Below are 144,179 nucleotides of genomic sequence, written 5' to 3' on the forward strand. Positions count from 1 at the left end.
CATGCCCTCTCCCCCCCAGGCACACACCCTTCCTGCAGCTCCCAGCTGTTAGCTCTGCGTGGAGAGTCAGCAGCAAAAGCAGTGGTTCTCCCAGCTATTTGATGCTGCTTCTACCCATAGCCACAGCTCCTAGCTTGCTGGCTCCAGCAGCTGCAGTGCAGGCAGGGGTTCCGGTGGCACCATGTGACTGAATAGGACCAGCAAATGTGGTAAATATTGGGGTGGGGGGGCACATGACCCATGTGTCCCCCTCGCACATGGCCTCTGGCTTCTGCCCAGCAGGGTGTAGGGGGGTCTCAGAGCTTCAGCTCTTTGTGGTGACCTGCCAGGGCTCGGTGCTTCAGCAGGAGTGGGGCTGAAGCCCTGAGCCCAAGCAGGCACCTGCTGAAGCACCGAGACCCCCACCCCACTGGACAAAAGCTCCAAGACACACACACCCTGCACAGCAAAAGCCCCTAATCCCACCAGCCCTTCGTGGGGCTGAAGTCTCAGACCCTGGCAGGTGCCTCCCAGCAGGGCTGAAGCCCCAAGACCCTGGCAGGCACCCCCTGGCTCTCTAACTTCTGAAGATTGTCATATGCAGCACAGAGGGTCAGTAAGTTTGGGGAGGGAGAGCACAGGGGTCTGTGTGTTGCCCTGGCCGTGCTTCCAGGTACCTCCCCTGAAGCTCCTATTGGCCACTGTTCCCTGCTCCCAGCCAATGGGAGCTGCGGGGGCGGTACCTGGGGGCGCAGCCAGGGCAACACACAGACCCCTGTGGGCCCCCACCCCGCCCCCGGTTCCGGCCGCTTCCCAGAGCGGCGTGGGGGCAGGGCAGGCCAGGCAGGGAGCCTGCCCTGCCCCCGGTGCATGCCAGGATGGAGCCCGCACCCCTCCTGCAGCTGAACTCCCTGCCGCACCCTGCACCCCTCTTGCACCCCAACCCCCTGCCGCACCCCAGCCCCCTGCCCTGAGTCCCCTGCTGCACCCTGAGCCTCCTGTTGCACCCTGCACCCCCTGGGGGCAGGGAGGGGGAAGAGTTGGGGTGGGGATTTCAGGGAAGGGGTGGAGTGGGGTCGGGGTCGAAGCAGCCGGGGGGATCACTGGTGTGGCCCTCAGGCCAATGTACTAGTCCTCATGTGGCCCTCGTGGTCATTTGAGTTTGAGACCCCTGCTTTATGGGAATATGCTTATGAATGTATAGATGACATAACCAGAATATGTTTTATGCTACACATACCATGTAACATATCTCTGTAAAGGTTATGATCTATTGAATGTATTCCTCCTATTTGTTTGCATGTATCATTTTTGTGTTCAAAGTTATGAATATTGGCTGTGTACTTGCTTGATTTCTAAGTAGCCTTAGTAAAGTATTTGGTCAGCTTCTTGAGAAAGGAATGTACAAGTTAAGTGCCCAATCAAGAAAGACTTAATGGACAATGAATCTTGGAAGGCTCCAATCCACATAAGAAGTCTACTTGAGGACGTTCAAGGTAGCATGTGAACCATGGCTGCTACCTGTAAGTTCTGAGTCATGCATGGACATGTGACTTGCCCATGTGACTCCAAAACTCCATCTTGTAGCTGGGATTCTACACAGGGGAAGGGAGGGGTGTCCACCCACAAAAGAAAGTCTATTTAAATCCCAGGGAGACCCATCCATTTTGTCTTCAGCTGGCTCAAGAGAGAGCCTCTCCACCCCAAAAGGTATCTGAAAGAAACTGGGACAAAGGGCAGTAACTACAGGGGGTATGAGTGATTGCTGGACCCAGACTAGAAGGAGACTAGTCAGCAAAAGGAAGTTACTGGAACGCCTCTGAGGGTGAGGTTTTATCTGTATTCAGTTTTCTTACTGTATTAGGCATAGACTTGCGTGTTTTATTTTATTTTGCTTGGTAATTCACTTTGTTCTGTCTGCTATTACTTGGAACCACTTAAATCCTACTTTCTGTATTTAATAAAATCACTTTTTACTTATTATTTAACCCAGAGTATGTATTAATACCTGCAAGAGGCGGCAGGGGGGAGCAGCTGTGCATATCTCTCTATCAGTGTTATAGAGGGTGAACAATTTATGAGTTTACCCTGTATAAGCTTTATACAGGGTAAAACAGAATTATTTGGGATTTGGACCCCATTGGGAGTTGGGCATCTGAGTGTTAAAGACAGAAACACTTCTTAAGCTGCTTTCAGTTAAGCTTGCAGTTTGTGGGATGTGGTTCAGAACTGGGTCAGTGTTAGTGGTGGGCAAGCATGTCTGGCACAACCAGGCAGGGCTCTGGAGTCCCAAGTTGGCAGGGAAAGCAGGGGCAGAAGTAGTCTTGGCACATCAGTTGGCAGCCCTAAGGGGTTTCTGTGATCCAACCCATCACAAACATGTCCACTGAGTTCCTCTCATCCACAGAGCCAGCTATCTTGTCATAGAAGGCAATTAGATTAGTCAGGCATGACTTGCCCTTGGTGAATCCATGCTGACTGTTCCTGATCACTTTCCTCTCCTCTAAGTGCTTCAAAATTGATTCCTTGAGGACCTGCTCCATGATTTTTCCAGGGACTGAGGTGAGGCTGACTGGCCTGTAGTTTCCCGGATCCTCCTCCTTCCCTTTTTTAAAGATGGGCACTACATTAGCCTTTTTCCAGTCGTCTGGGACTTCCCCTGATTGCCATGAGTTTTTAGAGATAATGGCCAATGGCTCTGCAATCACATCCACCAACTCCTTTAGCACCCTCGGATGCAGCGCATCTGGCCCCATGGACTTTTGCTTGTCCAGCTTTTCTAAGTAGTCCTGAACCACTTCTTTCTCCACAGAGAGCTGGTCACCTCCTCTCCATATGTGCTGCCCAGTGCAGTAGTCTGGGAGCTGACCTTGTTCATGAAGACAGAGGCAAAAAAAGCATTGAGTACATTAGCTTTTTTCACATCCTCTGTCACTAGGTTGCCTCCCCCATTCAGTAAGGGGCCCACACTTTCCCTGACCTTTCTGTTGTTAACATACCTGTAGAAACTCTTCTTATTACTCTTAACATCTCTTGCTAGTTGCAACTCCAATTGTGATTTGGCCTTTCTGATTTCACTCCTGCATGCCTGAGCAATTTTTTTATACTCCTCCCTGGTCATATGTCGAAGCTTCCACTTCCACTGTCTCTCTCCTAGCAGACCAGTGGGTTTATGTTTGCAGTCCCTCTGCACCTCACTGATTTCCCCAGCAAGTCTAACTGGAGTGTAGTACCTTTGGTTAGCCCTTCTTCAGGCTAATGTCGAATAGAGGGGAATGATCACGTCCCCCGATCTGCTGGCAATGCCCCTATTTATACAGCCCACTTATACACTTGTAGAGCAAGACCAAGGGAAAGAGACAGTACAGGCAGGAGTTTCAAGGAGGGTCAACAAAGCCCTGGAAACAATGGTCAAGAGCTGGCTCAGAAAAGATGTCATACTCTGGAGTAATAAAGGGAAACTTATTCTAATGTTTCTTTTGTTTTGTCTCCTGCTGGGGAGAGGATGAGAGAAAATGAATCAAACATGACAGATGTTAGTCACGTCCCTTAATGCACTACTGGAAGGTGCTCAGGAGTGATGAGAGCGGTATAAAAACTGGTATAGAATAAACCAGAATTAGCTATTTTCCTCCCCAATCCTTTAGTCAGCATTTAAAAAAACAAATTTGTCTGGCACAAAGCGTTTTCATAGGGGAAATCCAGCTGCTCAGCTTGTGACAGCCCTCCCCCTGCAACTGACTTTCAATTTCATCCCTTCCTTGGTAGGGGAGGGGAGAGTCCCCAGTCTGGTATAGCAGGGGCGGGGGATGTGTGTCTGGCCTGATGCACAGTAAGGAGGGTAGGCAGGAGTACCTGGCTCCAGCCCCTCTGCACAGAGATAAGATTTGTGCCCCCTAAGATCCTAACTCAGTTGGTGGGCCTGGCAGAGAGGGAGAAATGTCACCTTCAGGGTTGAACTGTCAAATATAGAAATAAATTACAGGATTCATGAATATTCATGAGGCAATTCAAACAACCCAAATTAACAAGGACATTAATTACCAAACTGATTAGACTGTCAATACCCTTTATTTAAATACATCAACAATTCCCTGCTCATGATGTATCCTACTGAAGACTGCAGAAGTAATCTCACCCTTTCCCTGCAGGAGGCTCCCTAGGGAGTACAGTGAGATCCTGGCTGCTTGGGTTGTCAGAGAGCGAGAAATGGAGCTGTTGCTCAAGTGTTGTCTGTGCATTGTACCCATTGGTATTTTTTTTCCTACATCAAATGCTCCTTCTCAATACTGTCCCGCAATAAGGTTGCTGAGCACTCAGTTAAGATGTCTAAGAACTGGGAACTGCAGATTGTTTAGTCTGCAGAAGAGAAGAACGAGGGGGGATTTGATAGCTGCTTTCAACTACCTGAAAAGGGGTTCCAAAGAGGATGGATCTTGACTGTTCTCAGTGGTAGCAGATGAGAGAACGAGGAGTAATGGTCTCAAGTTGCAGTGGGGGAGGTTTAGGTTGGATATTAGGAAAAACTTTTTCACTAGGAGGGTGGTGAAGCACTGGAATTGGGTTACCTAGGGAGGTGATGGAATCTCCTTTCTTAGAGGTTTTTAAGGTCAGGCTTGACAAAGCCCTGGCTGGGATGATTTAGTTGGGGATTGGTCCTGCTTTGAGCAAGGGGTTAGACTAGATGACCTCCTGAGGTCCTTTCCAACCCTGATATTCTATGATTCTATAGATGATAGAAGTTTGTCGTGGTCCCCATTGTTTTTCTCTGTCGTACAGGTGTAATGCATCCCACATCTACATGCCTAAGCCCACAGTCTTATGTGGCAGCAAAAACACCACAGCGGCCCAACACTGTAGCATTTAATTTCAGAAAGGGGAACTACATAAATGAAATCTCTGCAAGCTGTGTGGAAATTTTTTAAAGACACCATAATAGAGGCTCAACTTAAATATATACCCCAAATTAAAAAACATAGTAAAAGTGAACCAAAAAAGAGCCACCGTGGCTAAACAACAAAGTAAAAGAAGTAGTGAGAGGCAAAAAGGCATCCTTTAAAAAGTGAAAGTTAAATCCTAGTGAGGAAAATAGAAAGGAGCATAAACACTGGTAAATGAAGTGTAAAAATACAATTAGGAAGGCCAAAAAATAATTTGAGGAACAGTTAGCCAAAGACTCAAAAGTAATAGCAATTTTCAGAAGCAGGAAGCCTGCTAAACAACCAGTGGAGCCACTGGATGATCGAGGTGCTAAATGAATTCTTTGCATCTGTCATCACGGCTGAGGATGTTAGGGAGATTCCCAAACCTGAGCCATTCTTTTTAAGTCTGAGGAACTGTCCCAGATTGAGGTATCATTAGAGGAGGTTTTGGAACAAATTGATAAATTATACAGCAATAAATCACCAGGACCAGAAGGTATTCACCCAAGAGTTCTGAAGGTTCTCAAATGTGAAAATGCAGAACTACTAACTGTAGTCTGTAACCTATCATTTAAATCAGCTTCTGTACCAGATGACTGGAGGATAGCTAATATGACACCAATTTTTAAAAAGGGCTCCAGAGGTGATCCCAGCAATTACAGTCCTGTAAGCCTGACTTCAGTACCAGGCAAACTGGTTGAAGCTATAATAAAGAACAATATTGTCAGACATATAGCTGGACATAATTTGTTGAGGAAGAGTCAACATGGTTTTAGTAAAGGGAAATCATGCCTCACCAATCTACTGGAATTCTTTGAGGGGGTCAACAAGCATGTGGACCAAGGGGATCCAGTGGATGTAGTGTACTTAGATTTTCAAAAAGCTTTTGACAAGGTCCCTCACCAAAGGCTCTTACACAAAGGAAGCTGCCACAGGATAAGAGGGAAGGTGCTTTCAAGGTCTGGTAACTGGTTAAAAGATAGGAAACAAAGGGTAGGTATAAATGGTCAGTTTTCAGAATGGAGAGAGGTAAATAGTGGTGTCCTCCAGAAGTCTGTTCTGGGACCAGTCCTATTCAACATATTCATAAATGATCCGGAAAAAGGGGTAAACAGTGAGGTGGCAAAATTTGCAGATGATACAAAATTACTAAATATAGTTAAAACCCAGGCACACTGCAAAGAGCTACAAAAGGATCTCTCAAAACTGGGTGACTGGGCAACAAAATGGCACATGAAATTTAATGTTGATAAATGCAAAATATTGCACATTGGAAAGCGTAATCCCAACTATACATATAAAATGACGGGGTCTAAATTGGCTGTTACCATTCAAGAAAGAGATCTTGGAGTCATTGTGGATAGTTCTCTGAAAACATCCACTTACGTGCAGCGGCAGTCAAAAAAGCGAACAGAATGCTGGGAATAATTAAGAAAGGGATAGATAATAGAACAGAAAACATCATGGTGCCTCTCTATAAATCCATGTTTCAGAGTAGCAGCCGTGTTAGTCTGTATCCGCAAAAAGAAAAGGAGGACTTGTGGCACCTTAGAGACTAACACATTTATTTGAGCATAAGCTTTCGTGAGCTACAGCTCACTTCATCGGATGCATTCAGTGGAAAATACAGTGGGGAGATTTATATACACAGAAAATATGAAACAATGGGTGTTACCATACAGACTGTAACAAGAGTGATCAGGTAAAGTGAGGTAATACCAGCAGGAGAGCGGGAGGGGAAAAACCTTTTGTAGTGATAATTACGATGGGCCATTTCCAGCAGTTGACAAGAACGTCTGAGGAACATGGTACGCCCACATCTTGAATACTGTGTGCAGATGTTGTTGCCCCATCTCAAAAAAGATATATTGGAATTGGAAAAGGATCAGAAAAGGGCAGCAAAAATTATTAGGGGTATGGAACGGCTTCCATGTGAGGAGAGAGTAATAAACTGGGACTTTTCATCTTGGAAAAGAGATTGCTAAGGGGAGATATGATTGAGGTCTACAAAATCATGACTGGTGTGGAGTATATAGTTAAGGAAGTGTTGTTTACTACTTCTCATAACACAAGAACTAGGGGTCACCAAATGAAATTAACAGGCAGTAGGTTTAAAAGAAATAGAAGGAAGTATTTCTTCACACAACGCACAGTCACCCTGTGGAACTCCTTGCCAGAGGATGTTGTGAAGGCCAAGACCATAACAGGATTCAAAAAAGAACTAGATAAATTCATGGAAGATAGATCTATCAATGACTATTGGGCAGGAATGGTGTCCCTAGCCTCTGTTTGCCAGAAGCTGGGAATGAGCAACAGGGGGTGGATCGCTTGATGATTACCTGTTCTGTTCATTCCCTCTGGGGCACCTGGCACTGGCCACTGTCAGAAGACAGGATACTGGGCTAGATGGACCTTTGGGCTGACCCAGTAGGGCCATTCTTATGTTCTTATGCTTATGACTGTCAGTTGTGCTATGTGGTTTTTACTGGTTAAAAATCTGAATCTATGTTGTAACACTTCAATCATTTGAGTGTCAGTGTGGATGGAGATAACTGTCATGTTAGCACATTCTACAGTACCCAGCAGTGAGCATTCAGGGGTCCTGTCTGATTTCTTTTCTGCATTCAATTGCACAAGCATTGGCTAGAAGCTACCTGTATAAATAGCCTGGTGAGCCCAAGTTGCAAGCTGTGACCATTTTCTTCTGATGATTGATCTTTGATCCAGTCTCTGATCTATACAATTCTTTGACAGTCATAAGCAATGTTCCCTCTAATTTTTTCCATCTATGTGCGGAATAAATTTTGTTATGTGCACCGAGGTATGTGCGGATGTGTGCCACCAGTAGAAACAAAAAACCTAGATATAATATATATTTTTTAAAAGTTACCATAGGGATAATTACTCCAACCAGGACAGGTTAGGCATTTGAGAACTCACTACTCAAAGAATTAAATTTAAGTGTAAGAGAGAAATAAAAATTATGAAATGCATAGACCAGTCAAAACACTAAAATAATACACTTTGAAAGAATAAAATTACAGAGAAAATATGTGCATTCCAGGAAGTACCAAGAAGTAACAAAAAACAACAATAACACAAGTATGTGTTGGGAGGTGAGTGTGAAAGACTGTGTGTGTGTGAGAGAGAGAGACACACACACACAAACAGACAGACAGAGAGACACATTGTGTGTGCTGGGGAAGTCTCTGAGAGACAGTGTGCTGTCTCTTTAAGGTAAAGGCATCCACTGGCCCAGCGTTCAGACCTCAGACCCTCTCCTGCTCAGAGTCCTCCTGAGCCAGGCTGTCCCATCTCCCCTGCTGAGGTTCAGGAGCAGGGGGGTACGGGGCGGGGACACCCTGACATCAGTGCACTCCCCCTCCCCCCCCAGCTCTGCACAGCCAGCAGGAGTGTCCCAGGAGCAGCAGGGGCTCCAAGGCAGAGGGCAGGAGCAAGGTGAAGTAGCGCAGGGAGGGGCACCTGAATACACACTGCTGACTGGATGTGAGTGGCTCTGTTAATCAACTGCACAACACTTCAGTCAGTCCTGGGCAGCTGCCCCAGTGCACAGCTTAGAGGGAACACAGGTCATAGGAGCACATTGACTGCCAGCTAGCCCCTGACATTAAAGCCTTCTTTGCCATATAAACTGAGGTGGTAGCACTACACAGCTTAATTGATGCAGTCTAAATTAGCTGTTACCACTCAAGAAAGAGATCTTGGAGTCATTGTGGATCTCAAAAAAGATATACTGGAACCGGAAAAGGTACAGACAAGGGCAACAAAAATGATTAGGAATATGGAACGGCTCCATATGAGGAGAGATTAAAAAGACTGGCACTGTTCAATTTAGAAAAGAGATGACTAAGGGGGCAATATGATAGAGGTCTATAAAATCATGAATGGTGTGTAGAAAGTGAATAAGGAAGTTTTATTTAACCCTTAATATAACACAAAAACCAGGGGTCACCCAATGGAATTCATAGAAAGTTTAAAACAAACATAAGGAAGTACATCACACAACACACAACACACAATCAGCTTATGGAACTCCTTGCCAGGGGATGTTGTGCAGGCCAGAAGTATAACTGGGTTCAAAACAGAATTAGAAAAGTTCACAAAGGACAGGTCCATCAATGGCTATTAGCCAAGATGGTCAGGGATGCGACCCCATTCTTTAGGCATCCCTAAGCCTCTGACTTCTAGAAGCTGGGACTAGATGACAGGGGATAGTTCACTTGATAAATTGCCCCGTTCTGTTCATTTCCTCTGAAATATCTGGCACGGGCCACTGTCGGAAGCAAGGATACTGGGCTAGATTGATCATTGGTGTGACCCAGTGTGGCCATTCTTATGTTCAGGTGGAAGGCATTGCCTGGTATCTATCAAAGATAACATAGCAAGAGATAAAAGACTTACAGGTTTAGGGCTTTGCTGAAAAAATGCTAACCCCAGGTGCTTTTGTTTTGCTTGTAACCTTTAAACTGAACCTCAAGAGAGCTATTCTTGATGCTTAATCCTTGTAATGGTTTTTTTTAAATCTAGCCAAAAGCCTAAGTTCCAAATGTATTTTATTTCTTTTTTGTTTTTAATAAAATTTACCTTTTTTTAAGAACAGATTTTTGTGTCCTAAAAGGTTTGTGCATATGTTGTTTAATTAGCTGGTGACAACAGTTAATTTCCTTGGTTTTCTTTCTCAGCTCTTCCCCGGAGGGGGGTGAAAGGGCTTGAGGGTACCTCATAGGAAGGAATTCCCAAGTGCGCCTTCCTTGGTTCCAAAAGGGGTTTTTCTGAACTTGGGTGGTGGCAGCATCTACCCATCCAAGGTCAGAGAGAAACTGTGACCTTGGGAGTTTAATATAAGCCTGGAGTGACCAGTATTAATTTTTAGAATCCTTGTGGGCTCCCACCTTCTGCATTCGAAGTGTCAGAGTGAGGAATCAGCCTTGACAACTTCCCATCTATCCAGCTAGATATGCTGTTGGAGAGCGACAAAGCATCTGTTACTGTGAAGGTGAAGAAGGAAGGCAGTGGTGGCCTTTGAGAGCTGGGAGAGGTGTGGCTAAAATTGCCAGATTCCTTCATAGGGCCTGAGATGGCTGTAAGCTCACCACTGGAGGTGGTGAGTGAGCTACTTTAGGAGTTGGAGACATCCACATGCAACAGACCATCAGAACTCACTAAGTCCCTTCATGTTATGCAAATGCGTCTCTGGGATTGGATATGGCTGGGTTGAGGAAGAAACTTCCAGGTTCTTATAGATGCTGCTGTATGTGTTTGTACAGGAGCAGATACCGCTTCACTTTAAGGCAAAAATGTCTAGCTCTCCACATGCTCTGCCATGTTACCGTCCTCCCTTTGGCATTCTTCCTCCTGACTACACAGCACAAGTAACAGGTCCCCAGCCCAGCAGTTTCCCCCACAATTCCCTTTTCTCTCCCACCCCATGCCCCTCCCCGGGGCATAGACTACCAGTACCAATATGAACGCTGTCTAGCTTGTGCTATGTGGTTGGATCCAAGCTGGCAAATGAGGGGGAGAATAAAAAGGCATACGTTCTGCAGAATAGGAAGGTTTAAAGACAGGAGCATTTCACTGCAAGAAAACAAAGCCAACAGCAAACAAAAGGTGCTGCAGCAGGTAAACTGGCATTGGAGGGGAGAGAGAGAGATAAGACCAAGCAAGGTTACCTCTGCAAGGCCCCAGAACGAGGCTGGTGACATGCACCTCAAACACACACACACTGGGTGCCAGACTCTGTGGCCTCACCCTATTGTGTGGACTTGAAGGAAGGAACTTCTGAGCACAGCCTCCCAGAGACTCAGCTGGCAACAAACAAAAGAGCAGCCCCAACAGTCGCTGTCTGACACTGATGACATCATGAGGCAGTTTTTACAGTTTTGACTCTGGATGCATTGCCAGCAGATCGACGGAAGTGATTATTTCCCTCTATTCAGCACTGGTGAGGCCACATCTAGAGTATTGTGTCCAGTTTTGGCCCCCTTCTACAGAAAGGATGTGGACAAATTGGAGACAGTCCAGTGGAGGGCAACGAAAATTATTAGGGGGCTGGGGCACATGATTTAGGAGGAGAGGCTGAGAGAACTGGGATTGTTTAGTCTGCAGAAGAGAAGAGTGAGGGGGGATTTGATAGCAGCCTTCAACTACCTGAAGGGGGGGTTCCAAAGAGGATGAAGCTAGGTTGTTCTCAGTGATGGCAGATGACAGAACAAGAAGCAATGGTCTCAAGTTGCAGTGGGGGAGGTCTAGATTGGATATTAGGAAAAACTATTTCACTAGGAGGGTGGTGAAGCACTGGAATGGGTTACGTAGGGAGGTGGTGGAATCTCCATCTTTAGAGGTTTTTCTAGGCCCGGCTTGACAAAGCCCTGGCTAGGATGATTTAGCTTTGAGCAGGGGATTGGACTAGTTGACCTCCTGAGGTCTCTTCCAACCCTAATCTTCTATGATTCTATAGTTCTCCACTGTGGTGACTGGCTTCAACTTCCACACGGTGCCTCACTGTCTCTTCCTCAGCCACCCCTCTCCTCTAAGTTCGCCTCCTTTTTCTCTCCCTTTGTCTTTCTACTTAGCTAATCCCCTCCCCCTAAAAAATCAAAATCATGGTGCTAACACAAACCATCACATTGTTCACTCTGCCTGCATGTTGTATTCCTAGACACACTGTCCTATCTACAACACTTATATTGTGAGCTCTTCAGGGCAGATGCTCTGTAACTCTGTAACAGTGCCCAGCCCGATGGGGCTCTGATCTTGGTTGGCCTCTAGGTTCTGTCATAATGCAAACAGAGATTTAGCTATCTAGCCAAGCATGTCAATGCGTTGTGTCTGCTGGGCCATGAGTTGGCTAGTGGCACTTGTATTGCAGGCTGAGATGAAGAAATTTGCTTAAACTGCACGTCAACATAGTAGCAAGCTGTTTAGCGAAGCAAGCTGTTCATTCTTGCCCTAATCTACTTTTATGAGACAATATTAGAAAGTCTCCTAAAGCCAGTATTCTATTCTAACTATTACATTTCTCAGCAAAGATTATTTTCCTCGCCATCCTATGTAGCTGATGTAGCTTTTCCAATCATTTGATTACTTCCTCTGGTAGTGTATAGCAGATACCTGTGCTACCTGTGCAGCATATCTTTTCTGTCTTTCTTCCCAGTGTGTGGAAACAACTCATATTCTTTCCTTTCTGGTATCATCAACTGGTTTATATTTAGATTTATTGCTCTGCTTGCATTGTCCTTCACGTGCTAACCTTCTTGAACCTCTAAATGTCTTTCTCTAGAATACCTGCTTCTCAGCTGAAGAGAAGCAAAGAACTGGGTTACCATGATAGCAGAGGATGACTAGCTGCGGTGCTCATGATTCAGATTGCAACCTGTAACACTGATGTGCTTTTTATATATTGAAATTTATAGGCCAAGGAATGTGTCATGGGTTGCTATGGACATTGACTTAAATTTTATATTTGCATTAGCAGGGCTTTCTGCTTCATTTCCTGATGGAGAAGGTGGGAGAAAATAATATCTTTTATTGGACACACTTCTATTGGTGAGAGAGACAAGCTCAAAAGCTTGTCCAATAAAATATATTACCTCCCCCACTGTGTCTCTCTAATATCCTGGGATCAACAAGGCTACCACATAAGAATGGTCCTACTGGATCAGACCAAAGGTCCATCTAGCCCAGTATCCTGTCTTCCGACAGTGGCCAGTGCCAGGTGCCCCAGAGGGAATGAACAGAACAAGTAATCATCAAGTGATCCATCCCCGTCGTCCATTCCCAGCTTCCGGCAAACAGAGGCTGTGGACACCATCCCTGCCCATCCTGCCTATTAGCCGTTGATGGACCTATCCTCCATGAATTTATCTAGTTCTTTTTTGAACCCTGTTATAGTCTTGGCCTTCACAACATCCTCTGGCAAGGAGTTCCACAGGTTGACTGTGCGTTGTGTGAAGAAATACTTCCTTCTATTTCTTTGAAACCTACTGCCTAATAATTTCATTTGGTGACCCCTAGTTCTTGTGTTATGAGAAGTAGTAAACAACACTTCTTTATCTACTTTCTCTACACCAGTCATGACTTTATAGACCTCAATCATATCTCCCCTTAGCCATCTCTTTTCCAGACTGAAAAGTCCCAGTCTTATTAATCTCTCCTCATATGGAAGCCCTAATAATTTTTGTTGCCCTTTTCTGAACCTTTTTCAATTCCAATATATCTTTTTTGAGAGGAGGCGACAACATCTGCACACAGTATTCAAGACTAGGCATACCATGGATTTATAGAGAGGCACCATGATGTTTTCTGTTCTATTATCTATCCCTTTCTTAATTATTCTCAGCATTCTGTTCACCTTTTTGACTGCTGCTGCACATTAAGTGGATGTTTTCAGAGAACTATCCACAATGACTCCAAGATCTCTTTCTTGAGTGGTAACAGCTAATTTAGACCCCATCATTTTATATGTATAGTTGGGATTATGCTTTCCAATCTGCATTACTTTGCATTTATCAACATTAAATTTCATCTGCCATTTTGTTACCCAGTCACCCAGTTTTGAAAGATCCTTTTGTAGTACTTTGCAGTCTGCCTGGGTCTTAACTATTGTGACAGGGTCAGGCCAGATGGCTACAGAAGAGTGTTCCTATTGGGATCCAGGAAATGGGCGGGCAAAGCCCGCACACTGCTAAAGGATCCCCCAGCCTAAGAGGGGGATCCACAGGACCTGGATACCAAATGAGTACAGGGGACAACTAATGAAATAACAGGGACAGGAGTGTGGTCAAAGGGTCAAATGAAGAGAACCGGACGGGGACACCAAGCAGAGAACCGCAGACAGTGCCCACTGCTCCTCAAAGGCATCAAGGGCGTCAGTGGAAGCCGCCCAGAGGAACTCTGCCCAGACACGTGAATGGACAGAGGATCGGAAATAGGCCCCACAGTCACAGGAGACTCCATTGGCCAACCTCCTCACCCTGGTTTTACAGATGGCCATTTTAGTTAGGGCCAGGAGGAGGTGGGCCAGGATGTCCCGTGACTTTGTGGGACCACGGATAGAGAGTGCATAAATAAGAAGGTGAGGGGAAAAGTGCAACCAAAACCTTAACAGAATGTCTATGATGGAGCCGTGTCAAGGTTCCTTCCCCACTCTGAACTGTCTCCGACTCTTGTGATTTCTGCTAGGACCAACCTCTGGTGCACTGAGGGGGACTCCGCCACCTGCACGCGAAGCTGGGGGTTGTGTAGCAGGGGCTCCACGAGGAGATCTACCCCCTCAGTGGCCGCCACGGACCTGGTCATTGAAAGCAGTTTCCAGGTCCGGAGGAGGTCCTGGTAGAAGACCAGCAGCACGGAGAGGTCTGGCGGAAGACCTCTCGGATGAAGATAAAGGAGCTGCCGGTCGTATCAGAGCCCTTGGAAGTGGCACAGGAAGGCGTGTGCCATATACACCACACCAGACTACATGCACCATAAAGGAGCCTCTGCAGGGCCTGGAGGTGGAAGACATGGACCTGAGTATGCAGACATTTCAGGCCCTGCCCTCCCTCCTCCAGGGGTAGATGGAGAACCCCGCAGTCCTGACCAAAAGAACTCCAGAATTGATGTCTGGAGGTTGGCCAGGAAACCCAGGGCCGGGACCCGGGTGTTGAGCCGGTACCAGAGCATGGACAGGACTAGTTGATTAAGCACCAGCGCTCTCTCTCAAAGGGAGAGGCACTGGAGTAGTCCTGTCCATTTCCGGAGCCGCTCTGTACCCTGCCCTCAAAATCGTGCCAGTTCTCCAGTGAAGAGGGATGTGTGGCAGAAAGGTAAACGCCAAGCTAGAGCTGCGGACCCGCGCTCCACCAGATGGCCTGAAGCGCGGATGGGAGGGAGCTCGCCTGCCAGCCGTCCCTGACAACCAGGCCAGAGCTCTTGACCCAGTTAACCCGGACGGAGGAGGCTGCTGAATAGATGGCCTGGCAAGCCTCCACCCGCGCCAAGTCACCCGGGTCCTGGACCACGAGGAGCACGTCGTCGGCGTACGCTGACAGGACCAGCCGCAGCTCCGGCTCCCGCAGCACCAACTCCGTTGACCTCCTGCGGAGGAGACAGAGGAAGGGCTCGATCACCAGAGCGTACAGCTGGCCCGAAAGGGGGCACCCCTGCTGTATTCCTCGCCCGAAGCTGACCAGTTCGGTCAGGGTCCAGTTGGGCCTGACCAGACACCCTGCGGAGGCGTACAACACCCGGAGAAAACCCACAAACTGGGGTCCGAAGCCAAACGCTTGCAGGCTGCTCAGGAGATACCTGTGATCCACCCTGTCGAATGCCTTCTCCTGATCCAAGGACAGGAGGGCGAATGACAGACCATCCCTACACCTGAGTTCCAAAAGGTCCTGGACCACATAAAGGTTGTCAAAGATGCTGCAGCCTGGGACAGTGTAAGTCTGGACTGGGTGGACCACGTCCGCCAGCATGGACCCTAGCCACAGCGAGATTGCTTTTGCCACGACTTTGTAGTCCGTGCTGAGGAGCGAGACAAGACGCCAATTTCATAAATTGCGGAGGTCTCCCTTCTTTGGCAATAAGGCAAGAGGGATGTGTGGCGGATGTGGCGAGCCAGAGCTGTGGCTGGTCCTGTTGGCATACGCCGACGACGTGCTCCTCGTGGTCCAGGACCCGGGCGACTTGGCATGGGTGTAGGCTTGGCAGGCCATTTATTTGGCAGCCTCCTCCGCCCGGGTCAACTGGGTCAAGAGCTCTGGCCTGGTGGTCGGGGACGGCTGGCAGGCGAGCTCGCTTCCACCCGTGCTTCAGACCATCCGGTGGAGTGCGGGTCCGCTGCTCTATCTCGGCATTTACCTTTCTGTCATGCTCTGATGTGACCAACAGCTCCTTTATCTCCATCCAAGAGGTCTTCCGCCAGACCTCTCCAGGCTGCCGGTCTTCTAACAGGACCTCCTCCAGACCTGGAAACTGCTTTCAACGACCAGGTCCGTGGCGGCCACCGAGGGGGCAGATCTCCTTGCGGAGCCCCTGCTACACAACCCCCAGCTCCGCGTGCAGGTGGTGGAGTCCCCCTTGGTGCACCAGAGGTTGGTCCTGGCAGAAGTCACAAGAGTCGGAGACCTCCTGGACTATGACCGGGGAGACTGGCTGGATCTCCTGACGCTCGCTGCTAAGTGATCCTTGCAGTTGCTGCCTGTACACTTCTGTTCCAGTAGTTTGGTGGGGAGGGCGGAGTCTGTGATGGCCAGTGCAGCCATTTCTCTGAGGGCATGTTTAAGCGTGTTAAACAAAGAACAGGGAAAGACGTCTTCCCCCAAAATATCCCCCCAAGCCCTACACCCCCTTTCCTGGGGAAGGCTTGATAAAAATCCTCACCAATTTGTACAGGTGAACACAGACCCAAACCCTTGGATCTTAAGAACAATGAAAAATCAATCAGGTTCTTAAAAGAAAAATTTTAATGAAAGAAAAGATAAAAGGGTCACCTCTGTAAAATCAGGATGGTAAATACCTTACAGGGTAATCAGATTCAAAACATAGAGAATCCCTCTAGGCAAAACTTTAAGTTACAAAAAGACACAAAAACAGGAATATACATTCCATTCAGCACAGCGTATTTTACCAGCCATTAAACAAAAGGAAATCTAACGCGTTTCTAGCTAGATTACTTACTAACTTAACAGAGTTTCTGAGACTGCATTCCTGATCTGTTCCTGGCAAAAGCATCACCCAGACAGACAGACCCTTTGTCCCCTCCCCCCCCACTCCAGATTTGAAAGTATCTTGTCCTCTTATTGGTCATTTTTGGTCAGGTGTCAGCTAGTTTACCTTAGCTTCTTAACCCTTTACAGGTGAAAGGGTTCAGCCTCTGGTCAGGAGGGATTTTATAGCACTGTATACAGAAAGGTGGTTACCCTTCCCTTTATTTTTATGACAGGGCCCCGCAAAAAAGACCAAGACTTCCATGGCAGGGGCTGCCCCCACTGCCGTGGCATCCCTCCCTGCTGTTCCCTCCACCAGCTCTGCGGGTGCTTCTCCCCCGGCCCCCAGGGCATACGCCCAGGTGGCAACAGCCCCCCCACCTGCCGCTACATCATCTCTCCCGCCCACCGCCTCTGCTACCATCTATAGTGGCCAGGACCCCTTCCCGACCTTGACCAGGAAGCACAGCGTCCATTGCCTCCTGGTGCCTGCCTCGCCCCACATAGAAACCTATGTGCAGGCGTTGGCGAGGGTGGTAGGGCCCATTGCCATTGTGGCGGCCTCCAAAATGTATGAAAAGGTCGTCTTCTTCTTAGCATTGGAGGCCACAGTCCAGGAGGCGGTGGAGAGGGGCCTGGCGGGGGGGCGGTGTTCATTCCCCGAGAGCCGCTAGAGGACCTGGGCATCCATCTGGTCCTGACCTCTGTCCCTCCCTTTCTTCCCAATGTTGCCCTATTACCCACTCTCTCCACCCTGGGGAAACCCATCTCCGTTGTGAGCCCTCTCCTGTTGGGCTGCAAAGACCCCGCCCTCCGTCACGTCCCCTGCTCTGTTTTGCCTGCATTCTGACACATATTTCATGTTATAGAAGTCTCGGATGAAGACCCAGCATGTGTTGTTCATTTTAAGAACACTTTCACTGCAGATTTCACAAAACGCAAAGAAGGCACCAGTGTGAGATTTCTAAAGATAGCTACAGCACTCAACCCAAGGCTTAAGAATCTGAAGTGCCTTCCAAAATCTGAGAGGGATGAGGTGTGGAGCATGCTTTCAGAAATCTTAAAAGAGCAACACTCTGATGCGGAAACTACAGAGCCCGAACCACCAAAAAAGAAAATCAACCTTCTGCTAGTGGCATCTGACTTAGAAGATGAAAATGAACATGCGTCAGTCCTCTTTGCTTTGGATCGTTATTGAGCAGAACCCATCATCAGCATGGACGCATGTCCTCTGGAATGGTGGTTGAAGCATGAAGGGACATATGAATCTTTAGCATATCTGGCACGTAAATATCTTGTGACACCAGCTACAACAGTACCATGTGAACGCCTGTTCTTACTTTCAGGTGACATTGTAAACAAGAAGCAGGCAGTATTATCTCCTGCAACTGTAAACAGACTTGTATGTCTGAGCGATTGGCTAAACAAGAAGTAGGACTGAGTGGACTTGCAGGCTCTAAAATTTTACATTGTTTGCTTTATTTTTGAATGCAGGTTTTTTTCACATAATTCTACATTTGTAAGTTCAACTTTCATGATAGAGATTTCACTATTTCAATTCAATTAGGTGAATTGAAAAATACTATTTTTTCTGGTTTTTTTACAGTGCAAATACTTGTAATCAAACATAAATATAAAGTGAGCACTGTACACTTTGTATTCTGTTTTGTAATTGAAATCAATATATTTGAAAATGTAGAAAACATCCAAAATATTCAAATAAATGGTATTCTGTTATCATTTAACAGTGCGATTAATTGCAATTATTTTTTTAATTGCTTGACAGCCCTAGTATATAATCATTAAACACTTTTCTTCGGAAGCTAGGCTTCCTGTGTCCCAGCATTTCTCTGCTATCAGCAAATAGTCATGCTGCCCACTGTCAAAGTGTCTCAGCCACCTCTACTGGCTGCAGAAGATAAGAGCCTTCTATTGCTACCAGTCACTCAATTAGCTCAAGTGGCAGAGGTCTGTGCAGTTATTTTAAAGGTTCCAGAGCTGCTGCTGAACCATGTGGGTGCCAATGTTGCCAAAGGCTGGAATTTTTTTGTCAGTTGCCTTTTTTTTTTTAAACTAACTGTCCTTCACTTTCCAGGTACCCAACTTGAGACACCTGGGGGCTGATTTGCAGAAGTGCTGAGAACTCACAGTTGAGTTTGAAGTCAATGGGAGGTGTACTCTGTACATATAAAATGCTAAGATTTCTAAAAATATTCAGACCCTAGGCATCTCTGCTTGGGCACTCATAATTAACATGACCTTGACAACTGTGGCGTCCATTCTCTATGTGTAAAATGGGGATATTGCCTCCGTACCTCACTGGGTGTTGGGAAGATGAATTCATGAACGTTGTGAAGCTCTTAGATATTATAGAAATGCCCATGGGGAAGTCAATTCTGTAATCAGTGCAGGTTTAGGAGGGTCTGCAGTAAAATAAACCTGGGGCCACATTCAAGGAGGAGGATAAAAGAAATATTGAACTGCTGCCTCATTCCCTGACCACTTTCCATCCTGTGCACTGAATGAGGCAGGAGTCCTATGGACAAAACAACACGTGATCAAAGGCTATCCTAATGCATACGCACAAGAGGGGCCAAATTAAAGTTGTACAGGCAACCTTAATTCTGGCAGTTTCTAACTTTCCAGGGTTTGACTTTGCAACTCCAATGCTTTTGCTGTAGGGTTTTTTTGTATGTATGTAAGAATTATACAGATTGCTCTGGCACAAATGATTCAGTGTATCCAAACTGACTATGCTTTAATTGTGTTTTGCTCATATAACTGCCAAGTTTTGTGCAGCTCCGTGTGTGATATTTTATGCAAAATATTTTACTGAGATAATTTGTCTATTTAAAACTAATGTGCATATAACCATGGCTTTAAAAAGTTGTTGGGGTTTAAAACTGTGGCTTTAAAAAGTTGTTGGGGTTTAGTACTCATACACTTTGGTGAATGAACCCCTCTGTTTATCTACAGGATAGCAGCTGGGGAAGCTTTCTCCTCCCCCCTTCTATCCCCCCCCTTGCCAGCCTATCTCAACCATGATCTGCGGTGACTTCCTCCAGGAGTAGCAGGGGTAGTTCAGCCTCCATGGTCCATGCAGTTCTTGGCCTCTCTGCTGAGCCTGCTCATCAGTGTAAAGCATAGTGGTGAGGCCATCTTGGCAGGGAAAGGTCATGCTGTTTCATGGAAGATTTTGATATTTTCAAAATACAGTTTTGTTCCCATTTGGAAAAATATTTCCTGGGAATTATGCTGGTACACCCTGAATATGATATTTTCACATTGGACTATGACCTATGAACTGGATTCTAAAGGAACTCTTTGGAACTACAAATCTTGCTATCTCTGCTATGAATCTGAACCTCAATGAATTGAACTCATGTCTGTATGTATATTGCTCTTTTAACCGTACTCTCATTTGGTTTTTAATAAATTTTATTTTAGTTAATAAGAATTGGCTGTAGTGTGTATTTGGGTAAGACCTGAAACATTCATTAACCTGGGAGGTAATGTGTCCAATCCTTTGGGATTGGGAGAACCTTTTCTTTTATATGATGAAATAAGGTTTTCAGAAATCATACTTGATGTGGGTACCTGGATGGAGGCCTGAGGCTGGATCACTTTAAGGGAACTGTGTTTGGACTTCTGAGTAACCAGTAAGGTAATAAAGAGGCTGTTTTAGATTTACCAAGCCAGCATAAGTATTGGAATATCCACCAGCTTTGGGGGGTTTTGACTGTCCCATTCTTTGCAGTTCACCCTAATTGAGTGACCACAGCTGGCCCCCCACTAGGACCCCGATCACAGCTGGTCATCATTACAGGGAATTTTCATAATTTATTATAGATGGAGCTGGTAGCCCTGCCTCATATTAAGGTTGGCCAATACTCTGTTTTCTGTTGCTTATAACGTTGATTAAAATTTAACAAATCAGGATGAAATTTTCCATGCCATGTATCTGCCCCAGGCTGAATTTTTTAGAACGTTTCAGTTATAACAGTTCAGCTGCTTCTGAGAAGGAGGTTAGCCAAAAATATGTTGCTTTGCTCATCTTCAGAAATTCTTACAATTGTTTTGTTGAGAAGCTCTAGAGTCCCCATGCTTTGGGGAAGCTATCTGAAATTTGGCAGAAGGTTGCTATGGTGTCAGGGATGTGCCTTTTGCTATTCCCATAAAAATCTACCCAAATTTGATGAAGCTATAAGTCTGTGGAAAAAATCACAGTTAACACGTGTTCACTAGAACCTTGTTGGAGTTTGGCAACTAAATGAAGACTCTGTCTACTACACTGAGCATGCTCTATCCCCTCAGAGTTCCTACCTGTTCACTGGACTGAATGTGCAACATCCCCACAGAACGACTGAGCATGCTCAGGTCCAAGACTTTCCTTGCAGTTGTTGATGTGGGCTGGGGTGGGACTGGGCACTACAACTGAGAAATGGGAAGATGTCTCTTCTGTGCTCTCAGTGCTCCTGCTGCTGGCATCCAAGCAGCATGGTGAAGACGAATGAACAGTCTGACTCACATAGAGCAGGGCCAGGGGTGGGAGCTGAGAGGACAAGAGCAGAGGCAGGACCCAAGAGGGCAAGGGGGGGGTATATGAGATAGGAACTTGAAGGGGAGGGTGCACAGGAGCAAGAGCTAGGGGGAGGAGGAATCGGAGCAGATGGATGGATGGGACAGGAACTGAAGAAGGATGGGGAGGTGGAGGGGACTGAGGCAGGAGCTCATGGGGGAGATAGGGATAGGATAGAATTATCAGAATACAGCATAGACAGGGATGGTTGATTACATTGTCCATCCTATTCATACATATGTAAATACACAAAAACACAAACATTATCTCCCCACACACACACACACATCTTCTGTGGGTTATTTATTTTTCAGGATGTTTAACCCTTTCTAGCCATGTGTCACACCAGCTCTTAGGCTTTATTTATCCCCAAAGACCTATGTTTCTTCAGGTTCTGCTTGTTAGGAATTCCTGCATCTTTGACTTTTAATTAGCCATAGCTGGGTTCGTCAGGTTTGGCTGCTGGTAGCTAGGACTAAGCTGGCAGATTCGTTCCATTCCTGGTTTTGGCAGCAGAGACACTAGCACTTTAGATAAGAGAAGCAAAAAAAGGGAGAGAAAACCCAAACATTGTACAGCCTTCCAGCTTCACACTGAGCAGCCACTGAGCAGATGCAGTCCTGCCTTCAAGGACCAGATTGGAAATGGAATGATGGTACTTACGCAAGATCTATTATTTGAGATACTACAAGGCTTGTTTTAGGGCTCATGTTCACTGCAAAGTTCACCAACCTGAGTTATAAGTTGTGTGTTGCCCCTAACTTGACTATTCCTCAAGGTTTCATCACATGACAGTTTTAATTAAAGATTAATCTTTAATTCCTGGAGACTCCAGCACGCTCCTGGAGGGTTGGCAACCCTAAACTTGACTCCAGTCTGCACACAAAAACTCAAGTGTGATGGTGCTTTGAACTCAAGTTGGCTGGCCAGGCGGATTTAGGCTAAAGCTCACGTGAGCCAAGTTTGTCGGCTGCTAACATACCCATGCTGCAATGTGGATGCAGCACGTATCGCTAGTTTTCCAGTGCCTTCTTCCACAGTGAAAGAATTAATAGTGTGACTCTGCTTATTACATGACTGTTAATGAACATGGGATGTGCCTCAGTTCTCTACACTGCAATCATGGGCTATAACATAGCTATCGCAGGTACTAGAGCAGCAAAGCCATGACAGTGTTGACTTACCTTTAAGTGCCAACCATGAGCGATTGCAGCGCCATTGTGGACTCAGTAGTGAAGTGTTATTTCATGGTCTGGCAGTTGTTGCTTGAGGTAGGCTAACTTGAGAGAACTAAAGTAAGTCCAGACACTCAAGTGAACTCTGCAGTGAAGCCATAACCTCAGGCTTTCTGCAGACTTAGTTACACGCTGAAGCTTTTCTTTGCAACTTAGGGCTAGAGTCAGTCCAAATGGGGTGTCCCCAGAGGTGAAAGTAAGCTGGTAAGATACACCGTGCCAGATTGGACCAGCTTCCCTGGTGGTGATTTAAAGGCTCTGGCCACTGCGGGGAGCCTCAGGCCCTTTAAAGCCACCACCGGAGCTCTGGCAGCAGGGCTCGGGCAGCACTTTAAAGGCCCCGGGGCTCATCACAGTGGCAGGTGCACCGGGCCCTTTAAATCACTGGCGGAGCCCTGCCGCCGTTACCCTGGGGCTCTGGCAGCTGGGCTTGGGCTGGGATTTAAAGGGCCCGGTGCTCCTGCCACTGCGGGGAGCCCGGGGCCTTTAAAGCACTGCCCAAGCCCTGCTGCCGGGGTAGCGGCGGCAGGGCTCCCGCAGTGATTTAAAGGGCCCAGAGCTCCATGGCGGCCGGAGCCCCGGGCCCTTTAATTCACCCCTGAGCCCTGGGGCTCTCAGCCGCCTCTGCAGCTGGTAGTTCTGGGGTGATTTAAAGGCCCTGGGGCTCCCAGCCACAGCCAGAGCTCCGGGGCCTTTAAATCTTGATTTAAATCTTGATTTAAAGGCCCTGCCTCTTCCAGATGAGGCCACTCCCAGGACTCCAGCATACCAGTAAGTACTTTAAGTTACTTTCACTCCTGGGTGTCCCCGTTTGGGGGAGTTTTAGAAACACCCATATTCCACGCTGAAGTCAGTGGGAGCTGAAACTGCTCATCTCTGAAAACCAGGCCCCATTTTGAGCCACCCAGATCAGTGGCCACTTCTGGAAAATATTTGTATCATTGTAAATTGAAGTTCAGATTGTGAGGCATAAAAAGCACCCAGCACAGAAAGTACTGGCTGCCTGAGCTACCATGAGCTGACCCATTCTGACACCATCCTAACACACCCTGTGCACGTTTAGCTTCTTATCAATTTAGCAGAGGTTTGGGGGTTGGATTTTTAGGTGTGCTTTTTACGTGCAATGTTCAGAATTATTTCTTCCCTTTTTTTCCTCTAACTTTAAGATGTTTCCTCTTCTAGTTCCTAGTTGGAAGAAGAAAGGGAGTGGGAGAGGAGGTGGTGTAGGAATTGAGGTGTGGGGAAGCAGGAACGCAGATGGGGTATGGCAAGGACTCATGAGGGAACAGCCATAAGCCAGTGAATGAGGCAGAGTGCCGAAAGGGCAGCACCAGGAACATTGTGTTTTGTGGAGAACAGGCCCTAATGGAGTAGAGGAATATTTCACCAAGTCCCTGCAGGTTAGCTCCAGCTGAGAGGACAGCAGGGAAAAAATTATCTGATGCCCAAGAAGGCAGAGCTGAAGCAGTGATGGTGGCAGCTGGGTTTTTTTTTTTTTCAGCCATCCTGACTTACAGTTGAGTTTGGGAGGCTCTTTCAGGAGAGAGAGAGAATCTAGAACACCTTCAATGGGACCCCCTCAGGCATCCCCAGCTCCTGGCTCTTAATATGTGTTTGATTAGAGGGAAAGGGATTTGAGAGAGAGGCTGAAGAGTCATGGAGCGAGTAAACTTCTGCTCCTAAACCAGCATACAGAACCTTAGGGCAGGAGTAGGCTCCGAAGCTAACATTCCATCTCGAACAGGTACAGGACTCGGGACAGGACACAAGTTCCCCAGTTACTATCTCCAGTGGGTAGAACCTTGGGAAAGTAACTAGGGCAGCCTGAGTCCTATTTCCAGTGGGTTAAGGCTGTGGGACAGTAACTGGGGAGCCTGGGTCTTATCTGCAGCAGGAAGGGGCCGTGGCGACAGTAACTGGGGGATCCAGGTTCCCCTCTCCAGCAGATGGAGGCCCCTGAATGGCCTAGGTCCATCCCCAGTCGGACAGCGTCCCAGGACAGTAATGGTGGGGGTTGTGTCCCATCCCCAGTAGGAAGGGGCCCTGGGACAGTAACTGGGAGCCTGGGTCCTATCTCCAATGGGTAGAGGCCCTAGGACAGTAGCCAGGGAACCTAACCATCTAAATCTGCCACAATATGTTGCTGTAGTTTGCAGCCTTCCCCTTCCCCCACATGCTTCTGCCACTCCTCCAGTGATCACTGCCAGAGTTAATAAAGTGCAGGAGTAAAAGGATACAAGGATGCTTAATTACAGAGCAGCCCTAGAAACCAGCAACAGCAGCAGCGTGGCCAGGAGGGGAGGCAGCAATGCTGTAAATAGAAATCGCGGAGGCAGCTGAGGGGAACGGAGCAAGCGAGTTTTCTGCTCACAGCATATCTCCATCTTCCTCCCATTCTTTTAGCGTTTCTGTCTCTCCTCTTACTGCCACTCTGCTTCAATCAGAAATCATCATGCAATGAAGAGTCCATGACTGTAGCTTGGAAATTGCATGTAAACAGGCAAAACCACCACCCTGGGTCTGAATCTGGAGCCTGCATCCCGTGGCAGAGAGAGGACACTTTGCATGGAAGGCAGGGGGTCCCACAAGAGCAGGGAGTAATGCATGTGTGTTAGAGGAGAGGGCTGAAGCCCAGGATTGAATGGGGTTGAATTCTGCCTCCTCTATGGCCCAGGACAGAGGATTGTATGTGTGATGCCCCCATCCCTGTCTCCCTGGGGTGACGGCCCTCTTGGGCTCCCTGCCATGACACCATACACAGCAGCAGTTTTGTTTTCAGTATTTTGAAAAGATTTATTTAAAAATGTTGAAACTTACATCCCACAAGAACTGAGTATTTCACCACAAGGAAAAGAGAATCCTACAAAAATATATATCACAGCGCACAGGGGTGGGGGAGGGAGAGAGCAAGTCAAGGGGGGAGGCACAAAGGGAAGAACAGAGAGAAATGGGTGTGGGAAGAAACAGAACAAGACAGAGCAGGAGAGAGAGAGAGAGAACAAGAAAAGAAGGGGGAGACTGAAACAGCAGGAGGGAAGAGATGCGTGGGGCAGGAGCATGAAGTGAGAGTGGAAAGAGGGGAAAAGGTGGGTAAGAAAAACAGCAGGCCAAGGAAGTGGGGACTGGCAGGCAGTGAAAGAAGGTGGCCTGTTGCTATCTCTCTGACCCCTCCTGCCTGAGGCAGGGTTGAGGCTGCAAGGAAACATTGACTGGGGTGTGCTAGGGGATCTGGAGCTTAGCCCAGGTGTCCAGTCAGGACTTCCTACTGCAGGACTCAACTCATCTGTGGGGAAGGGGGAAACTGCTAGATCCAGAGAGAAAAGGAGAGACAGAAGGCCTGGTTCTCCTAGCCTTGTATCTTGTGTTGTCACTGACACCTGTGCAAACTGGGCATGAACAAGTGGACAATTTGATGTGGGAGTGTTTCAACCTCACTGTACACAGCTGAAAATGATTACTTCCTAAGGCTCCAGGCAGGGATGAATCAGGCTTAGTGAGATTATTTACCCAACGCAAGAAGTTTTAGTAAGACATTTTTTGATTGTAAAGTCAGAAAATGCAGCAGATTGTATAGCACATCCTGTATGTTTCAGGTGAGATAATGAATGATGCTAATGGTAGCATATTAGCTTAATATTTAGTTAGAAAAATTGGACTAAGAAAGCATTTTACATGTGCAATATATTCGAGGTAATGTTGCTACAGGAGACTTCTCTTCTGCATTTACTGATTTTTTTTTGTGCAAACTTAAAACTGTATTCACAAAGTTTTTGCATTTCATTTCCTAGGTTTGTTTCTTTTCTTTTAAATAAAGGAAATCAATATACTGAGAGGTTTCAGAGTAGCAGCCGTGTTAGTCTGTATTTGCAAAAAGAAAAGGAGTACTTGTGGCACCTTAGAGACTAACTAGTCTCTAAGGTGCCACAAGTACTCCTTTTCTTTTTTGCGAATATACTGAGAGCTTGCAGACAAGCTTGCAGAGCTTACAAACAAAAGTGAGCAAAAACCAGATTTTTCAGTTTGGGAGGCCAAACCAGAAAAAATATTCAGTTTGAATCAGACTGAAACCAATTTTTAAAAAAAATATTGTCAAATTGAAAATCTGAAAAAAAATGTTGTCGTTAACTCAAAATGAAATACTTGTGTGGAGGGGAAGGGATTTCCTTTTTATCTGGCCATTTCAGAATGTTTTCACCCTTCACAAATTGGCCAAATTTGAAAATGGAATGCCATTTTGAAAAGTCAAAACAAAACATTTCAAAATGATTAAACTTTGACTTTTTTCAGCCAAAATTAAATTCAAACTGAATTTGCAAATCATTTTCATGCTCTGAAAAAATTCATTTTTGCTGAAATTACTGTTTGCCAAAAACATTTCACTCAGAGCTACTAACACACCTCTTGCCAGCAGAGCTTGTAAATTCCCTAAAACAATCAGCATGCACTGAACTAGCTGCATGTGCCACAAACGTTTTTATGATATTTCTTGCTGCAAATGGAAAGGCAGAACAGTCATCCCTAACTCATCAGGTGAATGGACTGAAGATCTGAGAACCTAAATTTAAGCCTCATCTATACTGGAAAAGTTGCACTGATTTAATTAAATTGATTTTAAAAACATCTAGTTAAACTAGTGAAAAATCTCTAATGTAGATGTGCTTAAATCAGTTTAAACCTCATTTAAATGAGTTTAGCTTAATTTGGTAATTTACCAACACAAAACAAACCAATTTAAGCAAGAGTTAAACCAGTTGAAGTGATTACATTGTAAACTGATGTGATTAAACTACCACAAATTTCCTGCTACAGACACAGTTTAAAATGGATCCTAGATAAGGAAACAGTTCGTAGTTATAAATCAATCTAGTTTTAAAAAAAATAAGCCTGTAATTTTACTTAAACATCAGCATTTCCAAATGTCTATTGTTTGTTTGTTGTGTTTTATAAAGGTAATTACAGGTAACTTTTTCATGTCCCTATCAATAGCCTTGTCAGTGAATTAAATAGAAAATACATCAAACCATTTGGTCTCTTTCCCCCTCCACCAGGAAGAGATGGTTCTATCTGGACAGGCATTAAGAGGAGAATAAAGGGAGACAATGGTGTTTCTTGTGGGACCCAAGTAACCCTGGAGAATTTAACATTTGAAACACAAATCAATTTAGTGGTGGCAAAGCTTGAAATGATGACCTTCTCCTGCTAAGATCCAGTGAATTGCTTTGCACAGCTGGGCTATTGGGCAGGACCAGGGTTTTTCTTGCTCCTGTGGTTTATCTACTGAAGGTCTCTGTGCTGTGGAGTCTTTGCTCTTCGGCTATGTCTTCACAAACAAAGTGGTTTCTTTACGCTGAGATGACTATCTCATGTTGGCTAGCTCACTGTAAAATCCTAGTGGGGACAAGGCACAGGCACTTATTACTGCAAGATAGGTAGATGAGGTCAATAGTTGACCTCAACTAGCTGCATCATGGCAGAGACTCCAGAGCTTTGTCTCCACTAGGATTGTACAAACACACCTTTTCTGGCAGTGAGGACATAACCGTTGTGTCCTAGGCATTTGGCCCCATCCTAATTGCCTATGAATATCCCACCTCTGTCTTTCTGTCTCTCACAAGTGCTGTCTGGTGGACTGGGAGCAGTCCAGGAGTAACTGAATGGTATATAGCACCCTCAAAACATTCCCATGTGTGGCCTCTGAACTGCTTCCTTTTGCAACATGGACAGGGTGGGTCCCCTCTTTGCCTGTCCCATGGCATCAATCCCTCACTGCCTCCGCTGCCCTTTCCTTACCCCATTTGGGACGCTTGGGTCCTGATAGAAGGCTCAGCTGAAACCATCATCAGACCTTTGTTAAATCCAAGCCACTTCCCCACCAAACACCTAGCCAAAGCCCCAGTTCCCAGTAAGAGTTCTGTCCAGCCAGCCGTCTCCATGCGTTATGCTTCAGCTGCTTTTGCAGTAGCCCTATAAAAGACTTGCTCAGAATTGTATGCAGGGCAGTTACCTTGCTCAGGATTGTTTTTCCATACTTCCTGAAATACAAAATGGCCAGAGGATTTTGCCTCAAGCTTTCTGAAAACATCACCTTGGAGAGGAGACCAAACTGCCTCTCAGCTCTTCTAATCAATCCCGGTTTGTTGTAGAAAGAGACAGCTGGTAGTTCCAACTAAGTACCGGGTAAAGCTCTTTAGCTTAGCCCACGATCATCCTAGTGGCCATCCTGGGGTGAACAGAACCAAAGACTGTTTGAGGAAGTCCTTCCACTGGGAGGGAATGGGCAAGGATGTTTCAACCTATGTCCCGTCTTGTGAGGCATGCCAAAGAGTGGGAAAATCTCAAGATCAGGTCAAAGCCCCTCTTCAGCCACTCCCCATCACTGAGGTTCCCTTTCAGTGAGTAGCTGTGGATATTCTGGGTCCTTTTCCAAAAAAGACACCCAGAGGAAAGCAGTACATACTGGCTTTCATGGATTTTGCCACCCGATGGCCGGAAGCAGTAGCTCTAAGCAACACCAGGGCTAAAAGTGTGTGCTAGGCATTAACAGACATTTTTGCCAGGGTAGGTTGGCCCTCCGACATCCTTATGGATTCAGAAACTAAATTTCCTGGCAGGGACCATGAAAAGCCTGTGGAAGCTCATGGGGTGAACTACTTGGTTGCCACCCCTTACCACTATCAAACAAATGGCGTGGTGGAGAAATTAATGGAATTTTGGGGGCCATGATACATAAATTCATAAATGAGCACTCCAATTATTGGACCTAGTGTTGCAGCAGTTGCTCTTTGCCTACCGAGCTGTACCACACCCCAGTTTAGGTTTGCACCATTTGAACTTGTGTATGGCCGTGAGGTTAAGGGACCATTACAGTTGGTGAAGCAGCAATGGGAGGGGTTTATACCTTCTCCAGGAACTAACATTCTGGACTTTGTAACTAACCTACAAAATACCCTCTGAACCTCTTTAGCCCTTGCTAGAGAAAACCTAAAAGATGCTCAGGAAGAGCAAAAAGCCTGATATGATAACCATGCCAGAGAGCGTTCCTTCAAAGCAGGGGACGAGGTTATGGTCTTGAAGGCTTTCAAGACCCATAAGATGGAAGCGTCATAGGAAGGGACATTCATGGTCCAAGAGCGCTTGGGTGCTGTTAACTATCTCATAGCATTCCCCACCTCAAACCAAAAGCCTAAAGCTTTTTAAAGCATTTTAATTCTCTAAAGCCCTTTTATTCCAGGGAATTAAAGGTTTGTCAGTTTACAGCCCATGGATGAGATGACGCTGAGTGGCCCGAAGGGGTCTACTACGAAAGAAAAAGTGACAGTGGTGTGGAAGAGGTGAACCACTCCATGACCCTTGGTCGTATGCAGCGATAGCAGATCAAGGAGCTGTGCACTAGCTTCACACCGACGATCTTAGCCACCCCAGGATCGACCAAAAGGGCATACCACTCCATTGACACAGGTAATGCTCGCCCAATTAGAGCCCAACCTTACCAGGTGTCTCTTCAAGCCAAAACTGCTATAGAACAGGAGATCCAGAACATGCTACAAATGGGTGTAATCCACCCCTCTAACAGTGCATGGTTGTCTCCAGTGGTTCTAGTTCCCAAACCAGATGGGGAGATACGTTTTTGCGTGGACTACTAGAAGCTAAATGCTGTAACTCACCCAGACAACTATCCAATGCCACTCAAAGATGAGCTATTGGAGAAACTGGGGCGGGCCCAGTTCATCTCTACCTTAGACTTAACCAAGGGGTGCTGGCAAGTACCGCTGGATGAAGCCGCCAAGGAAAGGTCAGCCTTCATCACCCATGTAGGGCTGTATGAATTTTAATATGCCCCTTTTGGCCTGCAAAATGCACCTGCTACTTTCCAGAAGCTTGTAGATAGTCTCCTAGCAGGATTAGGAGAATCTGCAGTCGCCTACCTTGACTATGTGGCCATCTTTTCCGATTCATGGGCAGAACACCTGGAGCATCTGCAAAAAGTCTGCATAAGGCAGGCAGGACTAATCATTAAGGCTAAAAAGCATCAAATAGGCCTAAACAGAGTGACTTACCTTGGACACCAGGTGGGTCAAGGAACTATCAACCCCCTACAGGCCAAAGTGAATGCTATCCAAAAGTGGCCTGTCCCAAAGTCAAAGAAACAGGTCCAATCCTTCTTAGGCTTGGCTGGATATTACAGGCGATTTGTACCACACTACAGCCAAATTGCCGCCCCACTGACAGATTTAACCAAAAACAAACAGCCAAATGCAGTTCAGTGGACTGAAGTCTCTCAGAACGCCTTTCACCAGCTTAAAGTGACACTCATCTCTGACCCTGTGCTAAGAGGTTCAGACTTTGACAAACCTTTCCTGGTCACTACAGATGCATCCGAGCGTGGTGTAGGAACAGTTTTAATGCAGGAAAGACTGGATCAAAAATTCCATCCTGTTGTATTTCTCAGCAAAAAAAACTGTCCGAGAGGGAAAGCCACTGGTCAATCAGCAAAAAGGAATGTTACGCCATTGTCTACACTCTGGAGAAGCTATGCCCATACCTTTGGGGATAGTGTTTCCACCTGCAAACTGACCATGCTGCGGTACAGTGGCTTTGTATCGTCAAGGACAATAACAAAAAACTTCTTCGGTGGAGTTTAGCTCTTCAGGATTTTGATTTTGAAATACAACACATTTCAGGAACTTCTAACAAAGTGGCTGATGCACTCTCCTGTGAAAGTTTCCCAGAATCAACTGGTTAAAATTGTCCTTGAAATGTGAAAAATATTGTGAATTTTTATATAATCAGTAGTATATCTAAAGGTGTATGTGTCTTATTTATTCTGTTTTCTCCTAGAGCTCCAGAAAGAAATCACAGCCAGTGTGAAGCAGGCTGTCCAGCACGGTCTATGATTTGCGGGGCGTATCATAAAATCCCTCCTTACCTGTAAAGTGTTAAGAAGCTCAGGTAACCTGGTTGGCACCTGACCAAAAGGACCAATAAGGGGAGAAGATACTTTCAAATCTGTGGGGGATGGTTTTTGCTTTGTTCTCTTTGTTGGTTCTCTCTGGGTCAGCAAGGAATCAGGACAGGGAAAATACATCTCCCAAAGCCCTACTTGAACTAAGCATCTAGATTACAAAAATTGTAAGCAAAGCAAGGAAATGCGTTAGTTTATCTTTTGTTTTAGCTCGTGAATTTTCCCTGTGCTGGAGGGAGGTTTAGCCCTATTTTTTTTGTAACTTTTAAGTTTTGCCTAGAGGGAAATCCTCTGTGTTTTGAATCTGATTGTCCTGTAAAATTACCTTCCATCCTAATTTTACAGAGGTGCTTCTTTTACTCTTTTTTTCTGTATAATAAAGTTCTTTAAGTTTTTTAAGAATCTGATTGGGTTTTTAGTGTCCTACAAACCCAAGGGTCTGGTTTGTGCTCACCTTGTTTATTTTTCAAGCCTCCCCAGGAAAGGAGGGTGTAGGCTTAGGGGGATATTTTGGGGGAATAGGAACTCCAAGTGGTCCTTTCCCTGATTCTTTGTCTAAATCACTTGGTGGTGGCAGCATACCTCAGTCCAAGGACAAATAGAGATTTGTGCCTTGGGGAAGTTTTAACCTAAGCTGGTAGAAATAAGCTTAGGGGGTCTTTCATGTGGGTCCCCACATCTGTATCCTGGAGTTCAGAGTGAGGAGGGAACCCTGACAGGTGGGGTCCAAAAGATCTGAGTGCCTGGAAGCAGGGCGAGTATGGAAACTATTCTGCAGCCTTTCCCAGTGAGAGAGAAAAGACGATGATGTCCAGGTGATAGAGGAAGAGACAGAGAGGAGGAGGAGCAGTGGGAGAAAGAGAACACAAAGAGACAGGACTGACAGAGGGAGAGGCAAGGGGTGGGGGCAGGTGCTGAGTGAGGTCTTCCCAACACCCACCAGTAGCTGCTGCCAGTACCTGGGTTCTTTAGGAGAGGTCAAGGCCTTAGCAGAAGAGACACCCCCACCCCATCAGAATCCCTGCCTGAGGCTGGGAATTCTGCACCCATGGAGCTCCAGCTATTCGGAAGACACTTCAAAGCACACGACACAGGAAGGAACAAACAGAGGGGTTGGGACTGGGGGTAGGACCTTGCCTCTCCACCTCCCGTACCCCCATCTTAGGCATGCACTGGTGGGTTATTCTCAGAGATCAAAGTGCATTGTGTATGTTGGGGGAGGGTCAGGAGGTTTAGATTTCACAACACCAACTGCTCTTGTGCCCCCCACTCCCTTGTCACCCCATCTTGTGGGTTATCCCCATGCTTTCTCTCCCCCAGCATGGGACCAGTGAGGCCCAGTCTGTCCATTGCCCAAGCACATCCTGGGATGGTTAAGTTAATGATGGTGGTGGAAAGTTGTGGCACAAGCAACTTGTTTCTGGTGTAGCAGAGGCAACAGAACACTCCCTAGATGTGACAAGAAGGGTTGTAGAAGCCAGCTCTGCTGCTCTCACAGGTTTACCAGTGGGATCCTGGGGGAAAAAAGGGAGTGAAATAAAAATCAGATGGAAGATGCCTCTCCCTTCTTGGCTAGGACTGCTCCCCATCCCTACCCTCTCCCCAAGGCTTCTAGTGCCTAGCATCTCAAGCAACAGGGCCTTCCCTTAGAGAGAGGACAACCCAGGCTCACAGACCCCTCAGCACTGGAGGACAGCTCCTGAGCTCCCCTCCCCACTTGGTTCCCACACTAAACAATCCCGCTTTGCCCTGGGCTTCAAAGACATTCATCAGAGAATTTCATTCTCTCCCTCCCTCTGTCTGTCTCTTCTTGTTCCAGCATTCTTTTCATCCTCTCTCTCTTCCCCAGTTCCTAACCCCATCTTACTATCCTCCTTTCTGTCACTCACCGGTTGAGCTGGAAGGTCCTGCTCTTCCCCTGGCCCCCCAGTTTCTCTACACCCTCCTGGACCTGCCTGGGCTCCTCCGTCTCAGGTGACGGGACCATTGGGTCTCCATAGGGTCCGAGGATGCTGACTGTGGTGGGCGACAGGTCTGTGAGTGGCTGCTGACTCTCCTGCTGCCGCACCCCACTCTGCTGGCCAGAGTGACGACGACGCTTCTGACTACGGTCCCAGCTGCAGTGAGAGAGGGTCACTGAAACTAGGGGAGGCCTCAACCCCTAAGGTACCCAGAACCTTGAGAACAGTGGGGTCTGTGCCCCTAAGCCTCTGATACACCCAGCACCGTGAGAACAGTGGGGTCCATGTCCAAACCTCCCTCATGCACACAGCACCCTGAGCACAGTGAGATTCTTGTCCCCAAAACCCCTTCCAAGTGCACCCCACCAAGTCCAAGCAGTGTCTCTGGCACTATGAGCCCCCAGAACGAGTGGAGTCCACTCACTCCCAGAGCAGCCTTGCAGATGCCCAAGCAGGAAGACATCCACACCCTTAAACCCCACTCACCAGAACTTGAATATTATCCCAGTGGCAACTAGGACAATAATGATGGAGATTGTGATAGTAACATACAGCTGAGGATCCACACCTGAGAGAGACAGAGTAAGTGTGTGAGAGCCACATCTGACACCCGGCCAAAGGCACTGCAGGGAAAGGGGCAGGAGGGCTTGGTGTGGGGAGTCCCTCCCCTCCCACCCAAGAGTGCACTCCTGGCCTTTCACAGCAGGGGGTGCCATAAGGAACAGGGTGAAAGAGATGTAGAGCAGATTTACCTTCCCCCCGGGGCCCAAACAAGAAGGGCCTCAGCGTGGCGGGGGTCTCCCGCAGGTTGAGGCCCGCATTGTGCAGCAGCGAGTGGGAGTTGGGTTGTGCCGTTGCCATCCCGTGTGGTGAAACAAAGGTGTAACCCAGAGGTGGGAAGCCTGGATTGGCTGAGTTGGGATCACCTCCATCCTCATCTGACACTGTGGGGCCCCATACAATGGCCCAGGGGTACTGGGATGAAGGTAGCCCTTCCTCAAACCCAGAGGGGGTGGCAGGCCGGGCCCCTGGGGCCTGGCGCCTCAGCCGCATCACATGACGCAGCTCCCCATCCCGTGGTGTCAGAGATCGCTGGCGCAGTGTGATGAAGCGAGAGTCTCTCTCTGACGGTGAGATCTTGTCCCAAATGCAAACAGGCCTGGCAGCTGAGGGACTGCGACGGGCACAGAGTGGCCGGGGAGCAAGGGGACTCCGGGAGCGAAGAGACCAGACGCCATGTGAAGAGACTGCTAAGGCCAGAAGCAGGACAGTCCAGAGCTGCAGCGAGTGGAGGCAGGAAACTAGTGGGAGCATTACACTGTGGGGAGAGAGAGTTATCAGAAGAGTACCTCCTGCTGGGAGATGCCAGGACTGGAGTAGCTGAGAGCTCCCACCACAGCATTCCTATCCCCCTTCCTACGGTGGCTCTTGCAAGGAGCACTTGCTAAGTGGGGAGCTAGCCAGTGTTCCTTTCCCATTCTGCGTTGTGCCTTCTACATTATCAGTTAACTTTGAAAGTTGTGAACTTACCAGGTACCTGACTCCATAGCAGATGCAACAGTTTCTTCACTCAGCAACCACCTCGTCTCATATTCTTCACTAAGAGACAAAAAAAAAGGAGGTCCAGTGCACATCATCTCCACCACTCCTGGTGTCCCTCAGTACTGATGTGCAGCCTTCAATCATCCCTGGCTATTCATGGCCTGGGCCCCAACAAACAGCTCTGCTGAGGCCCCTCAGTCTACAGACACCCATCTTGAATATACACACAAGCTGCAGACTCACATAGTCACACAAACACTCATGCATATGCGCACACAATTTCCCCGGGGACTGCTGCGTCTGAAGGTCAAGAGAGAAATTCAGTATCTTTGTTTGCTTGTCACTAGAACAAGTTGGAATCTTCATTCTTATGTTTGCTTATAGTGTGGAGTGAGTAATCCATTTATTTAAAAAAAAGAGACTCTTCCATTGTGTGTCACAGAAAGAGAAAATGGGAAAAAACAACAGTGATAAAGAAAATTATGAAAGTGAGAATGAATCATCTGCAAAAGTCCAGACTTCCTAAAGAATTTAAGAGCAAAAATGTGCCTACCAAATATTTAATATTTACATTCCCATTGGCTAACATGAAATTAGCTTTTCCATACCATCTGTTCCAGGTCTCTCTCTCACACTCTCTCTCTCTCCTTTCTGCCACTCTTTCCCACTTTCTCTATTAAAATATTGTTACCTAGCATAGATAATAGTAAACTAAGGACTGATTTTGTTGATTGGATTTATAGTCTGGCCAGGCCCATTCTCCCTACATTCTAGCATTGTTGGATCATATTAAAGAAGTTCTGTATTAAAATCACAAATGAGTTTGATTCCCCATAGTTTAAATTCCAGGGTATTACTAATTAAGAGGTCTCTTGGTTTTTGGTGCTGTTTTTCTCCCTCTGTGTGTGAAACTTGCAAGCTGCTAATTGTGTTAGTACATTCTAAGACAGAGTCTGTTCTCAAAGCAATTCACAGAGAGAGAGACTCAAAGCAATACTCTAACAACAGAAACAGCACCCAGAGACACCCCGCCCTTTTGTTGTATTAACAATTGTGATTAAAATAGAGATAGAGGATGTATGCGGATGGATGCTTGGTGTAGATAACAACTGAATGATCAGGGAGGTGCCAGCCTAAGAATCCAGTGTCCATCGGCTGAAGAAGGCGTCAAGTGGAAATAACCAGAGGACCCCCCGGAGGGCAGACTGGAATCCACCCAACAGCCTCAAGAATGGGAGAACCAAAGAACAAGATAACATCTTGGAGCTGTCAGGAATGTGCTATCTGCTGATTGATTCAGCAACAGCATGATGAAGCAATTCCCATAGACTGCCATAGGAAGAAATTCCTATAAAAATAGACTCTAAAAAGTGAGAACTTGGGGGTCTGATTCTGCAAACCAACTTCCAGGAGCATGAGATGAGCATCTGACAAGGCCCTGCTCCCTCCTCATGTCCAGGCCACCTGGCCAGTGGCTTGGCATGAGCAACTCTAAGGCTGGTAACTATGATAACAACCTTGCAGAACCTGTGTGTGTGTGTGTGTGAATAAATATGAGATTGAATGGAATGTTATAACTATAACTAACTGCTTACTATGATTCTTTCTGTATTCACAATAAATGTGGTATTTTGCCTTTTTTCCCTTTAATAAGATCCTGCTGGATTTTATTTTATTGGTACAACATTTTGGTGGAGAATTGCGAAAGGGGGAATATTGGTAAAAAACCTCAGTTATTGTAAATATTGGTGTGCACACCGCCAGCTCTAGTGAGCTAGGCATTTCTATTAGGTTAACCAGACCTGCTGGCCTCCGAGAAGGTAGCAGGGGCCCTGCTGGCCTCCGAGAAGGTAGCAGGGGCCCTGCTGGCCTCCGAGAAGGTAGCAGGGGCCCTGCTGGCCTCCGAGAAGGTAGCAGGGGAAAAACGCATAGATTAAGCTATGATTTCAGAATCTAGGCTGTGTCACTTGCTAAGTAATACCAGCAGTGACAAAGAGATTGAAATATCCATGTTAAGATGTTTAAAAGAAAACAGGGTAAGCCAGTACCAGAGGGAGGAATGGAGTCAGAAGGAACTCCAACCTCACCTTTTGTTAAAGAAATTACACCTTTTAAACAAATCCTTCAAAAATTTGGGCACAGTCCTTAGACTAAACAAGCCCTAGCTAATGTCTGCACTATTTCGGACCTAGAGGATAGATTGGCTCAGTATATCCTCATATACAAACCTTCTAGTGCTGCCAAAAGAGATGCAGCAGCAATTTGGTTGTTGTGGGAGGCATGTAAGGATTCTTCCCTCCGCTTGTCTTCATGTAAAGAGGAAAAGGCACAAACGGAAAAGGGAGCAGACAATTGGAAGGTGCTGGCTACAAATATCCAAAGCCAGCTGAAAATAGTGAAAGAGGCACTCCAGGAATACAAAAAGAGTGAAAAAGTTAACTCTGCAGAGGCTGGAGGGAATTAAGCAGTTAAACTTTGTATTTCACCCAAACAACTTTTAACCGAAAATGTTAAAAAGGAAAAGTGTTAGAGAAAGAGCATTCTTGGTTTCTTTGCAGTCATTCTGAAAGAAAAATGGGCCCTTTTCCAAAGGAATGTCTGTAAATTAGCCAGGCAAAAATAAACTATCTGATTAAAATCATTTGACTGGACAATTTAGTCAAATTTGATAAAAGAACATAAGAGGGTTCTATTGGAACTTAACTGCCTCAAATGTATAAAGGGAATGTAAGATGTAAAAAACAGAGCAGTGTGGAAGGGATGTTAAGGAAAAGAAAACGTGTATGTATCTGTCTGTGTGTGTGTAAATATGTAAAGTTCTAAGGACCAGTTAGTTTTGTTTTTGTTTTAAATAATGCCACTAAAAATCCATTTGACTCTTTAATTCAAAGTTGCAAAACTGACAGACCTTTTTGCTAGACACAGGTAATTAGTGTTGTTTGGCTTTGGGATTTGGCATTTAACCCTTAAAAGGTAACTCAATGCTTTACAAAATTTAAAATGTTTTTAAGTTGTGGCTGCAGCAGGGCAGTCAAAATCAGGAGAATATAAAAAAAAAATTGAATTCTTTTTGTTTGTTTTTTGTTTGTTTTTGTAACAAAATAGCAGATGAGAGTTGTAGTAAAAAAAAAAATTAAAAAAAGACAGTGCCTCTCTGAAGCAACAGCAGGGGTGAGGTGCACAAAACAAAAAGAAGCAATGTTAGAAACACTGAGTCTTAAAATGGCTCTGAGTAATCAGACTGTCACTTTGATAAAGGTACATGAAAACTCTGTAAGCAAAAAAAGAAATAGTGACACCTTATGTAAAAATGGATCTAGATAATGTTATAGAAGTTAAACTATGGAAGGAATGTGCATTTGCCCCAGAACACGTGCAGGGTATATTGTAGAAGGGGCAAACGAAATGCAAACATACCATGCTACTTAATTAAAATGCTATTAGGGCTCCAAAGGGAGCCACAATAGGTTGGGTTTTCTTTTTCAGATTGCTGTGTGTTTTGGAAGCAGAAGTTAAAAGTAATCAAAACTCTGGTGAAAGTTGATTGTGTCCCTTTTAAGATAGAGTCTCTGAGCTGCTGATGGCTTTAAATCCAAAAGCAGGAAGTTTCTGTGAAAATGCAAATTACCCAAATGATAAAGGAAGGAAAGAACTAGCAGCACAAAGGAGCTGCAGATAAAGGACATACCTGGTCAGCAAACAAATTGTCTAAATAAAAGGCATGGGATAACAAGATAATTTTAATAAATTTAATGATCATAAGTATCCGTGTAACAACGTATAGTGTGTATGATTTTTGGAAAAATCCTTTAAGGTAGTATGGTAATGATGCTTCTCAGTTATTACCTGTAAATAAAACTTAAAGCTTAACACAGCAGGAAAAACATTATAAACTTGGTCTGCTGTATAAGAAGGCTCCGATGAAGTGAGCTGTAGCTCACGAAAGCTCATGCTCAAATAAATTGGTTAGTCTCTAAGGTGCCACAAGTACTCCTTTTCTTTTTGTATAAGAAGGAAAACTCAGGGATTTAATGACTAAACAGTGGGATAATTTCCCCATAAACCTTAAAAGATAAAAGCCATTGAAACCTGGCCTGCCTATAGAACAAAAACAGGAAAATGTGGGGGCAATTCCTCTGTTTTGCCTGCAATCAGCAAGGGTATTTGTAAAAGAAATATTTTAAGCAATAATCTGCCACCCCAAAAGGGGTAGAAACATGTTCTTTTTGTCTTTCAGAAAATCAGGAAAAGCTGATGCCAGCTGAAAAGCAACCCAATACCATGAATCTACTATCACAATAGAAATTGTGTTCTGTGTTCTATGTTTTGTCTTGTGTTTTGTCTTGTTGCTAGCACTGTTGTGTGTTTTAAAAAAAAAAAAAAATACTGAAGACATGCAGGAACTTAAAAATAAATTAAGCTTTCTGTCCCAGCTACAGGACAGCCTGATACAAAAACAAGTACATGCCAATGTAGACTTGGTCCAAATTGGTCTAGGTAACCTAAAAGGCCGATGGAATCTTTAGTAATGGCTTAATACTACCACATGGCTTATCCATAAGAAAAAAAAAATATTAGAAATAGGAAACTACACAGCCATAGCTATGGGATGCACTGAAATGCAGAAACTTGCACTAGCTACTTTGGAACACAAAATGTTCTGGGTCATATTGGGAAATATTAAGGGTTTGATGCATTTGTTAAAAAAGAAAGAGATCATTGTTTGACACTTATCAATATGAATGGATGCAATATGTTTCCAGTATTGTAAACCAGACTTGTTAATGGGAGAAATTGTTGTCAAAATTGCACACCAACAGTCCCTGGAGGCAAAGGTATTGAAGGTTCGCCCACTCCCCATATTACACATGGGATCCTTCTGGCTACCCTGGACCTTGAGCCAGTGCGCTGGGGAGGGAGGGAAGCTATTGGACACTAGAGGTTGTACCGAATGGACTCCTCAAAAATGGGTGTGCCTCACCTTGCCTATTGCCCCAGAACCTTGTAGTAAAGATACATCACTGGGATCATGTATGTGGCATGAATTGGAATCACAAACTCAAATTGCCTCACAGTACTTTCTCTTGAATAGGCTACATAGAAAGTGACACTGACGATTATAAATCTTAGTGTCAAAAGGGGGATTATGTTGGATCATATTAAAGAAGTTCTGTATTAAAATCACAAATGAGTTTGATTCCCCAGAGTTTAAATTCCAGGGTATTACTAATTAAGAGGTCTCTTGGTTTTTGGTACTGTTTTTCTCCCTCTGTGTGTGAAACTTGCAAGCTGCTAACTGTGTTAGTACATTCTAAGACAGAGTCTGTTCTCAAAGCAATTCACAGAGAGAGAGACTCAAAGCAATACTCTAACAACAGAAACAGCACCCAGAGACTCCCCGCCCTTTTGTTGTATTAACAATTGTGATTAAAATAGAGATAGAGGATGTATGTGGATGGATGCTTGGTGTAGATAATAACTGAATGATCAGGGAGGTGCCAGCCTAAGAATCCAGTGTCCATCGGCTGAAGAAGGCGTCAAGCGGAAATAACCAGAGGACCCCCCGGAGGGCAGACTGGAATCCACCCAACAGCCTCAAGAATGGGAGAACCAAAGAACAAGATAACATCTTGGAGCTGTCAGGAATGTGCTATCTGCTGATTGATTCAGCAACAGCATGATGAAGCAATTCCCATAGACTGCCATAGGAAGAAATTCCTATAAAAATAGACTCTAAAAAGTGAGAACTTGGGGGTCTGATTCTGCAAACCAACTTCCAGGAGCATCAGATGAGCATCTGACAAGGCCCTGCTCCCTCCTCATGTCCAGGCCACCTGGCCAGTGGCTTGGCATGAGCAACTCTAAGGCTGGTAACTATGATAACAACCTTGCAGAACCTGTGTGTGTGTATGAATGAATGTGTGAATAAATATGAGATTGAATGGAATGTTATAACTATAACTAACTGCTTACTATGATTCTTTCTGTATTCACAATAAATGTGGTATTTTGCCTTTTTTCCCTTTAATAAGATCCTGCTGGTTTTTATTTTATTGGTACAACAGCATGGCACTAAGAGGCATGGTGTTGCTACCCTTCATGCCCTGGAGATGCTCCATCTCTCAGGCCCCTCCCTCTAAGCAGTGCCCAGTGGAGTCCCAGACTCTTTTCCAAGATGTGGGGGTGAGGAGGTGCCTGACACTGGGAGTCCGTTATAAAGCAAAACCTTTACACAGAAAATCAATATGAAAATTTTCTGAATATTCTGAAAATTCTGAAAATTTCTTTGTGGTAGCTACATAATATTATCCTCAGGGTCAATGAGGACGTGTATGTGCGGGGAACCCATTGACAGGTCCTGCTGCTCTGTCTTGGTACCCAGTGGAGGGGTGGAAAACAGTCTGTGTGTGCATATGTCTGGGTGAAACTCATGAATCACTGAGCATGGAGAATGTCCTGCCAGGGCTGACTCAAGGGCCAACCTGTTGCACAACTTCCACTCCCAAGCTCCACAGAGCCCTTTGGAGGTTTTTGCCATCCCCTCCTGTTTAGTCTCCCCCTGTCATGTCATTAATTAAAAACAATCCCCCCCTCCCCACACCCTTTTAAATGAAAGTCCCTTCCTATTGGTAGGTAACGAGTGTCACACCAACTGTGGGGCAAGGGAGATGTCCTCCCTGACCTGTTAAGTGGGGATATTTTTAGGTCTCTTCTGCTAAATGTTTAAACAAGGTTCACAGAGGGGGAAAAACCTCATCCATCTGCTAATGCAACCTCTCCCGCTCCCACACGTGACAGGATGACCCTGTGAAGAGAACCTGGGGTTCCCCTGGATACAAAAATGGGGGGAGATCAGTAGCCACTCTTGCCACTGCATCCCATTGATGCAGGGGTTACATTACTCCCAAGCTGTGATGGATAGAGTGAGACCTAGAACTTGCATGGAAGATGTTCAAATGCAGCTCAGCCCAAAGACACCTGATAGGGTGAGGTTCCCGCAGAGCCCAAAGGATTCCTAGCAGGACCTAGGTTATCTGGATTATTATCATAGAATATCAGGGTTGGAAGGGACCTCAGGAGATCATCTAGTCCAACCCCCTGCTTAAAGCAGGACGAATCCCCAGTTTTTGCCGCAGATCCCTAAATGGCCCCCTCAAGGATTGAACTCACAACCCTGTGTTTAGCAGGCCAACGCTCAAACCACTGAGCTATCCCTCCCACGCATCATGTTGCCCTAGAAGATTAAACATGCTTGAGAGACTGGCAGCAAATCCTTATGCTACTGTCCCAGGGCATGGACCCCTTTGTATTTTGGGAATGACAGTGTGAAACCCAGCGCTAGTGTCCTGGGGTGTGGATCCCACCAGGCTCAGAAGGTTGGTGTGCGAATCCTAGCAATAGTGCTCCGAGGTGCAGCTTACCACCTGCCCAGACTGCACTAGACATTAGGGCCCCAGGATAAGGATCCTGCTGTGCTTAGGGGCTGGGAATGTGAATTCCAGAGGTAGTGCTCTGTGGTGCAGATCTTTCTGCACTCAATGGCTGGGAGTAGGAATCTGGCTGCTATTGTCCTGGGGGTGGGAATCCTACATGGAGGATGGGAGTGTAAATCTCTGTGCTACTGAACTGAAGCTTCGTTCCACCTATACTTGGGAGGGGATGTTGGGAGTGGAATCCCAGCACTTGGGAGTTTAGGTGCAGGTGGCATGAATCACAGTCCTAATGCCCTGTAATGCAGATCCTGCTGTGCTTAGGGGCTGTGAGTGTGAATGTGTGTGTCAGTGCCTCAGGCTGTGTTAAAGATCTGGGAATGCAAATCCTGGTGCTAGCACCCTGCAACACAGTACCTGTGTGCATGAGTGTGTGAATTTCAGCCCTAATGTCCTGGGGGTGTGGATGCCACTGCCTCTGGCAGCTGGAAGTGTGAATCCCAGGCTGGTACCTGCAGGTGCAGATCTTCCTGTGCTCAGGAGCTGGGAGTCTGAATCCAGCTTTACTCCGGGGCTAGAAGCAGGAGTTCTGGTGCCCTTGGGTGGGGATTCCACTCTGATGCTGGCAGACCAGGTTCTATGCCACGGTTTATGCCACGGTCCCCTTGTCTCAGGTTTATGCCACGGTCCCCTTGTCTCAACTGAAGACCGACAAACATACAACTGGAATCAGTCTGGTTCACCTGTGTGTTAATATTGTTAAAATAACTACAGTAAAACCCCACTATAATGCGATAATTGGGGTCCAAAAAATTTGATAGCGATAAATATGGGGGTCGCTTTTGAGCGGGGTTACAAAAATTTACCATTTCAAGCCAGTCAGTTTAAGTCTTGTTAAAAACCACGGTTATCCCAGCGTGTTTTAAATACAGAAGTAATAATTTAATTACATGTATATGAAAGAAACATGTGAAATGGACTATACTGATCATTGCGCAGAGTGCAAAGTCAATCTGGTTGCATGACTCCATAATTTTAAATTTCATCACTTCTTTAAAAAAAAAAAAAAAGCTATTTGCTGTTGGCTTCTAGCAAAGTCAAGAATGCTTCCGAGTCGGAGGATTTTGACGCTGTCCACGTCTTGAGTTTCCAGCCCCTCAAACTAGCTTCTAAGTGCTCTACTACCTTGGACACTTTTGGTGGGGGAGTTGAGGTGCCATCATCCTCATCATTGTCATTAGCGCCACTGGTTTTGGGCTCTGGTGGTGCAGCTTCATTCTTCCCATTGACATTTGCAACAATTTCGTCATCTGAGATGTGTTCGTATATGGGGCAGATGTCATCTGCTGAAAACCGGCTGAGGATAACATGATGACTGTGCTCATATTCTCTGAGTGCTTCTTGGACTAAACATACGTTGTCTTCAATGAATCTTGTAAATTCAAGCTCGTTGTCATTACCGTCATCGTGTGTAGATGACAGAAAAACTGGACCAAGACCCTTTATCCAGCATCGTTCAATGCAACGTGCAGAGATAGCATCCCAGGCTTTCCCGCCAAGGTGACAGACTTCTTTCAAGTTGAGTGACGCCAGTGATGTGTCGGTGGAGGAGCTGTTATCCGCTACCATCCACTTAATCATTTCACTATGATAGTTTTGCTTAAATACCAATATGATGCCTTAGTCCAGTGGTTGGATTTCTGATGTAGAGTTCTTTGGGAAATGAGATTTTAATCTTGCCATCACAACTGACAAGATTTTCTGCTGTGGGGTGAGCAGGGCAATTATCCAGCAGGAGGAGAGCTTTTTCCTCCTGCTTGAGTTTTTGCAAAGGAGCCCAAATGGCTGGCACGAAAGTTTTATGGAACCAGTCTTCAAATATGGAGCTATTCATCCATGCATTCTTGCTGTTGGTATATTCAAAGGGAAGGGCCTTCCTATTAACATGATGAAAACATCTGGGAGACCTCGCTTTTCCGATCATCAGAGATCTGACTTGTTTTGCATCAACAAGTCTGGCAGCCACAAAGAGAGTGACTCGGTCCTTCCTCTGCTTAAAGCCTTCTCATTTGTGACTATCAGTCCTGGTTGCGAGGGTGCGATCGGGTAATATTTTAAAGTATAAACCAGTCTCATCACAGTTGTAAACTTGATCGGCTGTGTAGCAACCTTCCTCCAGCAACATTTTAAGCTCAACTGGGTAGGAATCAGCAGATTCTTTATCAGCTGAATGGATTTCCCCAGACACAAGAACTTGGCTTATAGTTCTTAAATCTGTCCAGCCAGCCATTACTCGCCTTAAATTTGGCTTCATTTCCATTGATAAGGCGATTGAATTTCTCACTTGAACTTTCAGAATAGGGCCAGAAACGGGAACTCCTTCTGAGCGAGCCTGGACAAACCATTGGTACAAGGCTGAATCTAGGCTTTCGTCATTAGCAAACTTGACCTTTTTACACTGTAAACCAGTTTCCTCTTCAAGAATGCAGGGTAGGCTACAGAGCTTTTCTTCTTTTTTCCACCCTCGCAGAGTGGACTCGCTAATTCCCAGATCTCTAGCAAGCTGAGTTTGTTGTTTGCCCTTCTTTAGTTGATCCAGGGCATACAATTTCTCTTGGGCAGAAAATGACTTGCGTTTCCGAATGGCATATCCATAATGGTAAAATATTTTTTAAAAAAAATATAGGAAACTAATAATAAGTTCATAGGCAAACACCATACACACGTACAACCCAAGAACTAAGTGCAGTGGGCCTGCAATGGCCACGAGTCACTTTATCTTATAAGACCGGAAGAACACGGTTTATTTATAAATGTCATAAAAAAAGTATTCCGGTAAAATGCGAACAGTATTACGGCCTTAAAGGGGAGCCAACTTATGATCACGTTATATCCGAATTTGCATTATTGCGAGGTTTGACTGTATTAGAATTATAAGGATGTGTTTAGTCTCTATTGAATGCTTGTGAGTTGCTGCATGCATTAATCTCACATCATCTGTATCCCATATTTAGGCCCCTACCAATTTCACAGTCATAGGATTTTTAAAAAAATCATACATTTCTTGATTTCTGCTATTTAAATCTGAAATTTCATGGTGTTGTAATTGTAGGCATCCTAACCCAAAAAGGAGTGGTGAGTGTGGGGGAGTTTTTGTATGCTTATTTTGGGGGGGGGGGGGGGGGGAGGGTTGCAGTACTGTTGTCCTTACTTCTGCGCTGGTGGTGGTGGTGATGCCTTCAGAGCTGGGCGGCTGGAGAGCAGTGTCTGCTTGCTGGGAGCCCAGCTCTGAAAGCAGAGCCCCTGCCAGCAGTAGCACAGAAATAAGGGTGGCATGGTATGGTATTGCCAGCCTTACTTCTGCTCTGCTGCTGGTGGGGTGCTGCCTTCAGAGCTGGGCACCTGACCAACAGCCGCCACTCTCTGGTCACCCAGCTCTCAAGGCAGTGCAGAAGTAAGGTTAGCAATACCACGACCCCCCCTAAAATAACCTTGCTACCCCCTTGCAACTCCCTTTTGGGTCAGGGCCCCCAATTTGAGAGACGCTGGTCTTCCCTGTGAAATCTGTATTGTATAAGGTAAAAGCACACAAAAGACCAGATTTCACAGTCCATGACACACTTTTCCATGGCTAGGAATTTGGTAGGGTCCTACCCATGCTGTAAGGCAATATTTGAGCAGTTGTATTGTGAACCTCTGAACTGTGTAAATCCCCAGACAGGAGAGAGACATCAATTAGTGTAAGGTGCTGATCTTCAACAGAAGGGTGTTACAGCCTCCCCAAAAGGAAAAGTCCATTGATGGGATGTTGAGACTGGAATTTCCCTGTGTACCATCAACAAAAGGATAAAAGACTTTTACTATTCTGCCGTTCTCCCTGTGAAGAAGAGTCAATCAAGTGGACTCCTTCCATCAGCTAAGTTTGCAACTCAGAGGATAGGGCAGGAGCAGAATAAAAACCCCAAACAAAAGGAACTTGGGATCTCTATGCAGCTTGGACTTGGGAGGGTGTGGGGAGGTGTTTCTAAGCATAAGCAAGAGATCCCCAGCTGCTTAACTTGGGTTAGCCCTAACCAACATATGGAGTTTGCTTATTACAGAAGCTTCTATTACCTGATGAAATTTAAGACTGTAACTCATTTGTGTATCTATGTTTACATGCTTTATCCTTGTAAATAACTCTTTAATTTCCTTTTCCTATTTAATAAATCTGTATATAGTTTATTGTAAGATTGGCTCCAAATAATGTTTTTGGTGGGAGATCTAACGTGCAACTGACCTGGGGTAAGTAACTGGTCCTTTGGGTCTGAGAGTAGCTTGAATACTGCTGTGATTCTTGGTGTAAGAGACCATCTATCACAGAGGTAGGCTCACTTAGGTGGCAAGATAAATCAGAGTACCCAAGGGGACTGTCTGTGACTCCATGAGAAGGCTGTTAAAGTACCTGAGGAGTTTTCACTTGACACTTGGTTGCTGAAATCTAAGGGTAGAACTCACAACTGATTTGGCGTTTGTGCCCAGGTTCCTAAAACTCTGCCCTGAGGTTGGTACCACGCTCTTGAGTCACTGCAGGCAGCATTACACGCACTATGCACCCAGACTTAGACTGTGAATACTGAAGCTAATGTACTAACTAGGAGCAGATCTCATTGTGCTTGGAGGCTGGGAACGGGAATCCCAGTGCTGTTACTCTGGGTTGTGTAGCCAGCTGCATTCACCTCACTGGTTCTGGTTTCCTGTGTCAGAGATCCCACAGTTCTTGGAAACTAGGAGCGTGAATCTTGGTGCTTATGCCACAAAGCATGGATACCACTGAGCCAAGGGACTGGCAATATGCCTCTCAGAACTAATGCCCTGGGCAGTCTGCTGCACTCATGGGCTGGAAGCATGCATTCCTGTGTTAGTAGGCTGAACCCAAGATGATGCTCCACTTGGATGCTGTGTATATGACTCCCACTGCTAGTGTCCTGAACTGCAGATCCTGTTGCATTCAGTTGGAATTCAAAAACTCATTATTGACAACTGTTGATCCATGCCAATGCCTCTCATAGGTGGGAGCCAAGAACACTCAATTCTTTCTGCCATCCTATTCAATATAAAACTGTAGAGAGAAATAGGGAGACTGCAAGGGCTGAGGTGCCAGCAATAAGCAAATAGCCAACTCTGCATCAGTTGTTATCTGCACTGTCCAACTGCTGGAAGTTGAAGTGAGACAAATTTAAATAAGGGGCAAATTTTTAACAATAAGGATCCCACAATAGAATAATTTACCTCAGACTGTGATGGATTGTCTTTAAATGGATATATTTCTAAAAGATATGCTGTAGCTCAGCCAGAAGTTATGGGCTTGATGAAGGAAATAAAATTGATGAAATTCTATGGTCTGTGCTATACAGGAGGTCAGATGAGATGATCACAATGGTCCCTTGAGGCCTTGGAAACTATAAATCTCAGAGTTTTCTTGATGTCTTGCAGTGAACAACATCTGAATAATGAGCAACTGATTAAAGCTGAATACGTACAAGACAGGTCATACTAGTGGGAAGAAGGTAGCCAGGGATGGTTTAAAGATTGCACCTAATTCTATCTGACTTGGCTCTGGCCATAGTGATCTGTATATTTGTAACATCTAAATAAGACTTTTGCAATACTCTATATAGGAATGAAGCACTTTACCTTCAGAGCACTTTGGCTAATTCAGAATGCATCAGCCTGTTTGTTCAGCAACATATTTTTCTGGAATGCATCACCCTGCACTCCACGCAGGGCCCCCATTGAACACAGAGCCAATTCAGGGTCTCCATCCTGATATTCAAAGCCCTCCATGGGACTGACCCCAGTGACATGAGCACTCAATCACCTCTCCCTCTGCGATGATTGCCTCACATGACAAATACCTTCCACTGGAATAATGAAATTGTCAACCTGGGGGAAGGGGGTGGCTCATGATTATGAGGAACAGAACATTCATAGGAGCTGGGCCAAGACTATGGACCTCACTACCAGATAAAACAACATTCCCCATTAACTCCACCTCATTGAGAGCTAAAGGCAAACTCCCTCTTTGCTCAGTCTAACCCACACCAAATTCCTACTCTTTATAATAATTTAAAAAGCCAAAACAAAACTGAGCATGACCCACTCACCACTCAGCAAGGAAGAGAGTGAAATCATGTCTGTCACTGAGAAGTGTTCACATACTGTGGTGGCAGCCATCTGTGTACGAACCTGGATAGACTGGGGTCTGGGACTGTGAATCCCAGTGGCAGTGTTTAGCAGCAGACTCCACTAAGCCTGGGCATTGTGAATCTCAGGGCTAATGTGCCAAGGTGCCAATCCCATCATACTTGATCAGTAGGAGCGCAAATCCTGGTGCTAGTGGCTCAAGGTATGACTTGCTCTGGTTTTTAGGGCAGGAAGTGTGAATCCCAGTGTTAGAGAACTGGGAAAGGAGGCATTTGCCCTAAGGTGTGGATTCTGCTGCACTTGGGTGGGGTTAGGAGCCTGGGAGCGTGAATTGCAAATGCTAGTGTCCTGGGGATGTTGAAATCATGGTACTAATTCACTTGGGCTAACCCATTGTCACTGTGCTCGGGGCTGGGAAATGGGATCCCACATCCTGTGGGATGTAGCTGTGTTTGGAGGCTGAGAATTTGAATCCAGGGTGATGAATGTCTGTGGATGCTGTGCTAGCTGAAATTGTGAATCCCGTGCTAATACCCCACCGTGTTGGTCCCATAGTGCTGGGAGTGTGAACCCAATGTTAATGCACTGGGGTGAGGATCTTGAAGTGTTCAGTGACTGGCAATGGGAATCCCAATGCAAGTGTCCTAGGGCATAGATCCCAGTGTGCTCAGATACTGGGCACGTGAATCCCAGGTGCCCACTGTCTGGGGGAACGATTCTGGGTGTGCCTTTCGGGGATGGATTTCCTTGTGCTTCGGGCCAGAGGTGTGAAGTCAGTGCTTGTACACTGGGCGTAGATCTGCATTTGGGAATTGCGAGTGTGACCCCCTGTGGTAGCGCTCTGGGGGTGCGGATTCCGGGCACCGTGTTGTGAGGATTCCCCCGCATGTGTAACAAGTATGTTGATTCTCTGCCTCTCCAATTTCCCTCACAGTCCCTTATGTCCAAATCCTCGGCTCTCCAGTCTCCCCTGCACGCTTCCTCCAGCGCCAGCTCCAGCACAACAGGTCTCCTGGGGCCGCAGGGCTGGGAGTATTGGACAGGGCGAGAGGCATCCGCCCCGGAGCCAGGTGAGGGGTGTTCGCGGAAGACAGCTGCGGCTGGAGGCGGGGAGCGGCCAGGGACCCCGAGAGCCAGGCGGGCAGGGGAGGAAGGACGTGGGGAAGGATGCGCCCCCCTCCCCAGCCCCGCCCATCCAGCCGCATCCCCGGGACCGTCTGCGGCGCCCGGAGGCAGGGAACAAACTCACCTTGCGGGCAGACGCCCGAGGGCCAGCCGGAGCGGGGGAGCCCGGGGCAAGGGGGGCCCGGCTAAGTCGGCTGCGGCCGGTGCCTCGCATGGCCGGGCGGGCGGCTCGGCGGGGCTGAGCCCTGGCTGCAGGAGACCGAGAGACTGTCTTGAAATAAACAGCTGCTGAGGGCTGGGCCAGCTCCGTCCTGCCTCTGTCTCTCCTCGCTGGCTGCCTTTAACCCCCTGGGTGCCGTCTCGCCCGCCGAGCAGACGCAGCCCCGGCTGGCTGTGCAGGCAGAGCTGGGGGCGGGCAGCCTGAGGCGGGAGAGCCGAGGCTGGGGCCCCGCGAACAGCCCAGAGCTTCGGAGCGACTGGAGCCTTAACCCCGCCCGAGAGCCTCGGTCCTGCCTCTGCCCGCCGCCGCCCAGCCCCGGAGCTCTCCCTTTCCCGCCCCGCAGCGCTCCCGTCCAGCCCCTGCTCCGGGGTCAGCCGCCAGTGCCCCCGAGCCCCCGCCGCTCAGCCTCCCCTCTCCTCCGCACACCCCATCCACCCCCCGCCTTGTGCCCCCCAACAGACCTGGCCCCCAGCAGCTGAGCCCTCCTGCTCCCTGCAGCAAGACCCGTCCCCTCCCCTCCCCTCCCCCGGCTCAGTCTGTCTGTCTGTCTGTTTTCCCCGCTCATCTGGCTGCTTATTGTTAGGATCTTAACGGGAAGCGATTACGTTGCTATGGAGAGAGGTGTCTCCAAGGGACCCGTCACTTCTGGCTTGAGCGCTACCCAGTGAAGTCAGACGCCAGAAAGGTCTGTCCTTGGGAGGAGTGATGCAGAACACCCCCCCCCACGCCCCCCTTGGAAAGCCCCTCTCCACAATCTTCCCGCTAGACTCACTTCTTCCTCAAACTCCCTCCCCATCATCCCTGCCCCCTCGAGCCCCCTCCCCCATAAACCTTCCAAAATCTCCTCCCCCTTCCCAATCCTGTAACCTCACCTCTGTAATCTCCTCTCTCCCAAAAGACCCCCAACACCCACCCAGAATATCCCACCTCCAGGATATTCCCCTTCTCTGGAATCTTCTGATCCGTGTCTCACGCAGAAATTACCCAGTGATTACCCTCCCAAGAGTCACCCCTGGAACCCTCCCCCTTCCCCAAAATCGCCTCTAAAACCCTGGACCCCTCCTCTATGCAGCAGTTCTTCTTTTGAGACCCCCCACCCAACACTCAGCATAGTGCCCCACCAGAACAGGACTGCCCCTTTCCCATACCCTCTTCCTCTACCAGATGCCCACTTCAGATCTCTCCTGATGCCACTGGAATCTCCATCTCTCTAATATCCCCACTAGACTCCCCTTGCCCCAAACTTCAGATCTTCAGAATCTATTTGTGATCCTCTAGATCAAACTTAGGCAACTGTTGTTATCCTTCTAAAGTAGTGAACTGAACTGTTTGTATGCCTGGGGGAGTTTGTGCATGGCAGGGTGTCTGGGTGACAGATGTACTGTGTGTCAGTGTATGTGTTTGGGGGAGCGCATCAGTGTCCACACTCTGTGTGTCAATGTGTATGTGCTTCTGAGTGTGTATTTGGATGTGTTGCTGTGTGTATTTGGGGATGTCTGTGGAAATGTTTACATTTCAGTGTATGAGAATGTGTTTGTGTGTGCCAATTTAATCGTACTTTAAATACTTTGTTGGCATGACAAGCTATACAAGTGTTGCCAAAATGTATTGAGACAGGTGTCCATCAGAGGGGAGTATGATTTGCCTAGGAAAGGACTTCACCCTGTGTTTGGTGTTTGATTCCCTATGTCCATTTGTTATTTGGATCCATTCCTGGCTGTTTCTGTATGGGAATAGCTGTGCTTGTTTTGAGTAAATCTCTGAGTGTGTGTTTGAGGCTAGAGGGGTTAGGGGGGTGTGTCTGAGGGTTGCGGATGGGGTCAACATGCAAATATTCCCTTCACCACAAAGTACTAAACACAAAGCATAGTCTAAATCCAGAGGGGAGCAACTGTGCAACCAACAGTTGACAGAGGAGAGACAGAAAGACATTTTCCATTCCAGACTCTGAAATATGAGGGAGCAAGAAAGCCATTTCCTCAAATTCTCATCTCCCAATGGATGAGGAAAGACTGTTCCTGACCTTGGGAGAGAGACAGAAAAGGTATATACTATATAGCATTATATAGCAACCTGCCATTGCATTAGGAATGGACATTGATGACAAATGGACACACAGGATCAAACCTCAAGAACCGTGTGAAGCCTAGAACAGACTATACCCACCTTTAACAGATATATGAGGAGACTGTGTCTATTACACTTTGTCAACACTTCTATAGATTGTCATGCCAATAAATTATAGTCAGTTGTTTGAGGGTGTCCGTATGTCTATTTCATGTGTGTATATGTGGTCAGTGTGTGCTTCTTGTGTGTGTTTTCACATGCCTGTCTAGGAGAGTCAGTGTGTGTTTCTTGTGTCTAGAGAATCAGTTGAGTGTGTGTGTGTCTGGGGGCATCAGCATGCATGTGTGGTTGTGCATGAGGTTGATGGTGAGATCTTGTGTGTTTGGAGGGATGTCAGTGTGTATGTTGTGGTGGGGAGGTCAGGATTTGTGTTTGCATTGGGAGAATTTTAGCGTGTGTGTATCTGGAGAGAGGTCTATGTATGTGTGCCTCAGAACCTCACCTCTTCTCCATCCCCATGATTTTATGTGGGGGTATTATCCAGGCTACTCTCCCATTCTCCAGCCTTTTCACCTCTAGCCCTCCTGGGACTTGTGCAAATGATTTGTAGAAACCTCACTCTTCTAATCTTCACCACACTCACTTTATGCAGCCAGTGATATATAGAGGACCAGAGACACCACACTGTGGGTGGGGTACATAGTGCCACCACTTCTCCCAAAATCAGACATCTTAATCCTGTGCATGTTAGCATGCAGTCTTCTCCTGGCTTTCTCCCTCTCTCCCACTCCCTCCTTCCCTTTTCCTGACCTACGAGTTAACTAAGGGGTATGAGGCTCCAGAAGGGGCTAAACTAGCCACTCAGGCTCCTGCTGACCTTTTCAAATTCTGGTGAATGCATTTATTATAATTGGGAAGCACAAAAGAGAGGAGGAAATTCAATCAGGAAAAAGGTCAGTTAAAGGGCGAAGATCCAAATGATGCAAAGCCTGAAAATCTCCCCAAGAGCAAAAACACAGGAGGAAGAAGTCAGAGAAATGGGAGATACAGAGCAAGTCGTCCCCCCTGCCCCCCACACGCCTGGGGTGAAGATAATGCAAGGTTGTTAAGAAAAGGAGAGAGATAGACAGATGAAGGGGGTAGGCGGAAAGGACAGGAAGGTGCTAGGCTGATATCTGGGTGAGATTAGCCTGAAGGGGTTATGACGAATTTAGGGGATGGGCACTGGTTAAGGGACTTTTTATTTTAAAGGGGTAGGATGGGCAGGTCACTGTGAGGTTAGGGAGTGCTTTGGGTGAGGGGGTTGTGGTGTGATTAGGGTGAGAAGGTTATAGTGACAATGGAGTAAGGGATTAGGGTGAGATTGGTGAAGAGGCTTGTTACTGTAAAGTTTGGATGAAGGGGTTGGGATGAGGTATTAAGGACTAAGGGTTTAGAGGAGGCGGATAGGGTGACATTATACACAGGGTATTATTTGGAAGGGGTTAAACTTAGGATAGTGTAAAGGTTAAAGGATCAGAGTGAGCTTAAGGTATTGATTAGGGTGATAGTGGTACTGTGAGGTCAGGCTCATGCCTTATCTGTTACGGCAATTATATATCCTAACCACTCCCTCCCTCCTCCCAATAAAAACACAAACAAAAACCAAAACCCTAGCAGTGATATAGACACATTTCTAGCTGGAGATGGTAAAACCGTTAATAATGATGCAGAAAATGCAGAAGTGTTAATAAATACTTCTAAATCTATTTTGTATTTGGAAAGGAGCAGGATGATGTACTCATATCAATTGAGGAATAGATTAACTGCTTTCCAGTCCATTAGTAACTAAGGAGGATGTTAAACAGCATCTACCAGGGATAAACATTTTAAAATTAGCACCCAGATAACTTGCACCCAAGAGTCCTAAAAGAGTTAGCTGAGGAGATCTCTGGCCCGCTGATGTTAATGTTTGATAAATAATACTGGCAAAATTCCATATGACTGGAAGAGTGCTAATATTGTGCCAGTACTCAGAAAGGGCAAGCAAGATGACCTGAATAACCAAAGGCTAGTTAGCCTGACATCAATCCTGGATAAAACAATGAAAAATCTGGTACAGGATTCAACTGATAAAAAATGAAAGGATAGGAATATAATTAATGCCAGTCAACATGGTTTATGAAGAATAGGTCTTATCAAACTAACCTGATTTCAGTGTTTGATAAGATTATAGGTTTGGTTTACAAAGGTAACTGTGTAGATGTAATAGACTTGGAGTTTTGTAAGGTGTTTGACTTAGTATTTCATGACATTCTGGTTAAAAAATTGGCACTATACACTATATTTATAGATTCCAAGGCGAGAAGGGATGATTGTGATCAGCTCATCCAGGGCTGGGCAAACTTTTTGGCCCGAGGGCCACATCTGGGTGGGGAAATTGCATGCAGGGCCATGAATGTAGGGCAGGGCAGGGGGTTGGGGTGTGGGAGGGAGTGTGGGGTGTTGGAGGGGGTGCAATGTGCAGGAAGGGGCTCAGGGAAAGGGGTTGGGGCAGAGGAGGGGTGTGGAGTGTACGCGGGAGCTCAGGGAAGAGGGTTGGGGTGCAGAAGGGAGTGCGGGAGGGAGCTAAGGACTCAGGTGCACGGAGGGGTGCGTGGGGAGCTCAAGACAGAGGGTTGGGGTGCAGGGAGGGTTGCGTGAGGGGGCTCAGAGCAGGGGGTTGGGGTACAGGCAGGAGTGCAAGGTGAAGCCGGGGGCTCAGGGCAGGGAGTTGGGGTGCAGGGTACACGAGGGGTTTGAGATGCAGGCGCCAGCTTACCTGGAGCGGCTCCAGGGTGTCAGCGGCACGCACCGGGGCCAGGGCAGGCTCCCTGCTTGCCCTGGCCCCGGGCCGCTCTGAGAATCAGCAAGCACCACGTCCCTGCGGCCCCTGGGGGAGGGGGAGCAGAGGGCTCCGCATGCTGCCCTCGCCTGTGGGTACCTCCCCTGAACCTCCCATTGGCCACGGTTCCCTGTTCCCAGCCAATGGGAGCTGCAGGGGGAGGTGCCTGCAGGCAAGGGCAGCGCACAGAGCCCTCTGGCCCCCTCCTCCAGGGGCCACAGGGACATGGTGCCGGCTGCTTCTGGGAGTGGCGTGGGCCCCACAACGCCATGGGGGTGGCAATTCCCACGGGCCGGATCCAAAGCCCTGATGGCCTGGATCCAGCTCAGGGGCCATAATTTGCCCACTCCTGATCTAGTCTGACCTCCTGTAGAACACAGCCCATAGAACTTCCCCAAAATAATTCCTAGAGCAGATCTTTTAGACAAACAACCAATCTTGAATAAAAATTGTTAGGGATGGAGAATCCACATGATTCTTGATAAGTTGTTTCAATGGTTGGTCTAACTGTTAAAATTTTACTCTTTATTTCTAGTCTGAATTTTTCTAGCTTCAGCTTCTAGCCATCATCATGCTATACGTGTCTCTTCTAGATTGAAGAGCCTATTGTTAAAGATTTGTTCCCCATGTAGGTGCTTATAGACTGTAATCAAGTCACCCTTTAACCATTTCTTTGTTAAGCTAACTAGATTGAACTCCTGGAGACTATCATTAGAAGGCATGTTTTCTAATCCTTTAATCATTTTTGTGGCTCTTCTCTGCACCCTCTCTTATCAACATCCTTCTTGAATTGTGGACATCAGAATTGGACACAGTATTCCAGCAGCAGTTGCACCAGTGCCAAATAAAGAGGTGAAATAACGTCTCTACTCCTACTCAGGATTCCTCTGTTTATGAACCCCAAGAGCACATTAATTCTTTTGGACAGTGTCACCCTGGCAGCTCATGTTCAGCTGATTATCCACCATGACCCTGAGGTCTTTTTCAGAGTCACTACTTCCCAGGATAGAGTCCTCTATCATATAAGTATGGCCTACATTCTTTGTTCCTAGATGTATACATTTACATTTAGCCATATTAAAACACATATTGTTTGCTTGCCCCCAGTTTACCAAGTCATCCAGATCACTCTGTATCAGTGACTTGTCACTTCATTACTTACCATTCCCCCAAAAGTAGCAGCAATGGGGATTCATCATCAAATGGGAGTGTCTCTAGTGTTGTTCTGCATGGACCAGTACTAAATGCACAACTATTCAACATTTTCATCAATGATCTGGAAGTAAATATTCAATCACTCTTGATAAACTTTGCATGTGATACAAAGATTAGCAGAGGGGTGAATAGTGATGAGACCAGGGCAGTCATAAAGAGTGATCTGGATTGGTTAGTAAACTGGGCCCATTCAAACAATATGTGTTTTAATACAGGCAAATGCAAAGTTATATATCGAGGAAAAAGGAATGCTGAGCTACACCTAAAGAACGAGGGACTGTATCCTGGTAAGCACTGACTCTGAAAAGGATTTAGGGGTCATATTGGGTAAACAATATGAACTCCCACTGTGGCAAAAAGGGTGACTGTGATCCTTGGATGTAGAAACAGGAAGGTGATTTTACTGCTGATTACAGCACTGATGGGACCAATATCTGAATTCTGCATCCAGTTCTAGTGTCCACATCTTTAAAAGGATGTTGGAAAATTGGAGAGTGTGCCGAGGAGAGCCACACAAATTATTTGAAAACTGGAACAAATTCCTTACAGTGAGAGACTTAAAGAGCTCCATCTGTTTAGCTGATCTAAAAGGAGACTGAGAGATGACTTGATTACAATGTATAAGTACCTTCATGGGAGAAAATACTGGGTACTAAAGGGATCTTCAGTATACAGAGAAAGACATAACAAGAACCAATGGCTGGAAGCTGAAGCCAGACAAATTCAAATTAGAAATAAGGCACACATGTTTAACAATGAGGGTGGAACAACTACTAAGGGAAGTGGTGGATTTTCTATCTCTTGGAGTATTCATATCAGGAGTGGATGCCTGCATGAAAGATATGCTTTAGTAATATACAAATTATTGGGCTTAACACAGGGGCAACTAGCTGAAATTTGATAGCCTATGATATAAAGGAGGTCAGAATGAATGATCATAATTCCCTGGCCTTAAAATGTATGAATCTATGAATACTTCCATGCTTGAATACAATTGTGAAGAATTACATGATACTGTGACCAGTCAGTATGGAGCAAGGCAAATCATGATGAATACCATGCCAGCTATCTCATTTCTTCACAACTGCATTCAAACAGAGTAACACGTTGTAATAATATAGATACACCCTAATGGGTTTAGCATAAGACAGGATGAAGTTAGGGGGAGAGGGGAGTGGGGTTTCCTGGGTGGGGGGCTATGGTTAGGGCGCAGTGAGGGGATGGGTTTTAGAGCTAGGGCTGGAAGCATTTGTCAGCCCCCAGCATTCAAAAATCATGAGTCAGGACCCAAAATAATGAGATTGGCCTAGAATATGACCTAGAATATGAGAGATTTTTTTAAAATAATAAATTTTGGATTCCTTTTCTTTGCCTTCCAGTTTTAGATTACACTGAAATCATATTTCCAGCTTTCCTCAGTAGCCATGAGGGTAGAAACTTACTTTTTCAGAAAATGAAAGCTGAATTTCTCACCGCTCCAGGAGCTGGGGCTTTAAGAAAAACACCAAATATCACAAAACTTGACCACACTAGATTAGGGCCTAAAGGTAGAGGAAAGCTATGCTTTATTGTGCTATGGTGAGGTTGTGGGAGAGTTTTTGTGAGAGATTAGAATGAGTGTTTTTGGGGAGACAGTGGGAACCTCAGCTCGAGGGCATCTCAGAGTCTGGATTACACAGGAGACTTCCACAGGCCTCTTCCTTGTTTTAGGCTCACAGCTGCATGAAATCGAAGCAGAAAGGCAGCAGTACAATCTAGCAGATGAAATGAGTGAGGGGTAGGGATGCAGAGCTAGGATAGAGACAGGATCACGTAGCTAGGATGATGGAGCTTCCTGGCTTTATCTGACTAATAATGAAAGGCAGCAAGCGTATCAGAGAGTGTGAGAGAAACGGATCAATAGAGAGATAAAACCTGAGATGGAAGGAGCAGGAGATGGGGAAGGGGAGAGAGTTATAAAATGTTGCAAATCCTACATTCTATACCCGCTATGTATTCACTTTGTGTTGGTGGAAGGGACTGCACAAGATGTAAAGCAATGGTGAATTAGGCCCAAATACAGAAACAGAAATAAGAGACAGAGATCTCTTGTTAATTCTGCCTTGTAATCTGACCACTGACAGCCCTTCCCCATCCCTTTTTGTCTTCCTAGAAACCCTGTTCTCTCTATATTCCACACTACTGTGGGGAGAGTGTCAGGAAACTGTTAACTCCAGTACCACAGATTCACAGCCTTTCCCCAATAAACTGGCCCAGCATGAGTCCAGTGTGATGCTCAAAAGAGCCCCACTCACTTGCCTTGTCTACATTAGGAGTTTACAGTGAGATAGCTATGTCCATTAGCTTGTTCATTGTAAAAACACACCTTTTTTCTATCACAGACATGGCCTAGTGAAAGCCCTTAACTGGGCTTTCTAATCATGTTAAGTTTCAGAGTAGCAGCCGTGTTAGTCTGTATTCGCAAAAAAAAAAGGAGTCCTAGTGGCACCTTAGAGACTAACCAATTTATTTGAGCGTAAGCTTTCATGAGCTACTGCTCACTTCATCGGATGCAACATGTTAATCATGTTAAGCTAACTCAATTGAGCTAACACAATAGAAAAACACTATTTTTGCCCATATCCTAAATTAAACCACAAATATTTTTGTCCTTGAAGGTACATTTGTAGAGTGTCCAGATTAGCCCTTACAAATGTGTTAATTACCTCAATATAACTGGCAATCAATTAATTTGATGTAAAAATCTAGTGTAGGCATTCCCTGGGGGTGAGGAGCTCCAAGTGAGTTCCGTTCCCACCTGTGGGCAGGGTGTATCATAATATATGGAATCACAATCCTTTTTCAAAAGGAGGTATTTTGTAAAGAAAACAACTACAGACACAAACGGGCTTGTATATTAATTTCAGTCCCAACTTTGTCTCCCTTATTTACCAGGACTGCTCCCTTTCTGGAACTGTATACAGCACACAGAGACATCTAGTGGCTGAATAATATACTGCAAGTATCAGAGTAACAGCCGTGTTAGTCTGTATTCGCAAAAAGAAAAGGAGTACTTGTGGCACCTTAGAGACTAACCAATTTATTTGAGCATGAGCTTTCGTGAGCTACAGCTCACTTCATCAGATGCATGCCGTGGAAACTGCAGCAGACTTTATATATACACAGAGAATATGAAAAAATACCTCCTCCCACCCCATTGTCCAGCTGGTAATAGCTTATCTAAAGTGATCATCAGGTGGGCCATTTCCAGCACAAATCCAGGTTTTCTCACCCTCCACCCCCCCACACAAATTCACTCTCCTGCTGGTGATAGCCCATCCAAAATGACAACTCTTTACACAATGTGCATGATAATAAAGTTGGGCCATTTCCTGCACAAATCCAGGTTCTCTCACCCCCTCACCCCCCTCCCAAAAACCACACACACAAACTCACTATCCTGCTGGTAATAGCTCATCCACAGTGACCATTCTCCCTACAATGTGCATAATTAAGGTGGGCCATTTCCAGCACAAATCCAGGTTTTCTCACATCCTCCCCACCCCCATACACACACAAACTCACTCTCCTGCTGGTAATAGCTCATCCAAACTGACCACTCTCCAAGTTTAAATCCAAGTTAAACCAGAACATCTGGGGGGGGGGGGGTAGGAAAAACAAGAGGAAATAGGCTACCTTGCATAATGACTTAGCCACTCCCAGTCTCTATTTAAGCCTAAATTAATAGTATCCAATTTGCAAATGAATTCCAATTCAGCAGTTTCTCGCTGGAGTCTGGATTTGAAGTTTTTTTGTTTTAAGATAGCGACCTTCATGTCTGTGATTGCGTGACCAGAGAGATTGAAGTGTTCTCCGACTGGTTTATGAATGTTATAATTCTTGACATCTGATTTGTGTCCATTTATTCTTTTACGTAGAGACTGTCCAGTTTGACCAATGTACATGGCAGAGGGGCATTGCTGGCACATGATGGCATATATCACATTGGTGGATGTGCAGGTGAACGAGCCTCTGATAGTGTGGCTGATGTTATTAGGCCCTGTGATGGTGTCCCCTGAATAGATATGTGGGCACAATTGGCAATGGGCTTTGTTACAAGGATAAGTTCCTGGGTTAGTGGTTCTGTTGTGTGGTATGTGGTTGTTGGTGAGTATTTGCTTCAGGTTGCGGGGCTATCTGTAGGCAAGGACTGGCCTGTCTCCCAAGATTTGTGAGAGTGTTGGGTCATCCTTTAGGATAGGTTGTAGATCCTTAATAATGCGTTGGAGGGGTTTTAGTTGGGGGCTGAAGGTGACGGCTAGTGGCGTTCTGTTATTTTCTTTGTTAGGCCTGTCCTGTAGTAGGTAACTTCTGGGAACTCTTCTGGCTCTATCAATCTGTTTCTTTACTTCTGCAGGTGGGTATTGTAGTTGTAAGAAAGCTTGACAGAGATCTTGTAGGTGTTTGTCTCTGTCTGAGGGGTTGGAGCAAATGCGGTTGTATCGCAGAGCTTGGCTGTAGACGATGGATCGTGTGGTGTGGTCAGGGTGAAAGCTGGAGGCATGCAGGTAGGAATAGCGGTCAGTAGGTTTCCGGTATAGGGTGGTGTTTATGTGACCATTGTTTATGAGCACTGTAGTGTCCAGTCGACGTCTCCGACTCAAGGAATATTTCCAAAATACCTCTGAACAACATACTAATCCACAGAGACCTCCCTACCAACACTACAGAAAGAGGGATTCTAGGTGGACTCCTCCTGAAGGTCGAAACAGCAGACTGGACTTCTACATAGAGTGCTTCCGCCGACGTGCACGGGCTGAAATTGTGGAAAAGCAGCATCACTTGCCCCATAACCTCAGCCGTGCAGAACACAATGCCATCCACAGCCTCAGAAACAACTCTGACATCATAATCAAAAAGGCTGACAAAGGAGGTGCTGTTGTCATCATGAATAGGTCGGAATATGAACAAGAGGCTGCTCGGCAGCTCTCCAACACGAGTTTCTACAAGCCATTACCCTATGATCCCACTGAGAGTTACCAAAAGCAACTACAGCATTTGCTCAAGAAACTTCCTGAAAAAGCACAAGATCAAATCCGCACAGACACACCCCTGGAACCCCGACCTGGGATATTCTATCTACTACCCAAGATCCATAAACCTGGAAATCCTGGGCGCCCCATCATCTCAGGCATTGGCACCCTGACAGCAGGATTGTCTGGCTATGTAGACTCCCTCCTCAGGCCCTACGCTACCAGCACTCCCAGCTACCTTCGAGACACCACTGACTTCCTAAGGAAACTTCAATCCATCGGTGATCTTCCTGATAACACCATCCTGGCCACTATGGATGTAGAAGCCCTCTACACCAACATTCCACACAAAGATGGACTACAAGCCGTCAGGAACACTATCCCCGATAATGTCACGGCTAACCTGGTGGCTGAACTTTGTGACTTTGTCCTTACCCATAACTATTTCACATTTGGGGACAATGTATACCTTCAGATCAGCGGCACTGCTATGGGTACCCGCATGGCCCCACAGTATGCCAACATTTTTATGGCTGATTTAGAACAACGCTTCCTCAGCTCTCGTCCCCTAAAGCCCCTACTCTACTTGCGCTATATTGATGACATCTTCATCATCTGGACCCATGGAAAAGAAGCCCTTGAGGAATTCCACCATGATTTCAACAATTTCCATCCCACCACCAACCTCAGCCTGGTCCAGTCCACACAAGAGATCCACTTCCTGGACACTACAGTGCTAATAAACAATGGTCACATAAACACCACCCTATACCGGAAACCTACTGACCGCTATTCCTACCTGCATGCCTCCAGCTTTCACCCTGACCACACCACACGATCCATCGTCTACAGCCAAGTTCTGCGATACAACCGCATTTGCTCCAACCCCTCAGACAGAGACAAACACCTACAAGATCTCTGTCAAGCTTTCTTACAACTACAATACCCACCTGCAGAAGTAAAGAAACAGATTGATAGAGCCAGAAGAGTTCCCAGAAGTTACCTACTACAGGACAGGCCTAACAAAGAAAATAACAGAACGCCACTAGCCGTCACCTTCAGCCCCCAACTAAAACCCCTCCAACGCATTATTAAGGATCTACAACCTATCCTAAAGGATGACCCAACACTCTCACAAATCTTGGGAGACAGGCCAGTCCTTGCCTACAGATAGCCCCGCAACCTGAAGCAAATACTCACCAACAACCACATACCACACAACAGAACCACTAACCCAGGAACTTATCCTTGCAACAAAGCCCATTGCCAATTGTGCCCACATATCTATTCAGGGGACACCATCACAGGGCCTAATAACATCAGCCACACTATCAGAGGCTCGTATACCTGCACACCCACCAATGTGATATATGCCATCATGTGCCAGCAATGCCCCTCTGCCATGTACATTGGTCAAACTGGACAGTCTCTACGTAAAAGAATAAATGGACACAAATCAGATGTCAAGAATTATAACATTCATAAACCAGTCGGAGAACACTTCAATCTCTCTGGTCACGCAATCACAGACATGAAGGTCGCTATCTTAAAACAAAAAAACTTCAAATCCAGACTCCAGCGAGAAACTGCTGAATTGGAATTCATTTGCAAATTGGATACTATTAATTTAGGCTTAAATAGAGACTGGGAGTGGCTAAGTCATTATGCAAGGTAGCCTATTTCCTCTTGTTTTTCCTACCCCCCCCCCCCCCCCCCCCCAGATGTTCTGGTTTAACTTGGATTTAAACTTGGAGAGTGGTCAGTTTGGATGAGCTATTACCAGCAGGAGAGTGAGTTTGTGTGTGTATGGGGGTGGGGAGGATGTGAGAAAACCTGGATTTGTGCTGGAAATGGCCCACCTTAATTATGCACATTGTAGGGAGAATGGTCACTGTGGATGAGCTATTACCAGCAGGATAGTGAGTTTGTGTGTGTGGTTTTTGGGAGGGGGGTGAGGGGGTGAGAGAACCTGGATTTGTGCAGGAAATGGCCCAACTTTATTATCATGCACATTGTGTAAAGAGTTGTCATTTTGGATGGGCTATCACCAGCAGGAGAGTGAATTTGTGTGGGGGGGTGGAGGGTGAGAAAACCTGGATTTGTGCTGGAAATGGCCCACCTGATGATCACTTTAGATAAGCTATTACCAGCTGGACAATGGGGTGGGAGGAGGTATTTTTTCATATTCTCTGTGTATATATAAAGTCTGCTGTAGTTTCCACGGCATGCATCTGATGAAGTGAGCTGTAGCTCACGAAAGCTCATGCTCAAATAAATTGGTTAATCTCTAAGGTGCCACAAGTACTCCTTTTCATACTGCAAGTAAATATATTTTACTATAGGGAGTAGGATCTAGTGAGCCAGATCAGAGGGAACTTGAGCCTTTCAACATTAGAAAGTTGTACCAATTTAACTACGTACCAGTATTGCTAAAGTTGTACAACCCTTTTACTGTGCATGCAGTTACATTAGGCTGTGTCTACATTGCCACTTTCAGCGCTAAAACTTTAGTCGTTCAGGGGTGTGAAAAAACACCCCCCAAGTGACAAAAGTTTTAGTGCTGAAAAGCACCAGTATAGACAGTGATTTGTTCGGAGTGGGGGTTTTTTATCACCAGGAGAGCTGTCCCCCGGCGATAAAGCATATCTACACTCCCAATGTCATAGTGCTGCCTTGCAGTAATGAGGGCAGTGTAGACATACCCTTAGTATAGAGTTGCTTTATACTATACAAAAAGGGAAATAACTATTACAGATATAAATCATCTTTATACCAGTGTAACTGTGTCCATACTATGGCTTTTATAAACCAAACCTAAACCTAAATAGTTATACCTATGACTGGGAGCCAGTAATGCGTTCCTGATGTTATGAGAGGGATAGCTCAGTGGTTGAGCATTGACCTGCTAAACCCAGGGTTGTGAGTTCAATCCTTGAGGAGGCCATTTAGGGATCTGGGGGCAAAAATTGGGGATTGGTCCTGCTTTGAGCAGGGGGTTGGACTAGATGATCTTCTGAGGTCCCTTCCAATCCTGGTATTCTACTATTCTATGACCTTGTGGATGGAGGGGTCTAACCGTTACAAATGTAGCCTCCCAACAGGAGTTTTAGGAGTAAACAACTTAATCAGTTTAATGACAGGTTTCAGAGTAACAGCTGTGTTAGTCTGTATTCGCAAAAAGAAAAGGAGTACTTGTGGCACCTTAGAGACTAACCAATTTATTTGAGCATGAGCTTCGTGAGCTACAGCTCACTTCATTGGATCCGATGAAGTGAGCTGTAGCTCACGAAAGCTCATGCTCAAATAAATTGGTTAGTCTCTAAGGTGCCACAAGTACTCCTTTTCTTAATCAGTTTAAGAGAGTGATGGACAAATTAAGAATGTGATCATATGATGGCATTACTTGTAATGGGGGGAGGGAAGGAGTCTCAAGATCCCTAGGGCTCACGTCTGATTTCTCTCTTATCGCCCTAAAACTCCTGCTTCAGGATTTTAACTGGCCACTGGCAGGGTCAGGAAGAGATTGACCCTCCCTCTCATGTTTTCTGGGATGGATTTTTTTTAATCTCTTTCTTCCAAAGCATCAGGGATAGTCATGGCTAAGATGGGACATTTGGCAGGTGGTCAGGGCTTTGAGGTGGTACCAAGCATTCCTCTCTCTCAAATGCTTGATTCCCTGGTTCTTCCTCACATGCTCAGGGTCTAAATGATCATCATATTGTGGGGTCAGGTGTTACCCGCACAAAACTCTCTGTTACACACACTCTAGGGCACTCACCTTTACCCTTCCGTGGGCTCAAGGCATAACCCAGTTAATTTAGGCACCCTAACCTTTTCCCAGTTCCTAGGGCTCCTGGTATAAGGCACCCAACTTTACCCCTCCATGGGCTCCGGGATCTACCTCTCCGTGGGTACAGGGTATAACACCAATTCCCTGTGGACTTAGGGCTCTACGAGTATAGGGGGTCTTTTACCAGTGAAAGAGCCTTACACAGGAATATCCTTAACCTCTATTTATTAACAGTCACCAAAGCAGAACACACACGCTAAGCATACAATGCTCACCACTCCCAATAAGGCGGATGAACTTTTCCTGCTGGCCAGTCAGGATCAGGTCATCCGGGGACTCCAGCTTCTGCATAGTGTGATTGGCAGGATGTTGAGGTCTGGCAGCTCTGATCCTGGGGCTGTGTCCTGGAGTTGGTTCCAAAGAACTTCCTTTTGGACCTCAGTTTATACAGTGAAATTTGAGTCCTGCTTAGCTATATCTTAACCAATCATTTTATTAAATATTACTAAACAAATTTCCAACCAATCCTAACATATTGTAAAACAATTCTTTAACCAATGATACCCCACTGCCATAGTTGATTTATACCTAGCAAAATTAGTTATGTAACAGAAAGAAACAATCAAAGAACCAGATAGAGATCATACAGACAATAGAGAAGTGGGGACCATAAAGACAAAACAATAAAGAAGTTGGGATTTTGCAACCACCACTGTTGATGATGATTTAGTTGGGGATTGGTCCTGCTTTGAGCAGGGGGTTGGACTAGATGACCTCCTGAGGTCCCTTCCAACCCTGATATTCTATAAGTGATTTCTTGCTACAGAATGCTATCAAAGTTTTCCTTAGAATCATAGAATTAACCTTCTTATGATCTGTTTCAGAGTAGCAGCCACGTTAATCTGTATCCGCAGAAAGAAAAGGAGTACTTGTGGCACCTTAGAGACTAACAAATTTATTTGAGCATAAACTTTCGTGAGCTACAGCTCAGTTCATCAGATGTAGCTCACAAAAGCTTATGCTCAAATAAATTTGTTAGTCTCTAAGGCGCCACAAGTACTCCTTTTCTTCTTAAGATCTGTTTCTTTATTTGGTGATGGTGGTTGCTATTAGGACAGGATCGCCTTCTTAACAGCCCAATATTACATTGTTTTAATGTAATTTAGATGGAATGTGAGGATGTGACTTAGTGCTTCTTGGCTCATGGCTACTGCTCTCCTAATATGGCTGCAGGAAAAGACCTCAGCCTTACACAGGAAGGAATTTTCCCCCAGGTCAGATTGGCAGTGACCTTGGGGTTTTTTGTTTTTGCCTTCCTCTGTGGCGTGTGTGCAGTTCAGGCAGGGCTGTCCCTACCAATGGTGGTGCCCTACCGCAGCCCCAGCACCTGCACCCCCCCGTGGACAGACCGGCCGCTCTGCTGGGGGGCCGTCCCCTCCGCGGGGCGGGGAGGCTGCGTTTAAGGGCTGCAGGGCCCCAGCAGCAGGAGTTGTGGGGGGCAGGGAGGCCCAGGGCAGCACGGGGGTTTAGCGGGGGGCCTAGCGCTAGCAGCAAGAGTTGGGCCCGCCCCCCAGTCACCGGTGGCAGCGGGAAGCAGAGTGACCCAGACCCAGCCTGCTTCGCTCCCCCAGCTCCCACCCCTGTCGCTAGAGGAGGGAGCTTGGAGGAAGGGGTCAGAGACCCGCCCCCACACTCACCAGCGGCGGCGGCGGGAAGCGGAGCAATGCGACTGGGAGCTGGCAAAGCGGTGCGGACTGGAACCGGGTCGCTCTGCTTCCTGCCGCCGCCGCCGAGTGCAGGGGCGGGTCTGACCCCTCCTACGGGTTCCAGTACCCCCGCTAATCCCGGCGGCGGCATCGCTCGGGGGAGGGGGCTTGGGGGAAGAGGTCGAGTGGGGACAGGGCGGGTGCGGAGCAGGGGGGCTGGCTGGGGGATGAGGCTGGCCGCTGGAGCCAGCGCCGTATATGCAGTATGCAGCTGCCTAGGGCACCAAGAAATTTGGTGCCCCAAATTACGTGGTGCCCTACGCAGCTGCATATTCTGCGAATGCCTAAAGACGGCCCTGTGTGCAGGTCACTTGCCAGAATTACCTGGGCATGTGCCATTTAATCATTTCCCTGACACTGCAGAGAAACCAGGCAGTTGTGCACCTTGGTCCCACTCCCTCCTAATCTCTGCCTGTGGCAAAAATAGTCTGCTCTCCTGTGGACTGTAATATTTTTGTCTAATTTTGGTTATTTAGTTTAGTCTGCAGGTGCTGGGTGGTGTTGGTGACCTGTGATATACAGAAGATGATCTGGTGGGCCCTTCTGGCCCTAACCTTTGTGACTCCATGACTAGGTGTCAGGACGCCTGAGTTCTATTTCCTACTCTGGGAGTGGGTTGATATCTGTCTCTGTTGTTCGGGAGAGGAGTTTTGGTGAATGGGGGTTCATTACATTGGTTTAGTTTAGACTAAAGATCTTGGCTCTGTGGGTAAGGTTGCCACCTGCCCAGGTTTTCACAGGATCGTCCCTTTTTTGAAGTAGGTGGCCTGGGAAATCAGTAAAGGTGCTCAGTAAACACTGCCAGCTGGCCAATTTTGTGGGCTCAGGATCATCCCTGATGTCCTGGTGTTTTGTACCTGAGAGGCAGCCTTGTCTATAGGAAGTTTTTCCTGATATCAATAATATAGAAAGTAAGCAATGCCATCATCATCATAGCTAATCGCTCCCCAAACCACAGCCCAGAGCTGGTGTTATCACTTATCGCAAATAGCTCCTCAGGAGTACAGGCTGTTGACGGAGGGCACTGCATTAGGCAGCATTTAAATGTTTGTCTAGGCTCCCCACATTCACATGTGGGGCCTTTCCTCAGCTTCCATGTGGTTATATTGTCACCCGTCCAGGCTATGCCCTCCAGCTCTGGCTCAATGTACGGTGCTAGTGCAGGTGCTGAGAGCCATTGAACCAAACTGTAAACCCTGTACAGGATGGAAACCACTTCAAGCCGACACCCCTAGTTCCAGCACCTCTGGGTACAGCAGTGTTTTGTCTGAGTCCTGGAGGAATCAGGTGCTCTAAGATCATAGACATTTCCCTCCATTTTGTTACTCTGCAGCATTCTACAGCGGCGCTTTGGGGACTGTCAGAGCCAAAGCTCTGCCTGCACGTCAGCCTTTTGGGTGGCGGAACGTATCCCTGCAACAGGGGTCTGAGCTCACACTGCGCTTCGCGTCTCTCCTCGCGCTGCTTCAGCGGGCCGGAGCACATCCCGCAGCGGCCGTACTGCACCAGTGTCACTCAACCAGCCACAGACACGCGACCAATGGCAGAGCGGTGGAGGCGGGACCAGAGAGGGAGCCCGATTCCTCCTCTCCCCCAGTGGACAGAACCAATGAAGGGGGGAGGGAGAAGAGAAATGTGTTGTGGGCGTGGCCTGGGGCTCTATGACGTCAGAAACCCGGACGTGGCCTCTCTTGGGAGGGGGAGTACCCTAGAGGGGGAAAAACAGCCCTAGGTGCGGGGAGGCCTGAGCTCCCCGCCGGCAGGTAGGAGCCCGACTGGGTGGCGCTCACGCGCAGCTCTGCAGCCTGGGGGCGGGCCGTGTAGCGCGGGGGCCCGGGAGCGTCTGCTCCGTCCAGAGCCCTCCCGCCCCGAGCTAAGGCCCTGCCCCGGCCCTTTCTCCTCCCCTGCCCCGCTTGTCCCCACAGCGCTGGTGGGGCCGGGCCGGGCGGCATGGCAGCCGAGGTGAAGGTGACGGGGCAGAGCCAGGAGCAGCTCCTGTTGCTGGCCCGGTCGGCTCGCGGGGCGGCCCTGGTCAGCCTCATCCACCAGGTGCTGGAGGCGCCCGGCATCTACGTCTTCGGGGAGCTGCTGGATCTGCCTAACGTCCGAGAGGTGAGCGCCGGCTCTGCGGGGGCTGTGCTGCAGGGGCTGGCGAGGGCATGGTGCGCTGCCCGGCGGGAGGAGGGCCCCCAGGGCTCGAGTGGTGCAGGCGGAGCTGGGTCAGGTCGCTTCTTGCCAGCCCAGCACAACTGTGAGCCGCTGGTTGGTCGGAATCCCTGGTGTTATCCCGGGAAACGGCAGCTCAGCCTGCTGCCATAGGTGCTGGAGCTAGGGATGCTGGGGGACCTGCCGAACTCCTGGCTGAAAGTGGTTTCCATCCTACACAGGGTTTGGTTCAATGGCTCTCAGCACCCTACCGGTGCAGATGGTTCCAGCACCCCAGCTGCTTCCCGAAATCTGCTCCTGCCACTTTAGTGGGGTTCGTTTAGTTTCCCTAAACTCTGTGCTTGGGGCTGTGGAGCATGTTACCCAACTGCCATTCCACCCCTCGTGCAGCTGTGTTTTGGTGGGTAGCTGAATCAGTCACCGTTACCTAGATTGAAAAACACTTGGGGCCTATTGGGTGGGAAAAAAGCAGGGAAATGGGAGTTGTGTTAGACGCGTCCCACTGTGCCCTGGAACTGGGGATAGGGGTTAGGTTGTAGTGTGCAAAGTTTCATGCTGTTTTTATTGAGTGCTTTTTCTCCCCTGCAGCTGGCTGAAAACGAGTTCTCCTCCGTCTTCCGTCTGCTCACCCTCTTTGCATACGGGACGTATGCTGATTATTTGTGTACGTGTGTCGTTCTCTTATAACCCCCATAGCCTAGTGCTCCAGGATGTGGGCCAACACCTGCAGTTGTCTCCTAGGAAGCAGGAAAGGTGGATAGGATTGCCAGCTTTCTAATTGCAGAAAACTTTACACCCCTACCCCTTCTTTGAGGACCCACCCCCTTCATTCCATCCCCCGCCTCCGTCACTTGCTCTCCCCCACCCTTGCTCACTTGCTCATTTTCATTGGGCTGGCTCAGGGGGTTGGGGTGCAGAAGGGGGTGTGGGCTCTGGGGTGGGGCTGGGGATGAGTGGTTTGGGGTGCAGGAGGGGGCTCTGAGCTGGGGCTGAGGGCCTTGGGGTATAGGAGTTAGCTCTGGGCTGGGGCAGGGGGTTGGAGTGCAGGAGGGGATGTGGCCTCTGGGAGGGAGTTTTGGTGTGGGAGGGAGTTCCAGGCTGGGGCAGGGAATTGAGGTGCAGGAGGAGGTTTGGCATGCAGGCTGCTCAGGTGGCTCCCAGCAAGCGGCAACATGTCACTCTGGCTCCTATGGGGGGCGGTGGCCGGGGGGGCTCTGCGTGCTGTCCCTACCCCTCGGTGCCACCCCCACAGCTCCTTTGGGCATAGTTCCCAGCCAGTGGGAGCTGCGGAGCTGGCGCTCAGGGCTGAGGCAGCGCACGGAGCACCCATGACCACCCTTCCCCCTACGAGCCAGAGGGACATGCTGGCCACTTCCTGGGTGCCTGCCAACGCCACCAACCGGACTTTTTGACTGGAGCTGCCAGACTTTTTGACTGGAGACTAAGCGGAAAAGGGGGCGCGAATAGCACAGGGGCTTCAGGTGGGCTAGAAATGCAAAACAGCTCAGGGCAATTTTGGGTATGCATATGCAGAGGCCTCACATTCCAGAGCAGGGAGGGAATAGTTTTTCTCTCTACAGCTCTGGGAAGACCCCACATAGGATACTCCTCAGTACTGGACCCTTCAATCTCAGAAAGATAGTGACATATTGGAGAGGGCTCAAAGAGCTACAAAAATGCTCAGAGGGCAGAAGGGGTCCTGCAAGCACCATAGCTGGTAGATAGAGCATTGGCCTAGAACTCTGAAGATTGGGATTCTGTTCTAGGCTCTGCTACTGGACTTGCTGTGTGACCTCAGGCAAGTCACTCTTCCTGTGTTGTGTCCATTCCTACTCTTTATTTATCTTCTTTATCTAGACTGGAAGTTCATTGTGACAGAAACTGTCTCTTACTATGTTTGTGTGTAGTGGCTCGCACAATGCGAGCCTATCTTGTTCGGGGTTCTAGATGCTACTGGAATACAAATAACACAGGGTTGAGTTCTGGGCAGAGATTCCAAGAGTTCAATCCTTGCATTTGACTTCCTGGCTGTGGTGAGGTGAGGAGCGGTGGGGGTGTGTGTGGGGTGGTTATGAGAACCATCTGCTGGTGGTTTGGGGTGTGGACCTTGTGGAGGAGAGGGGATTATTTAGGGATCACCAGAGGAGTAAGGAGCAGGACTAAGGCAAGGGGAAGGAGTTCAGGAACACTTCCTCCATGCTGAGGGGTGTGAGCACTTTAGGAGATGCCTTGCCAAGAAAAGGGTACATTAGAAGCTTTGAGGAATGGATGTCGGGCAAAGGACCTTGGGCCAGGGTGAGATGGGACATCTCCAGCTCTAACATCATGCTCTTTTCCCTGAGAGCAGCCGAAGCTGGAAACCTCCCGCCATTGAGCAAGGCTCAGAAGAACAAGCTGAGGCACCTGTCGGTGGTCACTCTGGCTGCCAAGATCAAGGTAATGGCTTCGTTCCCCCATACACACCCCTTCCTGTTGGGATCACCCCATACTAACTACCTGTGCTTTCCCCACAGTGCATCCCCTATGCAGTGCTGCTGGAACAGTTGCAGCTGAAGAATGTGCGGCAGCTGGAGGACTTGGTGATTGAGGCTGTGTATGCAGACGTGCTGCGTGGGAGCCTGGACCAGCGTAATCAGCGTCTTGAGGTCGATTACAGCATCGGGCGAGACATCCGCAGGGAAGAGCTAAGCACCATCACCCGCACATTGCAGGAGTGGTGAGGAGGAAGCCCCCAAGGCCAGCCCCCTCCATACCCCCCCGACTATAGGAGTGGTGATGAGCCTCTCCTAAGCCCTCTGCATGATGTCGGAGTGGTGAGCAGGTGCACACCCTGACACACTGAAGGAGTGATGAGGAAACATCTTCTAACCCCCCCACGTGTTACAGATGAGATGCTCACACCCCCCCATGTTGCAGGAGTGAAGAGATTTCAAACGCCTGGAGTCACTGCAACACCCCTCATTGCCCACATGCTGCAGGAATTCTGACAACCACAGTCTCAGGCAGCCCACAAAATATCTGATTTCCGCAGGTAGTGAGGAGACCTCTTCAGATATGGGGGAGAATCTTCCAGGTTCTCCTGTGTGCTGCTGGAAGAGCGCAGGGGGGCTGTAACCTTCTCAAAGCCCCTGTTGGTGACAAGAGGTTCCTCCCAGTTTACTTTGAAATTTACTGGGCTAAATCTGCCCTCGAACCCTGAGCTCCCCACATCCCTTCAGTGATTCTGTCAACCCTCCTAGCCCTGCCATCATTCCCACTGCAGCCTGCCTTCCTCCCTCCAGTTTTCCTTACTGGGAGCTTACTGCTCCTATGCCCTTCCTTAGTGGGTGCATTCATCTCTTCCCAGACACTTGTTGATGTCCCCAAGGTGTAGCTACATGGGGGCAGAGTACCTGTGCCGCCCCCTATTTCCCCACTGCAGTGCCTTTGTATGCAACTGTCCAGCCTGCTCAGCTTGGTCTCTCCTCCACAGGTGCCTGGGCTGTGAGGTTGTCCTGTCGGGGATTGAGGAGCAGGTTAGCCGAGCCAACCAACACAAAGAGCAACAGCTGGGCCTAAAGCAGCAAATAGAGAGTGAGGTGAGTGTGCCGATGCAGAACAGCCAGTTCCCCTGATCTGGGGCTGGATTGGAGTCAGTGCCTCACAGATGAAAGGCCTTATATTCCATATCTGAGCCAGCCCTGATCTGCCATACCCCTTCATTAAGGCTGCAAGTTTGTCATGGAAGTCACGGTTTCTGTGACCTCCGTGACTTCTGCAGTTGCCAGTGTGCCTGGCTCAGGGGGCAGCTCAGGCAGTCACATCGGCCACTGCTGGGGCAGTCTCAGGCCACTGCACCCTTCCCCCTCCCCACCCCACCCAAGCAGTAGCAGAGTTTGGGTGTGGGAGGAGGCAGGGGGTTGGGGCACAGGACAGGGTGAGGCAGGCTCTGGGTGGTGCTTACCTGCTGGGCTTCCTGGAAGCAGCGACATCCCCCTCACTCTGCTGCTAGGTGGAGGAGTGGCCAGGCAGCTCTGTGTGCTACCTCCTCCTGCAGGCACTGCCCCGCAGCTCCCATTGGCCAGCAGGGGTCCTGGGCCACTCGCTGCCACCCACCTCCTAGCACCTGGGCCGCCCTCCCACGGTGCCCCTAGGCACCCCCCCCCCCACCCCTACCCCCGAAGTGTTAGTCCGGGGTATATAGTAAAAGTTTTGGACAGGTCACAGGCCATGAATTTTTGCTTACTGCCCGTGATCTGTCCGTGACTTTTTTACTAAAAATACCAGTGACTAAAACATAGCCTTACTCTTCATCAGGACTCTCTGGAAGTTCAGGCCTGAGGAGGGTCATTGTGCAGCGAGACGCCACCCCATAATACAAAGCTCTCAAGGGATGCTATGATATTTCTCTTTAGATTGACCTGTTTTGCAAACTTAACTCTAGTTTAACATGGCTTTTTCTTTGAGAATGTCCTTTGTTCTTGCTTTCCAACCCTGGCAGGTGGCAAATCTGAAGAAGACAATTAAAGTGACGACAGCAGCAGCTGCAGCAGCCACATCCCAGGATCCAGAGCAGCATCTGACAGAGCTTAGGGAGCCAGCTCCTGGCACCAACCAGCGCCAGGCCAGCAAGAAAGCTTCTAAGGCCAAAGGGTGAGGAGCAGCCGCAGCTGAGCATGACCCCTCTCCATGTGTATTTGGGGGGGGAGTCTCTGGGGCCTTTGTTTCAGGGCGATAACTCTTCCTTCACACGCATACTATGGCAGGCTTAGTGCCAGCGGAGCTCTGCACCCCAGTCATCCGGAGTGAATCTCTGAGATCCTCGATTGGAGGCAATACACCTCCTTTGTGGTGGCACCCATCCCCAGCTGAGAATCACAGCCACTTCTCATGTGCCTTGGGCAAGGAGGTGGGGGTGAGTCCATGGGCCTCTTGCTCCGTTCTGAGACTTTGTTTCTTTCTCTGCAGGCTCCGGGGCAGCGCAAAGATCTGGTCTAAATCAAACTAGCTGGATCTCTGAACTCCTGGGAGGGTGAGAGGGAGAAAGCAGGGTTAAAAAGCAGGTGTCCTGAGTGTGACACTTCTCTGCTCATCCCCAGCATCTGTCTGTCCAGCTAGTTCTTCTGCACGTTTGTTCTTTCCCATCTGCTCTGTGCATCTCTCTCTCCTCCATCCCCTAGCAATCTCTCCCACTCCTCCATTGCCATCTCTTACCACCTCAGCTCTTCTGTTTCTCGTCTCTCTTGCCCCTGTCCTTTGACAGGTAAATTTAAAGAGCCATAGGACTAACTCCGTTTCAGTCACCTTAGCGCCAGAATATCATGGAAGCCTGGAAGGAACTTGCACTGGTGCTCAGCAGCCATTTTGGCTCTGTGGGATCCTGGAACAATTTTGCTCCAAAGTTTAGCTGCCATCCTGATTTTGTTCTTTGTTTTGCTGGGTGGGGATCGGTGTTTTTGTGGGGGATTGTTTAAAAATATAAATCTTATATATAAAATATAAAATATATATAAAAAAAAAAACAATAAAAGGTAGATCTGTGCACATATCTATATAAACTTTTCCTCCTGAGGTGTTGTCTCACGATGTTGGGGGAAGTTTGATGCAGATGCCTGAAATCCCAAAGCAGCCAATGGTAGTGGAGAGACCCCATCTCTGCCAATAGGAGGTGGTCAAGGGACCCAACTGGAATTTGTTTTCCATCCAGTGCAAGAAAAGGAGAGAGGCTAGAAAGCCTTGGGGGATATGCGGTGGGGATAGGGTGTCAGAGAGGCCCTTGCCTCTTGTTCCACAGCTGAGGGTGCAGTGCACTTATTCAGCAGGGTGTGAGAGTCACACTCATCCATAGCTGTAAAATCAGCAGTGCTCCTGTTTCTGCAGATATAACTGAGGATGAGGAAGAGAACATTCTCTTTCATGGATGCCATAGACTGACCTTGGAAACAGGGAAGGATTAATAGATTAGTAATTTATTCTCACCTGCATAACAGGAAATAGGATTCCTGCATCAAGTCGGTAACTTCTGGTGGAGCTAAACCATATTAACTTCACCAAAACTTTAACATACAGTTGAAGTTTCCCAGCAGTCTCATATGCCCTTCCCGAATGTCTAGTCGAGCCATATCGTACCTTTGAAAACCAGGAAATAGTGTGTATCTTAACTCTTCATCTCCGCAACCGTCCCTGATATCTATCCCCGCCGCAGAGCTGGCAATAGCCACTGGGAATATTTCAGAAAGGGGGTGTGTGTGTGTGCGCCTGTATCATAATAAACAGCCATGAAGGACTATGAGAAGGTGCCATTGTTTATGTTGTGTTCTAATGGCCTGAACTCCATCATTTAGCTGTATGTACACAAACTGACTTTACTGTGCCAGGTGTAGCCATATTGAATAACAGAGGGATTAGTTGGAGCACGCTGGCAGAGCTGTCACTGTGATATGAGGAGAGGTGCTACATGAGGCTTGAGAGGTCAGGTATTTCTCATTTCAGCACTGAGTTCTGCAGGTTGTCAGCAGTGATGTGCAGGGACCTACTTGCCATGGGGATTGTCAGTGGCCTGATGGCCCTACATGACTGTGGTCTCCAGGCCTTAGACAGGGGAAAGTGAAGGCAATGTCTCAGGAGTCCTTGGGATAAGGGTGAAGAGCTGGTAACTTTTATCAAGTCTTGGGTGGTTTGTGTGGAGTAGGCTCAATGTTTGAGTGTAGGCCAGGGGTAGGTAGCTCCTGTTTGCTCTGCCTGGCCTAAACCTGAGCTTTGCCTTAGCAAACAGAAGATGTTAGACGTTTTCCTACAGTGCCACATGCTCTGTTCTCAAAGTGCCCTTACAGAAAACTAGACAGTGTGGCAGTATGTGCATTGAAGGATGCCCCAACATGCCAACAAGAACAGCACAGTTAAGATTGTTTCCTGGCTTTCAGAGGTTTGAGTGTAGCCAAACTCCATGTTTTGGAAGCGTGCGAGACATAAGCAGGCAATCTTAACTCTGCATTAATGAAGTTGTACAGCAGTGAATTTCCTTGGGTTTTGGTTTGCTTCATTTGTCAGCACCCTGTGTACCACAACTCTGCTCTCCCCCTCCACTGCTTCTGGCTCCCTAGTAATGAGTAATCCAGCTGTAGAAAGTACTGGGTGCACATTAGTCTTGTCACTGCCCCAGCATCGTATCCTAGTCTCCCATCTCTGCGTGCTCAGCACAACCTGGTCCTCCCAGCTCAGCCTTCCTCCCCAAAGTTTGGGGAGCCAGACAGAGGATGCAGGGATTAACATGGAGTCAGGGGGAGCATGTTTTGAAGAGGGACAGAAACAGGGAGATATGGATTGGGGGGGAGGGGCACTGAACCCCACCCACCCACACATGATCCCACCTGCACTGTTCTGACCTCCCCTTTCCCCCTAGAAGCAGCAGCAGCAGCAAGGCGAAGGGTGAGCCTGGTGTGGAGAGCAGGGCTGGGTTCCTTCACTGGTCACTGCAGGGGAAGGTACTCAACTGCTTCCCCCTTTCCTCCCACAGTTTTGCTCTGTCAGCACTTCTGAGCTCTCAGGGAGCAAAGGTCCCTTTTGAGGATTATCTCTTATTTGGTGAGAATTTAGGAAAAAACTAAGAAACTCAGTTCTTCATCTAACCAGTCATCATCAAACTGGATTTTGATTATTGTGTGTGGATGATTTATAGATTCCAAGGCCAGCAGGGACCCTTGGATCATCTGATCTGACCTGTAGATCACAGGCCATAGGATTTTACCCAGTTACCCCTCTAGTTAGTCAAATAACTTACGTTTGGCTAAAGCATATTTTCTCAGTTGTGGGATTTTGATCCTTTTTGCTAAAAGGAGTATGCTGGCCCTGTACTAGGGCTGTACCCTAGCATGGAAAGGGGGCAAAGCTCATCTATTCCCTCACCTTTCCATCACCTGCTTCCCTTCGTGTACCCTAGTGCTGCACCAAAGGAAGCTATAAGAATCTGAAAATATGAGCAGCTCATTGAAGTGGAGGTCTCTGTATCAGGAACTGCTTGACCCAATGACCCACCAACTTGCATCCTTTTGATCACACTGAGTTCCCTTGTTCAGAAGATGAGTCATAATTACTTTACCCTAACCAGTTCCTTCTTCCTTGTCGTTAATGACAATACTTCCCAAGTAAAATATGCATATGTGCAGTAGAGCACTTCGAAATATTTCTCTTAAACCAACAATGTTGGTCTTGGAGCAAATCTTCCAATAGGAGCCCCTGCAGAAGACAGGCAGGCAGCAAGGAACATGTACAGAACACATTCTTTGAAAGCCTGAAGTCATAGTACATGGGTGTAGTTCAGATTCAACAGCCACAGCACATCACCTTGTGCCCCCCAGTTAGTATGAAAACAATCTCTGTACAAACCTTCTGACTTTCCACTCAACCCACGTCTTGCTGCACAAACTGCATGCCAATTTATCTCAAGCCAACCTGAAGCTCCCAAGTTAATCCTCAATAACCTTTTCAATGTTACTTCTCCAAAGGAGCAACAGGGACCTTGCACTAGCTGAGATTGCACCTGCTGGGGATTTATCAGTTTTGAGAGGAAGGATTAGAGATACAGCTTGAGCCAGAGTTGTGTACAAAAAAAGTTAGAAGAACCAGGTGATTTTTGTAAACACAGTTGGGGGGGCGGGGGGCTGTATTACAGGAACCCTTTTCTCAGATGTCCCCAAATTAGGACAGCTAGCCTTATCCTGCACCCTTGTAATCTGATTCAATGTGTCAATTTTACAGTACTTAGAAAAGTCCTCTTTCAAATGGTTACATGACTTGTAAGCTTAAAACTGTAGCAATGTGGCTCCCCAATAATTTTTTAGAAAGCCATCCCATCTTGTGATTTCAAGATAAGTGATGAAGAATTCACCAACGCCATCTCTGAGGGTATATCTATGCTGACAAGTTAATCTGGGCTCTTACCCTGGTTTTAATCCTCTGCTGCCCTATACCAAAAACCTTTTTCACAGATTTGGAGGTGCTTTAGCTGGGGTTGTGAGTTAGTGCCCGGACTTTGATTTAATTTGGTCTGGAACCCACGCGCATGGCAGTGAGAACACACAGGTTAACTGACTTGAATCTAATTCTTCCTAAGGACGAACAAGTCAGCCTCCAATTAACGGGGAAGGAGTCATAGAGCATCCATAGGTGCCAACTTTTCCTGGTGCTGGTGGGTGCTCGACTCCACCCTGGCCCTGCCCTGACTCCACCTCTGCACTGCCCCCATTCCAACATCCCCCCCCCCAAGTCCCCACCCCAACTCTGCCCCCTCCCTGCCCCTATTGGACTTCTTCCCCAAATCCCCACCCTGGCCCTGCCTCCTCCTCACCTCCTCCCCTGAGCACACTGTTACCACTCCTCCCCCCTCCCTCCTACAGCTTGTTAAGCTATGAAACATCTGTTTCGCGGCAGCAAGCTCTGGGAGGAGAAGTGCGGATGTGGCATGCTCAGGGGCAGAGGCAGAGGTGAGCTGGGGTGGGGGAGGCAGGGCAGGGAGCTTGGCTGCCGGTGGGTGCAGAGCACTCACCAATTTTTCCCCATGGGTGCTCCAGCCCTGGAGCACTCACAGAGTCAGTACCTATGAGAGCATCTCAACACAAAGAGCCTTGGGCTATTATGTCCCTTATCACAAGCAAGTGAGTGCAGCACCAGTCAGGATGCAGTAGTTCAGGTAGGGATTTGCAGTGTGGCTTCTCATATCCAGGACAGGCTAACCAGGTGCTAATCACCCTGGCCATCTCTGCAGGCAAGCGTACCCTAAGAGGAGTGAACTACCCCATTCATCTCAATGGGTGTTCACCTCTCCACTCCCCCACACTGCGGTATTCTTGTTGGATGCATGCAGCATGTTTGCTCAGACCCAGTCTGTCATGCCTAGTGCTGTCCAGCAGTTCAGCGAATCTGCCCCAGCACAGAACTGATTTGTCCTTCCTGGGACTCATGCACTAGCCTCTCCTGTGTCATTTTCAGTATAGCAATAAGTCAAGTCCATATTAGCCTAGCCCCACACCACTGTACCAGATGTTCTGGTCACAATACTATGGACCAAATTGTTGCAGGAAGGGACTCTGGCAGACAAGTAGGTGGCATTAAGGGTAACCTTGTGGGGTGCCAAACTTCCTCAAAATTGTACCCACCCACATCACATTCCCAGAAGAACTCCTTGGTGGCCCTGGATACCAAATGTGAGGCATAGCACAGAAATCTCCCAAGAAAATAATTCAAATTCCTGGTCCTTAGACTTGGAATGCCTGCTCCCCTAAACCACCAGGCAAGTGCATTACTGAGGCCTTGTCTACAGTAATGCACAGTAGGGGGAATGGGGGAAAATTGACTGATATAGCTTTTCTGAAATAAACTATTCCATTGAAGCTCTTACAGTATAAATTAACTATCCAAGAATAACTCCCTTGTGTGGGGACACTATTCTGGAAGAATATGATTTTATTCTGGAATAACTACTCCACTTCCCCAAATCACTTTTATTTCAGAATAGACTATCCACATGGATTCCAGAATAGCTGTGCCGGTGAATTACCTTGCATAGCCAACTCCTTGATGTGTCATACATAAAAGAGTTTGGGAGTTGTCCGTAGAACTGGGAAGAGGTGCTAAATCATTTGTAGTGCAAAAAAATATTGAAATACTGGGTTTCCAAACTTGAGCTTGGTACCACTGAATAGCTGAGCTCCAGGCCATCCAGTGATATAAATTTTATGAGGGTCAGAGCCATACTTTTCCCTTTGCTCTGTGCAAAAGAGTTGTAAGAATGTGAAAATTTGAAAAGTATCTCACTCTGGGGATATATAAGAAACTGGAGCAATGGTCTGAAGTAAATAGGATGGAATTCAATAAGTACAAATGCAAAGTCCTCCACTTAGGAAGGAACAATCAGTTGCACACGTACAAAATGGTAAATGACTGTCTAGGAAGGAGTACTGCAGAAAGGGATCTTAGGGGGTCATAGTGGATCACAGCTAAATATGAGTCAACAGCGTAACACTATTGCAAAAAAAGGGAAAATCATTCTGGGATGTATTAGCAGGAGTGTTGTAAGCAAGATGCAAGAAGTAACTTTTCTGCGCTACTCCATACTGATTTGGCTTCAAATGGAGTAGTGTGACCAGTTCTGGATGCCACATTTCAGAGAAAGTCCAGAGAAGAGCAACAAAAAAGATTAAAGGTCTAGAAAACATGACCTGTGAGGGAAGATTGAGAAAATCGGGTTTGTTTAGGCTGGAGAAGAGAAGACTGAGGGGGGACATAACAGTTTTCAAGTATATAAAAGGTTATTAAATGGAGGAGGGAGAAAAATTGTTCTCTTTAACCTCTGATGATAGGACAAGAAGCAATGGGCTTAAATTGCAGCAAGGGAGGTTTAGGCTGGACATTAGAAACAAATTCCTAACTGTCACGGTGGTTAAGCACTGGAATAAATCACTTAGGGAGGTTGTGGAATCTCTGTCATTGTAGATTTTTAAGAGCAGGTTAGACAAGTACCTGTCAGGGATGGTCTGGATAACAGTTAGTCCTGCCTTTGAATGCAGGGGACTGGACTAGAATACCTCTTGAAGCCCCTTCCAGTCCTGTGATTCTATGAAACCTTGACCAAATGACATTACACATGCACCACAAAGTTTGCCTCACCCTTGTTGTGATGCACATGCTTTCAAGACAATTTCCTTATGCATGTGGGTTTCAAAGCAATTTGATTATTAAAAGCAGTTTCTTTTTGGAGACCTGAATCTCAGGACCCTCCCTGGACCAATTGTCTTCAAATTTGCATCACTAACTCTGCACCTAACCCTGGTGAGGCAAAGCAATTTTCAAAACAATCTGAATAAGTGTGTAGAATTTAGAGAGTATTTTGAAATTTCAGCTCTTAAACAAAAAGCTCTGCTCAACATTTAAAATGGTTCACTAATAAGAATGGGGTGGGCAACCTTTTTGGCGCGAGGGCCACATCTGGGTATGGAAATTGTATGGTGGGCCATAAATGCTCATGGAATTGGGGGTTGGAGGGCAGAAGGGCTCCTGTTGGGGGTGTGGGCTCGGGGGTGGGGCTGGCGAGGGATTGGAGGTGCAGGAGGGTGCTCCAGGCTGGGACCGAAGGGTTCAGAGGGCAGGAGGGGAATCAGGGCTGGGGCAGGGGTTTGGAGTGTGGGAGGAGTTCAGGGGGGCAGGCTCCAGGCGGCGCTTACCTCAATCAGCTCCCAGAAACAGCGGCATGCCCCCCCTCTGGCTCCTACGTGAAGGTGCGGCCAGGTGGCTCTGCGTGCTGCCCTGCCCACAGGCGCCGCCCCTGCAGCTCCCATTATTTGCAGTTCCCGGCCAATGGGAGCTGTGGAGGCAGCGCTTGGGGCAGGGGCAGCGTGTGGAGCCTTCTGGCTGCCCCTATGCATAGGAGCCGGAGGGGGGGACATGCCGCTGCTTCCGGGAGCCATGTGGAGTGGGGCTGACCCTGCTCCCCAGCTGGAGCGCCACAGCAGCGCAAGCCCCGGACCCCACTTCCCAGCGGGAGCTCAAGGGCCGGATGTGGCCCCCGGGCTGTAGTTTGCCCACCACTGAATAAGAACAATAATACTACCTTTACTTGGTGAAAAACATGCAAAAACAGCCCCTCCACCTGAGAATAAGAATGCATACACCAACTGTTCTCAGAATTCTGCCAAGAAAAGCACTTGAACTCATGATCTTAGGTGGTGCACAGGTTTAAGGACTACTACATAGGCTCTTAAGACATCTAGGTTTCACTACAGAGTTTCTATAGGTCCAGGCACCCAGGTGTGGGAACCCAGATTAGACAAACCAGGAAAAGAGATTCTATACTGCTAAGTTGTGGAACCCCTCTCTGCTGACAGCCATTTCTGGAGCAGGACCACAAACATGGTGTGATGTTATCTGATTAAAATATGACCATATAGATCATTGTTGCAACCATTATTATATATTTGCAACAACTCTTGGACAAAACATGACATGTAAGATGTCTGAAAAGGTTATGATTTGCTGAATATGATTATGCTATTTGTGTGCATGCATCATTTTTGTATTTGAAGTTATGAGCATTGGCTCCATATCTGTATTTCAAATATGTTTGCTCCTGGGGTAACACCCACAAGGTAGTTAGCCAGCACATCTTGGAGGGACTATTCAAATTGAGTGGCCCATCAAAAGGACACTTAACTCACAATGGACCATGGAAGACACCCATTTACACTGAATGGAGTGTCCTGCAAACATGCTGTCTGAAGTATAGATAATGGTTTCTTGCAATGACTACGCAAAATCGGACATGTAACTTGTCCATGTGACTCCAACCACCATCTTGTTACTGTACATTTCCACAGTAAGAACAGTGGGATTCTCTCCATGTGGCAGAAGATATAAAAGGCCCTGGAAACACCTCCATTTTGCCTCTATCCTGCTCCAGCCTCTTTCCTGCCCAAACCTATACTAATGGGAGCATTTTAACCAATGGACTGAGGACCTTCCAATTATTTGGAAGCAGCCAGACACTTGATTTAAGCCAGCAGTTTACTCCATCATTCCAAGAACTTTGCATTTGTTGTATGTATTTAATTCCTTTAACCAATTTTAACTCTCACCTTTCGTTCTTTTTATAAATAAACTTTTAGATTTTAGATACTAAAGGATTGGCATCAGCGTGACTTTGGGTAAGATCTAAGTTATACATTGACCTGGGTGTGTGGCTGGTCTTTGGGATCAGAAGAACATTTTATTTGAAGAAATTGATTTTAAAGAACCACTCATCTCTAAATCCAGTGTTTTTGGTGGTGACATAAGAACTGGAATCATAGAATCATAGAATATCAGGGTTGGAAGGGACCCCAGAAGGTCATCTAGTCCAACCCCCTGCTCGAAGCAGGACCAATTCCCAGTTAAATCATCCCAGCCAGGGCTTTGTCAAGCCTGACCTTAAAAACCTCTAAGGAAGGAGATTCTACCACCTCCCTAGGTAACGCATTCCAGTGTTTCACCACCCTCTTAGTGAAAAAGTTTTTCCTAATATCCAGTCTAAACCTCCCCCACTGCAACTTGAGACCATTACTCCTCGTTCTGTCATCTGCTACCATTGAGAACAGTCTAGAGCCATCCTCTTTGGAACCCCCTTTCAGGTAGTTGAAAGCAGCTATCAAGTCCCCCCTCATTCTTCTCTTCTGCAGGCTAAACAATCCCAGCTCCCTCAGCCTCTCCTCATAAGTCATGTGTTCTAGACCCCTAATCATTTTTGTTGCCCTTCGCTGGACTCTCTCCAATTTATCCACATCCTTAGGAATGCCTAAGGAAACTGCTTTTATGACTTGTTGTTAGCCAGTTTGGTGAAACAGAAGTTTACTTCTTCAAGTGCTGTCTCTGTGGGTGCTCCACTCCAGGTGATGGTGTGTCCCGGCGCCATTGTTCGGAGATCTTTGGTAGCAGTGCCTGGTCAGGACACACGCACCCATTGTTAGAGTCTGCCTGAGCGCGTGCGCGCGCCCCGCATCCCCCTCAGTTCCTTCTCAACCGTCCTCAGCTGAAGATGGGACTAGGGGCAGTGCTAACCTCCTCCCTGGTCATTGAAGGAAATAAGTAGAAAGAAATAGAAATAGTTAGCTAGATAGTTCTCTCCCTTCCTTCAGAATAGTTGTTAGTTTAAAACAAAAAAACCCTTTTCTCTCACGTTCGTCTCCCTTTGAAACTTCCCCCGGGGCAATCCTACTTCCATGATGCTGAGGTCCCCGGGCTTTAAGAAATGCAGCCTCCTGCAAGGATCCTATGCCACGGTCCGATGGGCACTCGCTCTGTGTGAAATGCCTCGGCAAGACACACGTCCCTGCCAAGTGTCTCCACTGCACAAACTTGAAAACTAGGGCTCGTCATGACAGAGACTTGCGCTAAAAATGATCCGAATGGAGAAAGCTCTGCAGCTGCCTTTGGAGATGGGCAGTAAACTCTCTCTCTCACGCTCCCCTGCCAAGTCGGAACCAACCGGGAGCACGGCTTCACCCTCTCAGGCGAAGAGACAGGAAGCCCCAATGTCTCCACGCAGAGACCTTCAAAAGGGTAAAGTGTGTCCTGCAAGATCTTTACCCTCAGTGTTGACAGCGCCAAGAGCAGGCACCTCTGACCGCCCCAGCACCTCAGCCATGGTTCATGTAGGGTGCAAGAGCAGGGACATGACTTCCCACAGCAGGAAGCTCTCCTCGGCACCAGTCCCACCGGCACCAACGATGGACCCGGTGCCAGCAGCGCGTTCCACCCTGGTGCCAACAAGAACATTGGTACCGAGCCTGCTCATTACCCCCGCAGCAGACGTGGAACCCCTGCAGGACGCCTACAAGTGTCCTGCAGCTCCTGCTAAAGCTAAACAAAAGTCACTGCGGGCTGCCACTCACACTCAGCGCTCCTCAGCGCTGCAGCCCAGGGACCAGCAACAATTTCTGCATCAGGATGATATCTCCGTGGCCCCTGAGCCTGACTCTCCTCTCCTGAACACAGAGCGCACACTGTTCGAACAACCGCTCTCGCCACCTGACCTGGCTACCTTCAATGACAGCAAGAACAATATGCAGCAGCAGGCGGAGTTCTCCCCGCCTGATTCTCCTCCTCCACCAGAGCCATATGTGCCTCAAGGCACAGCATCACACAAGAACCAGCCTCAGTTTCCCTACTTTGTCCCCGCATGGGCGGGGCCCCACTTTTCCTACCCTGTGCCCTGGCCTCAGTGGTACTCTTGGTCGGCTCTTGCCACCACTCCTCCTTGTGCCCCTTCCACCAGACCACAAACCTGCTCTGCACCTCTATCTCCAGCTCCATCAACATCTAGAGCAGTGGTCTCCAAACTTTTTGGATCGCGCACCCCCAGGGCTAGCTCTAGGGAAGCAAAGAAGATGGAGCTGGGAGAGCCGAGCTGCTGCCGGTGTGCTGCCGAAGATGGAGCTGGGAGAGCCGAGCTGCCGCCGGTGTGCCGTTGGCATGCCGCCAAAGAATCAAAGGTCCAGGAGCGCTGCTGCTGCTGTGCCGGTGGTGCTTCTTCGGCGGCACTCCTCCTGCCACGCACCCCACTTTGGTGACCACTGATCTAGAGCTCCTGAGCCCCCTCTTGAAGATGTGGGCTATGAACCCTTCCCGGATTTACCAGCTACTGCCTCTCCATCAGCCGCAGATGAAGCCCTCATGCCTCCGCAAAATGCAGACAACATTAATCAATTCCAGGACCTTTTCAAGAGGGTGGCACTCAGCCAGGACATCCCTTTGGAGGAAGTCCAGGAGACACAACACAGACTCCTCAAAATCCTCCAACCCTCTGTGCCCTCAAAGATCATGCTACCCATCAACGAAGCCCTCCTAGAACCAGCTGATACCTTCTGGCAGACCCCTGCCTCCATCCTACCAACATGCAAGAAGGCTGAACATAAATATTGTGTTCCCGCTAAGGACATAGATTTCTTATTTTTCCACCCACAGCCCAACTCTCTTGTGGATGCAGCGACGCACAGAACAAAACAGCCACAATATCGGCCCACTCCACAAGACAAGGACTTCAAACACCTTGACCTCCTGGGCCGCAAGGTTTATTCGTCCTCCACTCTACAATTTAGAATTGCAAATTGCAAATTATTCCACCCTCCTCGCAAACTATAACTAGGACAACTACAACAAGTGCTTTGATTTTGCCTCCGATATCCCAGAGGACAGGAGAGAAGACTTTAAGTCAGTCCTTGTCAAAGGTCAATTGGTGTCCAGGACATGGCGGGCAACTGCTCTCCTCCTGGCTGTCTGCATCCGGTATCCCCAAAGATCTGCAGACCAAAGTCAAAGACCTTCCCTTTGACAAAGATCAACTTTTTTCTAAAAATCGACTATGAAAGACTCTAGGGCCACCCTGTGCACACTGGGCATATACCTGTCCCTTCCCAGGAGACAATGGTATCAACCTTATCAGAGGCCCTGCGCACAACAATATCACCAGCCCCAGCCCAAACCGTATGATATTGGGAGAAACCGCAACAGACCTCCTAGGCACAGACATGCACAACCAGCTACCTCCCATCCATTGGGAAACAAACAACAATTTTGAAGTGCTGGTCTGGAGTCTGCTAGACTCCCCCCTTGACTCCACCGCCTATTTGCCCATTTGGCCACCGCCTCCAGGTTTTCCACCATGTCTGTGTCCTGGAAATAGTTCAGTCAGGTTACTCCATCCCTTTCATATCCTGCTCGCCCACACTTCCCCCTTTCCCGTCCCTCTTCAGGGACCCCTCTCACGAGCACCTACTTCGCATAGAAGTGGCTCATCTTCTCCAGCTAGGTGCAGTGGAACCCGCACCAACACAACATTGGGGAAAAGGGTTTTACTCCCACTACTTTCTCACCCAAAAGAAAGGCAGGGGATGGAGGCCTATACTGGACCTACGCCAACTGAACAAGTTTGTGCGTGTACAGAAATTTAAGATGGTCACATTGAGCACAATAATACCTGCGCTGGTACGAGGGTCCTGGTTCACAGCCCTCGACCTACAAGATGCCTATTTTCACATATCCATTCATCCAGCACACAGACTCTTCCTGCCATTCACACTCAGACATGGCCACTTCCAATATAGAGTGCTTCAATATATTCAGACTCTCCACAGTACCAAGAGTATTCTCCAAGATCCTAGCCGTAGTTGTGGCCCACCTCCACAAACACGGAATTATACTTTTCCCCTACTTAGATGACTGCCTTATCAAAGGCGGCTCATATGATGAGACATTAAAAGCGACGCGTTTTACCATCTCCCTCTTCCACAGTCTAGGCCTGCAAATAAACTTCCAAATCCACCTTGATACCCACACAGCAGATAGAGTTCATCGGCGCTCACCTAGACTCAATTTGGACCACAGCCTCATTCCCATACAACAGATTCCTCACTATTACACATCTCATACGCAGGCTCTCCATTCGCCCCAGAACATAGGCACAGACCTGCCTACAGCTTCTTGGTCACATGGCAGCCACCACCTTCGTGATCAAATATTCCAGGCTGCACATGAGATGCCTTCAGGGTTGGCTCAACTCCAACTACAAACCCAGAAGACACAGCTTCTGCATGACGCTTACTCCTCCAGCCAACGTATTGGCCTCCCTACAATGGTGGACAAAACCAGAGAACCTATGCACGGGCATCCCCTTCCATCCACACTCCCCAGTTCTCATGCTCACCACGGACACTTCCCTCATAGGTTGGGGAGCACACTTAGAGGACCACACAGCACAGTGCTGCTGGTCCCTATCAGAGACGCATCTGCACATAAATCTTCTAGAGCTCAGAGTAGTCAGGTACGCCTGCCTTCACTTTCTCCTCATCATAAGGAACAAATCCATTTGGGTCCTGACTGACAATATAGCATGTATGTTCTACATCAACAGGCAGGGGGGAGCATGATCGCACTCCCTATGCACAGAAGCCATCCGATTATGGAACTGGTGCATATAACATCACATACAAATCACCACTTCCTACCTGCCTGGGTGTCACAACACTACCGCCAACACACTCAGCAGACACATCTCTGAGGAATACGAATGGGAATTGCATCCCACTATAGTCCAACAGCTCTTCTCCCACTGGAGCACCCCAGCGATAGACCTGTTTGCCACATCTCAGAACCGCAAATGCCATATAGTTTGCTCCAGAGCAGGTCTCAGGACCGCATCTCTAGGGGATGCATTCCTCATTCCGTGGAACAAATCCCTCATGTACGCTTTTCCACCAATGCCACTGATACACAGGGTTCTACGCAAGATCAGAGAGGACAAGGTGTAATGATGCTGGTTCTGGCGGGACCCAAATGAGAGTGCCAATGCAGGACAAATTGCTTAAAGCAGGGCAATTACAGCCCAAGGCTGGGGTTTTTCCACCTCTAAGGCAAACCAAACCAGCCAGACAGAGAGGACTTTGGTTTTACCCCACTGGCTAACCACAAGTCACACAAGCATTTCACTTAGACACTCCAGTTTCCCAGTATCACCACCAGTGCCACTTGTTATGGGGACAAATGGTTATGAAAACCAATACCCCAATAAAAGAAAAAAGGTTCTCTCGATCCCAAAGGACCAAGCCCCAGACCAAGGTCAATTTACAAGTTAGATCTTACCCACAAATCACGCTGTTGCCAATCCTTTAGAATCTAAAATCTAAAGGTTTATTCATAAAAGGAAAAAGACATAGATGAGAGCAAGAGTTGGTTAAATGGAATCAATTACATACAGTAATGGCAAAGTTCTTGGTTCAGGCTTGTAGCAGAGATGGAATAAACTGCAGGTTCAAATCTAGCCTCTGGAGTACATCCACAGCTGGGATCAGTCATCAGTCCTTTGTGTAGAGAGCTTCCTTTTATAGCAAAATCCCTCCATACGTAAGAAGCAGGACTGAAGACAAGATGGAGGAGCTGCAGCAGCTTTTTATAGTCTCTGGTCATGGGGTCTCTGCTTTCTTTGTCCCAAAGACAAGATGTCCATCACATGGCATGGAAAAACCTCAGAGTTCTGTCCATAGGCATGTGTCTTGCTGAGTCACAAGGTGTGACTCAATGGGTCAGTTGTATAGCTGATGGTCCTTAATGGGCCATCCAGCAAGCTAGGCAGGGCTGACACCAACTTGTCTGGGGTGTCACCCAGAATCATAGCACAAGTCTAAAATACAGACAGTATGGAGCCAATACTTAAATCTATAAATACAAAAATGATACATGCATACAGATAGCATAATCATAACCAGCAAACCATAACCTTGTCTTAGACACCTTATTTGACCCTCTTTATATAAGATTTTTGGTGCCACTACAGGACTTTGTCTATACAATCCCAGTTCATGTCAATAATGTCACACAAGGCCAGGGTCATACTTATTGCCCCAGCTTGGCCCAGACAGACATGGTACCCTTACCTGTTGCGCATGTCCATCCATCCTCCAAGGACTCTCTCCAACAGACCAGATCTGTTCTCCCAGGACAACAGTCAGCTTCTCCACCTGCAGCTCCAGTAACTCCATCTGACAGTGTGGTTCCTTCATGGTTTCAAACCCATGAATTAGCCTGTTCGGAGCAGGTCCAGCACATCCTCCTGCACAGTAGAAGGGACGCCACTCGTAAGACTTACCTGCAAAAGTGGAAACGCTTCTCCGTATGGTGCTTCCACAGATGCTTGACACCCCAGACCGCAACCCTCCCTACCTTCAAAGGTAGTCTTAGACTACCTTTGAAACTAAAACAGGATGGGCTCTCACTGAGTTCTATCAGAGTACACTTCATGGCCCTCACCACCTTCCATGACCCGCTGGACAGATATTCACTTTTTGCCCACCCCACCATAAAACACTTTCCTCACAGGCTTGCAAAATCTCTACCCTGAGATTCATCCACCAGCACCCTCCTGGAACCTCAACCTAGTTCTCCGAGGTCTCATGAAACCTCCCTTCAAGCCCCTAGCTACCTCATCCCTGCTCCACGTCTATGAAAGTAGCTTTCTTGTTTGCCATAATGTCAGCGACAAGGGTCGGTGAAATAAGCGCCCTGATGGCCTACCCTGCCTACACAATTTTCTCTAAAGACAAGGTTACAATGTGGCCCCACCCCAAATTCCTCCCTAAAGGTGGTGTCTACCTTCCACCTTAACCAGCCAATACCCTTACCTGCATTCTATCCCAAACCTCATAAGACTCCACAGGAAGCGGCATTACATACCCTCGATGTCCGAAGGGCAATTACATTCTGTCTTAACCCTCGATGTCCGAAGGGCAATTACATTCTGTCTTAACAGAACTAAGCCATTTCATAAATCCCCTAGGCTATTTGTCTCCACTACCAAGAGATCAAAGGGTGATGCTATATCTAAGCAACGACTCTCCAAGTGGATCTTTGACTACATCAGATCATGCTACCAGACTTGGAATGCTCAACCACCAGTAGTATAAGGGCCCTATCGTCAATCAAAGCCTAACCCCGCCCCTTGACCCTGCCTCTTGACCCCTTAGCCCTGCCCCCAGCTCAAGGGGGCCCTACCATCAATCAAACCCTAACCCGACCCCTTGACCCCACCCCTTGACCGGAAGTCCCGCCCCCATCTGGGGTATTACTTCCGGGGTCAAGACTGCCACATGACCGGAAGCAAGGTGTGTCATGTGACCCCCCCAACCCCGCCCCTTAGCCCCACCCCTTGACCCCTGCCCCGCTTCACCGGAAGTCCCGTCCCATGGGGGTATTACTTCTGGGGTCAAGGCTGCCACATGACCGGAAGCAATGTGACCCCTCTAACAACTCCTCCCACTTCCTTTACCAATCAGGATGGATTTCGCAGCTGTAGGACCACCCAGAGAGGAGATTTAACCAATCAGGATGAGTTCCAGGGCAGGGGTGACCCGTCCAGAAGTGGGTCTTGTGACCCCTCTAACGACTCCGCCCCCAACCCTCTACCAATCAAGAGCGGTTTCGCCCCTGTAGGACCTCCCCAAGAGGAGATTTGACCAATCAGGATGAATTCCGGGGCAGGGGTGACCCGTCCGGAAATGATTCGTGTGACCCCTCTAACAACTCCTCCCACCAACTTCTACCAATCAGGCCGCCCCAAGAGCAGATTTGACCAAAATAGGGCAGGTTCTGGGATGGGGTGAACCACCCAGAAGAGGGGCGTGTGACCCCTCTGCCAATCAGAGTGCAGCACCATCACCCCATAAGTCCCAGCGTTGGGCAGAAGAGGCTGTCTTTTACCAAGAGCGTGTGTTTTAGAAATCGTGGAAACATGGACTTCTTCACCACCCCTGTGAGAACTTCAGACTTTGTTTTAGCCCCGAGGGCCTTTGGACTTGTGTGGAGAAAGGGCTACATCAGCGAGAGTTCTGAGGAGGACCCTTTGGCCCAGCCGTTGATGGACACACCGGAAACCGACCCCAAAACCCGGCTGCTTGTGAGGCACCGCGATGAGCGTGATGGTCTCTTGTTGTCCACCCCCTTAGAGGTGGAAGGTGATCATGGCTTGGGGGAGTTGCGGGCGGACAAGGTGAATGAAAAAGATGTGGCTCAGAATGTTTAAGAAGTGACGGTCGAGGTTGGGGGTGTAATGGGGCTAGGAACCAGGGATTGTGAAAATCAAAAACCAAGCAGTGGGGTGCTTACGCTGTTTCTTTTTTGAAAAAATCTCTCGACAGCTCGATGATGCCTTTCTAGAGGCCTTTGAGAACATACACCTCGGTAGCCCTGTGGGAGTAAATGTATCATGCATCAGCTGTTTTTGCTCAAGTGTGAGACGCAGATCTCAAGAGGAAAACGACAAAATGGAAGAATGAACCAGCACAGACACCCTCATGTTAGGAGTCATGGAGTCCATTTTTACAGGTGGTTGTAAAAGGTTGTGTTAAACCAGGCGATTAATAAAACTTATTTAAATGTGTTAATATGAATGTTGTCCCCCACCCACACTTGTGTTAGTAAAAGATGGTACCAGTAACAGTCATGTCTCCACAGGCGGTTCTGTTAAAAAAAATATATTACACCCCCGGGGAAGTTGGGAGCTTTGGTGGGGTGAACCCTCTTTTTCAAGTGGCCAAAAAGCATAGTAAAACTTTAAATAGAAGACAAGTAACAGCTTGGCTTTCAGACCAGGATGCTTATACTTTACACAAACCGGCTCGAATACGTTTTAAAAGAAACAAGACCATTGTTTTGGATGTGGATGCGCAATGGCAGGCAGATTTGGTGGATATGCACCGGTTCTCCAAACACAACAGCAGTTTTAAGTACATCTTAACAGTGGTAGACATTCTATCCAAATATGCCTGGGCATTAGGTCTAAGGGACAAGACAAGCGGGGAGGTAACCAAGGCCTTTAAAGCTATTTTTAGCGAAGGGCGCGTGCCTCAAAAATTACAAACCGATCAGGGGAAAGAATTTTTAAACAAACCCTTAAGCAGATTGTTAAAGCGGCACGGCGTTCACCATTTTGTTACTACTAATAAAGTCAAAGCAGGGGTGGAGTGATTTAACAGAACTTTAAAAACTAGGATGTGGAGATATTTTAAAGCCAATAATACCTTTCGCTACATTGATGTGTTACCTGACTTTATAAAGAGTTACAACTGGAGCTTTCACAGAACTATACATACCAGACCCGCTGATGTTAACCCTTCAAATTCTCTGAAGGTATGGAAAATGGTTTATGGAGATGGTTTTAAAATAAAACCGGTTGTTGCCCCTTTTCGAAAAGGCGGCCATGTGAGACTATCTAAAACCAAAGGAGCATTTGAAAAAGGTTATGAACAGATGTTTACTGATGAGATATTTATAGTGGATGAAGCCTTAACCAGAGGTCAGAGACCTGTATACCGATTAAAAGACTATGAGGGTGAGACAGTTACTGAATCTTTTTACCCTGAAGAATTACAAAAAGTAAACCCCAAACGAGACAGGATTTACAGGATTGAAGAAGTTCTAGCGGAGAAAGGAAAAGGGAGAAAAAAGCAACTACTGGTAAAATGGTTGGGGTGGCCTGATAAGTTTAACAGCTGGGTGAAAGCTTCTCAATTCTGTGACATTTAGACACAAACAAACAAAAGTTATTCCTCCCCGAAAAGACAGAGAAGATGAGCGACGGCGGGTTTTACATTACTTTGCCCAGCAACGCCAGCTCTGCAGTTTTTCCCCAAAACACCAGCTCGAACTTTACAATATGGCTAATTAAGCCCTTGGATCTCCAGGGCGCCTGGGAGGTGGGGTTAGTGGAAATACAATACCCGCACAACTGGAACACTATCAACGAAGACACCCCTTTTGAAGTCACCTTTGGAGATATGGCATGGAGTTTCATCCTATGACGAGGTTATTACGCATCCATACCCGAATTACTGGATCATATGAACAGTATCATAGCTCAATACCCTGGACCGCCTGAGATGGTCATGAACTACGACCCTGTGGGTAGAAAAATTAGACTTAAATCTGCCGCTTTTACTTATATGTTTTCTACCAGCGGGGACCTAGCTAACATTCTGGGCTTGGGCCCCAAACACAGCGTCCAAAAATTTCCTTTCTCGGCAGACATTACAGGGGATTTTAATTCCTTGTATCTGTACATGGATATCATAGAACATCAGTTTGTGGGGGACTTTTCTGTTCCCCTGTTATGTTGTGTCCCCGTCCAAGGAAGGAACGAGTTTGTCACCATCACCTACGATAAACCTCATTACATCCCTATCAGTAAACACCACATCGACACCATTACCATTGAAATAAAGACAGATCAGAACAAAAGCGTCTCATTTCGCTTTGGCAAGGTGATCATCAAGCTACACCTGCGCCCCCGGAGAGAGTGAGTTTTCTAAAAAGCAAAACAGTATTGTGGCGATCCTAAAAAATTACGGTGACCCCAACGTCTACAGAAACTATTACAAAGCCCAGGCGGGATATGCCCTTCCCGGATATCATGGAGCCCCCGTGATGTATGGGGCAGGTGTGGGTGGAATATTCTGTAGCCTCTTTCGAAAAGCCGTACCGCTTTTGAGGAGGGGGCTAGAGATTATTAAACCCCACATAAAAACCGCCGCTCAAAACATAGCTAAAGACATGGTAGGTCACGTCTCCTGCGCTGTTCTGGAGAAGGTGGGGAACACAGCTTCACGGGAAGGATCGGGGCTGATGTACATTAAAAGGAAAAAGAAGAGAAAGAGAAATGCGTCATACCCGTGACGCGCAGGTTCCCCGAAACCCTTTAAAAGAAGGTCTTTGACCTGCAGGGTCGGCCATAAGCGAAAGTCCAAGAGGAAGCCTGGGCGAAAGAGAAAACACTCGCCGGCTGATACAAGAGATATATTTTAATCAACATGGCTTTCGTTCACTGCAGATCTGAAGAATGCACCAAATCCGAACTAGACTTGTTCCAAATAGCTCCTACGCAGACCAGCATTGAGAAAAGCATCTACATCGAGGTGCCACCTCTGTCAGCCGTTACGGAGTTTGCCCCCATTGACTTTTTTATAGCAGGGAATGGCGTAGATTATATGGACTTAAACAACACACTGCTGTACCTCTGTTGCAAGATTGTAAAAGGAGACGGAACTGAACTCAACGTGGACGCCGAGGTGGGCCTGGTGAATTACCCAGTGGCCTCTATTTTTAGTCAGCTGGATGTCACGCTCGGAGACCACCTTGTAAGCCAAAGCAACAACTGTTACCCTTACAGGGCCTTTATAGAATCGGTGCTCAATTACAGCAACGACACCCTCGCCACGCAATTTTCCGCTGGCCTCTTTTACAAAGACACTGCCGGACAACAGGAAGACACAGACTTGGATGGCGAGAATCTAGGGTTTGTGAGGTGTGCAAACCTGACCGCTCAAAGCAGAACAGTAGAGCTTCTGGGTCATCTACACAATGACCTGTTTTTTCAAGAAAAACTATTGTTGAACAGAGTGGATGTGAAAATTAAACAGACGCGCAGTAAAGAGCCTTTCTGTTTAATGGGCAGCGGAACCGAAGGCTTTAAACTTTGCATTCTATCAGCATCTCTTTTTGTGAAGAAAGTACAGGTGGCCCTGAGCGTTCGTCTGGGGCACGCCGAAGCCCTGCTTACCGCTAATGCCAAATACCCCATGGACCGTGTGGGAATGAAAGTATTTTGCATCCCTGCGGGCAGCAGGGTCAGTAACCAGGAGAACCTGTTCTTGGGACAGTTACCCAAAATGCTTGTCCTGGGGTTTGTGGATAACAATGCCTTTAGCGGAAGTTACGCTAAAAATCCCTTTCATTTTAAGAAGAAAAGGAGTACTTGTGGCACCTTAGAGACTAACCAATTTATTAGAGCATAAGCTTTCGTGAGCTACAGCTCACTTCCTCAGAGCTGTAGCTCACGAAAGCTTATGCTCTAATAAATTGGTTAGTCTCTAAGGTGCCACAAGTACTCCTTTTCTTTTTGCGAATACAGACTAACACGGCTGTTACTCTGAAACCTTTCATTTTAAGCATTATGATGTTAACTTTGTGGCCTTGTATGTGGACGGTGAGCAGATACCGACCAAGCCTCTGCAACCAGACTTCGAGGCAGGACGCTGCGTGAGAGAATACATGAATCTGGTACAGACGGCCAGTAAACACATGAAAGATCGTTCTCTTAATCGACCGTGAGGAGTTTGCACAGGGTTACACCATGTTTGCCTTTGACCTGTCCCCCGACCAGGAATGCGCCGATCACTATTCCCTGATTAAAACTGGGAACCCGAGAGCAGAAATTCGTTTTGGGAAGGCTTTAACCATTACCGTCAATATGATCATGTATGGGGTTTTTGACAACGTCATAGAGATAAATCAGAGGAGAAATGTTCTGTTTGACTACATGTGAACATGGACACCGTGCAGCTCTCACGTGTCTTATCAACGGACCCTTATACGAAAAAGAATTTCTTAGACGTGTTTCCCTGCGATTGGCTCCCTGGCGGCAAGCTGTCTCAGAGACCCCTAGGTTTGGTGGTCAACACGCATCCACACAACCAACTGGGTGAACACTGGCTTGCCATGTATCTGGTGGAGCGTAACCTTGGAGAGTTTTTTGACTCATACAGGCATCCCCCAAACAGTGTGTTCTTTCCTAAAAGCATTATGAAATTTTTCAACAAAAATGCCACAGACATTGTGTTTCACAACAGACAATTACAAGACCCCAGCTCCGTCGCCTGCGGCTATCACTGCGTGTTTTTCTTACACCATCATAGCAAGGATTTATCTTTTGACCGGATTTTAAAATTGTATTCTAATGACTTAGTGCAAAACAACCGGATGGTGATGAATTTTGTAAAAAATAAATTTAAATACTTGGCCATGCCTAGCCTTGCTCAAAGCATGTTTCAACAAGCTCAGACATGCGTATCTTGCAACGCTTTTCATAGTCATGTTACCCAATAAAGAACCCCAGATGAGGGGTTTAAAGACAATCAATGTTTGGCGTGGTTTTTTAAAAAAAACAAAACACAATGACCCAATTCAGAAATGTTTTATTTAAAGCAAAACCTTACCAGTTTAAAAAAAAAATAGAACGTGAAAAAGATCACAAACTGAGCCATTAGGCTCTTTTAGCCAATTTTCGTTTTTTAGATGGCAAAAAAGGGGTCACTGTTTCTTGGTCCACACCGGTGTCGGTGATCGAGGCCTTGAGGCCTTTCAAAAGATCTCTGGTGGTCGCGTTGCCCATGACAGAAGATGGTATGTTCTGTTCCGCCATGGCATTCATAAACACATCCCATCCTTTAGGTACATGTCTGCTAGGAACAGAGCGCGTCTGGGTGACGGCCGTGACTAAGTCGAGCATGTTAGAACCATTAACCGCAGAGCCTTTGTCCACAAAAGACCCTTTATCGATCCATGAAGAAATGTTTTTATCTTGACCCAGCTTATTTAGCAATACTGATGCATTTTTCTTATAACGCTTATTCACGTTATCCAACACCTCCTGAGCAACAGTCTGAGGTCTTTGGTGTTTCGGAGGGTTTGGCAGTCACACTCTGTTCCTGTTCTGGTAGAAACAGACTTATTTTTCCTTTGTCCACATCACTCTGCTTCACGTACGTTAGGTACCTTTGAAGCACAGTGCTGTAAAGTTTAGCCTTTACATATTCACCTAAGTCAGTTCTTTGAAGAACAGATTTCATTTCAGCATCCAGTAAGCGTGTTGCGGTCGTTCTGATATTTTCCTCTGCCGGAGGGGGAGCACTTAATTACTCCAACTGCCGGCTGGGCACCAGGTACAATTTTTCTGCATACTCCACTATTTATTAGTTAAAAGCCCTGTTATCAGAGGGATAGCAAAACTTAACAGGGGTCCAATAAACCCCCCAGACTGCTTCACCAGACACGTCTTTCTTTTAAGTGAAACCCTTTTATTACACAAAGTTTTTATAAGTGTGTGTTTCTTTTTCAGCACACACACTTGCTTCTGTATTAAAGGTACGTTTCCTTTTAAGGTGTTGAGCGCTATTTCTGAGATGGCTGCTATTAGATCATCAGAAGCTGAGCACAGTATAGCCCTCCTTTGCTGCGGGGACGATTTGCTAAGTAATTTTAAAAGGCCCAGGTTTCTTTTCACGCAGCTAGACATGTTTTCAGTCAGCAACCCCGACTGTTAAAAAGGGGCCTGCCAATAATTCATCTCTTTTTGTACCAGGCTGTTGTTCTTTTTAAAGTATAAACTGCTGGCCAGTCTGGAGGGAAAAGACCAGTTCTTAGCCTATAAGCTTCTGGTGTGGAAGCATTTAAATCCACCACCAGGTAGCCATAAGGCCTTTTGGTAGCATCCTCAAAAGCTCCTAAAAAGAACTGAGCTTTGCCGGGGTACATTTGCTGAGCGAGTGTAGCAATTTGTAATCTGTCCCTTAGGTTTTTGAACAGAACCATGTACTTTGTGTTTAGGTTAATAGTGCGACTCTTTTTTCCCTGGCAAAATACGTTCTGAACTATATACATAATGCTCAGGTTCCTGTGGTGCACGTACTTGGTAAAGGCTTTCTCGATTTCATCGCTTTCACAAGCGGAGTTCATCAGATCATCTATGATAATCATGTTCACTTTATTGGTAGGAAACAAACGGTCATCGTCAAACGCATCAGGCAGACCCTCCACAAATTTGATAAAGGGGTATTTACAGAGCAGTTCTTTATACAGAGGTTGCCAACAACTGTAACTCCACACAATATTCTCAGGCGTAACAGACAATGTTTGTTTGGCATTATCCAATACATTTTTTATAAAGTAACTTTTCCCACAGTTGCTACGCCCCGTGAGAATTGCAGAAAAGGGGTGTTTCCACCTTGTATCCATTTTTCAAAAGCCGTAGGGCAGGATTTTAAACCCTTCTCCTAGGACCCTCTTGTTGTAAACGACTTTCTGTGTTTTTTTAAGGGTTTTTGCCTCTATTTGCCACTGATTTTTGTTTCTTACAATAGAGGGTTGCTGCACCTCTATCTTTTTTGAGGGGTTTTCTCACAGACCCATGCAATAGTCCAGGACTAGATCTTTCGAACTGTCAAAGTTGATCTTTTCACAGTTTGCTACGTTCAGGGTAATACCTTTGACCTTCATACAGGCCTTTCCTCCCGACAGTTTATACCCGTATGTTTTTGGGCCTGCCGACACAAACTCAGTGATGTGTTGATCTGGTGGGATCTCGCTCATGAGGTCCCCTAAATAATCCCCCAGAGGGGGATTCCAGGCCCCCTCCCTTTTCACAAATATCACCGAGTCAGTGTCGTGGTACAATCCGTCTAGGAGGCTGTATAGTTCTAAGTGGGCATAAGCGGTGGTGAAACAGGCTATGAAAACATTGGTATTGCCAGAGACAGAATAACGGTCTTTTGCGTGCTTCCAAGATACACACGCTGTTTCATCGTTGATAAACTCACAGGATGAAACCTTGTAGTTGGGGGAAAATAGGTACTGAAAGAGTTCGTCGGGGTCTCTCACGATGCTGGTATTCTTTGGCCGAATTTACCCCACAGAGAATTTAAAAACAAGTGTAGCAATTTGGCATTTAGCAGGGTTTAGCCTGATCTCGTGTCAGCGTAAAAGCACACCTTCTTTCTGGTAGAAATCGTTAACATACTTATTTTGTTTGTCTTCATCTGTGCACCAGCTGGGATACCCTGAAGCCTCTTGTTTCTGGCGGAGGTGTAATTTTATGTACTCCGAAAAGTGTTCATCAGATTTTTCATTAAAATGCCAGATTTCATAGATTTTAGCCACCACGTACCCCTTCACTATGGCTGCGTTCAACTCCACTGTGCACCAAGTCCCCAGGATGGCCCTCTCCTCGTCAGTGTGGGTGCACGTCTCCCGCTGCTCGGTTTCCACGCAGGTTCGGCATAGCGGGAACATAAGCTTGCCGCCCACTCTGACAGGTAACAATGGGAAAAAGAGGCCTTGTGGGGGGGGTACACTTTAACTTTTGCAATTCCCAAATAATTTGCAAGGGGTCCAAATTAATCATAAACTATATCGGGGTGCCCAATAGGGTAGTCTTTGGTTTTGTTTATAAAAGGGTACAAGCTGGTAAAATCGTAATAGTGGATTTCTTCGCCAGGCTGAGGTTTATAATATAGACAGATGGCGTTCGTCCTCCCCCCAAAAAGAGCATCCCTAGGCATGAGAGGCTGGGGTAACTGGGCTCGGTTTAAAAAGCTCGCAAGCTCCCTGTCTGTTTCTTTCATCACCACCCACTCGTGCTCCCAAAGAGTCCTCACTACAAAACCAAGCCGTTTTAGATAGTCGGTCTTGAGCTGCGTCTTGTAATAAAGAAATCCAAAAGTTGTACCCATCATAGGGTTTTGTGCTTTTTCACAATGACAGGCGACACAGCCGTGAAAAAAAACACCCATTAAACTCAAAGGGTGTGTGTACCCCGTCAATATTGGCATAACCGTCTAAAAAGTAGGGGCCTACCTGTAGTTCCCCACCCTGTAAAGCGTGCCGTATTTGTATATTTTCTTTTTGAGAGATATACAATAGCCACTGGACAGATGGTGTCGAATATCTCTTTTTCTGTCTGTGATAGTTGTCTGGAAGGAGAAGAGCTACCGTGTTAGGCTCCAAAAACATAAACCTGTACATAGCCATGCAGACGGATGCCAGCGTTATGTACCGGAACGGATCTATACACAGTTTTATCTCGGTGAATTTACCAGGTTCTCTCTCTACTAGATTGACCTTCTCCGTCATATTCATAATTTCTTTTCTGTATAGGGTACAAGCCTGTCTCAAAATTTTTACATCCTGCTGGCAGTAATACGCAAGCTCTTTCTGCAGGTCAAAAGTCTCAGAGCTGTGGTCTTGATACCAGTCGAGAAACTCTGCTTTTTCACCGGGCATCATGCTTTCTACACCGTAGTGCTCCACACCGGGCATAGGCCCCACATAATTTTGATTTTCTAAAGTGATAAAAAAATGTGGAAAATACCCTTTGCAACCTTCAAACCCCATTGCCTGCGGGAGCTTGCTAAACTTCATGGGCAAGAAGTTGAAAGAGTCTATAAACGAATGCCAAGGGCCTTAACTTTCATGCACATTAATTTACTACCCTGAGCGATCAATTCTATGCACATCTTTTCCTTCAGTAACTGTCTAACACAGAAATACGCATCATAACCTTTGGAATTGTGTGCTAGGAACGTGTAGTCCCGGAACTCTTTGCCAATAAAGGTCTTAACAAACATAGAAAGACATTCGTCACCCTTAAATTCCCAGGATTTTTCTGGCTTTAGGGACATCACAAAAATGTAATTGGGAGTGTGCAACCCAGTCTCCTGCATGCATTCAAAATCATAAAAAATATACTTTTCTGATGATTCAGGCTTTCTAAGGCTGCCCATAAAACAGAGATGAACATCTACATCTCCAACGATCAAACCCTGACACTGCTTACAGCGCCTCCCTTTACACCTGTGTCGCTTGTCCACGTACGCCTGACACTTATCGCACAAAGTTTTAGACAGGCGTTCAACTTGTTTTTTTGACGCACAGTTGACATGTCTCTAAACACTCTTTGGACCGACAATACAGTTTACAGCTAGGACACCTCAGCTGCACACCCACGTTGTCAGAGCATACTGTGCTCAAGCAGAGGTGGCAAAGATACCTGCAAGAATGGTCATGACTGTACACCGTGTGGCAAAACTCACAGTAATTTTTTGCTCCGAACAACTTTTTTACACCCAGAACCCCATAGTAATTTTCATCGTGCAACAGGATAAAATAAGTCTTAGGGTACACAGGGCCCCCTGTTTTAAAAAAAACCCAGCCACCTTTCACCGCATACAACACCACCTGTATGTTAACTCCTAAATGCTGTTCACACTTTGCTATGTCACTGAGCATAGCCTTTTTTTGATCTGACCACCCCAGTTTCTCGTGCAACTTTCTCGCCTCTGCTAACAATTCTGCATCTGTAGGTTTATGACCGGCCATGACGGCCAAGAGCCCTCCCGCAAAACATAGATTGGTACCGGTGTAAGTCAGGTCTACTAAACATTGTCTCTTTTCATGAATAATCTGACTACTAAGGATAGAATTTAAAACTCTTCGAGCGCCCGCACCCCTATTTTTTACAACTGTCACAACAAGGTGCAACGTACCATCGAGATGCAATTCTCTATTGCTCTGAAGCAGCTTTGAGGTCTGATTTAAGAAATCCCTAGTTCTTCTGACCGAAAACAAAGGGTTAGTTAAACGACGGCTCTCTAAACGTAACTGTACGTAATCATCAGGGCCTACCCTACCATTAACGTCATCAAGAACTAGCTGTATCCCTCTGTGTATGGCTTCAACAGCCTGTTGAGCTGAATTTATTTGCTCAAGATGGACAAAACGAAACTCCTCACAATACACCGACCCCCCAAATCTAGGTAATTCACGTTGCCAACTTCTCACTCTCTCCATATACACCTCTGCATTTTCAGGGTTACTTGGGTGTTCCTCTACAGAACCATCAATGGAATCTTCTACATCAGATACTAATTGAGAGTCAGACTCTGAGATGCCTCCGTGAGGGTCATTGGGAGTAGATAGGACCCCGTCTAGAGAGCCCTCTGGGGAATTTTCTAAACCAGAGTCTGATTTCACCTACACATTTTCAGACATGCCAGTTTGAGAGCCTCTGGTAGGGGGCATCTCTTTTTGTTTTTTTTCCCTCATTACCTCTTTAGCCCTTTTTAAAATTTTTACAGCGACCCTGGCCTGGAATTTTTTGGCAGCCAACTGTTTATCCCCCAAGCGCCATCTGCCCTTTTGTTTACACATGAGCTGATGTGCACCCTTGAGGGTACCCCTTTCCACACCTAGTCATGCCTGATCAGAGCCACCCTTTCCAGCCCCCCTTTCTTTTAGGGCCCCTGAGGATTCAGCGTCCATCAGTTTTCTGAACAAAGCATCGTATTTTTTCCAAATCTTTTTAGAATGCTGTATTTTTAGACCCCCCGAGGATACAGCATCCATCAGTTTTCTGAATGGAGCATCAAACTCTTCCCAAATATTAGAATATGGGGGATCTGTGACAAGCTTATGGTTTTGGGAGAATGGCTTGTCAGTCCTTAATTTTTTATTCACAACCCCTAGAGCGCCTGTTCTGGGTTTGTGAATGTGCGTGTTTCTGCACACATTCAGAGCCCCTAGAGTGCCTACTCCGGGTTTGTGAATGTGGATGTTTTCGCTCACAGTTTTCTCAGGGCTTGGTGTGGCGGTGGCCGCTGAGGAACTGGAGTTGTGTTTGCACGGTTGCAATACCTTGGCATCGCAGGTGTTTTCAATCCTTGGGTTTTTATTCACAACCCCTAGAGCGTCTGCTCCGGGTTTGTGAATGCGGCGTGGCGGTGGCCGCTGAGGAACTGGAGTTGTGTTTGCATGGATGATTTTTACCAGAGTGTTTTGTTTTGTCCTTGGGTTTGACGTAAATGAGGTTTGGACTGGGCTGATGCTTCATCTGCACTCTTGTGCTGTTTTGCGTTGTTAAAGGTCTCAAAGCAAATTCCTGGTTCTTTGGTGGTTCTTGGGGAGGGGTCCTTGTAGCTCCCACTACAGCCTTGTCAGAAGGGCTGCATATGCCTGATTGGGGCAGGGGGGGAAAAAAGCATTTTTCAAAAATGTAACTTTGCCAGCTTTCTCACCCACACCTATGTATGTACTTAAAATACAAAACCTCATAAATTAACCAGACTAATAAGCAAAATATATTTACCCGGCTTCATCCATCCGTCACTGATACTTGTGAATTTTTCTTTTCAGTTGTCTCTTTCCTTTTCCTTTTGAGCATTTTTACCCGCTCATGTTTTGACCGTGCTGTAAAGCAAACAACATTCTAATAAAACACATGAAACTGTCTAGTAAACTTTAAAATAAAATAAAAAATATCCATTACGGTGTTTTTTCTATTTAAAAAAGTTATAGCTTTAAAACAAAATAATCCATTTCAGGCTGTACAACAAACACAGGTTTTGAGTTTATTTCTACCACTTTGAAAACAACCCCCACAAATATATATTTTTTAAAATACATCTCATTTTGCAAAGTAAAAACCCTGTTAATTGGAAACACACCATCAGCATCAGTTTGTAGTCATATACTTTTTAAAAACCACCTATGTTTTACACACGCATACACACACACACAGAGTTTAAAACACTGTTTGCAACAAAATACTTTTCAATAAACCCACATGCTTTTAAAAAGACCCCTGGTTGTTCTGTCACCCGCCCCGCCCCAGCCATGTGTGCTTGGGGTCTTTGGTGTAAAAAACAAGCCAAAATGTTAGTTAGTATTAGCTCCAAAATACCTATTCAACCTATGTAATACCTGAAGTTATTAAGCACAACTACAGTTAAAAATGGTTTTTACCTTGGCCTGGTGATGAACTGCAACTTAAAGTTACTGGCTCCATGCTAAACAGATCACACTGCAATAAAGATATGCACCATTATTTACTAAGACAGCATAGCCAAAGAATGGCATTATATTATATATATATATATATATATATTTTCAAAGTTAAAAAAACAGGGAACATACCTCCACTTGCAGTCCAGAAGCAATTCAAGAGAGTTTCTGTTGAAAGAGACAGTCTCCAAGCTACCCGAGATTTTTTTTTACACCATCCTAACTCTTTTGTTTCAAAATAGTTAGCAGGTTGATTGGATCACCCCTCCCTAGCATTCCCTTTTGTGATCGGGGGTGGGGAATAAGTTTTCTGCACAATTGGGCTGCTTTTCTTTTTTTTCTTTTTTAAGTTCAAATACTTTTTGTTTTTTATTCCGCCCTGTACGGCCTTCTAACAGTAACCATTTCAAGTGAGGGGCCCTTTGCAGATATCAATTAATGTCTTGGGGCTTGTTTTTGTTTTTAAAAACATGTTTCTTTCATGCTTAAAGTTTGGTGGGGCGGGGGTGCTTTCTAGAAAAAAGTGCCCCCTGGCCTTCAACCAACTCCTGGGCCATATTTAAACTGGCCTATAGTGTTCCACCAACTCCAGGGGTTATATTTAAACTATCCAATAGCATCTGCGAACTTCTGAGGTTTTATTTCATTTCATATTAATCAGAACTCACCATCCTCACCCACCCACCTCCCTTACTATGGGTGCACCCCCAACAAAATTAACCCTATGGCAACAAGGATGAGTAATCACAGTCACCCTGGCTATTCAGTGAGGGGGGTGGTTAAACCCATTCAGTTCAACAGAATAAGTCAGCTCTATTGTACTCAACCACATGTCTGAACCATCCCTGTTTGTTTTATTGTAAACACATTTTTAGGATATTTTTCCCCCTCCCACAACATACATTTCAGCTTTTTTTTTCTTTTTTTTTTCTTAATTTTTTTTGCTGTAAATGGGTCTCTCTTACACAAAAGACACAAGAGCTAGGTTCTCACAAACAATTTTTTTTTATTTAAAAGACATACAGCTCCTTAAAAACAAACCAAGATGCTCCATTAAAAAAAGAAAGAAAAAAAAAACTTTAAGCTCGCTTAAGGGCCAGAGACCTTTTAACAGAAATACAGATAGTCACAAAGGCCTTTTCAATAGATTTTTTTTTTAAATTTACAGCTACCAAGTTTTATATCGCATGTTTGGCCCCTCACCATTTTCTAACTTAATCCTTTTAGATTTCTTACAAATAGCCTTTTTCTTAAGCAGGGTTCTGTAACTTTTTGTGCAGACCAGATGGTCAATATAACGCTCTAAGCAGGCATCTTCCGGTTTGGTCATTTTCTTTAAAACATGGTCAGGGTCTCCACTGAATTGCACAGCATTTATCAAGGTCACCCCTTGTGCTAAATGTTCTTGGGTTAGGCACAGACATTGCATAGCATAACCTATGGCAATAACAGTGTTTAATAAGCTTTCCAAACACAGCTCAGCACACAGGCCCTGGAGCTTGCAGTTTATATCCACTGAAGTCCAAGTCACACAGTCATGGTGCCACTGGCCTGGTGCATCTATGACACAGCCCTCACAATCTTCAAAAAGCTTTTCCCTAAGACAGTGATTAAGAACAGAATAAACAGCAACGCGTACAATAGTCCGCATGACTTTTTTATGCTCACGACGTGGCACTGGCTCAGTCAGTTCCATGTCAAGCCTCCTCCTAAACTCCTCATAGCCGTCATCCTCGGAGTCCTCTTCAACATTTTGTATTGGCGTTGAGCAAAAACAAGGTGGGCCCGGTTCATCTTCGCTGCTTGGTGCAACGCTGTCCAGGGTCTCCGGGTCCTCTAGAAAGGCATCGTCAAACTGTCAAGAGATTTTTTTTTTTTTAGAAAAGAAACAGCGTAAGCACCCCACTGCTTGGTTTTTGATTTACACAATGCCTGGTTCCTAGCCCCATTACACCCCCAACCTTGACTGTCACCTCTTAAGCATTCATTTACCTGAGCGTTGTCTCTTCCATTCATCTTGTCCACTAGTGACTTCCCTGAGCTGCGATCCCCTTCCTCCTCCAGGGGGGTAGACAACAAGAGGCCATCACGCTCATCGCAGGGCCCCACAAGCAGCTGGGTTTCAGGGTCTGGGGTAATCATCAATGGCTGGGCCAAATGGTTCCCCTCAATCGCCCCCTCCTCCTCCTCGGAACTGTCGCTGATGTAGCGCTTTCTCCGTGGTTTCTCGAAGGCCCTCGGTGCTAAAACAAAGTCTGAAGTTCTCACAGGGGTGGTGAAAGAGTCCATGTTTCCACAATTTCTAAAACACACGCTCTTGGTAAAAGACAGCCTCTTCTGCCCGACGCTGGGCCTTATGGGGTGATGGTGCTGCACTCTGATTGGCAAAGGGGTCACACGCCCCTCTTCTGGGCGGTTCACCCCATCCCAGAACCTGCCCTGTTTTGGTCAAATCTGCTCTCGGGGCGGCCTGATTGGTAGAGGTTGGTGGGAGGAGTTGTTAGAGGGGGTCACACGAATCATTTCTGGACGGGTCACCCCTGTCCTGGAACTCATCCTGATTGGTCAAATCTCCTCTTGGGGAGGTCCTACAGGGGCAAAATCCCTCTTGATTGGTAGAGGGTTGGGGGCGGAGTCGTTAGAGGGGTCACAAGACCCACTTCTGCATAGGTCACCCCTGCCCCGGAACTCATCCTGATTGGTTAAATCTCCTCTCTGAGTGGTCCTACAGGGGCGAAACCCATCCTGATTGGTAAAGGGAGTGGGAGGAGTTGTTAGAGGCGTCACATGACACACCTTGCTTCTGGTCATGTGGCAGCCTTGACCCCGGAAGTAATACCCCAGATGGGGGCAGGACTTCCGGTCAAGGGGGTGGGTCAAGGGGCGGGGTTAGGGTTTGATTGATGGTAGGGCCCCTTGAGCTGGGGTGGGGCTAAGGGGTCAAGGGGCGGGGTCAAGAGGTCAAGGGGCACGGTTAGGGTTTGATTGACAGTAGGGCCCTTATACTACTACCACCCGAGGGTATCAGGACTCATTCTACCCTCACGATGTTAATATCCGTTGCCTTCCTCCACAACGCACCTATTATCGACATATGCAAGGCAGCCACATGGACATCTGACTACACATTCGCCAAACATTATTCTATCATTCAGGATACCATGGCAGATGCCATAGTAGGCCACACAGTACTGTCTACCATTATTACTGCCACAACTCCAAAATCCCACCAACTATAGTGGGTACTGCTTCACATTCACCTTGAGTGGAGCACCCACAGGGGCAGCACTTGAAGAAGAAGAGAAGGTTACTCAGCTTGCAGTAACTGAGGTTCTTCGAGATGTGTGTCCCTGTGGGTGCTCCACTCCCCGCCCTCCTCCCCTCTACTTTAGAGTACTAATCAGACAACTCTACAGTAGAGAAGGAACTGAGGGGGGTGCGGGACGCGCACACTCAGGCAGACTCTTAACAATGCCTTGAGACAGCAGCTGGGCATGTGTGTCCCGACCAAGCACTGCTACCAAAGATCTCCGATAAATGGCGCTGGGACACACTGTCACCTGGATTGGAGCACCCACAGGGACACACATCTCAAAGAACCTCAATTACTGCAAGATGAGTAGCATTCTCTTTTGTTGCTGGTTTGGTGTATCCTATGGGGGATTAGCCACCAGTCTTGGAGTGTATCTGCCCTATTTTTTAGCAGTTTGTCCTGAATTTGGCATACTCAGTTGTGATCCCCTGAGGCACGGTTACACATGGCATGGTGGTATCACATTGACATGCAGACCTGGGATGACCAGGAGTGGCTCCAGAACTTCCACATGAAGAAGGACACTGTCAGGGAGCTTGTCCTCACCCCTCAGTGCCGGGACATGCAGATGAAGAGGAACATACTAGTACATAAGTGGGTTGCTATTGCCATCTAGAAGCTGGCCACCTCAGACTGCTACAGGTTGGTGGCTAGGCAGTTTTGTGTTGGCAAGTCAACTGCTGGTGCTGTGGTGGTGGAGGTTTGTGAGGCAATTTCTGCCAGTAGTTTACCCATAGGCGCCGACTTCTACTGGTGCCAGTGGGTGCTCGACCCCCCTCTGCCCTCGGCCCCACCCCCTCCTGCCCCCATTTCAACCCCTTCCCCAAAGTCCCAGCCCCAACTCTGCCCCCTCCCTGCCCCTATTCCTACTCCTTCCCCAAATCCCCGCCACCGCCCTGCCTCTTCCCCTGAGCATGCCATGTTCCCGCTCCTCCCCCCTCCCTCCCAGAGCTTGCTACAGCTGTTTGGCAGTGGCAAGCGCTGGGAGGTAGGCAGAGGAGTGGGGACACGGCGCACTCAGGGGAGGAGGTCAGATGAGGTGGGGTGCGGTGGGGAGGGGAGCTTGGCCTGCACCCACCTAATTTTTCCCTGTGGGTACTCCAGCCCCGGAGCACCCATCAAGTCGGCGCCTATGTACCCACACGTGGTGAAGATTGCTAATGTCTCTGAAATAGCAGCTGGCTTTGAGCAAATGGGGTTCCTGAACAGTGCTGGGACCACTGATGGCACTCATGTGTCTGTTCTCTGCCCCTCACAAAGAGCACATCAATATACCAACTGGAAGGGATACTAATGTCTCATGAAATGAGCTTTCATTGACCACAGAAGGATGATTGTGAACACCAATGTGGGAAGCACTGATACCTGGGTGCTCTGGAGGTCTGGCACTTACCTGTTTGGACAAGAAGGGACTTTATTTCCTCCCAGTAACACAGATATCAATTGTGCTATCTGTGCCCACTGTTATTTCACCCTATCCTCCACTGGCCTGGTTCCTAAAGCCCTACTCTGACGTGAGAACACCTGGCAGACAGAGGTTTATGCAGGACCTGAGCATTTGCAGGATGGCAGTGAAGTATGCATTTGGCTGAGAGCAAGATGGTGCTGCCTACTAACCCATTTGGATGACAGTATGCTACTCAGGTTAGTGGGGCATGCTGTGCACTGCAGAACAGATGTGAGGATAAAAGGCAGAATGCTCGCCAGTAGTGGCCACTGGCGAGTAGTGGGCCAAAGACAGTGCTGCTTTACAGGCCTGGTACAGGTAAAAACATACCTCTGATCACTAGGTCTGAGTCCAGGAGAGCAAGGGAAGTCAGAGATGCCCTGTGTGCCCATATCCTTCCTTTGCGCAGGGAAACATGATGCTGTGGAGTAATATGATTTGCCTGTACTATACATACCAATGTATCTACTGTTAATTTGCAACTTTATTAAAAGCTTTGGTTTAAACTTCCTCCCTCTTTATTGTTTCCAAAGCATGCACACCGATGGATTGTGCAACCAAATACTTGTTTAAAAACAAACACAGACAGCCCAGCTGCCACTACGTAGAGAAAAATGCAAAGCACAAAGAAAACCAACAATAGAGCTAAATCAGTGCAACGTCATAGATAATGGAGTTGCACCGATTCTCCTTCCTCCCAGTTGCACAGGGATAGAGTGAAGAAGAGACATCCGCCCATGCACACTTCCATTTCACCAGAATTGTCTCGTGGCTGCATGGGCTACCAGCTGTGGTAGCATGGAGGAGAGTCCATTGTCAATAGTCGCACTAGGGCAGCATGGGCAAGGGCTGAGACAAGGCTCTGCTGCCTGCTAGCCATCAGGCTGAGCAGCCACTCAAACCATTCCTTCTGCTGCTGTTGGTGCTCCTCCCTTGCCACCCTGTGCCAAGGCTGATTCCCCACTCTGGCACTTCAAGTGCAGAAGGCGGGGGCCAACAAGGACTCTAAAAATCATACTGGCCACTTCAGGCTTGTATTAAACTCCCAAGGTTACAGCTTTTCTCTGACCTTGGATTGGTAGATGCTGACACCACGCAAGTGCAGAACCCCTTTGAGAGACCAGGAAGGCTCACTTGGGAATTGCTTCCTGTGGGGTACCCTTAAGCCCTGTCACCTCCCCCCCTCTCCCAGGGAAGAGCTGAGAAAGAAAAAAAAAGAAATTAGCTGTTCCCACCAGCTAATTTAAACAACATATGCACAAACCTCTAAAAAAAAAATCCAATTCTGTTCTTAAAAAGGTAATTTTTATTAATCAATGAAAAAGAAACAAAATACATCTGGGAATTCAGGCATTTGCTAAATGAAAAAAAAACTACAAGGATTAAGCATCAAGAATAGGTTTCTTGAGGTCCAGTTTAAAGATTACAAGCAAAACAAAAGCACCTGGGGTTAGCAGAGAGGAGTCACAAGCCATAAAGAAATAAAAAGAGAGAACCCTAATCGCGTCTTCCTAGACATTTCCTGATCTACTTACATATCTGAATTTTTAAATGAGTAGTTTCTAGGTACAATAGTGATTATTTTTTTCATATCTGGCCCAAGATTCTTACAGCATAGCTCTGCCCTGTCTGCCTCTCCCCCGGAGAACGACAACAACAGACAAACAAAAGGGGAGTCTTGTTTCAATTTTAAAAAGTTCTAGCCTTCCCATTGGCACTTTTGGCCAGGTGCCCACTAACTTCCTTTTATCTATGGATAGCAGTGAGACTTTTTAACCCTTTACAGGTAGAGGAATTAGAGAACAGCTACTAAGAGGAATTTTATAGCTACTGGCTGGCTGGGTGTACATAAAAGGGAGTTATCCCCCCCACACACACACACACACTTTATTTATCACACCTTGTCATGCTCAATGTACTCCTCTACTATCCTCTATTTGTCCTGCCCCAGAATCATAGAATATTAGGGTTGGAAGAGACCTCAGGTCATCTAGTCCAATCCCCTGCTCAAAGCAGGACCAACACCAACTAAATCATCCCAGCCAAGGCTTTGTCAAGCCAGGTCTTAAAAACCTCTAAGGATGGAGATTCTACCACCTCCCTTGGTAACCCATTCCAGTGCTTCACCACCCACCTAGTGAAATAGTGTTTCCTAATATCCAACCTAGACCTCCCCCACTGCAACTTGAGACCATTACTCCTTGTTCTGTCATCTGCCACCACTGAGAACAGCCGAGCTCCATCCTCTTTGGAGCCCCCTTTCAGGTAGTTGAAGGCTGCTATCAAATCCCTCCTCATTCTTCTCTTCTGCAGACTAAACAACCCCAGTTCCCTCAGCCTCGCCTCATAAGTCATGTGCCCCAGCCCCCTAATCATTTTTGTTGCCTTCTGCTGGACTCTCTCCAATTTGGCCACATCCCTTCTCTAGTGGGGAGACCCAAACTGGACGCAATACTCCAGGTGTGGCCTCACCAGTGCCAAATAGAAGGGAATAATCACTTCCCTCGATCTACTGGCAACGCTCCTACTAACACAGTGCAATATGTCATTGGCCTTCTTGGCAACGAGAGCACACTGCTGACTCATATCCAGCTTCTCATCCACTGTAATCCCCAGGTCCTTTTCTGCAGAACTGTCACTTAGCCAGTCAGTCCCCAGACTGTAGCAGTGCATGGGATTTTTCCTTCCTAAGTGTAGGACTCTGCACTTGTCCTGGTTGAACCATATCAGATTTCTTTTGGCCCAATCCTCCAATTTGTCTAGGTCACTCTGGACCCTATCCCTACCTTCTTGCATATCTACCTCTCCCCACAGCTTAGTGTCATCTGCGAACTTGCTGAGGGTGCAATTAATCCCATCATCCAGATCATTAATGAAGATTGTGACAGACCCAGACCAGTGGGATACAGGAGTCTGGTAGAAGGCAAATATATTGGCCACTGGATGAACAGTTTTCTGTTCCCTGAGTGACCAGAGCAGGGGCTGCCCTAAAGCAATCAGGAACCTGCCAGAACCAATTAAGACAGGCAAGCTAATAAAGACATCGGGAGCCAATTAAGAACTTTCTAGATTCAGTTATGGCAGGCAAGCTAATCAGGACACCTGGTTTAAAAAGGACCTCCCATAAGTTAGTAGGGGGGCGTGCCAGGAGCAGGGAGTGAGAAGGCGTGCTGCTGGAGGAGTGAAGAGTTCTAGCGTGATCAGACTTCAGGAGGAAGATCCTGCAGTGAGAATAAAGAAGGTGCTGGGGGGAAGGCAATGGGAAGTAGCCCAGGGAGTTGTAGCTGTCACGCAGCTGATACAGGGAACATTGTTGACAGCTGCTATCCACAGGGCCCTGGACTGGAACCCAGTGTAGAGGGTGGGCCCGGGTTTCCCCCCCCCCATAACCTCAACTCCTGATCAGACCCAGGAGGAGTTGACCTGGTCTGTGAGAAACACCGGAAGGGAAGGTCTAAATTGGAAAGGGATCTGCCCTGTCCCCGACCCACTAGATGGGACACAGAGACTGTGGGGATTGTTCTCCGTTTCCCCCATGCTGCCCAGTGATGAGGTTAGCTGGGTGGATGGCAGGTTTGAGCCACTAGCAAGAATGGCCAAACTGAGGGCTGCCATGAATCTCTGAGGCAAGCAAATCTGCCAATAAGCGCAGGACCCACCGAGGCAGAGGAGAAACTTTGTCACAAGATGTTGAACAAAATTAGCCCCAGGACTTCCCTCTGCATTTCTAGATACTGATCTGCCTTTTAGCCAAAGTCCTTCTGCATGTCCTACAGCAGGTAGTCCCAGAGTGTTTCTTTTTTCCCTCGCTGGTTCAGGGTCCTTGTCCCAAGAAGCCTGGTTGTGTTCCTCACTCCATTAGAGGTAGTTCTCCAATTTATCAAGATCCCTCTGAATTTTAGTTCTATTTTCCAGAGTGTTGGCACCCACCCATAGCTTTGTGTCATCCGCAAATTTGATCAGTATGCTCTTTATTCCTACATCTAGGTCATTAATAAAGATGTTTCACAACACTGGACCAGAACACAACCTTGTGAAACCCCACTTGAAACCTCCCTCCAATCTGACATAATTCCATTAATAATCAATCTTTGTTTGCAGTTGTTTAACCAATTATGTATTCACTTAATGGTAGTTCTGCCAAGCCCACATTTCTCCAGCTTACTTATCAGAGTATCATGTGGCACTATTCAAAAGCCCTGCTGAAGTCCAGGCATATTATGTTCATTGCATTCCCCGTATCCACCAAACCAGTTATTCTGTCAAAGAAGGAAATCAAGATGGTTTGGCATGATTTATTCTTGGTATATCCGTGTTGTCTGCCAGGAATGCTGGAACAATTTGTGTAGTGGGATTACTGAGAGCCATTGACCCAAACTGTAAACCCTGTATATAATGGAAACTTCTTCAAACCAGGGGGTGTTGCAGCAACCCCAGCATCCCTAGTTCCAGCACCTATGCTGGCTGCTAGTGATTAGCCCTTCATCCTCCAGGTATTCACAAATTGAATGTTTTATACATTCCCAGGTATTGAAGTCAGGCTGACTGGTAGTTTCTCTCTGGCTCCTCCTTTCCCCTCTTTTTAAAGATGGGCACTACATTAGCCATGCTCCAGTCTTCTGGGACCCCTTGTCTTATCCATGAGTTAACAAATATTATTGCCAGTGACTCCAAGATTTCGTCAGCTAAATCCTTCAGTACCGTTGGGTGCATAGCATCTGGCCTCGCTGACTCAAATTCATTCAAATTGGTCAGAAGATCTTTGATGTGTCCTTTACTTATCCTAATCTGTATCATTCTGTGATGTTCCCCTCTGGTGTTGTCTGGACAGGTGATCATAGAATCATAGACTTTAAGGTCAGAAGGGACCATTATGATCGTCCAGTCTGACCTCCTGCACAATGCAGGCCACAGAATCTCACCCACCCACTCCTGTAACAAACCCCTAACCTATGTCTGAGCCACTGAAGTCCTCAAATCGTGGTTTAAAGACTTTGAGGTGCAGAGAATCCTCCAGGAAGTGACCTGTGCCCCACACTGCAGAGGAAGGCGAAACTCCCCCAGGGCCTCTGCCAATCTGCCCTGGAGGAAAATTCCTTCCTGACCCCAAATATGGCGATCAGCTGAACCCTGAGGATGTGGGCAAGACTCACCAGCCAGACACCCAGGTGATCTGCTAGGCTACTCCAATCCTCAACTCTGGGAGCCAGCCTTACCCTGCTCTGCTGTGACAGCCCCCGTTCCTGGGCTGTTCACGCGCAGCCTCTGGCATGTAAGTTGCTCCCAGCTACTTGCAAGAGAATGACACTAGCCAATATCTCTGGTCCCAGACACAACCCTAGGAACCTCCATCTTGCAGTGTCTAGTTATGCCCGCTGGACGCTACAAGCTTATAAGAGTTTGTCGATTTAACAAAGAAATTGATATGTACCATGTTTGTTATCCCAAGGGGAGCCTCTGACACACTTCAAACCAAATGCACTGCTTTAGGTAGAATAAACAAACAGATTTATTAACTATAAAGATAGCTTTTAAGTGATTATAAGTCAAAGCATAACAAGTCAGAGTGGTTACCAAAATAAAATAAAATATAAGCATGCAGTCTAAGCTCTCAACCCTATTAGACTGGGCAGCAACTCGATTAAGCAGTTTTTCTCACCCCACTGGATATTGCAGTCCTTAATCTACAGGTTTGTTCCTTAAACCTGGGCCAATCTCCTGTGTTGGAGTCTTGTCTTCTTCTCAGTGTCTTAGTTGCTTGCAGCATAGGTGGGGGCAGGAGAAGGGCCCAGTATGTGTCCCCTCTGTCTGTTTTATACTCTCAGTCCATGTGCTTGGGGAGCACAAGTCCAGGCATGTCTGGAGGGGATTGCTGAGTCTCTCCAAGCAAGGTTGAGCAATTCCCCTGGCTTGGCCTCATACAGGTGAGTCATGGCATTGTAGCTCCCTTGCTGGACAATGGCTGTTGATGGGTTGTTTGACACCCCACCCAGTCACTGGTTACTTTCCTTGCTGTTGCCTTTGTGGAGTTAATATCTGGCTGATTCCCCCAACTTACAGCATGTTTTAGTGACAACCATACAACACAATTCTCATAACTTCATATGCATTAATGATACACATATATGGATAGAGAAATGACTTTCAGCAGATCATAACCTTTCCCCTGATACCTTACAAGGCATGCTTTATATGTAAGATCATGGTTATATGAAAATGAGGAATATGGGGGTTACAGTACACTCCCCCAAGGTATAGAATGTCACACCTTCCCTTTTATTGTCTATGGCAACTTTGCTAGTCACCTGGTCAGGTTATTTTTTGTGAGAAGAGTGACGCAAAGTAGGCATTGAGCAGGTCTGCTTCCCTATCATCTTCTGTTACCATTGAGCATTGGATCCATACCATCCTTAATCTTTCTTTTTTGTCTGACGTATTTGAAGAACCCCTTCTTGTTGTCTCTAATGTCCCTTACTTGATGTAAGTCATTCTTTGCCTTGGCTTTCCTGATTTTGTCAGTACACACTCATGCGATTCTCATGTATACTTCCTTGGTGACATCCCCCTCCTTCCATTTCCTGTATGTATCCCTTTTAGTTTTTAGAAGCTAAAAAGCTCCTTGTGCAGCCACCACTGGTCTTCTGTGGCTCTTCTTATCTTTCCTCTATGTTAAAATATCTTGATGTTGAGCCTCTAGTACAAGGGTGGGCAAACTACTGCCTGTGGGCCACGTCCAGCCCATCAGACATTTTAATCTGGCCCTCGAGTTCCCGCCAAGGAGGGCGGTCTGGGACTTGCCCTGCTCCGGTGCTCCAGTCGGGGAGTAGGGTCTGTGGCTTGCTCTGCTCCAGTACTCCAGTTGGAGAGCAGGGTCGGAGGCTTGCCCCACTCTGTGTGTTTGTGGCTCCATGTGGCTCCCGGAAGCAGCAGCATGTCCCCCCTCTGGCTCCTACACGTAGGGGCAGCCAGGGGTCTCTGCACACTGGCCCCACCCCATCCCCAGCCCCACCTCAGATCCCGCACCCCCAGCCAGAACCATCACCCCCTTCCACATCCCAACCCCAATTTTGTGAGCATTCATGGCCTGGCATAAAATTTCCATACCCAGATATGGCCCTCGGGCTCTGCATGCTGCCCCCACCCCATCTCCAGCCCCAGGTCCCCCACCCCCAGCCAGAACCCTCACCCTCTCCCACATCCCAACCCCAATTCTGTGAGCATTCATGGCCTGGCATACAATTTCCATGCCCAGATGTGGCCCTTGTTGGATCTTGTGGCACTTGGATCCAAAAAGTTTGCCCATCGCTGCTCTAGTATTATGTCTTTTAGGAACTGCCAGCCCCCCTTCGACACCTTTTCTTCCTAATTGGTCTTTCAATGGGACCTTGTCTACTATTTCTCTGAGTTGGTTGAAATCCACCTTTCTGAAGTCCAGTGTCCTTGTTTTGCTGTTCTCATGTCCTCCTTTCCTTAGGATCTTGAATTCTATCAGATCACAATCCCTTCCTCCCAAGTTCCTGACCACTTTCATGTTCGCAACTAATTCATCCCTGTTGGTCAAAGCCTGATCCAAAATGGATGACCCCTGGTTGTTTCCTCAAAAATCTGTGCCCTACACATGCTAAGAACTTGTAGGACATGTCATGTTTTGCTTAAATAGTCTTCCAACAGATATCAGGGAAGTTAAAATCCCCCATTAATACTAGCTCATGTTTGTTAGCTAATCTTGTTACCTGATTGTAAAATGATTCATCCACTTCCTTTTCCTGATTTGGTGGTCTATAATAGACCCTACAATAACATAGCTACTGTTCTTTTCCCTTTTTTAGCCTCACCCAGAGACTCTCAGTAGGTCTGTCACTCACTTCCCCTTGGACCTCAGAGCAAGTATATATGTTCTTGACGTACAGCACAACACCTCTTCCTTTTCCCCCCATACCTATCCTTTTGGAACAAGCTATAGCCCTCAATGCTGGTCGTGACTAGAGTCCCAGGGGAGCCAGCTGAAGTCACTCAATTAGGGTGAACAGCAAAGAATGGGGCAGACAATCCTCAGAGCTGGTGGATATTCCAATACTTCGATTTACCCAGCCAGCAGAAAGCAGCTTCTATTATATCTCACTGGTTACTCAGAACTTAACAACACAATTTCCTTAAAGTAACCCAGCCTCAGACACCCAAGTCAGGTATGATGAAGATTTCTGAAAACCTTATTCATCATATCAAAAGGGTTCTACCAATCCCAAAGAATCGGACACATTACCTCCCAGGTTAATGAATATTCCAGATCTTATCCAAATACACACATACAACCAATTCTTATTAACTAAACTAAAATGTATTAAAACGAAAAGACAGAGATTATGGTTAAAAGACCAATATACATACAGGCATGAGTCAATCTTGAGATTCAGATTCATAACAGAGATGATAAGCTCTGTAGTTGCAAAGAATTCTTTTAGAGTTTAGTTCATAGGTTGTAGTCCATTGTTTGTATTCAGGGCGGTCCAGTCAGAACTGTGATCTCAGTCATTGTGGCTTAGGCTTCCTTCCCCTGCATGAAGCCTCAAGCAGATCTGAGATGACAGGATCAGAACCCAAGCCATATTTTTATACAGTTTCAGGCCTTCTTCTGACAGCTCGGAGTCCCTTGGCAAACAATAGACACTCATTTCCTAAGCATTGCTGGTAATTATCCATACAGATCCACATAAGGCAATTGCCTGTTTTCCGCCATTCACAAATTATTTGCTATACATTTCAAAGAGAGATGAATACAGCAATATCCTGTGTTTACAGTTCATTTAAATGCTAGGATGTTCTTTTGATCTCTGAATTATCAGAATACAGCATAGACAGGCACTGTTGATTACATTGTTGACCATTACCCATATATATGTAAATACACAAAAACACAAAAATTATCTCCCTCTATGTTTTTAAGGGTTGAATTTGAGTAATTTATCCTGCAGGATGCTTAACCCTTTCTGGTCATTTGTCACACTAATACTCCAATCACGGGCGTTGTCCCAGCAAGTCTCTGTAATGCCAATTAAGACATAATTTTTTTCATATACCATGACTTTCAGTTCATCCTGTTTATTCCCCATACTCCTTGCATTTGTATATAGGCATCAAAGATATTTTGCAGACTGCCCTGTTGCACTTCTTCTTGCTTTTGTAATGCAGTTGTGATTTCTAGTCCCTTCTCCAGAAGTTAGCCCCTTCCCCTTGTCTTCGTTACTTAAGCCTAGATGCTCAATGGCTGGATTTTTGTCACTGTCCCACATAGGACCTAGTTTAAAGCTCTCCTTATCAGGTTAGTCAGAAGACGTCCAAAAATGCTCTTCCCAGTATTTGATAGATGGAGCCTGTCAAGGTTCCTTCCCCACTCTGAACACTAGGGTACAGATGTGGGGACCTGCATGAAAGACCCCCTAAGCTTATTTTTACCAGCTTAGGTTAAAAACTTCCTCAAGGTACAAACGTTTGCCCTTGTCCTTGAACCCTATGCTGCCACCACCAAGCATGTTAAACAAAGAACAGGGGAAGAGCCCACTTGGAGACATCTTCCCACCAAAATATCCCCCCAAGCCCTACACCCTCTTTCCTGGGGAAGGCTTGATAAAAATCCTCACCAATTTGCATAGGTGAACACAGACCCAAACCCTTGGATCTTAAGAACAATGAAAAAACAATCAGCTTCTTAAAAGAAGAATTTTAATTAAAGAAAAAGTAAAAAAATCATCTCTGTAAAATCAGGATGGTAAATACCTTACAGGGTAATCTGATTCAAAACATAGAGAATCCCTCCAGGCAAAACCTTAAGTTACAAAAAGACACAAAAACAGGAATATACATTCCATTCAGCACAGCTATTTTACCAGCCATTAAACAAAAGGAGATTAACACATTTCTAGCTAGATTACTTACTAACTTAAGGAGTTAGGAAGAGCATTCCTGATCTGTTCCCGGCAAAAGCATCACACAGACAGACAGACCCTTTGTTTCCCACCGCCCCTCCAGCTTTGAAAGTATCTTGTCTCCTCATTGGTCATTTTGGTCAGGTGCCAGCGAGGTTATCTTAGCTTCTTAACCCTTTACTGGTGAAAGGGTTTTGCCTCTGGCCAGGAGGGATTTTATAGTTCTGTATACAGAAAGGTGGTTACCCTTCCCTTTATATTTATGACAGAGCCCCATCCCAGTACAGTAATCCTCTTTCCAGGAACATCAGCTCGTAGTCGAAGAAGCCAAAGCTCTCTTGCAGACGCCACCTGCATAGCCACGCATTTACTTCCATGATTCGATGGTTCCTGCCCTAGCCTTTTCCAAGGGAGGATGGACGAGAACACAACTTGAGCCCCAAACTCTTTTATCCTTTCTTCCCAGAGCCACATCATCTGCAGTGACCCACTTAAGGTCATTCTTGGCAGGATTGGTGTTAGTGCTTACATGGATAAGTAGGAAGGGGTAGCAGTTTGAGGGCTTGATGAGTCTCAGCAGACTCTCAGTCACATCCTGAATTCTAGCTCCAGGCAAGCAGTACACTTCTTGGGATTCCCAGTCTGGACAGCTGATGGATGACTCTGGCCCCCTTAGGAGGAAGTCCCCAACCAGCACTACCAGTTGCATGTTTCATTTTCTTCCCTTCTTTGGACTCCATCTTGGACTGCACGTGTTCAGGGGGGGAAGGAGAAGAAGTGGGGCTAGAAAGATGGCATTACTTCTGCCCCCAACTGAAGCACAGGCTACTCCACAGCACATATTATCCTTCTTAACAATAAGTGAACTGGTCCTAAACCAGCAAATCCTCCCCCACTAACAATAGAAAGATGATGGTGGCTTCAATTTCGTTTCCTGCGCGGTCTGTTCCTTGGTCCCTTCCCTGAACAGGTCCATGGACTTCAGGCTGAGTATGTCCTCCCATCTCTCTGCTACCAGGGTCTCTTCAGGCTCTGCCTTATGTTCCAGCTCCTCCAAAAACAAGCTTATTTGGTCTCAAAAGCCTATCCAGCACAACAGTGGGCTTTGGGCTCAAGGCCATCTCCCCAAATCATGGACCTTACTGAACTGACCTCACACCAGAGATCCACCAGAACCGTGGTGTGAGCCTCTGGCCAGCTGGCAGCACTATGGGATCTCCCAGGTGGCATATCTGTTTAAGTGCTGTTCAAATGCTGTGCAGAAATGGAGCAGGCTGCATTAAATGTGGGGTTTAAATGCTGATTAGTGTATATAAACTAGTAGGTAACTTGCAGTTCAGAAAAAGGGAGTAGGTAGAAAAGCAGGAAAATAGAGCCCCTGGGGAATAGTAGGAAGGCACTGGAGGACGATCAGCGGTTCTGTAACCTGGGTTAGAGCTTGTGTCTACACTGCAAAGTAGGTGGTTTAGAGCCCAAATCAAAACAAAATTTAAGCTCTTATCGATAGCCCAGGCTGGTGTGACAAAGTTCCTCCTCTACCTTGGTGAGTCTTGCACTTATTGGCAGATTTGCTCACCTTGGAGCTTCATGGCAGCTCTCAGTTGGCTGTTTTTGTGAACCCACAGTCCAGGTCGACTCCTCCTGTGTCTGATCAGGAGTTGGGAGGTTTGGGGGGAACCCGGGCCTGCCCTGTAGTCCGGGTTCCAGCCCAGGGCCCTGTGGAATGCAGCTGTCTAGAGTGCCTCCTGGAACAGCTGTGTGACAGCTACAACTCCCTGGGCTACTTCCCCATGGCCTCCTCCCAACACCTTCTTTATCCTCACCATAGGACTTTCCTCCTGGTGTCTGATAATGCTTGTACTCGTCAGTCCTCCAACAGTATGCGTTCTCATTCTCAGCTCCTAGAGCCTCTTGCTCCCAGCTCCTTACACGCGCACCACAAACTGAAGTGAGCTCCTTTTTAAACCCAGGTGCCCCGATTAGCCTGCCTTAATTGATTCTAGCAGCTTCTTGATTGGCTGCAGGTGTTCTAAGCAGCCTGTCTGTCTTAATTGTCTCCAGAAGGTTCCTGATTGTTCTGGAACCTTCCCTGTTACCTTACCCAGGGAAAAGGGACCTACTTAACCTGGGGCTAATATATCTGCCTTCTATTACTCTCCTGTAGCCATCTCGCCCGACCCTGTCACACTGGGTAAGAAAGCCTGGGTTCTAAGCATAGCTAAGCCCAGGTAAAAAGTTTTGGTGTGTGGGCAGTTCAGCAACAGGACTAAAATCTGGGTAGAAGCCCAGGTTAACTAAGAGGTACCCCAAATGATTGTGATGCAAGTTGAGATCTTTCATACAGTTCCATACAGTGCATCAGTCTCACAGCACCTGTGCAAATCACTGTCTATGGTGCACATTCCAGTTATACAGCAAGAAAGATCCTTTAGTAACTTTTCCTGTTGTTATTCCCTGTCATGGAACTGGATGTGAACTATTCAACATGTTTTTGAGCACCATCTTGTTGCCAAGCAGCACACATTTATCTATTAACTAATTATTTATATGTACACAGATATAGAGCACTCCTGTAACATATCTTCCTGTAACAAAAATGTCAATTAGCTATATATGCAGGCAGTGGTGTTGTCGCTGTGTTGGTCCCACAATATCAGAGAGACAAGGTGGAGGTGTACACAAACAATGATCCTCCCACAATTTAACTCTCCTGCTATGCTGACATAATAAAACCACCTCGATGAGCAGCAGAGAGCTTTTTGCGATTAAGTTAGAGTGATGCAGTGTCAGTGTAGACAGTGCGCTTGCTTATGTCGCCCTGTGTGGCCTCCAGGAGCTGTCCCACAATATCCATCATGACTGCTCTGGCAGGCAATTTCTACTATGCTGCCCTACACCCAAGTACACAGGCACACGCTTCTCCCCCTTTAAAGCCCCAGGAATTTTTGAAATTCCAATTCCTGTTTGCTCGGAATGGACAGCTCACATCACATCTTCCCAGCTGACCATGCAGGCTCCACACGCCAAATGTGCTCCATCAGAGTTGTCGTATCTGCTGGGTCTGTGGGGAAGAGGAGGCTGTGTAGTCACAGCTCCACTCCAGCTGCAAGAACTTCGATGCCTATGGGCAAATTGCTCATGGCATGGATGAGAAGGGGCACAAAAGGGACATGCAGCAGTGCCCTGCTAAGATCAAGAAGCTGAGGTAGGTGTACCCGAAGGCAAGGGAGGCCAACAGTCACTCTGGTGCAGTACTGAAAACATACCACTTTTATAAGAAGCTGCACATCATCCTTGGTGGCAACCCCACCTTCTCCACCAAGAGCCCCGTGGATACTTCATGTGGACTGGAGGCAGCAGCCAGTGGAGTCAAACCTGAGGACGAAGTGGTGGACAAGGAGGTCGAATAGGAGGAGGACGTGGAACAGGCGACAGGTTCATCCAGTTACGTGGTGAGCCAGGACCTCTTTATCACTCTGGGGGAGTCATGCTAGTCCCAGCACTCCGGCGTTGACATGCCTGAAGCAGGAGAGGGGAGATCTGGTAAGGACTCATTTTGCTTTGATACTGCATGGAGTCATGAAGTAGAGGTGTCCTTTATTTTGTAATATGTTGCACACAGGAGAAGGTATTAAAACTAACAACACTAGGTACTGTTTGCATCTGCTTCTCAGTCCCCTGTGTTGCTATGTAGTGGGGGCCCTGCATTAAGTTTGTTAATGCAAAGGATGTTCTGGGAATCCTCCATAGACATATCTAGGAAGCTTTCCTGCAGATACTGTGCAATTCTCTGCTGCAGGTTCCTTGGAAGAGCTGCTTTGTTTCTTCCCCCCATTGTAGGAAACTTTGCGGTGCCAATCAGCAATTACTTCTAGAGGAACCAAAGCAGCACACAGGTGAACAGCACATGGACCCAGTCTGAGGCCACATGCAGGACATGCACCCTTGCATCTTCGGTTACCCTCAGTAGCGTAATTTCAGCTTTGATCACCTCCACCTGAAAACGGAGCAAGTACTCAGAATAGTGTCCCTAAGCGCTTGTATTGCTCCCCTTCTGAAACCACTTAGACCCTTTGTCCTGTCTTGTGCCTCCCCCTGGGCCGAACCTCACCATGTTTAGTGCTCTGGCCATGCTGCGTGCCTGCCAATGGAAAGTGAGAAAGAGGTGTATGTAACTTTTATGATTCAAGACTGTGAATGCACACACAATACTGACTGTGTGTTGTTTCTTTTGCTTCTGCAGATGTGCTCTCGGGGACCAGCTCCTACACACCAGCGGAGTGCCTTTGTCAGATAAGGAGGTGAATGAGGAGTAAGGAGGACATGTTTCAAGAAGTGCTACAGTTGTCTGATCAGGCCAATAGCGAACACAGAGCATGGAGAGAGACAATAAACAAAAAACTAGAAATGGATAGTCAGGAAAGGAAACAGGGGCAGGAGCAGATAATAGAGGGGCAGAAGCGGGTAATAAGGAGGATTAAACTGGAGGAGCAAACAGAGATGCTGAAGTCCCTGATTGAACTGTAGGTCGAACACATGTGCTCAACTCCCCCTGCAGCCCATACAGAACTGCCTTCCATGCCCTCCCCAAAGTCCCCCGCACCCAATTTCTCACATGTTCCCAGCCCGTCTCAGTACCCCTTGCACTCCATCCCTAGGGGCATTTTCCATACCAAAAGCTCAACTTACACACAGCTCTGAGATCCACACTTCAGAGAGCGCTGCTCACTGTCCTGCCCCTTGTAAGAAATGTTAATCTGTGTATTGCTGTTTAATAAAACTTTAGATTTACAAAGACAATGATTCTTTATTTCTATCCTATATATGGTGGTTGTAGCAGAAAGTCATACACAGTGGCAATCGGTACATTTGCAGACTACAATTAATGCTTAGGCAGGAATTGTTGGTCATTGAACGTGGCAAGTAAACAATGCCTGGCTGAATGCATTATAGAAAGACATATTACAGGGGCTCATTGTCAAAATGCTGCTCCAAAGACTTCCTAATTCCAATACCTCCTCCTCCCCCATTGTGCCCCTCTAATAGATCTGGTATCTGGCTGCTCAAAATCAGCCGCCAGGCAATCTACCACAATACTCCACCCCTTAGGAAACTTTTCCCCCCTGGCTTCACAAATGTTATGCAGAGCACAGCAGGCTGCTATGACCATGGGGCTATTTTAATCATTGAGATCTAACCTGCCAAAAAGGCAGTGCCAGGGACCCTTTAACCTGTTAAACGCACACTCAACAGTCATTCTTCACCTGCTGAGCCTGTTGTTGAAGTGCTCCTTGTTGCTGTCAAGGTTTCCAGTGTATGGCTTCATGATCAATGGAAGTAAGGGGTAGATGGTGTCTCCAAGGATCATTATGGGCATTTCCACATTCCCCAATTGGAATCTTCTGGTCTGGAAAAAAGTCCTTGCTTGGAGCTTTCTATACAGGCCAGTGTTCCTGAAGATGCGTGCATCATGCACCTTGCCGGACCACCCCACATTGATGTCAGTGAAATGACCCTGGTGATCCACCAGCACCTGCAATATCATATAGAAGTAGTAGCCCTTTCTGTTGATGTACTCCATTGCAAGATGGTCTGGGGCCAAAATGGGGATATGAATGCCATCTATCCCCCTGCCAAAGTTAGGAAATCCCATTGCCGCAAAGCCATCCACTGTTTCCTGCACATTGCTCAGAGTCACAGTTCTTTGCAATTGGAGTTGCAGCTAGCAAGAGATGTGAAGGGTAACAAGAAGGGTTTCTACAGGTACGTTAGCAACAAGAAAAAGCTCAGGGGAAATGTGGGACCCTTACTGAATGGGGGAGGCAACCTAGTGACAGATGATGTGGAAAAAAATGAAGTACTCAATGCTTTTTTGCCTTAGTCTTCACAGACAAGGTCAGCTCCCAGACTGCTGCACTGGGCAGCACAGTATGAAGAGGAGGGGAACAGCCCACAGTGGTGAAATAACAGGTTATGGACTATTTAGAAAAGCTGGACATACACAAGTCGATGGGTCCGGATCTGATGGTAACAAGGGAGTTGGCTAATGTGATTGCAGAGCCATTGGCCATTATCTTTGAAAACTCGTGGAGATCGGGGAGGTCCCGGATGATTGGAAAAAGGTAAATATTGTGCCCATCTTTAAAAAAGGGAAGGAGAATCCAGGGAACTACAGGCCAGTCAGCCTCACCTCCGTCCCCAGAAAAATCATGGAGCAGGTCCTCAAAGAATCCATTTTGAAGCACTTGGAGGAGAGGAAGGTGATCAAAAACAGTCAACATGGATTCACCAAGGGCAAGTCATGACTGACCAACCTGATTGCCCTCTATGATGAGATAACTGACTCTGTGGATATGGGGAAAGCGGTGGACATGATACACCTTGACTTTAGCAAAGCTTTTGATACAGTCTCCCACAGTATTCTTACCAGCAAGTTAAAGAAGTATGGATTGAAAGTTGGCTAGGTCATTGGGCTCAGTGGGTAGTGATCAACGGCTCAATGTCTAGTTGGCAGCCGGTATCAAGCAGAGTGCCCCACAGGTCGGTCCTGGGACCTGTTTTGTTCAACAGCTTCATTAGATCATTAGATCTGGATGATGGGCTGGATTGCACCCTCAGCAAGTTCGTGGATGACATTAAGCTGAGGGGAGAGGTAGATACGATGGAAGGTAGGGATAGAGTCCAGAATGACCTAGACAAATTGGAGGATTGGGCCGAAAGAACTCTGATGAAGTTCAACAAGGAGAAGTGCAGAGTCCTGCACTTAGGATGGAAGAATCCTATGCACTGCTGCAGGCTTGGGACCTACTGGCTAAGCGGCAGTTCAGTAGAAAAGGACCTGGACAGGAAGTTGGATATGAGTCAACAGTATATCCTGTGATGGGTTTGGTCACAGAAACTCCCTCAAGACTGTCACTAGATGTGATGGGATACCACTGAGAGCAAACCCCCCTGCCAGAGATGGCTTCCCTCCACTCCTGTCTTCCTGAGTTAGGGTATGTCTACACTACGAAACTAGGTCAAATTTATAGAAGTCGTTTTTTTAGAAATCATTTTTATATAGTCGATTGTGTGTGTCCCCACATAAAATGATCTAAGTGCATTAAGTGCATTAACTCGCCGGAGTGCTTCCACAGTACTGAGGCTAGCGTCAACTTCCGGAGCGTTGCACTGTGGGTAGCTATCCCACAGTTCCCGCAGTCTACGCCGCCCATTGGAATTCTGGGTTGAGATCCCAATGCCTAATGGGGCAAAAACATTGTTGCGGGTGGTTCTGGGTACATGTCGTCAGGCCCTCCCTCCATGAAAGCAACGGCAGACAATCGTTTTGCGCCTTTTTTCCTGAGTTACCTGTGCAGACGCCATACCATCGCAAGCATGGAGCCCGCTCACCTCACTGTCACCATACGTCTCCTGGGTGCTGGCAGACGCGGCTGCATTGCTACACAGCAGCAACCCATTGCCTTGCGGCAGCAGATGGTGCAATAGGCCTGGTAGCCACCGTCGTCATGTCCGAGGTGCTCCTGGCCACCTCGGTAAGGTCGGTCAGGAGCGCCTGGGCAGACATGGGCGCAGGGACTAAATTAGGAGTGACTCGAGCAGGTCATTCTCTTTAGTCCTGCCGGCAGTCCTATTGTACTGTCTTATGGCGAGCAGGCAGGAGATGAGCATGGCTAGCAGTCCTACTGCACCGTCTGCTGCCAGCCAAAGATGTAAAAGATAGATGGAGTGGATCAAAACAAGAAATAGACCAGATTTGTTTTGTATTCATTTGCTCCCCCCTCTCCCCATCAGTGAAATCAACAGCCGACAATTGTTTCAGTGAGGTCTGTCAGGGGCACCTTGAAAAGTTTAATAGAGATTGAGTCCTGCCTGAAATACCAGAGGGAGGAATAGCTCAGTGGGTTGAGCATTGGCCTGTTAAACCCAGGGTTTTGAGTTCAATCCTTGAAGGGGCCATTCTGTATACCAGTTGTTTTTGTTTCTCCTTGATGTAAAGCCACCCCCTTTGTTGATTTTAATTCCCTGTAAGCCAACCCTGTAAGCCATGTCATCAGTTGCCCCTCCCTCCATCAGAGCAACAGCAGACAATCATTCCACACCTTTTTTCTGTGCAGACGCCATACCATGGCAAGCATGGAGCCCGCTCAGATCACTTTGGCAATTAGGAGCACATTAAACACCATGCGCATTATCCAGCAGTATATGCAGCACCAGAACCTGGCAAAGCAAAACCGGGCGAGTAGGCAACATCAGCGCAGTGACGAGAGGGATGAGGACATGGACACAGACTTTTCTCAAAGCACGGGCCCTGGCAATGTGGGCATCATGGTGCTAATGGGGCAGGTTCATCCAGTGGAACGCTGATTCTGGGCCCGGGAAACAAGCACAGACTGGTGGGACCACATAGTGTTGCAGGTCTGGGACGATTTCCAGTGGCTGCGAAAATTTTGCATGCGTAAGGGCACGTTCATGGAACTTTGTGACTTGCTTTCCCCTGCCCTGAGGTGCAAGAATACCAAGATGAGAGCAGCCCTCACAGCTGAGAAGCGAGTGGCAATAGCCCTGTGGATGCTTGCAACGCCAGATAGCCAGTCAGTCGGGAATCAATTTGGAGTGGGCAAATCTACTGTGGGGGCTGCTGTGATGCAAATAACCAACACAATCAAAGATCTGCTGATATAAAGGGTAGTGACCCTGGGAAATGTGCAGGTCATAGTGGATGGCTTTGCTGCAATGGGATTCCCTAACTGTGGTGGTGCCATAGACGGAACCCATATCCCTATCTTTGCACCGGAGCACCAAGCTGGCAAGTACATAAACTGCAAGGGGTACTTTTCAATAGTACTGCAAGCACTGGTGGATCACAAGGGACGTTTCACCAACATCAATGTGGGATGGCCGGGAAAGGTACATGACACTCGCATCTTCAGGAACTCTGATCTGTTTCAAAAGCTGCAGGAAGGGACTTTATTCCCAGACCAGAAAATAACCATTGGGGATGTTGAAATGCCTATAGTTATCCTTGGGGACCCAGCCTACCCCTCAATGCCATGGCTCATGAAGCCATACACAGGCAGCCTGGACAGTAGTCAGGAGCTGTTCAATTACAGGCTGAGCAAGTGCAGAACGGTGGTAGAATGTGCATTTGGACGTTTAAAAGCGTGCTGGCGCAGTTTACTGACTCGGTTAGACCTCAGCGAAACCAATATTCCCACTGTTATTACTGCTTGCTGTGCGCTCCACAATATCTGTGAGAGTAAGGGGAAGACATTTATGGTGGGGTGGGAAGTTGAGGCAAATTGTCTGGCCGCTGGTTACACGCAGCAAGACACCAGGGTGATTAGAAGAGCACAGGAGGGCGTGGTGCGCATCAGGGAAGCTTTGAAAACCAGTTTCATGACTGGCCAGGCTACGGTGTGAAAGTTCTGTTTGTTTCTCCTTGATGAACACCCCCCTCCCCCCGCCTTGGTTCACTCTACTTCCATGGAAGCAAACCACCCTCCCCTCCTTTCTTCGATCACCGCTTGCAGAGGCAATAAAGTCATTGTTGCTTCACATTCATGCATTCTTTATTAATTCATCACACAAATAGGAGGATAACTGCCAAGGTAGCCTGGGAGGGGCCGTGGAGGAGGGAAGCACTGGGAGGAGTGGTGGAGGAGGGAAGGACAAGGCCACACAGCATTTTAAAAGTTTAAAACTTTAAAACTTATTGAATGCCAGCCTTCTGTTGCTTGGGCAATTCGCTGGGGTGGAGCGGCTGGGTGACCAGAGGCCCCCACACCACGTTCTTGGGCATCTGGGTGAGGAGGCTATGGAACTTGGGGAGGAGGGTGGTTGGTTACACAGGGGCTGTAGCAGCAGTCTGTGCTCCTGCTGACTTTCCTGCAGCTCAGCCATACGCTGGAGCATATGAGTTTGATCCTCCAGCAGCCTCAGCATTGAATCCTGCCTCCTCTCATCAAGCTACCGCCACCTTTCAGCGTCAGCCCTCTCTTTAGCCTTACTCTCACTTACTCTCTTCAGCCCGCCACCTCTCCTCCCGGTCATTTTGTGCTTTCCTGCACTCTGAGATTGTCTGCCTCCACACATTCATCTGTGCTCTGTCAGTGTGGGAGGACAGCATGAGGTCAGAGAACATTTCATTGCGAGTGTGGTTTTTTTCGCCTTCTAATCTTCGCTAACCTCTGTGAAGGAGAAGATCCTGTGATCCTTGAAACACATGCAGCTGGTGGAGAAAAAAAAAAAGGGACAGTGGTATTTAAAAAGACACATTTTATAGAACAATGGGTACACGCTGTCACGGGGTAAACCTTGCTGTTAATATTACATACATAGCACATGTGCTTTCGTTACAAGGTCGCATTTTGCCTCCCCCCACCACGTGGCTAACCCCTCACCCCTCCCCGCTCCCTGTGGCTAACAGCAGGGAACATTTCTGTTCAGCCACAGGCAAACAGCCCAGCAGGAACGGGCACCTCTGAATGTCCCCTTAAGAAAAGCACCCTATTTCAACCAGGTGACCATGAATGATATCACTCTCCGGAGGATAACACAAAGAGATAAACAATGGATGATGTTTGAACGCCAGCAAACATACACTGCAATGCTTTCCGACTATGTGCTACTGGCCTGGAGTGGTAAAGTGTCCTATCATGGTGGACGGAATAAGTCTGCCCTCCCCAGAAACCTTTTGCAAAGGCTTTGGGAGTACATCCAGGAGAGCTTTATGGAGATGTCCCTGGAGGATTTCCACTCCATCCCCAGACAAGTGAACAGACTTTTCCAGTAGCTATACTGGCCATGAATGCCAGGGCAAATTAATCATTAAACACGCTTGCTTTTAAACCATGTATACTATTTAAAAAGGTACACTCACCAGAGGTCCCTTCTCCATCTGGCAGGTCTGGGAGGCAGCCTTGGGTGGGTTCAGGGGGTACTGGCTCCAGGTCCAGGGTGAGAAACAGTTCCTGGCTGTCGGGAAAACCAGTTTCTCCGCTTGCTTGCTGTGAGCTATCTACAACCTCATCATCATCATCTTCCTCATCCCCAAAACCTGCTTCTGTGTTGCCTCCATCTCCATTGAAGGAGTCAAACAACACGGTTGGGGTAGTGGTGGCTGAACCCCCTAAAATGACATGCAGCTCATCATAGAAGCAGCATGTTTGGGGCTCTGACCCGGAGCAGCCATTTGCCTCTCTGGTTTTCTGGTAGGCTTGCTTCAGCTCCTTAAGTTTCATGCAGCACTGCTTCAGGTCTTTGTTATGGCCTCTGTCCTTCATGCCCTTGGAGATTTTGACAAATGTTTTGGCATTTTGAAAACTGGAAAGGAGTTTTGATAGCACGGATTCCTCTCCCCAAGCAGCGATCAGATCCCGTACCTTCTGTTCGGTCCATGTTGGAGCTCTTTTGTGATTCTGGGACTCCATCATGGTCACCTCTGCTGATGAGCTCTGCACTCACCTGCAGCTTGCCATGCTGGCCAAACAGGAAATGAAATTCAAAAGTTTGCGGGCCTTTTCCTTGTCTACCTGGCCAGTGCATCTGAGTTGAGAGTGCTGTCCAGAGCCGTCACAATGGAGCACTCTGGGATAGCTCCTGGAGGCCAATACCATCTAATTGCATCCACAGTACCCCATATTCAACCCGGCAAGGCCGATTTCAGCGCTATTCCCCTTGTCGGGGGTGGAGTAAGGAAATCGATTTTAAGATCCCTTTAAATCGAAAAAAAGGGCTTCGTCGTGTGGACGGGTGCAGGGTTAAATTGATTTAATGCTGCTAAATTTGACCTCAAGTCCTAGTGTAGACCAGGGCTCAGACACTCTAGTCAGCTACAGCACAGACCAAGAGGTTGGGCCACACCCTCCTGCAGTGCACAGAAACTAAGATTCACTTTGCTCAGTTGTTTCTCAGTTAACAGGGACTTTCCCAGCACCCAATATTTAGTCTTTCTGGGATCCTAAACCCCAGATAAATCCATTTTACTCTGTATAAAGCTTATACAGGGTAAACTCATAAATTGTCTGCCCTCTATAACACTGATAGAGAGATATGCACAGCTGTTTGCTCCCCCAGGTATTAATTACCTACTCTGGGTTAATTAATAAGCAAAAGTGATTTTATTAAATATAAAAAGTAGGATTTAAGTGGTTCCAAGTAATAACTGACAGAACAAAGTAAGTTGCCAAGCAAAATAAAACAAAACATGCAAGTCTAAGCCTAATATAGTACAAAACTAAATACAGGTAAATCTCACCCTCAGAGATGTCCCAATAAGCTTCTTTCACAGACTAGACTCCTTCCTAGTCTGGGCCCAATCCTTTTCAGACCAATGTTGTGGTTTGTGACCTGGGTCCAGCAATCACTCACACCCCCTTAGTTATAGTCCTTTGTCCCAGTTTCTTTCAAGCTCTCTTTGGGGTGGAAAGGCCATCTCTGGAGCCAGCTGAAGATAAAATGGAGAGGCTTCCAGGGCCTTTTATATTCTTTCTCTTGTGGGTGGAAACCCCTTTGTTCTTCTGAGCAAAATTATAGCAACAAGATTGAGTTTGTAGTCACCTGGGCAAGTCACATGTCCATGAATGATTCAGCTTTTGGCAAGCCGAAGCCATTGTTTACATTAGATGGAATGTTCCCAGGAAAGCTCAGATGTGGTATGTCGTCTCTCTAAGTCCATTGTCAGTTAAGTGTTTCTTGATTGGGCACTTACTCAGAATAGTCCTTTCTCAAGAAGCTGACCAAATGCTTCACTGGTGCTACTTAGAATCAGACATATTGAGATACAAGTACATTGCCAATATTCATAACTTCAAATACAAAAATGATACACACATACAGACAGCATAATCATAACCAGAAAATTAGGACCTGTCCATAGACACCTTATTCGACTTCCTTTGTACAAGATTTGGAGCAACTATATGACTTTAATTGCAAAAATGATCTAGACGGTCACAGTTCATGTCAATAACGTCACACCCTTGTTGCCAAGAAGGCAAATGGCATATTGGGCTGCATTACTAGTAGCATTGCCAGCAGATCGAGGGAACTGGTGAGGTCACAGCTGGATTATTGCATCCAGTTTTGGGCCCGCCACTACAGAAAGGATGGGGACAAATTGGAGAGTCCAGCGGAGGGCAACAAAAACAATTAGGGGGCTGGGGCAGATGACTTATGAGGAGAGGCTGAGGGAACTGGGCTTATTTAGTCTGCAGAAGAGAAAAGTGTGTGTGTGGGGTGGGATTTGATAGCAGCCTTCCACTACCTGAAGGGGGGCTCCAAAGAGGATGGAGCTAGGCTGTTCTCAGTGGTGGCAGATGACAGAACAAGGAGCAATGGTCTCAAGTTGCAGTGGGGGAGGTCTAGGTTGGATACTAGGAAAAACTATTTCACTAGGAGGGTGGTGAAGCACTGGAATGGGTTACCTAGGGAGGTGGTGGAATCTCCATCCTTAGAGGTTTTTAAGGCCTGGTTTGACAAAGCCCTGGCTGGGATGATTTAGTTGGTGTTGGTCCTGCTTTGAGCAGTGGGTTGCACTACATGACCTCCTGAGGTCTCTTCCAACCCTAATCTTCTATGATTCATAGCAGGAGGTTATTAAAGGCCCTGCACACGTGCACAGCTGCAACTCCCAGGGTGGACTTCCCAACTCCAAACTGATTTGCAGCTGATCAGTAGCAATATGGAGTTGCCAGCGTCCACAAAATGATCACCACTTGCTTCACCACCGTGAGCTCTCAATTTGGTGTCCTTCTCCCGAAGCCGTGGGTGAGCTCTGCACACAATTCAAGGAAGGTGGCTTTGCACATCCGTAAATTCTGCAGCCACTGCTCGTCATCCCATACCTGCATCATTATGCAATCCCACCACTCGGTGCTTGTTTCCTGAGCCAAATAACAATTGTCCACCATGTGCAACTGCTCTGTGAATGCCAACATCAATCTTGAATTGTTTCTGTTCATGGCACACAGCAGGGCAGGCACCACAGTGTCATTAGCAGATTTGCAGCTCGTGAAATACTGCAGGATCAGCCACATTGTGTTCATAACACTCATCATAAGACTAGTGAGCTGTGCAAGATCCATGCTTTCAGACACAGATTGCTGGCGCACAGTTTACAGGGGCAGTTAAAAAACGTTGTGAAGCTTAGTTGGAAGCCCTTGGAATTATGAGATGGAAAAATTGCATCATGGGGTGGTGGTGATCCCACCCCCATGACGCACTGTAATCCATCCCTAACACTCCAACTGGCAGAAGGTAGTTACCTCCTGCGCACTGCTCTCTCTGTTGGTGCTACAGCACCAACTGTGGATGCACTCCGCCAACACAAGGCGCATTGTGTGAACATGTACAAGTTGTGTAATTACAGTGGCTTATGACTGTTGATGTAACTTAAGTCAACTTAACCCTGTAGTGCAGACATGGCCTAATTAGCTATATAGTAGGGGTGGCCAAACTTACTGACCTTCTGAGCCACATATGACAACTTCAGAAGTTTGAGAGCTGGCGCACACCTGCCAGGGCTTGGGGCTTCAGGCCCATGAGAAGCCCCTGCTCCTGCTGAAGCCCCGAGACCCCTCTCGCCGCTGGGCAGAAGCCCCTACCCTACCACCCTGCTGCAAGGTAAAGGTCCTGAGCTCTCCCCCTGCCCCCAGTCTGGTAGGTGGAGAATGGGGGGGACATGGGGGGCTCCGCGAGCCACACTTTAACTGTAAAAGAGCCACATGCGCAAAAGATGACTATCCAAAGATGGGCACTTTACATACACCACAGGGTAGGTAGTGCAGACACTGCACAAAACCCCACTATGATTCAGGAATCCCTATGGAAAGTAGGAATGCCTGATGAATACCGCCTACCTCCACAGCAGTCTCCCATTAAGGATGCTGCCCCATTTGATCCTTCTAAGCCTGAGGGAGTATGGTTCACTGATGGCAGTGCCAGGCTGGTTAAAGGAAAATGGAAGGGAAAAGCTGCAGCAGTGCCTGCGGACACCTCTGCAGCACCCCTAACTGCTGAAATTGATGGGTCAGCACAACTTGCAGAATTGGCTGCAATTAAACAGGCCTGTGAAGCAGGAGCACTGCAGTATATACGGACTCCTATGCGTTATGGACAGGTGCCACTCAGTGGATCACTAACGGGAAAAATAACCACTGGGAAATAGGAGGTAAACCAGTCTGGGGACTGGAATACTGGAAGTGGTTATATCAGCATGGCCTGCAACAACCCCTGTCTATAGGACATGTCTCAGCTCATCAGAGGAATAATACCCCAGCTGCACAGTTAAACAATTTAGCCGATGCAGCTGCCCAGCTCTTTACCACACAAGTAGAATGGGAACGCTTATATTCATGGTTACATGATAATTTAGGACACACAGGAAGTGATGAGTTAGTGCGGCAAGCACATATCAGGGGGTGGCCTATCACCCACAGACAGGCTAGAGACCTGGTGCAAGCCTGCACTATTTGTGCTGAGACTAGAAAACATATAGCAGAAGGACAAAGGTTTGCCAGGCTAAGAGATGGAAAAAAGCTATGGGCAACCTGGCAGGTCGACTATGTCGGACCACTGCCCACTACAAGGCAGAGGTGGAAATACATCTTGACTGGGGGTAGAAATTGTTTCAGGAATTGGTTTTGCATATCCAACCCGATTGGCAACAGGGTTGTCCACAGTTATGGGACTAAACCGCTTAACAGCAATTGTCCCAATGCCTCAAGAAATCCAATCAGATAATGGTTCGCATTTTAAGAATAAACTTGTAAGGGAATGGACCCTTAACCATGGAGTCCAATGGACCTTCCACCTTCCATATCGACCTCAATCTAATGGCATGGTCGAGTGCTGGAATGGGTTGCTAAAGAATCACTTGAAGCCTACTGATGGCACATGGGGAGACAGACTGGACGAAGTGGTGCAGAGATTAAACAACAGACAGACTCCTACAGGAAGTCCAATCAGCAGGGGATTCTTCCCTACAGGGAAAGCTATCTCCCCTGCCAGAACACCACTGCACAGTTCCAAGTACGCTCCCGGAGACACTGTTGTGATTAAACACCCAGCCCTGGGAACCTTTACCTGCGTTTTGCACGCCTATAAAGAGAAAGGTGTATGGAGTGCCTTAAATGCTGATAAAAGGCTAATAACCATTACAGAGGCTTGGATCGCATCCAAGACCGGATGACCATGTGATTTATTGCAGGAATGGTCCCATGGTTCCGAGCAACCTGCCAGCTAACCTGTCAGCAAAATGGACCATGCAGCAGACCTGTTTGATCACTAGAGACTACTATGGACTGTTGATATATTTGCCATTACTTATAATAGCAGGTGTAATTTTTGCTTTTGGTTTTAAAATAAGTTTTTAGCTAGAACACGACCCACCAGAGATATGTTCCTGCAAGCCCTCATGATCCTTCTGTTGGCTCCAGTCACCTTGGCAATACCAGAACATCCTCTTCGGGGAGCAATCCAAACCATCGCCTCAGCTGCTGGTGCTACAAATTGCTGGATGTGCACCTTGCTAGATTCAACCAATGGACTGGGAATTGAATTTGTACCACTACATGCAGTGGCTGAGAATGGACAAACCTCATGGATGCAATGGTTAGCTCAACACTTGGGATTTTCCCTCTCCCCGTTTTTACATTTGGTTGTGAATACTGTTTTAACCATTTTAATTATTGTAATTGTTTTTTGTGTAACTTTATGTATTATGAAGCATTTGATTCAAACTGCTCTTTCCTCCACGCAAATCAGATACCTAGAGCTAAAAAGGGATCCTAACCAATTCCGCGAACCCTCATCCTCTAATTTGGTTGTTGGGTATTTCTAGATTTCCCCAAGGAGGGCAAGAGGTGCTGGCATCACCGCCACCTTGCAATCTGGGATGTAGTGTGGTGCATCAGGGGGTGGAATGTAGCCAGACAGCCAGCCAGCCCCCCCCCCCCCCATCAGACCAGCATTGCTGGAAACACAGGAGGAAGCCGGAACAGGGCACTTAACATATATTCCAGCACAGCCTTTGAAGCTGTGAAAAGCACAGGTGTGCTGCTACAATGTGCCTCTGGGAACAGATACAACGATTAAGCTCACAGCAGGCAGGCCCTGTGACAGACATGGCTCTTAGCCCCTACTAAACAGCGTGATGCACACACACCAACATCCTAGGTGGGAAAATATTTACCCTGATAAAAGAAATGTCCAGTAGTCGACACTTATTTTTTCTCTCCCTTGCAAGTGTAAACTACTCTTGCGAAAGCTGGCGTCACCCAGACAGACCAGCCTCAATTTGGCATTAGAAAGGAGAAAGAGAATAAAGGAGTACAGAGGTATAAGTAGGGGACCTACAGCACCATGATTTTTGAGTGCTTTTCACTATCTATCTGCTGGTCAGATAAGTGACAGCCTCCCAAGGCTTCTGCAGCTAAGAGGGTCCCTAAGCCTTGTCCCTTATTCGTCTTTCCACGGAATTGAGTGACCGATCCTGGCTTGGCACCGCTGGAATCGAGAGATGCAAGGAGGGTAAGAAGCACCCACACCTGATCTCCTATCTTTAGTGTACACATATTTTGAAATAGAGCTCTATACTTTGTTTTCTTCCTTTGGGATTGTGGCTTCAGTTTTGTAACTTGTTTGTGTGTGTAACATCTCTACATTTAAATAAGTAGGCACTAGCAATTTTGTAACCACATGATTAGAATCTAGCTTAATAAATTTTGGTAACCATTTATGCATAAGCCTGACTTGTTTTCTCTGGTTTACTGTAAAGCAGCCAACACAATTAAAGAACCTCAGCCGTTTTGGCTCTAAAGCCTGGCCATTAGGTGAGAGTACTAAGAACCTTAGCGTTGAGTTGTGCCGCCTCCACGGGGCAAACTCTTGGGGCACCTGTCAGTCAATCCTGGCTGCCCGCTGCGAAGGAGCTCTGAGCTCTAGCAGTTAAAGTCACGGGTGTGGAGAGGCTCTTAGTGCTGCCATTGGGGCACCTGTCAGTCAGTATTGACTGCCCGCTGCGAAGGAGCTCTGAGCTCTAGCAGTTAAAGTCACGGGTGGTTAGGACCTTGGGGCATCCGTCAGCCTAGCCCGGGCTGCCCGCCGCGAAGGGACAGTGCGTCCTAGCGGTTAAAGTCACGGATGGTATAAACGGGCATAGCTGGCACCTCACCAAATATCCTTGGCCGTCAGCTAACAGAAATTGGCACCCCTGATATATAGTCTTTCAAATGACTAGGCAACTCCATAGCTTTTCCACTTCATATCGCTCCCCCTGATTTCCTTTCTTCACCTGCTGTTTTCTCTCAGGAGATTTCTGTGCCATTAGATTTCTGGCATCATCTTTGCCAGTTCACAGGAGTCACCAGTAGAGGAATTTCCCTCAGTTACCACCAATTGCCCCTGCATTAATGTCCTTCTGGTGGGTTCTCACCCAGATTACCCTTGAGAGCACCTGCTACCTGATTGCATTTAGGAAACAATGGTTGTGGTGGTAGCATTGTCCTTGTATTTCTGCCATGTATGACCTGGGTGCTACTCTTTGCGCAGATCTTCCTGCCCTCCATCTCTTGTCTGAGTCATTTAGTGCTTGTTCTCTAAGTCTTTGTCTTCACTGCAAAAAAAGTTGTTTTTACAGCAAGACAGCTAACTCAAAATTGCTATCTCAACATAAAATCCAAGTGGAGAGAAGGCATTGTACCTTTACCTCAATGGAGCTAGTTGAGGCTAACCGTGTATACACCCACACCCCTGGGGTGACCTGGGCTAGCTCCACTGAGGTAAAAATTACAGGGCTTCTCTCCACCAGGGCTTTACATTGAGATAGTGATCTTGAGTTTGTTGTCTCGATGTAGAAATAAACCTATTTTTTACCATGTCAACATAGCTTTACTAGCTGTCCTTTCTGGAGTTCAGGGATGTCAAATACAGTCAGATAATCTCAGTTTGGTGCAGATCAGTGCCATAATTTGAGCCACAGCTGTCTGCAAAACTGTTATAAGAACACTACCCACAACAACAACAAAATTAATAATGGTTTCTTTTTTTCTGGGGTGTTGACCCCTTGACTAAATAACCCCAAATTTGCACCACCCATGTTTGTATCCTCTGCAAACTTTATCAGCAATGATTTTATATTTTCTTCCAATTTGTTGATAGAAATATTAAATATAGTTCACCCAAGAATTGATCCCTGTGAGACCCCACCAGACATAGCCTCATTCAATTATTATTCCCCATTTAAAATGCTCTATTGAAATCTATCAATTAGCCAATGTACAATCCATTTAATATATGCCATATTGATTTTATAGTATGCTAATTTTTAGCAAGTGTCATGTGGTACTAAGCCTTACAGAAGTTAAAGTATATTACAGCCAATCTCCCAAATTTCTAATCTCAATATTGAGTTCCTTGGATAAGGCCTATTTTCCATAAAACATGTTGATTGTATTAATTATACTTCCTTTCTTTGTTCTGATTACTTTGAGTCCTTTCTCCCCCTACAGTTTGTCTTGGGTCTGTCTTGGGTCTGTCTCAGTTGTTGTGAATCATCTGTGTGGGAGGAGGCAGTTTTCTGGTGCACTGAGATGATAGTTTTCAGAGTAGCAGCCGTGTTAGTCTGTATCCGCAAAAAGAAAAGGAGTACTTGTGGACCTTAGAGACTAAATTTGTTAGTCTCTAAGGCACCACAAGTACTCCCTTTCTTTTTGAGATGATAGTGTGTCTGTACGTTAAATTCTCCTACACCCTTGGACAAACAGATTGGGGAGAGGCAGGTCTGGGACAAGGAAATAGGTGACAAAGAACTGAGCTGATAATGGGCAGCATGATACCTGACAATCCGTGAGCACCAGCCAAATGGCTGTGACACACAGCCTTTGAAAGGGAAGCTTGTGTGAAGCCCTTTGGAGCTGATTCCCAAGAGACAGTGAAAATGGGAGCTCAAAGACATGCAGAGTAGCGCAAGACAGAAAACAAGTGCTAAGATGTTCTTGAGGATCCAGTGGGGAAAAGGAATCAGGCCATTTCACAGCCAGTCTAGCCTTTTCATATGTATCCCTGTAATGGGGGGAACTGCAGCACTTCTAGGGAGATCTGAGGGCATCAGATAATGAAACAGGGCACTTGTCCTATCAGACATTACCTCTCACATGCCCTCATGTGGTGGGTACAATCCCCTCCCCAGTCTGAAGAGGGAGACACTGAGGCACAGAGGTGAAAGGACTTTACCACAGGATTCCATTGTGACTCATTGGCTGAGCTGCCCATAGAACCTAGGAGTTCTGACTCCCAGTCCCTCCACCCCTCTTCTACCCTATTAGACTCCTTAACCAGGTTATATTCCAAGCATCAGGTGTAAAAGACTTGGATCCAGAAATTCACATTTTGGCTTCCAGATCCCACACTTGGGCTGGATGTTCCTTCTAGCTCCTCCAGTTTATTAACTGAACACCATGCAGGTTATTCTCTATGCCAGTGGTGGGCAAAGTATGGTCTGGGGGCCACATCCGACCCTCCAGACGTTTTAATCCGGCCCTCGAGCTCCCGCCGGGAAGTGGGGTCCGGGACTTGCCCTTCTTTGGTGCTCCAGTCAGGGAGCGGGGTCAGGGTCTTGCCCCACTCCACATGGCTCCCAGAGGCAGCAGCATTTCCCACCTCTGGCTCCTACGTGCAGGGGCAGTCAGAGGGCTTCACATGCTGCCCCCACCCCAAGCACTGCCCCTGCAGCTCCCATTGGCTGGGAACTGCAAACAATGGGAGCTGCAGGGGTGGTGCCTGTGGACAGGGCAGCATGCAGAGCTGCCTGGCCGCACCTCCACATGGGAGCCAGAGGGGGATATGCTGCTGTTTCTGGGAGCTGCTTGAGGTACGCGCCGCCTGGAGCCTGTCCCCCTGAACTCCTCCCATGCCCCAACCCCCTCCCCCAGCCCTGATCTCCCTCCTGCCCTCCTAACCCCTCGGTCCAGCCTGGAGCAACCTCATAACCTCGTGCTGTAGCTATGCCAGCATAACCCCATAGCCTGGACACAGCCTACAGCTATGGAAGGAGTTTTTCCTTTGCTGTAGGACCACCACTTCCTTGAGCAGCAGTAGCTAGGTTGATGGAAGCATTCTTCCATAGATCTAGCTATGTCTACACCAGGTGATAGGTCAGCATAGCTACAGTATTAAAGAGTGTAGACTTTTCACTTCCCTTAGTGCCACAGCTCCGTCGACCTAAATTTTAAGTGTAGACCAGACCTAAGTGTCAGTGATGGCCCTGGTCTCCTTGGCCCTCTCCCATTGTTGTTCTGATCCACTCCTCCCCAGGGGCTTCACTCTGAGCTTGAGAAGATTTTAGGGGAAAAGATTTTATAGGGGAAAATTACAACCTCTCAGAACTTTTTTCCATTTTATTTATTTTCAAAGGGAGCAAATTTTAAGACCCTGTTTAAAAAATATTTCCCAAAAAACAACTGGTAGAAAAAATTATCATCGATTCCTTGTATCACTTAAAATTAAAAATGAACATTTTAATGAAAATTAAAAATAAAAATGAACTGTTCAGTACAGAATTAAAATGTTGCTGGGAACTTTATCGCCTGTCTGTAATTAACAGACAAGATCAGGGTCTTCCTCCACGCTTCACCCAAACGCCAGGCTTTTTTTTTCCTGCTCAGTCACTGTGACGTAGAATTTTACAGTCAGGGAGGATGTGAAGATTAATTAATTAGTTAATGTTTGTAAGTCACTGTATAGATGGCAAAAGCTAGATAAGTGCTGAGCACTCTTATAAGTTTTCATTTTAAATTTCTTTGTTTTTTTAACCCTGTTCTCTCCCATAGAAAGGCAGATTCAAAAAAGGGGCCCTGGACAGATTATCAGGGACTAGGAGGACTTCTTGGCTCTATTCCCTGCTCTGGAAGAGAAGTTGGAAGATCTCCAGAAGGGGACTGGAAGACAGGACTCCTGGTTTCTAGTCCTACCTCAGGGGACAGAAGGGCTGTACCAGCATTACAAGTTCAAAGCTTCTTGAACATTGGTTTATTGTACCCCATTTTGTCTATTATAGACAGGCCCTTCACATCTGGGGTAACACAGGAGAAAAAGGTTAAGAAGCAGCTATCTTCTGGAATATCTCTCAAGCCCAGCAGTAAGCCCAAGGAATTCATAGCCAGCTTTGGCATAGGCGCTGACTTCCACTGTTCCCGGTGGGTGCTTGACCCCACCCCTACCCCTGTACCGCCCTCACCCCACCCCCATTCCAACTCTTCCCCAAAGTCCCCACCCCCTTCCCGCCTCCATTCCACCCCCTTCCCCCAATTCCCCACCCCTGCCCCGCCTCCTCCCCTGAGCATGCTGTATACCCGCTCCTCCCCCCTCCCTCCTGGAAAGTCCTAAGCACGCCAAACAGCTATTTGGCGGTGGGAAGCGCTGGGAGGTAGGCAGAGGAGCAGGGACGCGGCATGCTCGGAGCGGGAGGAGATGGGGCAGGGGGTAAGGGGAAATTGGCTGCTGGTGGGTGCAGACCACCCACTAATTTTTTCCCTTGGGTGCTCCAGCCCCGGAACACCCACAGAGTTGGTGCCTGTGAGCTTTGGCATTCCAGTACCTGGAGTTATCTTGGAGTTATCAGTCACACCCAATGTGGGATGGTCCTACTCTGGATGCTGGACCCTAGGGATCCATGCATTCACCAGCCCAACCTCCCCATATTTGGAGATGCTACTTTCTCCAGGGGGCCCTCAAAATCTCTACCAAAAGGTAAGGGGCAGACAGAGCTGAGGAAACAGCTGTCCCTCCCTGGCTGGCCCAGGAGGCAGTTCCCCTCAGGACAGTTCAGGGCTGATGTTTTATCTTTACCTGGGGGTTGGGGGCAGCTGGCTGCCTGGTAGAATCACCCCAGCCTGAGTGGAAAAGATGTCTGTCCAAGGGGAGTGGCCCAGAGATAGGGGGCCGGGACGGGGGAGCAAATCACCCTGGATCCAGGGCAGGATTATTCCATTCCTAGGGCTCCTTAGCTCCTACTTTCCCATGTGCTGGGGCTAAAGGCCCTTCCCTCAGGGAGATGGCTCCCCAGGCTCACAGACCCCTCCGTGCCAGGGGACAGCTTCTGAGCACCTTTCCCTTGGCTCAGTGGCACTTTGTTGCCCCAGACTGTCCCCTTCCCTTGCAGCTCACATCTCTGACCCCTGCAGCTTGTTTCTCAACAGCCTCCTGTCATCTTGGCTTTGCCGAGCACGCTGGATTTAGCTCGTGGAGCCTCATTGCAGAACTCGACCCCTCCAGCCCCTGAGTGTTTCTATGGTCCCCTGGCTCTTCTCTGAGTTCCTCTGTCTTTTGGGGCTTGAGATGCCCAGAGCCAAGACACCACAGATAGGTCCCATCTTCCTTTATGGAGGCGCCTCCAGGATTGCTGTCTGCACTATCCCATTGGAAATGTCTAGATTTGCTGCCCTCTCCCTGCCATCCTAGGCATCTCCCTCCATTGCACAGCTGAGGTTTGTATTATTTTCCCTGCCTGGACTAGAGAAATCTCATTCTATTTCTGCTTATGATTTTAATCTATCTAGAAAAAAGAAAAGGAGTACTTGTGGCACCTTAGAGACTAACCAATTTATTTGAGCATGAGCTTTCGTGAGCTACAGCTACAGTTTCCACGGCATGCATCCGATGAAGTGAGCTGTAGCTCACGAAGCTCATGCTCAAATAAATTGGTTAGTCTCTAAGGTGCCACAAGTACTCCTTTTCTTTTTGCGAATACAGACTAACACGGCTGTTACTAATCTATCTAGATTCCCTTGGATTATTTCTCTGTCTTTGTTGTTGCTACTGGCTCTGGCAGTGGGTAATCTAGGGTGTTGGAGCATGTGTGTGGGCTGGCTAGCATGCTTGTGGGGATGAGACAGGGAGTCAGGATTCCTGGGTTCAATTTTTGGCTCAATTGCTGGGCAACCTTCAGAATCCTGTCTCTATGCCTCATTTCATTAGGGTTGCTAGGTGTCCAGTTTTCGACCAGTACAACTGGTCAAAAAGGGACTCTGGTGGCTTTGGTCAGCACCATTATCTGGGCCATTAAAATTCCGGTTGGCTGCAGCAGGGCTGGCTCCTAGACAAACAGGTGACCGGGGGGCTCCACATGCTATCCTGACCCACAGGTGCTGCTCCCATTGCCTGGGAACCATGGCCAATGGGAGCTGCGGGGATGGCGCCTGCGGATGGGGGCAGTGTGGGGAGCCCCCTGGCCACCCCTCCGCCTAGGAGCTGGAAAGACATGTCGCTGCTTCCCAGGAGCCGCCTGAGGTCAGCGCTGCCTGGAGGCTGCACCCCGAGGCCCCTTCCACACCCCAAACCCCTGTCCCAGCTCAGAACCCCCTTATGCACCCAAACTTCCTCCTGGAGCCTGCACCCCACACCCCCTCCCACACTCCAACCCCCTGCCCCAGCTTTGAGCCCCCTCCTGCAGTCTGAACCCCTCGGCCCCAGCCAGGGCCCCCCTCTTGCATCCCAAACCCCTCATCCCCGGCCCCATCCCAGAGCCCACACCCCTAGCAGAAGCCCTCATCTCCCTCCCATACCCCAACCCCTGCCCCAGATCAGAGCCCCCTCCCGCACTCCAAACCCCTCAGCCCCAGCTGGGAGCCCCGTCCTTCACCCCAAACCCCTCGTCCCCGGCCCCATCCCAGAGCTCACACCCCCAGCTGGAGCCCTTACCCCCTCCTGTGCCCCAACCCCCTGCCCCAGTCCGAACCCCCTCCTGCACCCTGTACTGCTCATTTCTGGCTCCACCCCAGAGCTCACACCCCCAACCCATATCCTCTCCTGCATCCCAATCCCCTGCCCCCTCCTGTATCCCAAACCCCTCATCCTCAACCCCACCCCAGCCAAAGCCCTCACTCCCTCCTGTAACCCAACCCCTGCCCCAGCTCAGAGCCCCCTCCCGCACTCCAAACCCCTCATCCCCAGCCCCACCCCAGAGCCCACACCCCTTCCCACAACCCAACCCCTGCCCGAGCCTGGTGAAAATGAGCAAGTGAGGGTGGGGGAAAAGCGAGTTACAGAGGGAGGGGGGATGGAGTGGGGGCGGGGCCTCAGAAAAGGGACAGGGCAGAGGTGGGGCCTTGGGGAAGGGGTGGGGCAGGGGGTAGGAAAAGGGTGTTTGGTTTTCTGTAATTAGAAAGTTGGCAACCCTACATTTCATGGGTGCTGGGGGTGCTCCTGCATGCCCTGACTTGAAGTGGTTTCCATCATATACAGGGTTTACAATTTGGTTCAATGGCTCTCAGCACCCCCACTATACAAATTGTTCCAGCATCCCTGCCTCATTTTATGGATCATGCAAGTTCCCTCCCTGCTGGGAGGTTGTAAGGTTCATTAATTAGTGCCTGTAAAGTATCTTTGAAGATGTCACTTCAGCTGACCCTGTCTTCAGGGTTCCAATTTGCTTTTCATTATCAACGCAGTTTTGACTCTCCTGTAACTTCCTCCAAAATTTCTTTTCTACTGCCAATTTCTCCTACATTTTGTACAGAGAGAGGTTTCATCTATGCTAGAAAACCGTACTGACTTAACTGGATTGATTTAAAAACTAATGATCAAATTAAGCTAAATTTATATACACAAGGCTGACCAATACAAGTGTGTTTACATGAGCAGTTTGCACTAGTTTCACAAGATCTATTTGAGTTAAACCAGTGCAACCTTCTAATCTAGTCAAGTGCTTTGATAAGGGGTATGAGGGTTGGTTTGTTTTTTGCTACTTTCAGAAAACAGTTTTTTTTAAGAGAGTTTGGGTCACAAATTCAGTCTGGCACCTTCCCATCAGGTCTGTGGGATACGAACACCTCTTAGTATGTTGTCAACCAAACTTGTGATCGCATCAAAAACCAATCTTCGGTTTATTTGACAAGCCTGTTTTCCACAAAACCATGTCAACTGACATTGCCATCCTCTAGTTCTTTACTGATTACATGCCCTGTCAGTCTTTCCATTATTTTCCCTGGGATCAGTGTTGGCATGGCTCATAATTACCTGGTTCATCTTATTTACCCTTTATAAATATGTCCACATTAGTTTTTTCAGTTCACTGGAATTTCCCCAGTGTTCCAAGATATGTTAAAAATCAACAATAATGGTTCAAAGAGCTCCTTGGACAATTCTTTGAATGCTCTTGGGTGCAAGTTACCCTGGCCCACGGATATAAATATATTTAACTTTCGCGGTTGCTGTTTAACATCCTCACTAGTTACTGGTAAAGAGTATTCCATTATCACTGTGAGATATGAATACATCATTTAGCTTCTTCCCGGAAAAATATTTGACCAATTCTGCCTTTTCTGCATC

General features: G+C 47.1%; 2 protein-coding genes across 9 annotated transcripts; one reads left to right on the top strand and one right to left on the bottom strand.

The window, feature by feature from the left end:
• Positions 1-25,212: 25,212 nt before the first annotated feature.
• Positions 25,213-66,593, bottom strand: PIANP (PILR alpha associated neural protein). Of its 7 annotated transcripts, none has more exons than XM_073311522.1 (9): positions 66,500-66,593; positions 65,078-65,206; positions 49,760-49,884; positions 42,837-43,025; positions 34,883-34,951; positions 34,105-34,670; positions 33,839-33,920; positions 33,281-33,508; positions 25,213-32,905 (listed from the first exon to the last, which is right to left on the bottom strand). In XM_073311522.1, exons 5-9 carry the CDS (start codon positions 34,897-34,899, stop codon positions 32,884-32,886), a joined length of 915 nt encoding a protein of 304 aa, XP_073167623.1. In that variant the 5' UTR covers positions 34,900-34,951; positions 42,837-43,025; positions 49,760-49,884; positions 65,078-65,206; positions 66,500-66,593; the 3' UTR covers positions 25,213-32,883. The 7 variants fall into 7 exon arrangements, with proteins under 7 accessions (XP_073167623.1, XP_073167604.1, XP_073167586.1 ...); XM_073311503.1 differs by having other exon boundaries at positions 65,078-65,280; XM_073311485.1 differs by lacking the exon at positions 66,500-66,593 and having other exon boundaries at positions 65,078-65,728.
• Positions 66,594-68,222: 1,629 nt separating this feature from the next.
• COPS7A (COP9 signalosome subunit 7A) lies at positions 68,223-91,132 on the top strand. Of its 2 annotated transcripts, none has more exons than XM_073311548.1 (8): positions 68,223-68,331; positions 68,494-68,680; positions 69,323-69,398; positions 71,082-71,170; positions 71,248-71,450; positions 72,207-72,312; positions 73,215-73,366; positions 90,922-91,132. In XM_073311548.1, the coding sequence occupies exons 2-8, from the start codon at positions 68,519-68,521 to the stop codon at positions 90,938-90,940; spliced, it is 807 nt and encodes a 268-aa protein (XP_073167649.1). In that variant the 5' UTR covers positions 68,223-68,331; positions 68,494-68,518; the 3' UTR covers positions 90,941-91,132. The 2 variants fall into 2 exon arrangements, with proteins under 2 accessions (XP_073167649.1, XP_073167644.1); XM_073311543.1 differs by lacking the exon at positions 90,922-91,132 and adding an exon at positions 73,682-75,008.
• The last annotated feature ends 53,047 nt before the right edge of the window (positions 91,133-144,179 follow it).

Source organism: Lepidochelys kempii, chromosome 1 (genome assembly GCF_965140265.1).
Source record: "Lepidochelys kempii isolate rLepKem1 chromosome 1, rLepKem1.hap2, whole genome shotgun sequence".
Classification (NCBI taxonomy): Eukaryota; Metazoa; Chordata; order Testudines; family Cheloniidae; genus Lepidochelys; species Lepidochelys kempii.

What these genes read in the sequence shown, in the direction of transcription:
- PIANP (XM_073311522.1), bottom strand. An exon ending in GTTTGGGCCCCGGGGGGAAG is followed by an intron (nt 33,921 to 34,104) that starts GTAAATCTGCTC and finishes TGTCTCTCTCAG; the next exon opens with GTGTGGATCCTCAGCTGTAT. An exon ending in AGGACCTTCCAGCTCAACCG is followed by an intron (nt 32,906 to 33,280) that starts GTGAGTGACAGA and finishes TTTTTCCCCCAG; the next exon opens with GATCCCACTGGTAAACCTGT.
- COPS7A (XM_073311543.1), top strand. Translation starts at nt 68,519, where the DNA reads ATGGCAGCCGAGGTGAAGGTGACGGGGCAGAGCCAGGAGCAGCTCCTG. An exon ending in ATCTGCCTAACGTCCGAGAG is followed by an intron (nt 68,681 to 69,322) that starts GTGAGCGCCGGC and finishes TCTCCCCTGCAG; the next exon opens with CTGGCTGAAAACGAGTTCTC. An exon ending in CTCTGGCTGCCAAGATCAAG is followed by an intron (nt 71,171 to 71,247) that starts GTAATGGCTTCG and finishes CTTTCCCCACAG; the next exon opens with TGCATCCCCTATGCAGTGCT.